The sequence below is a fragment of the Canis lupus genome, chromosome 19, assembly GCF_048164855.1.
Source record: "Canis lupus baileyi chromosome 19, mCanLup2.hap1, whole genome shotgun sequence".
Taxonomy (NCBI): domain Eukaryota; kingdom Metazoa; phylum Chordata; class Mammalia; order Carnivora; family Canidae; genus Canis; species Canis lupus.
In genome coordinates, this window is record NC_132856.1 from 1,821,271 (window position 1) to 1,965,449 (window position 144,179).

Sequence of the window (144,179 nt, forward strand, 5' to 3'; positions counted from 1 at the left end):
ATGTTCTCATGTCTTTAACGTATCTACTATTAAACCCCTGTATTTGTTTGAAATACAGTTTATAAGGACACTTCACTCCTTGGCCCCTGCTCAGCAGACCCCACAACACTGGGATTGTGGTTAGAGTACCCTGCAGAGACTTGCCACCCAATGCACCTTACACATTCCTATGGGAGAAGCAGCACTTTTGGAGGATTACTGATGGATGTGCAACCCAATCAGGCATCTAAGTATGCACTCATATAACCAGATATTCTCTGGAACATTCTTTGCTCCTATGCTTTCCTCTGCCTGTGTCTCTTTGGATACACAAACCATCTTTTCTTTGGGGTTTGCCCAAGAGAAGCAGTTCACAGGAAAGCATACGAACAATGAGGAATTGTTGAGCTTAGAGGGAGAAGGGAAAGGAGTTTCCACCATACAATCCCATATATCCCCCAAAGACCATTTGCCTCTGCCATGAAGGGGTCACCTTCCCCACCTTCCCCCTTGCAGCACCTGCCATGTCCACCTCTTCCCTTCTCCACCTCATTCTTGTACACCTTTCAAAGTCCTCTCCCTTGTATTACATAGAGAAAGCCGGGGTCATCTTCAGATCCTGAACATCCCGCAGCAGCCCCTTTTTACCTCATCAGAACATTTCTTCTGAACAAATGCAAAGCTCTGCCTGAAATGGCTTATGGTAAATTCTATCTCCTCTGGATCATCATGTTTAGATCAAGTCAGATCGACAGAGAGCTACAGCTGGGCCTCAGAGTCCATCCTCCTCCCCACTGTATTTGGAGAGTGTAGTGTTCCAACCATGCTACCAGGCTGGTCCCTCGTGCAGCCAGTGGGCCTACATGTGCTCAGCCTACCTTGGGGAAGGTCATAAGAAACAGCAGTCTACACCTTAACACCCTACTATAAAATAGGAGAAGGCAGTGGTCATCACATCATAATTTTTTCTAAGGAGGACTCACAAGATGGGTTTCTTTCTGTACTCCAGAAAAACTAGTTTGCTTCTTCTCTCATATGGACTCTGTGAATTAGGTCACAGGTCAGGTTCCCTCACACTCTTGTCAGTTAGAAAGCTCTGAGCTAAATTGTGGTCCAATTTTTTTTCAAGAATTTATTTATTTATTCATGAGAGACACACAGAGAGAGGCAGAGACACAGGCAGAGGGAGAAGCAGGCTTCCTGCAGGGAGCCTGATGTGGGACTCGATCCCAGGACCCCAGGATCATGCCCTGAGCCAAAGGCAAACGCTGAACCTCTGAGCCACCCAGGCATCCCTGTGGTCCAACTTTAAAATGGTATAAAAGTTCACACTTTTGATACCAACCACACTCCTGATTTTATCCTTCTGCTGTATTCCTCTTTGCCCCAATTCGCTCATGCATTTCAGATGCAATGAAACGCCGGGACACCTGCACCCCGATGTTTCTAGCAGCAATGTCCACAATAGCCAAACTGTGGAAGGAGCCTCGGTGTCCATCAAAAGATGAATGGATAAAGAAGATGTGGTCTATGTATACAATGGAATATTAGCCATTAGAGACGACAATTACCCACCATTTGCTTCAACGTGGATGGAACTGGAGGGTATTATGCTGAGTGAAGTAAGTCAATCGGAGAAGGACAAACATTATATGGTCTCATTTATTTGGGGGAATATAAAACATAGTGAAAGGGAATAAAGGGGAAAGGAGAAAAAATAAGTGGGAAATATCAGAAAGGGAGACAGAACATGGAAGACTCCTAACTCTGGGAAACGAACCAGGAGTGGTGGAAGGGGAGGAGGGCGGGGGGTGGGGGTGACTGGGTGACGGGCACTGAGGGGGGCACTTGACGGGATGAGCACTGGGTGTTATTCTGTATGTTGGCAAATTGAACACCAATAAAATATAAATTTATTATTAAAAAAATAAATAAATTTTATTATGTTTCTAAAATGCCTTGAACTCTTCTGTTAATGTGGAGAAAGATAAATGCATTTAAAATTATGAAAAGACACTCTTATTTGTCCCGTGTACCACTGACTGCTGGCAAGTCATCTTGGTTGATACACACCTCCATTGTGCTGGGGGTTCGCCTGCCACCGTGACACAGGCTCCCCAAACCCGTGTAAATTCCTAGGTGAGAAGAGCACTAGGAGCATCTTTATTCTATCTAGATGACTGGGTAGGCCCCTAGATGGTGGCTGTCACCAGAAAGACCAAGCCATCATTAGAAGTTTGGCATCTTCAGCCCCCCACCTCCAACCAATCTCCAGAGAGGGAACAGGGGCTAGAAATGGAGTCAATGATTGAACATGACTATGTGAGGAAAAGCCCATAAAAATCCCAGTAGTATGGGGTTTGGAGAGCTTCCAAGTTGGCAAAGACATCCACACTGTTTGTTAGAAAGATGATCCACCCCAATTTCACAAGGACGAAAAGTCCGGGGCTCAGGACTCTCCCAGATGTCACCCAATGCATCTCTTCATCTGGCTCTTCATCTGTATGCTCTTCATCTGGCTCTTTATCATACCCTTATTACACTGGCAAACATAAGTATTTCTCTGAGTTCTGTGAGCTTCTCCAGAAAATTAATGTAAGGTGGGAGTCATGGGAATCTCCAAATTAGGTAGAAGTTGTGGGGTAACCTGGAGACCTGCTCTTTGTGACTGGCATCTAAAGTGCGTGGGAACAGTTTTGTGGGACTGAGCTCTTAACCTGTGGGACCTGACACTATGTCTGGGTGGATAGCGTCACATTGATTTAAATTGTAAGACACCCAGCTAGTGTAACAGAGAATTGCTTGATGTGGGAAACACCCCTCACATTTGGTGACCAGAAGTGTCAAAAGTGAAGTGTTCCATGTAAAAGTAAAGGAGTCACCGCAGGAAAAAAAATACATAGGAGGGGAAAGCAGGTGGTTTCTCTTGTATACTTACTTTACAGTTTCAGGAGAATTCTTGAAGAGAGGGGAACCTAGAAAGGTAGGAGCCCAGCCAGCACATCTAAACAGAGGTGTCAAGTAGAACTGTAGGGGGGCCGCCTGGCTGAAACCAAGCTCTGTGTGTGTATCTGAAGAGGGAAGAAAAGGCTGTCTTGGTTCTATTTGGGTTCAGATGAGCCTGTGCTCCACCTGTTGTCTGCTCCTCTGCTGTGAAGGGCTTTTTGCAGGGAAGCCAGGGCTGACCCCTCTGGATGTGGGGCAGACTTCCAGCTGCATTAGCTGGACGCCACTGTTGGTGCCCTGGCCCTGGGGTGTTTGAGGTGAAACAAAGGGGCTTGGGAAAGGGGCAGGCATAGGACTCATCTGGTTGGATGTGTGTTAAGGCAGGTCTGCCTTTGGACAAGAAAGGTCTTCTCTCAGGGAGGTGGTTCTCCACCATCAACCATCACGATCAATTCCCAAGTAGGGAACAGAGTCCAAAAGGCTTAGGCTGAGCTGAAAAACACATTTCTTCCCTTCTGTGGGCACAAGAATTGAGATCATAGTTCCAGGGCTGGGGTGAGATGGCCCTGGGGCAGCAGGCAGGCAGGCAGGCGGAACCCGGCCTGAGCACTTCCCATGGGGCCTGGAGTGGGTCAGGGCTTCAGGACTCTGAGTCAGATTTTTTTGCTCTTCCTGACCCTCTAAGAAGGTTTTGTGAGAAGTTGCAACCTGATGGCAGTGATTCATGGGGCGTCGAGAGAAGGGATCGCTCCATGCTTGGGGCAGAGTAGACATGGAGGTACAGGTCCCCCCCAAGGCGGCAGCAGTGCCCAGTGGGGTGGCTTGCTCCCCCAGACCACCACAGCTAAGGCCTGGCCCCAGCAATGAAGGAGCTGGGGACTCAGTACCAAAGGGCCTAATAACGTTTCTGCCTCAATTTTCTTGCCTACAAATGGGAACAAAAATAGTTGGGCTAATGGAAGGATTAAATGAGGTAGATACATAGAGATGGCCTTAGAACCCCCAGACCTCCAGTTAGCGCTCAGTGAACCACTGCTTCTCACGATTACTACCACTCACAAGGGGGGTCTGGACGGGCCTTCTGTAGAAGTATATCCTGAATGGAAGAGAAGGCTTAATGGAAGGAAGCCAGGCATGGGGACCTTTGTGGGTTGGGGACGGTGTCATAGGCCCCAAGGGGCAGAGTCGGCCACAGGGGGAGGATTGCAGCTGCTCCCAGATGAGCAAAGGCTGGGCCAGGACACTCCTAGCACAGCCAGGGAGCCTGCAAGGCGAAGAGGAGAACTTCAGATGCTGCGGAGCCCAGAGGGGCAGAGCTGGGGGGCGGCAGGGGGCTGGAATGCCAAGAAGAGAGTGCCATGTGGGGTAAACTGAGGCAAGAACAGGTAAGTGGAGGTGTGATGTTTGGGACCTAGGGGGTAGGCCCAGAGTCCTGCAGGGTGAGAGAAAAAAGAGAGAACAAAGTGGAGAGACAAGAATCCACAGAGATACACAGAACACATGATAGAGTGAGCTCTGAAACCCCAGTCTGGGGCAGCACAGCCCCCCCCCCCCAGTGCCCTTGGGTCAGCTGAGGTCAGCTCCTGGGAGGCTGCAGCGCTGGCAACAGTGTGAGGCCTGCCCGAGGAGCTGCAGGGAGGACAGGGCCTTTCTGGGCCGGGAGGGCTGTCCGTCCTGCTTCCTCTGCTCTGCACTTCCCAAGAGTCGTGCCATCAGAGGCTCCCGTGCCTCCCTTCATCTCAGCACCTGCTTCCTCAGGCTGCAGTGGATGCACACCCAGTTGCCAGTGCTGCACCTCTCCCCAGGGCACCTTCCTTGAGCAATGCACTCAAGTGTCAGGACTTGCAGGGCGGCCCAGGATCCCCACAGGTGAAGCTGAGAGACACGGGGGTCCTGCAGCCACTGGTCAGAATCTTTATTCACCCTGGGGCCACTTTCCCACTCAGCCAGAGGCCACTGTGATCAGACAGCGGGTGCAGGTGGGAGGGCTTCCACATGGAGGTGCCACATGCACAGGAAGGGGTGAGAGGCCGAGACTCAGGGGGCAGCCCAGGCCTCCCCTGGGCAGGCAGGCTGGGTTGTGGGGGGCAAGAACACATCGTGGGGAAGGGGCTTTCTCTCAGGAGACCTTTCTTCAGTACTCAAAAGTAACCGTCTTGACCCGCAGGTACTCGTTCAGGGCCACCTCTCCTGAAAGACAGCAGGTGCCACGGGGAAGGTCACCCTCACAGCAGCAACTCAGGCAGGCCTCACCCTGTTGCCAGTGCTGCAGCCCTCTGACCTCACAGATCCCTGCGGCAACCATGTGGGGTCAGTGGAGGCTCAGCCCCAGTTACAGATGAGAAACCCAGACCCAGCAGGTGAGGCAGCTGTCGTGGGGTGGGGAAGCTGAGGATCCCACTGTGGGTGTTGGGATACAGACTACTCTGGGCAACTATTCCAGAAACTTCCCTGCCCTGACTGCCTCCTCGTGAGGCTCGGCAGCCCCATCAGCCCGAGGGTAGTCAAGGGGCTTTCTGGTGCCCTCCTGCTACCCAGAGGTACCAGCCCATCCCCTGCCCCCACGGCCGCCCCCTAGCTAATCGCAGGTCATACTACTATGGGGAACAAGAGTCGCAAGCACCCAGAATTTGGCTGTGTTCTGCAGCTGGTGTGCTCGGCCTCACAACCAGTGCCTGGGGCCTGCAGTGCCTGGCATCTCCCCCACTCACTAAGGTTGGCTCCAGGAGCCATACTTCACCAGCCAGGCCTGCGGAGGTCCCTGGGCCAAACCCAGTGGGTTACTGGGGATGCCTGGTTTATGTGCACAGGACACAGGACGAGGTAGCTGCAGAGAGGATAGACTGCAAGAGCTCAGGGGCAGAGCTGTAAGTGACAGAGATCAGATCCTGAGGACTCGGCACCCACAGCCTCCTGGATGACAGTGGTCCTTGTAGATTCCAGTGGAAGAACCGAGATGGGGAAGCAGGAAGGAGCGGCAGGCAGGGACGAAGGGAGCAGTACTGTCCAACATGGTGTGTGTGTGCGCGTGTGTGTGCCTGTGCGTGTGTGTGCCTGTGCGTGTGTGCGTGAACCCCACCTCTGTGGGCACAGTGTTGGGCCTTGGGGTGTTGATGGGGCTCCTTTCACAAGCATCCCTAGGGTTTTCTGCAGGGTGTAAAAGAAGGAATGGGGAGAAAGTGGAACAGCAACCTCTCCATGGTCAAGCCTCCCCTCCAACCTCCCTGAGGATCCTGAGCTGGGTTCAAGGATGGAGGCTCTAGGAGACAGCTGCTCTCCAGATGCTGTCCCCACTGCCCCGCCCCCACTCCTGGGTGTTAGAGCTGGGATCCCCAACTGGAGGTGGTCCTCAGCGGCTGGATTCCATAGTGGCAGGACTGAGAGAGCAGTGCTCATGCTAAATCACGCAAGAGCCATGGAAAGAGGAGTGTCAGACCAGAACCCCTTCCCCTGGCAGGCCAGGCGGGCCTTGTGCTTGGCTACCCACCTGGGTGACACCGTCTCTATGCTAGGGACTCACACTGCCCCACTGGCCTCCACACTCAGCTTCCACAGCTTCTCCGGTTTCTGTGAGTGAAGTTCTGACTGCGGCCCCCAGGGTTCTGCTATGTGGCCCCCTGTCTGCCTCCCCAGCTTCCTCCCTCCATCAGTCCTCCCCATCCCTGCACTCAGGCCTCTCTCTGAAGCTCCAGGACCAAAGCCGCTGTCTCCTCTGCCAGGAACACACACCCCCACGTCTTTATACAGCCTCCTCCAGCCACTCACACCTCAGGGCAGGTGCCACCCCCTTGGAGAGGCCCACCCTAGTCCCCACTAAAATTACCCTCCCAGTCCTCCTAGCTGGATCGCACAGACTTGCCCGTTGCCTAAACTCCCTAGCAGGATCTTGTTTTCTGTCTTCATTTTCACCTGCACCCCCTCCCACCCCAGTAAGAAGCGAGCCCCGGCCTCCAGGACAGGGCCTGGCATAAAGGGGCCTTAACAGATGTCCAGGATTAGGTTACCGAGGTCTTTGCCAAAGCCGGACTGCTTGAAGCCTCCGAAGGGAGCGGCCACATCCGTCTTGTTGTATGTGTTGACAAACACGGTGCCTGCCTCCAGCCTGTCGCTGACGTACAGGGCTCTGTTGAGGTCTCTGGTGAAGACGCCGGAGGCCAGGCCGAACTCTGTGGCGTTGGCCCGAGACAGCACAGTGTCCACATCGCTGCATGGAAAACCCAGCAAGAACTCCGTGAGGAGGGTCACAGGGCCCCTCTGGGCACTGCTTGCAGAAAGACCTGCACCTGCCTCCAAGGGAGGCCCGGCCTAAGGTGCCAGGCCCACAGCAAGTGTGGAAGGGTAGGGCAGCCAAGCGAAGAGCAGAGGATGACAGAGCGGAGCAGGGTCCTGTCATCATGGGCGAGCCCCTCGCTGTACAGACAGGGGGATGGGAGCCCAGGGACGGGGGCAGGCTGGGCACCACCACACACATCAGGCATTCCTCTGGGAGCTAGACCGGGGGCACCCACAGACATCAGAGACTTGAAGACTTAGCACACTGTATGCTTAGTAGATGGGAGAAAAGAATCTCATTCTAGTGCCATCAGCATGTGACGAAATTTTTGATAATTGTTTGACGGTTGGAAGTATAATGTGTCGGAGATGAGGTGCCACTCTGCAATCATCCCAAAGGTGCTACTCTGAAAGATCATGGGAAAAGAGCCCGTGGTAGAGCAATTACGGCCAGGCCGATTCCTCTCCCGTTAAGCCAGGTCTGGCCTCCATGACTTGCTGGACCAAAAGGACTGGTATAAATGAGGTTCTCAGCTCTCTGAGGCCAACTGATGGTTCTTGAGAAGACTCGCACCTTCCACCTGGCCTCTGGGGGAGCTGGGTGCCGGGCAGCAACAGCCTGACAGACCACAGAGCAGAGGTGGCCAGCTCCATGGAATCCTCACCAAATTGAAGACTCACAAGTGAAATAAGTAACTTGTTATTCCAAGTCACTGGGGCTTGGGGTGGTTATTATGCAGCAGTGGATAAGAGCAGAACCCAGCATGCTGTGAGGCACCAGAGTCCAAGAGGACACTCAGTGGGACCCAGCCCTGCTGGTCCCCTGGGGCTCTCCTAACTTCATTGGCAGGAAGCTCGGCTCCATCCAGCTACGTTCCCCTTCTGCAGCTCCCCTCCGCAAAGCTCAAGTGAAGACTGCAGTGAGGCACGGGAAAGGTCAGGTTCTCAAGAGACAGAAGCAGGACTCCCTACCCGTCAGCAAACCGAGAGATGATCATGATGGGCCCAAAGGACTCTTCCTTGGCTATGAACATGTGGTCCTCCACGTCTGTGAAAACAGTTGGCTCGAAGAAGAAACCTGAGGGGAGAGACAACGACCCGGTCTGCGGGTGGGCGGTCCTCTCCCCGGCCAGGCCCGGCCCCACCAGCTACCACACACACATCCCACCCCAGCACTGCCATTCGTGACACTGTGTGCTGGATGCTACATCCTGTGAGTGGCTTTCCTGCCCAGACATACGAGTTCACAGGATCCTCGCAGTGATCTGCGGTGGATCAATGAAATGCTGCTGATGAAAATGAGCAGCTCAGTGTTGCTCTGTGATAGAGTGGGGATTTTTTACCTAGTGCAGCCCCTCACATGACTCACCATCAGTCCCCGTGCAGTAGGTTGAGTGGGGGAAGCCTCGCACACAGACAGGTTCTGATGGACAGGACCTCCCAGGACTGCCTCCCGGCTTCCCAGCCCCTCGGTGCAGGTGCTGATGCCTTAGGTGCAGGCGCAAATGCTCTCCACCAGGATCCAGCCACCTGCTCTCCTGTCAACACATGACCACCCCCTACTCCCATCCAGACTGCTGCCCCTACAGGCCCTAGTTGTAGATGGAGCCACCTCTGACAGCAGGAATGCTTCCTCTATTTCTCCTCTAGACACAGTCTTGGGACCCTGAGACCCTACTGGACTGAGATGTAATTTAGCCTGACTGAGGGAAATTGACAGATTTGAAATTTTTTCTTTCTAGTTTTTAGAAAAACAACAACAAAAAACTAACTTTAAAAACAACTTAAAATATTCCATATTTTTCATACATTTACAAATTACATATATATTTAAAGATTTTTTAAATTCATTTATGAGATACACAGAGAGAGGCAGAGACACAGGAGGAGGGAGAAGCAGGCCCCCCGCAGGGACCCCAATGGGGGACTCGATCCCAGGACCCGGGGATCATGCCCTGAGCCGAAGGAGATGCTCAACCACTGAGCCACCCAGACGTCCCTATAAATTATATTTTAACGTTAATCACAATTTTTGAAACCTAAGTTAGGTATGAACACGAGTTGACTCATGTGTTATGGCCTGTATTCTCTCAGCCTACAGACTGCTGGCTGCCAGGCACTGGAGGCCCTGGGCTGGGCAGGAGCTGTCCCTTTCTTGTTCTTTCTGTACTCTTCTCTGCCTCTCTGGACTCTGTGAGGGGGACTGCATGCCCTGCATCCCTCATCCTCTGATTTCTAGTTGGGTTTATATCTTGCAACTCTTCTCCTCATTGGGTTCCAAGAATTCTACTCCCTCCTCTTGGCCCTCAAGCCAGTGGGTAGTAATGGCAGCTGCCTAGTATCCTGGTTTCTGCATGCTGCCCCCTCTAACTGTTCTGCAAACCATGCCTTTGCTTCACTCTCTCCCATCACACCCTGAACTCTGGTCTTATGGACCCCTACCTAGTCTACTGAGTCAGGGAAGGGGGTTAGGCAGACAGTGGTCATCAGTGGCCAGGGAGCTCTGTGACACAGGAGCACCTATGGTCTGTGCCTGGATATTATTTGAGCTGGTTGATGAATTCACCAAGTGAGGAAATGGAGAGGTGTTTCCTAATCAGAGGAGCAGCAGAAGCCCAGGGAGCAGGAAAACGTGAGGTGTATTCAGAGAGAGTAAAATGTGGCTGGAGCATAGATCATGGGCAAGCCAGTTAGCAACAGACCATGGAAGACCCTGGTGTGAAGTGAGGAGTTGGAGCTTGCTGCTGCAGGGGGACGGGTCACTGTAGAAGTTGCTTCAGTGTTGGGGGAGACATAATAAGACTCCTGGCAGCTACCATAAACAAGGGGTTAGCATGGCACAAGACATTCCTCAGGAAGCAGACGTGATGGTCCAGGTAAAACAAGCTGCAGAGGGTCAGCAGTAAGGTAGCAGGGAAGGCAAGAAAGATTTTTAATTTGAGAGAATCAGGCAATTAATTTATAATAGATGGTCAAGAAAACAGAGTCAAGAATTCATCGTTTCCTTCCCTCTTTCATTCCATCAAATTAATTCAGGTTTGGTGTGAGTGTCCGTGCTGGCATGAAGGACCTAATAGTATAGAAGACAGACACCACATCTATCCCCATATGGCAGGCAGTCTAACAGGGAAGCAGCTCAAACAGTCTGTGCCAAAGCCCTTGGCTCTAGTGACTTGACCAGATGGAAGATTCCAGAGAGGCAAGTGTATGTCTGGGTCAGGACACTCAGATAATGCGATGGAATTAGTACCCATTCAGTCTGAAGGGCCTGGGGTCCTGCAGGTGGGTGTGTCTAGGTGGTCAGGATTTCTGGATGAGGAGGAGCCTGGAGACAGATATTTGGGAGGGTGTGAACCACTGCAGGGGTGAGATCCTCCAGGGAAATGGTCTGTCACGGGAAGCTTTCCAAGCGCAGAGAAGACTTGGGGATATACTTCCATTCAAGGTACAGGTGAAGAAGGAGGTTTAGCGAAAAGTGACCACTGAAAAGTAATGCCAAAGCCAGAAAGCCACGAAAGCCAGTGCCATGGAATCCACGGGAGGAAAGAATTTCAAGGATTCGGAGATGTTTATGGAGAATCAAAGTCCACTATGATACACATTAAACCAGCACTGACTGGATTTCAGCTCTGGTGTCTTCACCTTGCTGGGACCACACCTGGTCTGGCAGGTGTGCAAACAGCCAAGGGCACCATATCTAATGTCCCGGATGAACCCAGAGGCCTGGGAGCCTAACCATGGCCTTCACATGCCTCCAGCTCTAGCTGGGCAGGAAGCCAGAGGCCATGCTGCCTGCCCTGCAGTTCACCAGCGCTCTGACTGACCTGGCCGAGGGACCTGATGCCCACCACAGACCAGGGTGGCCCCCTCCTCCACACCATGTTGGCAGTACTCCACCAGCTTCTGTAGGTGGGCTTGGTGGTTCTGTGGCCCATGGTTGGTGTCCCGGTCTAGAGGGTTGCCAATTTTCATCTTCTTCACCTCTTCTACCTGTGGAAAGTCCTTCCAGTTAGGTCCTGCTCAGCATCTGCCAATGCTCCAAACCTGATGCGCCTAACATGTCTGCATGTTAGTGACCAGCCACTGGCCGCTGAAGAAAGTCCACACGCCCTAAGGATGTTCCATATTCTGGTTCCAAGCCTGCCTTTCAGGGTGAAATCCCAAATGTACCCTATGCACAAAGCCTAGTGTCAGACAAGCTGGGAAAACAGAGGTGTCCAGGGACACAGGGGAGTGCTGGAGATGGGCCCGCAAGGAGCGTGTCACTACCGTGGTCCTGCACCCAGCTTCAAGTGCTGAGAAGCTGAGAGAATGCTTGTCTGAGCTCCAGAATGTGGATAGGAGTGGGGCAGGGCAGCTCTGGTCCTGCTGGAGCACCACGGTGACAGACTCTAAGCGGAGTGGAGGGCCAGCTTTGAGGCCACCACTCTTGCCTGCTTCCAAGGCCAGTCCTAAGACCCCTCCTCTGGGAAGCCTTCCTTGTTGCCTCAGCCAAGCTACAAGTAGGTCTAGGCTTTGCCCACTGAGACGTGGATTTGGGTCTCATACAAGATGTGCCAGGTGGCATCTGCCAGATTCTGGGGCTGGGTGCAGAGTCAGAAAAGCCTTTGAATATGGTTGCTGTGCTACAGAAGAGAACTCAGGGGGCATAACCAGTGAGAGGTAGACATCAGACCTTCCGGGCTCCAGGCTGGGGCTCGCCCCTCTCACTTTGTCACATCTCTTCAGGCTTCTTCCCTAGTTTCTTAAAACCAAACAAAGCCAATGCTGCCCTCCTCATAGCTGCGTCAAGGTCAGGCCTGACTGGCCGCCTCCTCCTCGGAGGCCAGGGTTACTTCACCCCTCCATTCAGGCTCTGCACCCCGCCCCCCAGCCAGGCCTAATTGGATGCAGAAGACACCCTCTCACCAAGGACCCCTTAGCACAGTAGGCTGTTGCGCCCCTTCCTTGCTCCCACCTGGCCACCGACGACCCCCAGCCCCATCTGTCCCTAGGATGCCAAGAGCAGTAATGCTGAGTGTTCTGGTTGTGCAGCTCACTTCCTGTATTTGGGAACTGAGACTATCCTGACAGTTCTGCTGGGATTGTGACCTTTACTATTACCCTGTGGGGGTTGATGACTCTCTTGCAGACTCCTAGAAGGGACTGGGGCTTGCTTAGCTCTGTGTTCCCCACAACTACACCCACTCGGTGAGCCGCCCCCCTAGTGGGTCCTTCATCATGACTCCCCATCTGTGCTCCAGGTTCAGCTAGTCCTGCCAGGCTGCCCAACTCCCAAACTACAGTGGGTTATGCATTATACTCATTTCCCATCGGGGTAGGCTTCGTTTCCCACCTCCTGAATCTGGGCTGGGCTGTGCCTTGCTTTGGCAGGTAGAATGTGGGAGAAACAAACTTTGGAGGTCCCAAGAGGCATTTACACTCCTATTCTCATAGGAGCCCTGCCATTGGCCTTGCATGTGTCCAAGCACATGCTGCAGGATGTCCACAGGGACAACAATGAACCATCCCAACACAGTCACCAAGTGCCCCCATGACCGCAGATGCATGAGCAAGCTCAGCTGAACCTGGGCTGGTGCCCACACAGCCAACCCGCAGGGCTGTGCCTGCATAAATATCTGTTATCCTGAGCTACTAAGTTTGGGGAGTAGCTCATTATGTGAGCACCCACCCTGCAGCAGCCATGAGAGGTGGCTGCTGATGGTCGTAGGTCCAAGGGAGACCTCCTCCAGCCCATGGACACTCGTAGCCAACAGCTGTTGACAGAGGACAAAAGCTTGGCCCATTGACCCCAGGGGTATCATTCATGCTCCAGAGCTCCTATCTGTGGGTCAGTCTAGGGCTGGATGTCACTCGAGACCGTGTCTTGTCTCTGTCCTCTCCCGGTCACTCCCACCTCCTGGGCTTCACCTGACAGCTTGCCCACAGTGAGCCACATACACCTGAATTCCTGGCTTAGGCTTCTCTGCTAGGGAGCTGACCTAGGACAGACCCTTTTTGGTTATGTCAGTTTGAGCTGCAGGGTTACTATTTCTTCCTGAAACAGTAAAAAAACAAGTGAAAAAGGATACAGCTTTGCCCAATGGTTTCCTCACTCAAGTGGACAGTTCCTGAAGCCACGTGGCCCAGCCCTGCCTCTCTGTCCCCAGCCCCCTGCAGCACACGTGGCTGCCCCAGTGAAGACTCTGCAGTAGAACTTACCACCTTCTGCACAAACTGGTCATGAATCGAGTCCTCTACAAAAAGCCGGCCTGCTGCAATGCAGTTTTCCCCTTTGTTGAAGAAGACAGAGCTCATCCCCTTTGGAGAATGGATAAGAATGCGAGCTTAGAGCCGCTCCCAGGGTGCCAGCCCCCTATATCCCACCAGCCCCAGGTACCTCCTTCTTATAGGGAAGGGGAGGAATGTGTGTGTTCCAATCTCCGATGGGATGGTGGGCCAGGCCCAGCCAGCAATGGGCACACAGGTTCTATTCATTCTTTGATCATCTTAAGAGAACAGATGAGTCCCATCCCCTGGGGGACACCTGTGTCCACACTGCAGAGAGTGGAGGACGAGAGGGAGTGGAGTGGAGTGGAGTGTGCCTGGAGACACTATATACAAGTGTGTTCCCTGGGGTGATGTAGGAGGGGTCAGAGCCCACTCTCTTGGGGCTGAGCCTGGAGAGTCTATTCGCTTGGAGTGGGCAGCAGTTGGCAGGCAAAGGCAGGCAGGCAGCCCCATGTTGTGGGAGGGACAGGGTGCCAGCCCAGGCCTGAGAGAACTCCTAGGAGTCCAGAATAAACGTTAGACCTGGTAGCCCTATGTGGGGGGCTAGGGGAGGCGGGAGAGCTTGGCTCTCCTGGCAGCTGGGATTTAACTGCCCAGTGACATGGCCTAGGCCTCTGGCCCTACAGTAGTGGCCTTGGCACTGGGACCAAGAGCCTGCACTGATGGACTTGCCTCCCTCAGTTTCCCTATCCGAGGCCCACTCCCTTTCATGTTCATGCTGGGCATCACACTGACCTCCAAGGCACAGTGAGACTTGGATGGAATGGGGCATACCTGGATGGAATGGATACCTGGTTGAAATGGCTTGCTCAGTTGTGGAGTGGGGGACAGAGGTGTGGAGAGGGGGACCAAGGCATAATAACGACAATGACAATACGAACATAAGAACCACTGACATACAGCACCTGCCACATCTTCTGTGCCCTTCAGGCTTATTAATAGCTTGTTGAACCCTGAAACAGCCATAGGAGTATTCTCCCCCCTGGTACAGGTGAAAGCACGAGGCCCAGAAACATGAAGTAGCTAGCCTGAGGCTGCCCCATGAGTCAATGGTGGGGATGGGCAAGTAGGCACAGCAGAAAGGAAAAGCTGTCTGCTGATTTCAGAACAGATGGACAGATGGAACTATGGCTTACATTTCCTCTTCCGTGAAGCTGATCTCAGTAATCCTGACCATTATGAAACTTCTCAGTATGCTTGTTCTCTGGAAGGCATATGTCATTCCTTGCCCCCTAGGCCCCTTCCTGCCAGTCTAGGCCAAATGTGTGAGTTTGTAGAGTCAGAGATGGGTGCCCCACCTCCACCCCCCAGGCAGGCAGGCCCTCACCATCTGCACAGCCTTGCTGAGGTCACAGTCAGCAAAGATGATGAGGGGCGACTTCCCTCCCAGCTCCAGGGACACCTTCTTCACGTTACTCAGGGCGCAGCTGAAAGGGACAGAGGTTGGTAAGGCTGGGTCCCTGGGATACTGAGACATGGGGGCTCCAGGTGGAGGGGCCAAGGGAAGCTCCAAAGAGGGCAAGCTTCTCCCCAGCCCCACGCGCATCAGCTCTCCCCTTTCCCTCCCCTTGCCACTCTGCTGCCTTCCTCTTCCATACCCAGGCCCACGCCCACCACAGGGCCTTTGCTCTCATAGCCCCCTCTGGCTCACTCCTCCTTCAGATATTCTTGAAGCTCATTCATCACTTCCTTCGGTCTCTGCTCCATCCCCTTGTTGGGGTGCCTGCCCCAACTGCTCCCTATAATTTGCACACCCTTGTGCTCCGTGCCTGCTGTGCTTTGCTGCACGTTGTATTTGTGTCTGACCCTGCTCATCAAAGCATAAGTCCCACTGGGCAGGCAGGCATTTGTCAGGTCATATGGCTGTGTTTGGTGGATATCCAACAAATAAACCAAACACAGAACCATTCCCCAGTTGGGACAGCTGCAATGCCATAGGGGCTTCGACACCTTGGATTTTTAGTGACAGGTGCAGAGAGGAGCTGGGGATCCTGTGCACACTGCCTCAGTGTGCACAAAGTGGACCTGTTGATACTGTCCTCAGAGGGACGCTCAAAGCACTGGGCCGGTGAAACACAGGCATGGCGCAGGGTGGGAGTGGGGGATCTCCTCACTCAGGACTGACACAGCAAGAGGGCTTCCATCTCAGGTGCCAGTCATAGGGGTCTTGGAAAGCCCCCAGAAGATGGCAGTCCCAGAGCCACAGGATGCTACCCAAACCCTCCTGCCCTGGAGTCCTCAGAGCTGACATTCACTGAGCCCTGACTCGGACCTTAGCACACATGGGCTCACACATGGCTATCACCTACACAGCACAGGGGAGACTAGCTAGCTTTTCCAGCTACCCCGCCCACTCCCTCATCCGTCCATTTGTCCTGCATCACTCCCTGCCTCCCCCTCTTCAGTGCTGAGGCTTGCCCTCCTGCACCTCAAAATGCATCAGAGCAGCTCCACCTGGTCCACTGACAGGCTATGATAACAGCCTCTACTGACCCTGAAGGCACATTCCAACAGCCACATTGGCTGTGGCTCCTGACCCAGAAGACGACGTCATGTAAAGCTGCTGTGATCCAGCATGGTATCTAACTCAAGGAAAGGAACAGGGTCGAGACTGCACCCTGGCTCACAGAGGGGGTATGTGGGGCCAAAAGGTGAGAATCTCATCTTGTGGGGCACAGAGAGCCCATGGAGAGCAGGGCCAGAGGCTGCAGAAGAGTCTAGGAAGAAAAAACACTGCTCTGCATTGAGATGAGATGTTATTTTAACACAAAAGAAGCCTTTCTCCCCGTGGAATTGTCACATCATGGCTAGACTACCTGGGAGGTCCACGCATGAGCCTTGCAACAGAGACAGAGCTGGGTGGTCACATGGCCTCAGAGAAAGGTGTCAGTATACCCAACAGAAGCCCCAGCTTCTTTCTGTTTGTACCTTTCAATCAAGTACAGTTGTCTGAAACCCACTCCCAGAGTTCAGCTTCAGTGGGGTGGGGCTCAGGCATCCTGTGGTTGCCTTGGGGCAGCCAGGGCTACAAGGTACTGTGTTGTGGTCCAGCCCTCTCCAAGCTCATCGGCTACATAGACCAGCACCATAGAGCATGCAAACTACCCTCGCTGAACTGATGGGGAAACTGAGGTCTGGAAGGGTCAGGGCTTGGCCACAGTCATATCATAAATTAATGACAGACCCAGGTATAAAACCCTAGCTGGCTGAGGCAAGTCCAAGGAATAAGAGATGAGAGGATGTTCTAGAACAGGTCAGTCCAATAGAATAGAACAAAAGCCTCAAATACCAGCCACATGCGTAATGGCAATTTTTTGGTGCCACTAAAAAAATAAATTAAATTTCTTTTAGTTTTAAAAGAAAACTAAAAAGAAACCAATGAAATTAATTCTAATATATTTTATTTAACCCAATTAATAAAAAATATTATTTCCACTTGCAATCAATAGAAGTTATTACTGCTCTGTGCAATAAGTTTTCAAAATCTGGTGGGCCTTTTACACTTGGAGCACATCTCAGTTCATAGCAGCTCTATCCCAGGCAGCCACATGTACTCATGGCCCCAAATCGCACTGAGGCTTCTGCACCCGCTGGTCTGAGTGTGCTCCACAGAGCAGCCACAGCAGCCTCACCAAGGGCTTGTCAGAACCCAGACACAAGGTCAGAACCTGCAACAGGCTCACATATGGCACTGCCCACAACCCAACACTATGACCAGAGGTACCCAACCACCTACCTCTTCATAATGTGTTTCCCCACCTCTGTAGAACCCGTAAACCCAATTTTCCGCACATCAGGATGGTCTGAAAGTCTCTGGCCAACCAGCGAGCCTGCGGATGAGAGTGGGCAAGGGGGTCAGGGCGGCCGCTGGGTGCTGAGCAGGAGATACAAGCTCCACCACCCTTCAAACTTACATCTTGAAGCCAGAGCTGTGGGATGTGCCCCCAATTGCTTAGCGCCCTCAGTGCCCAGGGCTCGATGGGTCTCATTGCCTGCCACAGGCAGAACTGTGTTCCCTCAGACTTAATTATTTTGAAATCCTTACCCCCAGCACCTCAGATCTGACTGTATTTAGAGAGAGGGTCTTTAAAGGGGTGGTTAAGACAAGACCATCTTCTTTCTTCAACACATGCTGTCTCTTCAGCTGATCTCACCTCGGCTCACCTCTTCAAATGCCACCTCCAGATACATCATCCTCTAAATCTGTCTAGGATCTGGATCCACTTGTGATTCCTCTGACTGCTCGGCACCTCCACTTGGATGTCTAACAGCCTCTCAAATTCAATATATTTGAAACTGAACTCTTAATCTTTCCCCAGAAGTGTTCCTCCTGCAGGTTCTCCATTTCAGTAAACAACCTCTCCTTGCAGCAAGTTGTTGAAGCCAAGAACCTGGGAGTCAGTCTTGACACTTCCCTTCCCCACTTCATCAACTGCCCAATCCTGGAGGAGAACTGTCCCTCCATTTCCACTGCTCCCCTGCCTCTAAGTTCATAAAACTGCATGTGCCCAGGTGCACTTGTGAAGATTCTGGTTCAATAGGTTTGGACTGCAACATTTACATTCTCTATATATAGTTAAAGCTCTATAAGTGATTTATTTTTAAGTTTTATTTATTTATTTGAGAGAGAGAGAGAGAGAGAGAAATGAGAACATGAGTAGGAAGAGGGGCAGAGGGAGAGAATCTTCAAGCAGACTTCCCACTGAGCATGGAGCACAATCCTGGGCTCAATCCCACAACACATGAAATCATGACCTGAGCCAAAACCAACAGTCAGATGCTTAATGGGCTAAGCCCCCCAGAGGCTCCAGTTCTACAAGTGACTTTGATACTAATTCCATTCCACCATCCTTGTCAAAAAGAAGATAACTGGGAAAGTAAATATTTGCAAAAGATATATCTGATAAAGGCTTGTTATCCAAAATATACAGAGTTCAATAATAAGAAAATAAACAACCCAATTTTTTAAATGGGCAAAGGATCTGTACACACACCTCATCATAAAAGATATACAGATGAAAAATGAGTGTGTGTAAAGATGCTTAACATATATCACTAGAGATTGCAAATTAAAACAATCACTACATACTTATCAAAATGTCCAAAATCCAAAATGTTGACAATACCAAATGTTGAAAAGGTTTAGAACAACAGAAATCCTCATTCATGGCTGGTAAGAATGCAAAATGGTGCAACTGATTTGGAAGACAGTTTGGCCATTTCTTACAAAAGTAAAAATAGCCATATCGTAATCAACCACACTCCTTGGTATTCACCAAATGAGTTGAAAACTTATGTCTACATGACACACTGCACATAGATATTTGTAGCGGCTTTATTCATAGCTACAAAAACGTGGAAGCAACTGAGATGCCCTTCAGTAGGTGGACAGATAAATAACCTGTGGTACATCCAGACTATGGAATAGTATTCAGCATTAAAAAGAAATGAGCTGCAGATCAGCGTCCCTGCCCCTGGAGCATCCAGGCCTCTGCAGCCTGAGAGCTCCATAGTTACTGTGGGAGCTGAATCCAGGGCTCCAGAGCTGGCCACCACCACTGTGGTTGTTCCTCCTGAGGCCTCACGGAGTAAACAACCCCCACTGAGCCTCACAGTGGCCTCACCGGATAAACAGGATAAACATTACTCACTGAGCCCTGCACCAGACAGGGGCTGAGCAGCTCCCCCAAGTGCTAACACCTGAAAATCAGCACAACAGGCCCCTCCCCCAGAAGACCAGCTAGATGGCCAAGTTCCAGGGGAAGTCAAGGGACTTAAAGTATACAGAATCAGAAGATACTCCCCGGTGTTTTTGTTTGTTTGTTTGTTTGTTTGTTTTTTATTTCTGTTTGCTTCCCCCACCCTTTTTTCCCCTTTCTTTCCTTTTCTTTCTTTTTCATTTTTTCTTCCTTTTTTCTTTTTCTCTTTTCTTTCCTTCTTTCTCTCTCTTTTTCTCCTTTTCCCAATACAACTTGTTTTTGGCCACTCTGCACTGAGCAAAATGACTAGAAGGAAAACCTCACCACAAAAGAAAGAATCAGAAACAGTCCTCTCTCCCACAGAGGTACAAAATTTGGATTACAATTCAATGTCAGAAAGCCAATTCAGAAGCACTATTATAAAGCTATTGGTGGCTCTAGATAAAAGCATAAAGGACACAAGAGACTTCATGACTGCAGAATTTAGATCTAATGAGGCAGCAATTAAAAATCAATTGAATGAGATGCAATCCAAACTAGAAGTCCTAACGACGAGGGTTAACGAGGTAGAAGAACGAGTGAATGACATAGAAGACAAGTTGATGGCAGAGAGGGAAACTGAGGAAAAAGGAGACAAACAATTAAAAGACCAGGAAGACAGATTAAGGAAAATAAACGACAGCCTGAGGAAGAAAAACCTACGTTTAATTGGTGTTCCCGAGGGTGCTGAAACGGACAGAGGGCCAGAATATGTATTTGAACAAATCATAGTTGAAAACTTTCCTAATCTGGGAAGGGAAACAGGCATTCAGATCCAGGAAATAGAGAGATCCCCTCCTAAAATCAATAAAACCCGTTCAACACCTCGACATTTAATAGTTAAGCTTGCAAATTCCAAAGATAAAGAGAAAATCCTTAAAGCAGCAAGAGACAAGAAATCCCTAACTTATTTCACTCAGCATAATACCCTCCAGTTCCATCAACATTGAAGCAAATGGTGGGTATTTCAATCAGAGAAGGACAAACATTATATGTTCTCAATCATTTGGGGAATATAAATCATATTAAAGGGAATAGAAGGGAAGGGAGAAGAAATGGGTAGGAAATATCATAAAGGGAGACAGAACAAAAAGACTCCTAACTCTGAGAAATGAACTAGGGGTGGTGGAAGGGGAGGAGGGCGGGGGTGGGGGTGAATGGGTGATGGGCACTGAGGGGGGCACTTGACGGGATGAGCACTGGGTGTTATTCTGTATGTTGGCAAATTGAACACCAATAAAAAATAAATTTATCATTTAATAAATAAGAAAGTAAATAAATAAATAAATAAATAAATAAATACCATATTTACCATGACTACATGAGAAAGCTGCCATGATATGATATATCCTACCATGATATGAGTGTTGTAGATGTTTTCTTTTTTATATTTTTCTGTATTTTTCAATTTTCTTTAAAAAAATAAGTTTAATTTAGGAAAAAAGAAATAGGATTTGAAAATTTTAGATTTCTAAAGATCTGGAGGATATAAATTAAAAAAAAAAAAAAGAAAAAGAAATCCCTGACTTTTATGGGGAGGAGTATTAGGGTAATAGCAGACCTCTCCACAGAGACCTGTCAGGCCAGAAAGGGCTGGCAAGATATATACAGGTTTCTAAATGAGAAAAACATGCAACCAAGAATACTTTATCCAGTAAGGCTCTCATTCAGAATGGAAGGAGAGCTAAAGAGCTTCCAAGACAGGCAGGAACTGAAAGAATGAATATGTGACCTCCAAACCAGCTCTGCAAGAAATTTTAAGGGGGACTCTTAAAATTCCCCTTTAAGAAGAAGTTCAGTGGAACAATCCATAAAAACAAGGACTGAATAGATATCATGATGATACTAAACTCATATCTGTCAATAGTAACTCTGAACGTGAATGGGCTTAATGACCCCATCAAAAGGCGCAGGGTGTCAGACTGGATAAAAAAGCAGGACCCATCTATTTGCTGCCTACGAGAGACTCATTTTACTTATTTATTTATTTTAAATCTTTTATTTATTTATTCATGATAGTCACACAGAGAGAGACAGAGAGGCAGAGACACAGGCAGAGGGAGAAGCAGGCTCCATGCAGGGAGCCCGATGTGGGACTCGATCCCAGGTCTCCAGGATCGCGCCCCGGGCCAAAGGCAGGCGCCAAACCGCTGCGCCACCCAGGGATCCCAAGAGACTCCTTTTAGACAGAAGGACACCTACAACCTGAAAATAAAAGGTTGGAGAACCATTTACCATTCAAATGGTCCTCAAAAGAAAGCAGGGGTAGCCATTCTTATATCAGATAAACAAAAATTTACCCCGAAGACTGTAGTGAGAGATGAAAAGGGACACTATATCATATTTAAAGGATCCATCCAACAAGAGGGCTTAACAATCCTCATTATATATGCCCTGAATGTGGGAGCTGCCAAATATTTAAACCAATTAATAACCAAAGTGAAGAAATACTTAGATAATAATACACTTATACTAGCTCTTTCTACCCATGATAGGTCTTCTAAGCACAACATCTCCAAAGAAACAAGAGCTTTAAATGATACACTGGGCCAGGTGGATTTCACAGATATCTATAGAACTTTACGTCCAAACTCAACTGAATACACATTCTTCTCAAGTGCACATGGAACTTTCTCCAGAATAGACCACATACTGGGTCACAAATCGGGTCTGAACCAATACCAAAAGATTGGGATCGTCCCCTGCATATTTGCAGACCATAATGCCTTGAAATTAGAACTAATCACAACAAGAAGTTTGGAAGGACCTCAAACACGTGGAGGTTAAGGACCATCCTGCTAAAAGATGAAAGGGTCAACCAGGAAATTAAGGAAGAATTAAAAAGATTCAAGGAAACTAATGAGAATGAAGATAACCATTCAAAATCCTTGGGATGCAGCAAAAGCAGTCCTGAGGGGTAAATACATCACAATAGAAGCCTCCATTCAAAAACTGGAAAGAACTCAAATACAAAAGCTATCCTTACACCTAAAGGAGCTAGAGAAAAAACAGCAAATAGATCCTACACCCAGCAGAAGAAGAGAGTTAATAAAGATTCGAGCAGAACTCAACGAAATCAAGACCAGAAGAACCATGGAACAGATCAACAAAACCAGGAGTTGGTTCTTTGAAAGAATTAATAAGATAGATAAACCATTAGCCAGCCTTTTTAAAAAGAAGAGAGAGAAGACTCAAATTAATAAAATCATGAATGAGAAAAGAGAGGTCACTACCAACACCAAGAAAATACAAACGATTTTAAAAACATATTATGAACAGCTATACGCCAATAAATTAGGCAATCTAGAAGAAATGGACACATTCCTGGAAAGCCACAAACTACCAAAACTGGAACGGGAAGAAATAGAAAACCTGAACAGGCCAATAACCAGGGAGGAAATTGAAGCAGTCATCCAAAACCTCCCAAGACACAAGAGTCCAGGGCCAGATGGCTTCCCAGGGGAATTCTATCAAACGTTTAAAGAAGAAACCATACCTATTATACTAAAGCTGTTTGGAAAGATAGAAAGAGATGGAGTACTTCCAACTTCGTTCTATGAGGCCAGCATCACCTTAATTCCAAAACCAGACGAAGACCCCACCAAAAAAGGAGAATTCTAGACCAATATCCCTGATGAACATGGATGCAAAAATTCTCAACAAGATACTAGCCAATAGGATCCAACAGTAACATTAAGAAAATTATTCACCATGACCAAGTAGGATTTATTCCCGGGACACAAGGCTGGTTCAACACTAGTAAAACAATCAATGTGATTCATCATATCAGCAAGAGAAAAACCAAGAACCATATGATCCTCTCATTAGATGCAGATAAAGCATTTGACAAAATTCAGCATCCATTCCTGATCAAAACTCTTCAGAGTGTAGGGATAGAGGGAACATCCCTCAACATTCTAAAAGCTATCTACAAAAAGCCCACAGCAAATATCATTCTCAATGGGGAAGCACTGGGAGCCTTTCCCCTAAGATCAGGAACAAGACAGGGATGTCCACTCTCACCACTGCTATTCAACATAGTACTGGAAGTCCTAGCCTCAGCAATCAGACAACAAAAAGAAATAAAAGGCATTCAAATTGGCAAAGAAGAAGTCAAACTCTCCCTCTTCACCGATGACATGATACTCTACATAGAAAACCCAAAAGCCTTCACCCCAAGATTGGTAGAATTCATACAGCAATTTGGCAGGGTGGCAGGATACAAAAATCATTGCCCAGAAGTCAGTGGCATTTCTATACACTAACAATGAGACTGGAGAAAGAGAAATTAAGGAGTCAATCCCATTTACAATTGCACCCAAAAGCATAAGATACCTAGGAATAAACCTAACCAAAGAGGGAAAGGGTCTACACCCTAAAAACTATAGAACACTTCTGAAAGAAATTGAGGAAGACACAAAGAGATGGAAAAATATTCCATGCTCATGGATTGGCAGAATTAATATTGTGAAAATGTCAATGTTACCCACGACAATTTACACATTTAATGCAACCCTATCAAAATACCCTGGACTTTCTTCAGAGAATAGAACAAATTATCTTAAGATTTGTGTGGAATCAGAAAAGACCCCGAATAGCCAGGGGAATTTTAAAAAAGAAAACTATAGCTGGGGGCATCACAATGCCAGATTTCAGGTGGTACTACAAAGCTGTGGTCATCAAGACAGTGTGGTACTGGCACAAAAATAGACACAGAGATCAATGGAACAGAATAGAGAACCCAGAAGTGGACCCTCAACTTTATGGTCAACTAATATTCGATAGAGGAGGAAAGACGATCCACTGGAAGAAAGACAGTCTCTTCAATAGATGGTGCTTGGAAAATGGACATCCACATGCAGAAGAATGAAACTAGACCACTCTCTTTCACCATACACAAAGATAAACTCAAAATGGATGAAAGATCTAAATGTGAGACAAGATGCCATCAAAATCCTAGAGGAGAACACAGGCAACACCCTTTTTGAATTCGGCCACAGTAACTTCTTGCAAGATACATCCACGAAGGCAAAAGAAACCAAAGCAAAAATGAACTATCGGGACTTCATCAAGATAAGAAGCTTTTGCACAGCAAAGGATACAGTCAACAAAACTCAAAGACAACCTACAGAATGGGAGAGGATATTTGCAAATGACGTATCAGATAAAGGGCTAGTTTCCAAGATCTATGAAGAACTTATTAAACTCAACAGCAAAGAAACAAACAATCCAATCATGAAATGGGCAAAAGACATGAACAGAAATCTCACAGAGGAAGACATAGACATGGCCAACAAGCACATGAGAAATGCTCTGCATCACTTGCCATCAGGGAAATACAAATCAAAACCACAATGAGATCCCAGCTCACACCAGTGAGAATGGGGAAAATTAACAAGGCAGGAAAACACAAATGTTGGAGAGGATGCGGAGAAAAGGGAACCCTCTTACACTGTTGGTGGGAATGTGAACTGGTGCAGCCACTCTGGAAAACTGTGTGGAGGTTTCTCAAAGAGTTAAAAATAAACCTGACCTACGACCCAGCAATTGCACTATTGGGGATTTACCCCAAAGATTCAGATGCAATGAAACACCGGGACACCTGCACCCCAATGTTTCTAGCAGCAATGTCCACAATAGCCAGACTGTGGAAGGATCCTCGGTGTCCATCGAAAGATGAATGGATAAAGAAGATGTGGTTTATGTATACAATGGAATATTACTCAGCCATTAGAGACAACAATTACCCACCATTTGCTTCAACATGGATGGAACTGGAGGGTATTATGCTGAGTGAAGTAAGTCAATCGGAGAAGGACAAACAGTGTATGTTCTCATTCATTTGGGGAATATAAATAGTAGTGAAAGGGAATATAAGGGAAGGGAGAAGAAGTGTGTGGGAATTATCAGAAAGGGAGACAGAACATAAAGACTCCTAACTCTGGGAAAAGGACTAGGGGTGATAGAAGGGGAGGAGGGCAGGGGGTGGGTGTGAGTGGGTGATGGGCACTGAGAGGGGCACTTGATGGGATGAGCACTGGGTGTTATTCTGTATGTTGGCAAATTGAACACCAATAAAAAATAAATTTATTATTAAATAAATAAATAAATTATTAAAAAAAAAAGAAATGAGCTATCGAGCCATGAAAAGACGTGAAGCTTAAATGTATATTACTAAATGAAAGAAACCAATCAGAAAAGAATGTATACCACTATATGACATTGTGGAAAAGGCAAAAGTATGGAGATAGTAAAAGATTCGTGGTTGCCAGGGATTGGAGGGAAAGAAGGTGGAAGGGAGGGATGAAAAGGTGGAGCTCAGAGGAGTTTTAGGGCTGTGACTATTCTGTATGATATAACAATGGTGGAGGTATGTCATTATACATTTGTCATATTATGTAGAACACCAAGAGTGAATCCTAATGAAGTCTATGAACTTTGGATGATAATGCTGTGTCATTGTAAGTTTGTCAATTGCAACAAATGTAAAACCACTCTGGTGTAGGATGTTCATAGTGAGGGAAGCTGCTGTGCACATAAGGGGATATGGAGTATATGAGAACTCTCTACACTTTCAACTCAGTTTTTCTGTGAACGTTAAAGTGCTCTGAAAAATAAAGTGTATTTAATAATAATAGTAATAATAATAATAATAATAATAAAATCACTATTTTAGGCTACTGAAGAAATACTTACAAGAAGGTGTCATATATCAGATCACAAATAAATTCTCCATTTTAAAGATTTTGTTTTTAAGTAATCTCTACACCCAGCGTAGGGCTAAAACTCACAACTCTGAGATCAAGAGTTGCATGCTCCCACTGACGGAGTTGGGCAGGTGCTCCAGAAATTCTCCATTTTAGAAAGCAGAATGTTTATAAGTTATTGTGGGTTAGATTGTGTCTTCCCCCGATTTATATGCTGCTATCCCAACCCCAGTACCTCAGAATGTGACTTTATTTGGGAATAGGTTGTTGCAGATATAATCAGTTAAAATGACATCATTAGGGTTGGCCTTAATCCAGTAATGGATTTATTAGGTCAATGGTGTCCTTATAAAGTGGAAAATTTGAATACAGACACACACAGAAGGAAAGTGCTATGTCAAGGTCAAGGCAGAGATGGGAGTGATGTCTCTAAAGCTAGGAAGAGGCAAGGAAGGATCTTCCCAAAAGCTAGAGGGACCACAGCCTTGCCAACACCTTCACCTTTATTTCTAGTCTCCTTAATCAGTAAGGTTCTGTTGCTTAAGCTATCTAGTTTGTGGTACTTTACTATGGCAGCACTAGCAAAAAAATACACAGGCCATATTCTGTGATCATGACATATTAAAACTAGAAATATAAGAACAGAATTTTAGAAAAAAACACTTGGAAAATTTTTTTAAAGTCTTTTTACTTACTGGGTCAGAGAAGATATTAAAACAGTTGCATGTTATTTAAGAATAATGAAAATATGAACACAATAAATTCAAAAGCTATGAGGTTGAAGTCACTTCAGAAGGCTAGCATGAGGAGCCCTGTTGATGATTCCCAAGGAAATATAACTGGTGAAAATTATTTTTTTATTTAAAATGTTTTATTTATTTATTTGAGAGAGAGAGAGAGAGAGAGAGAGAGAGAGCATGAACAGGGGAGCTGCAGAGGGAGAGGGAGAAGCAGATTCCCCATTGAGCAGGGAGCTTGATGCAGCACTTGATCACAGGACCCTGAGATCATGACCTGAGCCGATGGTAGATGCTCAACTGACTGAGCCACCCAGGTGCCCCTAACTGTTGAAAATTACTAAAAAAAGGAAAAATTAAGTTTCTAGAAATTTTCCTAAATTTCCATATAGCAAGTGAAGAAACATTTATGCAAGTAAATCTGCTAAATCTCAGTAAGAACAATGAGAGTCTATGTGGTTCCTGAGCCATGAACAATTCTCTCCCTCTGCATCTCCCCTCTCCCTCCGATTGATGGAAACTCCACCCCAGGTGAGTGTGGTCAGGAAGGTAGGGTTCCTCTACTCCAGTGCCCAGGCCAGGGATATGACATCTTACCAGGAGGGGCAGTCCATCACCATTTGCATCTCCTCCAATTCTGAGTTTTAGAGGCTAACTTCCTGGTTGAGTATGGCTTCCACACAGTCCCTACTCATAAAGTGAAGACTAACTGGGGTGTGGCAGGTTGATGGTGTTGGGCCCTTATCCACCTACCCCTAGCTTCCTCACAGGGCCCATCACCTGATGCAGTGGTTCAGAAATATTGGGCAGAGGGAGGAGCTTTCTATAAGAACAGAGAGCTTTCCAAAGGTATTGACTGACTTTATTTGAAGTTGTGTGGGGAAATTCAATTCTAAGGGCAATTCTCAAAAACATTAGAGATTTTGGGGGTGAGCAATTAAGAGAAGGCACAGCTCTATGACAGCAATGAGGTCAGCTGCAGGTCAATTAGTTTAGCGGAGAGAACTGGGAGAGAGCCCCCTGGGTAAGAACAAATCTCAAAGGATGGCCTCAAAAAGTACCCCTGCAAAGGGTCCCAAAGTTAATTGAATCAGATTGTCAAGGAATTTATGCCCTCCGGCATTGCTGAAAACAGGAGAGCAAGCCAACTGTAGTTAATGGAGCTGAACTGTTGAGCGTGATACCAAAGGAGGCAAGCAGCTTAACAGGGAGACCAGGGGAAGAAGAGTCAGAGAGTCCTGCTAAAACTCCTGTCATCTTGTACTCAAGGCTGTGCTCTGAGGAGTGGCAGCAGTGGCTACACACCACAGGGAAAACAGACCTAAGTCAAATAGCCTAGCCAAGCCACTAAAGACACGAACAAGCAAATAATGAAAACAAGCTTTAGAAAGGGAAGAAGAGGATCAGGATCCAGAGTTGGTACCATATATTACCTAAATTATCTAGCTTTTAACAAAGAATGCTATAATGCATGCAAAGAAATAGAAAATTGTAACCCATCAGGAGGGAAAAAAAAGGAAGAAAGAAACAGGCACCATAAGCTGAGAGGGCTCAGATATTATACTTAACAGACAAAGACTTCAAAGCAGCCATTATGAATATGTTCAAAGTACTAAAGGAAACCATGCATAAAGGAAGCTATGATGGCAATGTCTCACCAAGTGGATAATATCAATAAAAATTTTTTCTTTAAGAATTAGGTGGAAATTCTGGAACTAAAAAATATAGTAACTGAAATAAAAAATTCAGTAGAGTGGCTCAACAGTACGTTTAAACTGGCAAAGGAAAGAATTTGAGGATGGTTAAAGATTATGCAATCTAAAATATAAAGTTTTATTCATTTGGGGAATATAGAAAATAGTGAAAGGGAATAAAAGGGGAAAGGAGAAAAAATGTGTGGGAAATATCAGAAAGGGAGACAGAACATGAAAGACTCCTAACTCTGGGAAACGAACTAGGGGTGGTGGAAGGGGAGGAGGGCGGGGGGTGGGGGTGACCGGGTGACGGGCACTGAGGGGGGCACCTGATGGGATGAGCACTGGGTGTTATTCTGTATGTTGGCAAATTGAACACCAATAAAAAATAAATTTATAAAAAAAGAAAAAAATATAGTTTGATATTCTAACAATCAAAGGAGAATCAAAAAAAGGAATTAATTATAAGAAATTATTAATACAACTCTATGTCAATACATTTTAAATGTGTGCAAGAAGTTTTCCGATAAACTAGACTACTAACCACAGAAGAAACTAAAAAAGCAATTCATGTAATAATATCTCCCCAGATGCTCTAAGCCTAGAATGTTCTACAGATAAATTCTCTCAAACCTCCAAGGGCAGATAATTCCCAAGTTACATAATTTATTTTAGAGCACATATATACATACAAAAAAATGGAAAACATTCAGGGAAGCATTTGAAAGCTAGAACCCTTCCAGGTGTGGGTCTCCCCTACCATGGGAGAGGGCCATCTCCCTATCAGGCTGGCCACCCCCACTGGATCACTGTGCCCCACTTTGCTCCACCCAACGTGCATCATGCAGCAACCCTGTTCTGACCAAGTGCATCTCTGGCTGCCTAGAGCCCTGGCACCCCCAGATTCCCATGTCCACATCCCTTACCAGATCCCGGGAGGATGTTGACCACCCCCTTGGGAATGCCAGCCTTCAAGGTCAACTCTGCAAACTTCAAGGCTGTGAGTGGGGTCACCTGTGGAGGCAGGAAAAAAGACTGGGTCTGGAGGGATTGGGAAGTAGGGTTCCTGCCTTCCTCTCCCAGCAGCCAAGGTAACAAGCAGGGAGAAGCAGTCATGGCAGGAAGACCCTCCAGGGGACAGCTGGGAGAACCTCACGTACCTTCTAGCGCCTTCTCCTCGCAGGCTCCAGCCGTGTGGCCAGGCCTGGCCCCTTCCTGAATGTTCATACCTTCTTCACTCAGAGAGTGTGGAGTCCCAGGACTGCCTGGAAGCACCTCGGTGCCAGGCAGTGGTCTGTGCAAGATTCTGATTACTGCCTCACTGCCAGAGGCCGTCCCCTCTCCTTGACCTACAAGCAGCTGTTCCTATCTGGACCAGGTAATCTTCCTCATTAAGGGTGGACTGTGCCTCACCCCCCACAGGTCTCTAGCTGTACCACATCTGGGCCTGGGATGGGTGTAGGCCTGTCAGGGGCTCTTCCAGGGACAAGTGCCTGGATCTGTGCACAGCACCCCACACTAATAGTGGGGGGAGGGTCACAGACCATCTCAGAGGGTTGTTGTGATGCTCAATAAGCAAATATATGCAAATTTTAATGTAATTCGTTGTATTATTAAAATGCTTGAGGAGTGCCTGACTCAGGATGAATACTGTAAATGTCAACTATGATTATTGTTGGTTTTTATTATAATACTTCTGGAGCCAAATTGCCCCAAAGCAGCCAGGGGAGCAAGAGACCTCCTGGGCACACTGTTCAGAGCCAAGTGATGGAGCATCTTGCCTTCACATGGAGCATCTTGCCTTCAGTTCCTCACACCTCTAGGGGCCAGCAGGGGAGGGGTTGCTACTGCTGCTGTACAGAGAAAGAAGCTGAGGCTCGTGCAGAGGTGTCCTCATCCCCAGGGGACCCTGCTCAGGCCCTTCCAGCCTGCCTGAGTGAGCCCAACGTCCTACCTCTGTAGCCTTTCTAGGAGGGACTGGGCTTTAGTCTCAGAGCATAGGGCTTGAACAAAAGGGGTACCGAACAGGGTTTCTGCTCCCCCAAAACCAGAGTGCTGGCATGTGTGGAAAAATCCCCAACTGCTCACAAAGCAGCTGCAGGTCCATGGACAGCTGACTTGACTCTGCCTATAGCCCACACTGGCCCCTGATGCATGCCACCTCTGAGCAGGGCCCCAGAAGGCCAGCCTTCATCAACAGTACCCTTCCTTCCTTGAGGAGAAACCAGTCCCACATGGGCAAAGGGGCCAACAGGCCACCTGTCTCCTCCTTTACAGGGTGCTTACCAATACCCTCTGAAGCCCACAGGCCCGGCCTGGAACACACCCACACCCACCTGGGCAGGCTTGATCACCACTGTGTTCCCAGCAGCCAGGCAGGCAGCTGTCTTCCAGGAGAGCATCATCAATGGGTAGTTCCAGGGGATGACAATGCCACAGACCCTGCCATACAAAACAAGGGGGACTTAGTCTCTCTATTCAGCCTGGGTGCCAGAATGCACCTGCCAACTGTGTCCTCTCTCCCAAGTCTGACACCCACTCCACTCCACTCCACTCCACTCCACTCTGGGCTTCCTGATATGGAGCCGAAGTTCCCCCTGAGAGATAGCTCATACTTGCCTTCCCAGTCTCTGAGGGGGCAAGATGTCCATTCTGGCAGTAGCCCCTCTTTCCAGAAGGGCATAAAGGCAGGGAACCCAGTTTCCAATAGGAGCTGTGAGACGTGTCTAGGAACATGCCATGGCATGACACCAGGCAGTGAGGGAGGTGACAGCAGGCAGGGCCTGGCAGAAGGCCAAGGATCGCATGGTGGACTGAGAGGGTATGTATGAGAGAGGGTTGGGATCACAAGGGTGGGCCAGAAGGAAGTGGGTGAGGGTCTTCCTGGGCATAAGGCCAGGGGTCAGTAGCATGGAGAGAATGAAGCAGTCAGCCTGGGAGGCCTGAGAAGGCTTGTCTGCTTTGCATTAAGAGATGACACCCATTGTTAGGGTGCCCCTCAGCCCCAGGGAAAGGCTCTGCTGAACAGTGTCTCCAAAAGGAGGAGGCCCCCCACAGTCCCGGAGGGCCTAATGATGACATCTGTGGTCCTAGCAGGCATGTGGCCCTGCTTTGCCCTGATTCCTGCAAAATGCAGGGCACTATTTTTGTCAGTGTCAGACAACGAGCCCATCGACACAAGAGCTCCACAGAGGCTACGAGACCTTTTTTTTTCACCATCAATATACTCATGATCATCATCCCCATCAGAAGGTTTCCCAAAAAGATGACTTCCTAGCTAAACCCAGGCAGGGGGAAGAACGTGTATAAAGGCTGAAGGCAGGACAGACTGGGGACTGGCATACCATCCTGGGAGTAATGGGGTACATTCCACTCCCCCACCCCAGTACACCCAGCTGACCCAGCAGACCCAAGGGGATGAGACAGCAGTTGGAGCACACTGAGTGTTCCCAGGGAAGGGGGTGAGGTCATCAGGGTAGTGGGGGCTCCAAGCAAAAAAAGATGTCAGGGAATTCCCACTGCCAGGGCTGAACCATACTTCCCAAAGTCCATAGATCCCAATCCTAACTCCAGAACCTCCTGGTTTAGAATTAGGGCTACTCCAGGTGGAATTAGTGAAGATGAGGTCTTATTGGAATAGGATGGGTGCCTAACCCAACACAACTGATGTGTTTATAAAAACGGGGCCATGTGCACAGACAGCCATGCAGGAGGAAGACACCACATGAACGTGAGGACAGTGACCAGGAATCACCAATGACTGCCTAAATCAGCAGAAGCTAAGGGAGAGGCCTGGAGCAGATTCTCGCTCACACCCTCAGGAGAAACCAACCATCTGACATCTAAACTGGAACTTCCAGCTCCAGAATGCTGAGACACCAAATGTGTACTGTTTGAGCCTCTTGGTTTCGGGCACTTGTTATGATGGCCCTGGCCAACTAATATACCTGCTGGTGTAGGGAAAACCTCCCTGCTCCCCCAGCTCACTGGGAGGCTCAGCATCAGCGTTCTCCTCAATCTGACGGGACAGACTCTCTGAGAGGCATCTGGAAGGTCAGTGACCTTTATAGACTCATGTGACTGGCAGCCAGGTGGGCTCGGTCCCCCTGCCCAGCCACTCTCATGGCCTGTGCCCGAGGAAGGGGCCCCAAGCACTCGGGCCCTGCAGGGCTCTCGCTCCACACTCTGACACCTTGGCCGGGTAGTTGCCTGTGGTGGGGGCTGTCCTGGAGCACTGCGTCCATATCGCATCCTCTGTGGGACAGGCTGGGTGGGAACCCCTGCCCTGGAGCCAGTGCCATCTCCCCGCAGCCTCACCCTTCTCCGTGGGCTGCAGGAGAGGCTTTGCCTGTGTCCACAGCCCACACTCCCGACGGGAGCCTCCCTCAGCAGCAGGCCTGTGCTCCAGGACCTGGTGTGTCCCACTGTACTCGTTGCTGTTGATCCACATTTGAACACATCCTGCTTCTGCAATGCTCCCAGTTCTCGAGGCAGCTGAGTGCCTTTGACCACCATCCATGGGAACGTGAGGTCGCTGTGGGTGGGTCACGGTGTCCCCACATGTAAGGGGCACAGAGCAGGTGGGAATGCCTGCTGGGTGCCCACCACACTGGGCCTCGGATGCACGTTAGATGATTTTAGAGGGCCTTCCTCAGCGTGTTTGCCTCACGCGAGTTTCTCTTGGAGCTGCTCTGTGCGGTCCGCGTAGCTCTGCTCCACATTTTCACACAGCTGCACATCACACCCTGGTGAGGACGTGCAGAGTTCAGCATGGGCCGTGCTCGGTTTTGCTGTTAGGGCCCAGGTTGGCTGCTGTGAGTGCTCTGGGGTTTGTCTCCCAGTGGGTCTGTGTCAGTTGTGCCTTGTACAGGGGTGCATCTGGGAGCACATCCCTGCCGGTCTGCCTTTCACAATGGTAGACCCCATCCACCACCCCAGGCAGTGCAAGGGGGCTTCTTTCTCCCTCCTGGTGGGCCCTCTGATGGTGAGGGGAGGCCCCTTACTGCTGGGTGTGAACCACTTCCCCAATCCTTAGTCTGTTCTGTGTTGACTGGACATCTGTCTTTCTCCTGTTGAGCACCTGCTCCTATCCTTTGCGTATTGCTCTTATTTTTTCCCTGTTCCTTGGTGCTGTGTAGTTCTTTGTTTTTATGCACATTCATCATTCCAGTCTTTTCAGATAAAATTTTTCAGGTGCACCCTCTGTTTCCCATTACAAGCCTGACTGCTACGGGGTTATTGAGGGAATTAAGCAAAATTATACTTTACAAAGTCATTAAAACAGTGCCTGGCACAGAGCAGATATTTTGGAAGTGAAAGCTATTTTATTTGCTAGAAGGTAAGCCCCCTGAAGACAGGCCTTCTCATCAGCTCTGATCCTTGTTGTATCTCTAGCACCTGAAATGTCTGGCATGTAGTAATTGGTGAATACATAGATGTTCAATAAGTATGTTAAAGGGGATGAGCGCCCATGGACATACCACATGAAAAGCACCCAGTGTGTGGCAAATCTTCGCCCTGTGCCGTGACTCACCCAATAGGCTCCTTCTTGGTCAAGGTCAGGTTGCGGTTTGGTCTGGCGTGGTTGATGGGGATGGTGGAGCCCTGGAAGAAGCACAGCAGTGAGTGGTCACTGGGAGGAGGCTCCTTGTTTCCTCACCCCTCCCCCTGGGCAGCCAGACTGTGCCTGGAGCTCAGAAAGGAACGGGGTCTTGTCTGTGTCCTGAAGTCCCCAGGAACCAGATGGGTGAGAGACACAAACTTTCCAGATTATGTATGACACGGGCTCTGAGGATTCCAGACACAGGTTGAGCGGGGAGCCAACAGGGGCAAGGTGCCTGCTGCACCAAGTGGGGCAGAGTCCTGGGGTGGGAAGCTGGTCCTAGGAGCGGTAAGACCTCCGGCTTTGCCCTGGGCCAGGAAGGGAAGGGGTCAGGGGCCGAGTTGCCTCTAGAGGCCATGCTGGCCCAGGAGACCCCGGGTGAGGGCCAGCTGCAGCCAGCAGTAACGCAGCAGCAGGAGGAGCAGATGAGCCTTCCATCACACCTGCACCCCCGTCCGTGGAGAGGACAGAAGGTGTGGAGCCCAGATATGGCGGATACCCCAGGAGCCCCTGGGTGGCGGCTGTCCCATCACTGCCTCTCGTGGGCAAACCTCTGAAAATGGCTCCCAAGGTCACATTCTTATCCCTGGGACCTGAGAGATGGTGAACTCCCCTTTCTGCAAAGATGGGCATTGGCACGGTTGACCTGAGGAAGGGGGAAGAGGCAGGTGGCCCCAGCAGAACCTCAGGAGCCTCGTAAAGGCAAAGTTGTCTCCAGTTCATGGCTGAAGAGAGTCAGAGAGATGCCAAGGCTGAGAAGGGCCAGGGGATGGCGGGCTGGGGCAAGGGCCAGAGCAAGGCCTGCAGTAGCTGAGAGCAGCCCTGGCCAGCAGCCGGCAAGGACCCGGGCCTCAGTTCCGGCAACAACAGGAACTGAAGTCTGTCAGCAGTTGAACCAGCCCACTGCACGGTCTCTCCAGAGCCTCCAGATAAAGCCCAGCCTGGTCACACCTTGACACTGACCTTGTGTCAAGGTCTGAGGGCTCTGACAAGGGCTTGTGAGTCCTTGGCATGGAACCCAGCCCAGCCTGCCTGGACTTCCCACCTGCAGAAATGTGAGCTGATACCTGGGGTTTAAGCCATAAGCTGTGGCCGTTTGTTAAGCAGCACACAGGCTAATGCACTGCCCCCGGCACTCAGCCTGACCATGTGGGCTCTCACTTGGTTTGCAGGAGCCCTGATCCTACCTGAATTTTGTCGCACCAGCCAGCAAAGTAGCGGAAGGTCTGGATGGACATGCCCACATGGGTCTTCAGGGCCAGGGTGTAGACAGCGCCTGCATCTAGAGCTTCGATGGTGGCCAGCTCCTCCTGATGCTGTTCCATGAGGTCCGCCAACCTGCCAGGGGTGGGGGAGGGGCAAGGAGGGAGATGGGCTTGGGCCTGGAGCAGCCTTGCGTGTCTTCCGAGGCCCTTCCTCAAGGAGTCAGGGTCTCCCCTGCACTCCCAGCTCTGCCACACTCAGATGTGCTGACCTCGGCCTCCCCGTCTGCGGGATGGCACAGCAAGGTTTCTTCTCTGGATAGATGTGAGGATGCTGCCTTTCTGTACCTCTTTCCTCTCCTCTCTTTTCCTTTCTTTCTTCCTAAAATACTGATGGATTAACTACTTTGTAATAATGCTCGTGAATGATCCTGCAAAGCAGCCCTCTGCCTCCTGTAGCAATGAGGTCACCATTCCCCATTCAGCCACCCTCTCAGTATGCAGACTGCCTTGCCCAGGGGAAGGCCTGTCTGGCTTCAAGCACCAGCCAACCCAGTGGAATGCGCCCCCAGGGATGGCATCTGTGGGGTGGGGAGCAATGGGAGAGATTGAAGGGAAGGAGCATCTACACAGTCCTACTTAAGTGTGAGCACTCTGACATCCAGTTGCCTCTCATGAGCTGGTGGGTGTGCTGCTGTGGGCAGCCTGGGAGTTAGCTCCCTTCCCTGATGGGAGAGCTCAGGGAGCAGGATGCCCAAGGGGCTGGGAGGACGAGAAAAGCTGGAGACCAGAGGCCTAGAGCAGCTCTCAACCTCGTATGGGGGGAGCTCTGGCAGAGACGAGTCCGGGACCAAAGCCTGCTGAGCATAAGCCCCTCTGTACACAGCCGTGGCAGGTCTTAAACTCCCAAGCACACACTCACACTCTCTGGGAAGCCAACCCTAATTCCTGCCCACTCCACATCAGTCACATCTCCCTGCAGCGTCCTGACAGCACCCTCCACCTTTCTTCACACTTTGCCTATTATAGACATCCACTTGGACGAGTATTCCAGAACTGTCTGCCCTCCCTGAGGGCTGGGATAGTCTTGGTCTCCTGCTCCCTACTGGACTTCCTACACCCACTGGGCACACAGCATGCAGCAGAAGGCTGGTGACTGAAACTGGACCCAACAGACATAAGCAACCTAGTGCCAGAGCCAACTGTTACCTCAGAGACACTGACATACCCACGTAATTCTCTAGTGGAGAATAGCAAGGGTGTAAATCACTTTTTGAGAACTATTCTAGACCAAATAATGAAAACACCATCTTGGGGCACTTCGACGGCTAGGGTTTCATCGACTAGAAAAACAGATGTGCCAAAGTACAAATCTCTGTTATAAACAAGCCAGAGATGGCCTCTATGTATCCCCCTTGCCGTTCGTGTCCTCACTGCAGGGGAGACCTGTCAGCTCAGAAGCTCACTAGATACACACTTACGTATCCAATTGTTTTAAAAATTGTCCAAACAAGCAGACTTTTAGCCTTTTAGAGCCTTGTTGCTTTGCATCCTCCAGGAAGCTCAGTTGTAACACTGCCCTTCCCGGCCCTCTGACCCAGACGCCTGTCTACTATGGAGCAGGGCTGCCGGGACAGAAGACCCTCTCTCTGACCCCTGAGCCCCCAGGAGTTCCCTTGCACCCCTCCTGTTGAGTAGGGACTCCCCACCACAATCTGTGGACGGCCCCTCATGGGAGCACCATGCCACGAAGCCGGTTACACGTTACCACTTCTCATGGTCATATCTTCTCCCTTGATTGGCCAACTCACTCCAATTCCACCACGGTGTTACATGCATGTCGTGTGGCCACGTCATAAATCCCAAAAATAACTATCACCTGAGCACATCATTTGGGAGGCTTTTCAAGAGAGCCGAGTGGGATTGTCAACTTTGTTAAGCTGCAGCTCTGCAGCCCAGAGTCCCGTCTGTGGAGGAAGTGGCAGTGGGGAAGACCATGGAGGCAACCACCATCAATCGCAGTGGTATGGGGCAAGCGTGGGGTCCTGGGCAGGCTCAGCCTTGCTTCCCCTGGCTTCCCAACAGCAGCCAGGGCCACCACCACATTCTTGGCTGTGGACCTAAGGAAATGTCTGAACGCAGGGACGGCTTCCCCACAGACCCGCCACCGGGTCTTGGTGTCCTGCTCCAGCAGTTGGTGACCAGGTTCCTAAGAGGCTCTATCTTGTCCCTTCGGGGTCCTTGGGGGCTGTCTAGTGCTTTCTCTAACTCTCCTTTCCAGATCGTTCTTCCCAGTTTATCTCTACAATGCATTCTGTATTCCAGAATACCTATCCATGGTGTTCCTACTTTCCGCATTGAATGAAGGGCTGCTCCCTCCTAGGCCAGCACTGGGCACACCTCCACCACGGGGACTGGGACACTGCACGAGGTCGGGGCCAGGTTACAGGAGCTCTCAGGCCTGGCCCAAGCAGTGCAGGTCTCTAATACCTCAGCTGTGCAGGACCAACCCCCCGACGGTGGCCTTGCTGGTGCTGTCATTGTGACACATGGCAGTAGATGGCAGCAGAGCACCTCTAGGGAAAGGCCCTCTTCTGGGCCAGTGTACACGTCCCCGGGAGTCTCTGCTTCAGGGCTAGAGGTTTCTGCACCCAAGCCTGGGTCTGCATGGTTCAGTTTTGCCTAATCTGGGGGCTCTAGGTCACTAGCCAATGGCTTCCTAAAATTGATGGCTCTTCAAGGGGTCTTGGAAGTAACTTGAATTATGGCAGGCTGGGTGTACCCTTGCCTGCCCCAGACCCCACCCTCTATTCCATTTTGAAACCATACATGCTCCCGTCTGGTTCCCTGTGCTGGGGCTGTCCTGATATGTCTGGCCTCTGGAACACACACACACACACACACACACACACACACACACACACAAAAGGCATTCTGACTGCAAGGCCAAGATGGGGCCTCTCTCCCACCAGATGACAGGTACATCTGGACCACATCATGACTGACTGGGCTCTATGCCTGACAGCTTTCCCAGGACCCAGGGCATAAAAGCCAGGTTCCTGAAAGCAGCTTGTTCACCAGTCTTTTCAACACTGCTTAGTTCGTCTGCCCAGTACCCTCCGTTTTGGAAACATCACCCCACTCCATTGGGGCTCGCTGCTTCTCCCCCATTAGGACCACCTAGTTCTAGGGGAGCAGTATCTCTCCTGCAGGCCTCAGTCCCACCCTGTTGTTACAAGCTGGAGCAACCCCAAGTCCTTTCTCTAAGATTTCTCATGGAGGGCAGCCCCGGTGGTGCAGCGGTTTAGCGCCACCTGCAGCCCAGGGCGTGATCCTGGAGACCCGGGATCGAGTCCCATGTCGGGCTCCCTGCACGGAGCTTGCTTCTCCCTCTGCCTGTGTCTTTGCCTCTCTCTCTCTCTGTGTCTCTAAGAATAAATAAATAAATAAATAAATAAATAAATAAATAAATAAGTAAATCTTTAAAAAAAAAAAGATTTCTCATGGAACTAAGGGGAGAGAGTCCCTCTGCCCTGGTTTCAAAAAAGTGTGAGAGGCCAGCAGTCAGGGCCAAGCTGAGCAAGGACCAGCAGACACAACAGGCCCCAGACTTCCGTTGCTGGCTTTTGCATAAAGTAACCCCAATCCCACTCACTCCAGGTAAATGCTGTACCTGTCTGAGTCTGCCCAGGACATCTGTTGGCTTTGCCAGTTGGCTGCTCCAATCTGGCTAGCACCTTTGCTTTTGTACCTCTTTGTCTCCTATCACACCGTCTCCTCCACCCAGGACATCTTTCCCTTCAAGGCTAGCTGTGTCTGGTGAAATTCCTCCTGCCTCTCAAGTCACTTCCTCTGAGTGGCATTTCCTGAGCCTCAGGCCTTGGTCACACAAACATGTTTGGGACCTCACCTCCTCCTGGCAGGACCTAAGAGTGCAGCCCCAACCCAAGCCGAAGGTGGGGTGTCTGATGGGTGGTCCCAGGGCTCTCACCTGTACAGGAGCCGGCCCCGGTCCCGTGCACTGATCTTCCCCCACAATCCGTTCTCAAAGGCATCCTTAGCTGCAGCCACTGCCTTGTCAACATCGCTGACCTGGGCCAAGGACACCTGGCAGATGACCTGTGGTGGAGCAGAGCCATGAGGCCCTCCCTGGACTCCACATACACAGAAGCTCCATACCACCCACTCCCCTAGCCACCTGGAGGGCTCAGAGGTGATGGTCGGCCAACAGGAGGGCCCTGGAAGGGTGTGCACAATGAGGACAGGCAAGGCCTTCAGAGGGACCTATTTGTGTTTCTACACACCAGGATCCTTCCACTTGCCCACAGAGCCCCAACACAGCAAAAGATTCAGGCTGCAGTTACAAGGCTGAGGATCAGCTTACTGTTTTCAAGCCAAGAGCAGCAGCCCATTAATTTAGTGAGTCCCGGGTGGGAGGTTTATTTCTTAAGGGAAATAGTCTAGACATTGATGGCAGAACCATTCCATCGCCCATCCTTGCTCTGTGTCCTCACAGTGCCCACGTGCGCTAGAGGGCAGGCTCCCACATACCTGCCACCTGGGCTTGGCTGGAGCCAAACCCAGGAGGAGACAGAAGTGGGGGCGGGGCCAGCACTTGGTCACCGCAGGCCCAGTGCACCTCCCTGTCCAAGGACCCAGCATCCAGCAAGCCCAGTCCACACAGCCTGCCTTCTGGGATCCTCAGAAGAAGCCTCAGAGTTGTAAAGTTCCCAATTTCTGCCTGAGGGCGCTGTACCTCCTTGTGTAAGTCCTCACACCCTGTCCACACCTTCATCAACCACTTTCTTTAAACTCTTCAAATGACTAATTTTGAGTGTGCTGTTTTCTGCAGGCCCTGAGGGATGCTACAGGGTGGAGCAGAATGGAAAACTATCAGTATGCACCTGTGCAGTAAGTGTCCTTTCAGGTAGGTGTGCACATAAGAGAACATAACATGCATGTACTGGGTCATGACATAAGAGGGTTGCAGTGAAGACCACCTGACAAACACAGGATCTAAGGAAGAATTTTCCAACAGTGGGGTGTACACATATTCAAGAAAGTAGAGGCCATGCTAGGGTTATCGTTGAAGTGTGGAGGAGGGGGAAATGGCTTCATTTCCTTTTTGGTGGGGTGTGGGGAGGGTTTAACTCTTCCCATTCTCTGAAGCAAGCTCCAGACTTTTTGAGTCCTCCTGACTCCCTGCCATTCATCCCCTCTGGGCCATTCCTGTAGGGAGGACTGGAAACTGACTGCAAACCTTTTGCATCCAAGCAGAGGCCCCTTGGGCCAGGACCCCCAGATGCCAGGTAGGGGAGTAGGTGGGTAAAGAGGCCACAGGGGGAGCAGGGAAGATGGGGTGCTAAGCCTGCACTCACATTTCCATCTGTTGGGTTGATGGTCTCATAGGTCTTGGCACCCTCGGCGTCCACAAACATGCCCCCGATGAAGAGCTGGTGGGGCATTTGGAGGGTCAGTTTGTTCACTGCCTTTTCCACCTGGGAAGGGAGTTTTTGCAGGTGTCAGTTGCAGTGTTGATTCTTTACATGGTGCATCAGTGATGGATACAAACCCACAGAGAGACATAGGAAATACAAACAGATAGATAACCACTTGTGCATGCACGCACACGCTCCAAGGGCGCCAGGGCTCAAGGTCCTTCAGCCTTCTCAGGTCTCTTTTGCCCAATCTGGTCTTCCTGCCTTGGCCCATGGAGCTATTACGTGCACAGTGGTGTGAGCTTTGTGATAAGAAGAGATGAACAACACAGAATCTGAGGCCAGGCTACTTAGGCGGCAACCCCAGTCCTGCCATTTACCTGCTGTGTGGCCTTGGGTGGTTGCCTGACCTCCACACGTAGGAAGTGCCAGCTGGTAGAGAGACACTTGTGAGTCACCAGACATGAGGCCAACCCCGTCGCTCACTTCCCTAGAGACCTGAATTTTCACACTTCAGACCTGAAATTTCCTCTGGGGTGCCATTCCTCTCCTGAAATCTATTTGTCAGTCATCTGTCCACAATCCCAAGGCCAACCTGGTGTCCATCTGGCCATCTGTACTTTCTTCATCTTTTGTTCCAAACAAACTATCCCAATGCTAATTCCTACGGGAACTGGTAGTCTACCATCTCAGGATGGCAAGACATCTCAGGATGATTTTTCAAGAGTTTGTTTTAAAAATAAATTTGTAATTACATCATCACACTTCCATATATACAAGCTGAACATATGGAATCATTTGTTTTCCTTATTGGGAAAATATTCCCAATTCCCCATCCTCTCTCTTTCTCCCCTCTACTTTCCTCTCCCTCTCTCTTTCTCTCCCTGTTTGGCATCAACAAAAGGAATTTGATGCACAGGTGATGAAAGAGCTGAGAGGCCATGAGTCAAACCAGAGACTGACAACAGCAGGAAGCCCCTGCCACAACTAGACTAGAAGGACAAGTGGAGGAAGTGGTGGTACCAGAACTAGGGCCTAGGGTCCCCCAGAGGAACTAGAGTCCTGGCAGGGTGATCTGGCAGGGGCTGGCACCACAGCAGAGATGAGGTCACTACTGGGGAAAACCACCAAATGAGAAGGAGAGTGAGAAATACGCTGTAAAAGTCTCTTAATACCCTAGTATCAGGGCCTCTGAGTGGCTCATTTGGTTAAGTGTCCGACTCTTGATTTTGGCTCAGGTCATGATCTCAGGGTCATGAGACCAAACCCCACACTGGGTTCTATGCTGAGTTTGGAGCCTGCTTGAGTCTTTTTCTCTCTCTCTCTCTGTCATTCTCTCTCTCAAAAGAAAATTAAAATTAAAAAAAAAATCCTAGTCTCATGTCTTGGGACCAGAATTTGTCCCATAGATAACAATTACTTCTGTTGCATTTGCCTAACTGTGCTGACATCCTCAGGGTATGCAGGGTTACCAGAGAGAGCTTGGGAGACTGAAGGTGGGCTCTTGGGTGCACTGGTTTCCTGGTGTCCAAGTTTCCCCCATGTGTCACTGTGGATCCACAGATGTGGGTGTCTGAGGGATCTATCTGCAGGGCCAAGCCCACATGGAAGACTTAGGACTCACATAGTCAATGATGCACTCGCTGGCTTCGTCGCCCCCTCGTAGCTTTCTCACTAGTAGTTGGATGAAGTCTCCAAAGGTGGTTGCCATGTAAACATCTTCATTTTCTAATTCCAGTCCATCACACAGCTCTTTTACTTCCTCAACCAGTCTGGAGGAAAGAAAGTGGAAAAGTGAGAGCATGGGAAGAGGCTTGGTAGGACTGCATCATTGTAGTGGCAGAGATCATGGTGCCGAACCCATTTTCCCAGAAGGAACCTTCATCTTAACACCTAAAGTATGAGTGTCAATTTAGAACTGGGGTTCAGAACCCAGTCCATGGATTCAGAAGCCCCCAGTTTCAAGTTCTGGCTTCACTACTTATTAATTTGTGACCTTGGGCAAGTGAAAAGCTCCTCTGTGCCTTAGTTTCTTTGCTTGCAAAACTGGAATAGTAATAGCTCCTTCACTAGTTTCTGATAAGTGACACAACCTATATGTTGATAATAATAATCAAAATGAGATTAATAACCATCTTTGAAAGACATTGTTAAGAGAATGAAAAAACAAACCACAGTTTGGGAGAAATAATTCCAAACAACATATCTGATAAAGGACTTGTATTCAGAATATATAAAGAAATCTCAAATTTCAATACTAGGAAAAAACAATCCAAGTAAAAATTAGGCAAAAGAGTGAACAAATGCTTCACCAAAGAAAAAATACAGATGCCAAAAAACATATGAAAATATGTTCAACATCACTAGTCATTAGGGAAATGAAGATTAAAACAACAATGAGATATGCCTACACACGTACCAGAATATCTAATATTAAAGTCTGACCTCAGGGGGAGCAGTTAAGGTGGCAGAGAAGTAGGAGACCCTAAGCTTACCTTGTCCCTTCAATACAGCTAGATAGTTATCAGTTCATTCTGAACACCTGTGAAAGCGATTGGCGATCTGAGAAAAGAAATGTTGCAACTCTACAAGTAGAAAAGTGACCACTTTTTGGAGGGTAAAAGGTGTGGAGACCTGAATCTGGATGACATATCTGAGGACACAGTAGAAGGGACAGAGCCTGTTTAAGGAGGCTACTGCAAAGTACAAGCAATGGAGAGCAAAATCAGAACTGGAAGTCTGCTACAATGGGATATGTCCCTGACTTAAACGCGCTCAGGTGGGACAGCATGGTCTCAGGATTCCCAGAGTCACAAGAACGTGGGTGCCTGAGCACAGCAGAGTTCCCAAGCACAAGAGTGGGGAAGCTGACTGAAAACAGTGAGTCTAGGTGTCAGCTTTCTGCTCTGTGTTGCCATAAACTGTGAACTACTTACTGCACAGTTGTGTGACCACTTTTCTGGCAGGGGTCCAGCAGAAGGCAGAAGCATGGCCTCCACCCTCACCCCTCAGGAGGAACAGTGTGGGTTGGCACTGCAGGAATCCATAAAATTCAGAGTTTTGAAATTCAGTTGCATGCCTGAGATGAAAAGTCATGGACCTGGTGAATGCAGAGTTTGGATTGAAACCAGGGAGAAAAGACTGATGGACTGCTCTTCTGTGAGGGCTCACTGAAGACTTGGGGACGTGAACTTTCAGCTCCAGGGCTAGCAAGAAGAATGCGGTAATATTCATCCATTCATGGTGCTGAAAGCCTTAGGGGGTGCAAAAGAGCACCACATAGTGGAATCCAGAGCCACTTACACTGAGCCTTGCCTCTGCACAACTGGGACACATCTGCAGTAGAGCAAGGGCACCTGAGAATTAGCACAATAGGCTCCACCCCAGAAGACCAGCATAAACAAATGGCTCACACCAATGTTGACTGGTTAAAGAGGGCTACAAAGCTTCAGCTCTCGGGGAAAGCAGTGTACAACATTCTTTGTTTTCATTATTTAGTCTTTCAGTGGTTTTTTTCAGTACTTTTCTTATTTTTTCAATTCTTTTTTTTTCTTGCCTTAATTTTTTATTTGTTTATTTTTAATAATAAATTTATTTTTTATTGGTGTTCAATTTGCCAACATACAGAATAACACCCAGTGCTCATCCCGTCAAGTGCCCCCCTCAGTGCCCGCCACCCAGTCACCCCCACCCCCACCCTCCTACCCTTCCACCACCCCTAGTTCGTTTCCCAGAGTTAGGAGTCTTCCATGTTCTGTCTCCCTTTCTGATATTTCCTACCCATTTCTTCTCCCTTCCCCTCTATTTCCTTTCACTATTATTTATATTCCCCAAATGAGTGAGACCATATAATGCTTGTCCTTCTCCAATTGACTTATTTCACTCAGCATAATACCCTCCAGTTCCATCTACGTCGAAGCAAATGGTGGCTATTTGTCATTTCTAATGGCTGAGTAATATTTCAATACTTTAAAAAAAATTTTTAAAGATTTTATTTATTCATGACAGACACAGAGAGAGAAAGGCAGAGACATAGGCAGAGGAAGAAGCAGGCTTCATACAGGGAGCCTGATGTAGGACTCGATCCTGAGACCAAGGATCACACCCTGAGCCAGGGGCAGGTGCTCAACCGCTGAGCCATCCAGGTGTCCTTTTTTAATTTAGTTTATATATGTTCTATATATTTATTTTTTGTTTCCTTTCATTGTAATACACACACACACACACACACACACACACGCACACACATATGTGTCTGTGTGTGTTTCTTTCTTTTCTATTTTGGAATCTAGTTTCTTTTAATAAGCACATCAAAACATACCCCAGGAACTAGTTTTTTGTTTTGTTTCTTGTTCTTTTTGTTTTTTTCTTTTGTCATTGTTGTTGTTGATTCTTTTTCTCTTTTCTAGACAAAAGTGATGAGCAGAGTTATTCACCCCAAAAGTTCCAAACAACATATCTGATAAAGGACTTGTATTCAGAATATGTAAAGAAATCTCAAATTTCAATACTTTGAAAAGAACAGGAGTTAGTACTTAATCAATATGAATATAAGTAAGATGTCTGAACTAGAATTTAAAATGACGATTATAAAGTTATTAGCTGGGCTTGAAAAAAGTAGTGAAGACACTAGAGAATCCCTTACTGTTGAGATAAAAGAATTAAAACCTAGTCAGGGCAAAATTAAAAATGCTATCGAGACTCAGTCCCAATGGAAGCAAAAAAAATGAGGACGAACAAAGCAGAAAAGAGGATCAGTGATATAGAAGATAAAATAATGGAAAATGTGGAAAATGAAAAGAAGAGAGAAAGAAAACTATTATATCATGAAGGGAGACTGAGAGAACATGAAGCAAAATAATATCTGAATAATAAGGGTCCCAGAAGATGAGGAGTAGGAGAAAGGGGCTGAAGGTCTATTTGAACAAATTATAGCTGAGAATTTCCTTAATCTAGGGAAGGAAACAGGTACCTGAGTCCAGGAGGCACAGAGAACCCCCTAAAAAAATCAATAAAAATAGGTCAAAACATCAACATTTAATACTGAAGCTTACAAATTTCAGGGATAAAGAGAAAATCCTGAAAGCAGCTCAGGGCAATGAGTCCTTAACCCACAAGAGTAGAAATATAAGGCAGACAGCAGAACTGTCAACAGAGACCTAGCAGGCCAGAAAGGACAGACATGACATATCCAAGATGCTGAATGGGAAAAATATGCAGCCAAGAATACTTTATCCAGCAAGGCTGTCATTCAGAATAGGAGAGATAAAAGTTTCCAGGGCCAACAGAAAGTAAGGAATTTGTGAATACTAAACCAAGAATATCCCCTTTAATATTAATATCCCCCTTAATATTAATATTATCCCCTTAATATTAAGAAATATTAAAGGGGATCCTTTGAACAAGGAGTGATCCCAAAAGTAATGAAGACCAGAAAGGAAAAGAGACAATCTACAGTAATAGACTTTACAGGTAATAAAATGGCACTATATTCATATCTTTCAATAAATACTATGTATGTAAATGGACTCATGCTCAAATGAAAAAACATGGGATATCAGAATGGATAAAAAAAAAAAACCCTAGACACATTGACATGCTGTCTATAAGAGACTAATTTTAGATCCAAAGACACCACCAGATTGAAAGTGAGGAGGTGGAGAACCATTTAGCATGTTAATGGACATCAAAAGAAAGCTGGAGTAGCAATAGTTCTTTCAGAAAAACTAGATTTTAAATCAAAGACTAATAAGAGATGAAGGACAGTACATCATAATAAGAGTGTCTATCCAACAAGATCTAACAATTTTAAATATTTATGCTCCTAACTTGGGAGCAGCCAAATATATAAACCAATTAATAACAAAATTAAAGGAGTGCTTGGGTAGTTCAATTAAGCATCTGCCTTCGGCTCAGGTCATGATCCCAGGGTCCTTGGATTGAGCCCTGCATTGGGCTCCTTGCTCAGCAGAGAGCCTACTTCCCCCACTCCCTCTGCTGCTCCCCCTGCTTGTATACCCTCTCTCTCTCTCTCTGTCAACTAAAATCATTTAAAAATAACAAAATTAAGGGAAGTCGTTGATAATAGTACAACAATAGGGGACTTTAACACCCCACTCACAGCAATGGACAGATCATCTAAGCAGAAGATCAACAAAGAAACAGGGCTTTGAATGACAAACTGGATCAGATGGACTCCACAAATATATTCAGAGCATTTCACCTTAAAGCAGCAAAATACACATTCTTCTTAAGTGCACACGGAACATTCTCCAGAAGAGATCACATATTGGGTCACAAATCAGGTCTCAACCCATACCAAAGGATTGAAATGAAACTATGCATATTTTCAGAGTACAATTCTATAAAACATGGAGTCAACCACAAGAAAAAATTTGGAAGGCCCACAAATTCACAGAAGTTAAAGAACATCCTACTGAAAAATGAATGGGTTGACCAGGAAATCAAAGAGTAATTGTTAAAAATACATGGAAGCAAATGCAAATGAAAACAAAGAACCTTTGAGATGTAGCAAAGGCAATCCTAAGAGGGAAATATATGGCAATACAACCCTTTCTCAAATAGCAAGAAAAGTCTCAAAGATACAACATAACCTTACACCTAAAGGAGCTGGAAAAAGAACAGCAAATAAAACCTAAATCCAGCAGGAGAGGAGAAATAATAAAGATTAGAGAATAAATCAATGACAAAGAAGTCAAAGAATGATAGAACAGAACAACAAAATTAGGAGCTAGTTCATTGAAAGAATTAAGAAGATTGATAAACCCATAGCCAGACTTATCAAAAAGAATAAAGAAGGCACCCAAATAAATGAAATCATGAATGAAAGAGGAGAGTTCACAACCAATATCAAAGAAATACAAACAATTATAAGAGAATATCATGAGCAATTATATGCAAACAAATTAGGCAATCTGGAAGAAATGGATGCATTCCTAGAAACATATAAACTACTAAAACTGAAACAGGAAGAAATAGAAAACCTGAACAAACCCATAACCAGCATAGAATTTGAATCAGTAATCAAAAATCTCCCCAAAAACAAGAGTCCTGGGCCTGGTGGCTTCCCAGGGAAATTCTATTGAATATTTAAAGCATTAATATTTATTCTTCTTAAGCTGTTTCAAAAACTAGAAATGGAAGGAAAGATTCCAAACTCATTCTGTGAGGCCAATATTACCTTGATCTCCAAACCAAAGACCTCATCAAAAAAGAGAATTACAGACCAATATCCCTGATGAATATGGATGCAAAAATTCTAAACAAGATACTAGCTAATAGGATCCAAAAATACCATAAAAGGATTATTCACCATGACCAACTGAGGCTTACTCCTGGGATGCAGGTGTGGTTAAACATCCACAAATCAGTCATTGTGATACATCACATTAATAAAAGAAAAGAGAAGAACCATATGATCCTCTCAACAGACGCAAAACAGCATTTGATAAAATACAGGATCCTTTCTTGATTAAAATGCTCTGCCATGTAGGGATAGAGGGAACATACCTCAATATCATAAAAGCCATGTGAAGGACTCACAGTGAATATTATTCTCAATGGGGAAAAACTGAGAACTTTTACCCTAAGGTCAGGAACACAACAGAGATGTCCACTCTCACCACTGTTGCTCAACATAGTACTAGAAGTCCTAGCCTCAGCAATCAGACACCAAAAAGAAATAAAAGGTATTCAAATTGGCAAAGAAGAAGTCAAACTCTCCCTCTTTGCAGATGACATGATATTGTACATAGAAAACCCAAAAAGACTCCACCCCAAGATTGCTAGAACTGATACAGGAATTCAGCAAAGTGGCAGGATATAAAAATCAATGCACAGAAATCAGTTAAATGTCTATACACTAACAATGAGACTGAAGAAGGAGAAATCAAGGAATCTATCTCATTTATAATTGCACTAAAAACCGTAAGATACCTAGGAATAAACCTAACCAAAGAGGTAAAGGATCTGTACTGTGAAAACTATAGAACAGTTATGAAAGAAATTAAGACACAAAGAAACGGAAAAACACGCCATGCTCATGGATTGGAAGAATATTGTGAAAATGTCTCTGCTACCCAGAGCAATCTATACACTCAATGCAATCTCTATCAAAATACCATCAACATTTTTCACAGAGCTGGAACAGACAACGGTAAAATTTGTATGGAACCAGAAAAGACCCCAATTAACCAAAGTAATGTTGAAAAAGAAAACCAAAGCTGAAGGCATCACAATTCCATACTTCAAGCTGTATTACAAATCTCTAATCATCAAGAAAGCATAGCACTGGCACAAAAACTGACACATAGATCAATTGAACAGAATAGAGAACCCAGAAATGGATCCTCAACTCAATGATCTACTCATCTTTGACAAAGCAGGAAAGAATATCCAATGCAAAGATGTCTCTTCAACAGAAGATGTTGGGAAAATTGGACAGCCACATGCAGAAGAATGAAACAAAAATAACTCAAAATGGATGAAAGACTAGATGTGAGACAGGGATCCAGAAAAATCCTGGAGGAAAACACAGGCAGCAACTTCTCTGACCTCAGCTGTAGCAGCTTCTGCCAGACCTGTCTCCAAAGGCAAGGGAAACAAAAGCAAAAATGAACTATTGGGACTTCATCAGGATAAAAAGCTTATGTACAGCAAAGGAAACAGTCAATAAAACTAAAATGCAACCTACAGAACGGGAGAATATATATGCAAATGACATATCAGATAAAGGGTTAGTATCCAAGATATATAAAGAACTTATCAAACTCAACACCCCGCAAAACCCAAACAATCCAGACAAGAAATGGGCAGAAGATACAAACATTTTCCAAAGAAGACATACAAATGGCCAATAGACACATGAAAAAATGCTCCACATCACTTGTCATCAGGAAAATACAATCCAAAACCACAATGAAATACCACCTCACACTGGTTAGAATGGCTAAAATTAACAACTCAGGAAACAACAGATGTTGAGGAAGATGCAAAGAAAGGGAAATGCAAACTGTTGGTGGGAATGCAATATGGATGTTTCTCAAAAAGTTAAAAATAGAACTATTCTACAACCCAGAAATTGCACTACTAGGTGTTTATCCAATGGATACAAACATAGTGATTTGAAGCAGCACAGGTACCCCAATGTTTTATAGCAGCAATGTCCAAAATAGCCAAAATGTGGAACAAGTCCAGATCTCCATAGACAGATGAATGGATTAATAAGATGTGGTGTGTGTGTGTGTGTAATGGAATATTATTCAGCCATAAGAAAGAATGAAATCTTGCCATATGCAGTGATGTGGATGGAAATATAGAGTATTATGTAAGCGAAATAAGTTAGTCAGAGAAACACAAATACCATATGATTTCACTCGAATGTGGAATTTAAGAAACAAAACAGATGAACACAGGAGAAGATAAGAAAAAATAAAGTAGAATAAAAGCAGAGAGGGAGGCAAACCATAAGAGACTCTTAACTGTAGGAAACAAGTTGACAGTTGCTGGAGAGAAGGTGGGCAGGAGGGTGGGCTAATTGGTGTAGGCTTTAGGGAGGGCACTTGATGGAATGAGCACTGGGTGTTCTATGCAACTGATGATAACTAAATTCTATTCCTGAAACTAATAATAGTATATGTTAACTAAAATGGATTTAAATACAAAATTCAAATTAAATTAAAATCTGACAATATCAATTATTGGTAAAGATGTAGAGCGACTGCATTTGTAAACCAGGAGTGATAGGTTAGCTTGCAACATATACACAATAATTTATATTTATTCCCACCATATTTTGGAAAGTGAGCACATATATTTTCTTCCTGCCTGGGATATGTAGACAAGGCTGAAGGTGGGGCAGTTATCTTGCCCTAATGAAGGAAAATGATAGGAGGATCTTGGGTCTAATAGCATCATGGAATGTCATGCCAGCTTGGGACTGCCCATCTGTGAAAGTTTTACCAAGTATATAAAACTCCAAATTTAAGCCACAGTTTCTCAGGTTTCTGATACTCACCACTGAATGTAAGCACTTTCTGATACAGTGGTATTATGTGTGATTTTATTTGTTCATTATGCTTTACATTTTTCCAAATTTATAAAGAATCCCTGTGTGAAAAGCCCATAACTTGTTTCCACCCCTCAATTTGTATTACCAATTCATAATACTACAAGACCTTGCCTACGGGTTTCTAAAAGTAATTTTTTCTTTGTAAAGTCATAGACAATGGCAATTTTTAATGATATTAAAGAAAATATGTTTCATGAAAAAAAAAGATGTAGAGCGACTGAAGTCTCCTACATTGCTGGTGGGATTGTTTAAAATGGTACTTTGGAAACTGTTTTGGGTAGTGGTTGGCAGTTTCTTAAAAATCAAACATATACTTCCCATTTCACTCTTAGGTATTTACTCAAGAAAAACGAAACCTTACATATAAGACAGAAAATGGTGAAACTGAAGTTCCAAAGATCCATCCTTCCACATAAACAACCATTGAACTTGCAGAATCATCTGATTCCAATGTTCTGAACTCTAGAGGAGTCAGACACGTGCAGCATCCAGGAAAGGACATGATGAGGAGACTGTAAACATCAGTAAATTTCAGCCTTTCATGACATATTACTCCCCATCCCTGTGGTAGGAGGCAGTGAGGGCAGCTGGCCTCATTCCCGATGCAGCTTTCTGGAGCCAGGGTGGGCAATAAGGATCTTGTCTCCTGCATATCCAGACTGTGTGCTCTGAGTGCTGATGTTGCTTTTGGTCACCGAGGGGCCAGTGCAAAGGTGGCACCTACATTCTAACCCCAAAGGCTGAGGCAGCCTGCAGGACAGCGAAAGACGCAGTACTCATTCCCCTCTTTTGGGAGTCAGATATTTAAGAAAATCCTTGTTAGGCTACTGGCTGACCACAGAGACAACAGAACAGAAACTTTAATTTCTACATACAACAAAGAATATAAACTTAGCAAAAAAAGGGGGAAACAGTTTGGGAAAGTCACAAATGGATGGCTCTAACCCTCCACAAGCTAGATTTAGCAATCACTGAAGAATGAGACCATCACATTCTCTGAACTACCACAACTTAACCCTCCAGTTTTAAACAAAAATATGTAAAACATACAAGGAGATAGGCAAATATCGCTAATGGACAGGAAAAATAAAAGACTTTGGAAGAAATCACTCTCTAGGAAGATCAGATATTAGAATTATTAGTCAAAGATGTTAGTTAAGTCAACTGTCTTTAAATATATACAATGATTTAAAGAAAACCATGAACAAAGAACTAAAGGAAATATGGAAAATGATTTATGAGAAAATGAGAATGTCAATAAAGATAGAAATTTTAATAAAAAACCAAAAATTCTGAAGCTGACAAGTACAATAACTAAAATAAAAGACTCACTAGAGAGGTTCAACATTAGCTTTGAAGAAGCAGAAGAAAACATTGGTGAACTTGAAATTATCCAGTATGAAGAAGAGAGGGGAAAAAAGAATGAATAACAATGAACGGAGTCTGAAGGACATCATCAAACTTACCAACATTCTTATTTTAGGAGTTCCAAAGAGGAAGAGAGATAGAAAAGGACAGAAAAAATATTTGAAGAAATAATATCCCCAAAGTTCTCAAATCTGAGGAAACATGAATGAGCACATCTGAGAAGCTAAATGAATTTCAAGGAGGATAAACTCAAAGAGATTTATACCAAGACATGTTACAGTCAACTTGTTGAAACCCAAAGACAAGAAGGAATTTGGAAAGCAGGAAGAACTAACTCCTCATATACAAAGGATCCTCCATAAAATTAAAAGCTTATTTCCTTTCAAAAACCAAGAAGGCCAGAAAGCAGTGAGATGGCAGATTTAAAGTCTTGAAAGAATGTCTCTTAAGAATGAAGGTGAAATTAAAACATTCAGGATACAGAAAAGCTGAGGGAATTCGTTCCGGGTAGACTTCCCATACAAGAAACACAAAAGAGAAATTTTCAGGTTGAAATGAAAGAACACTAAAGAGTAACTCAAAGCCATAAGAAAAAAATAAATAAAAAGAAGAACACTGGTAAAGGTAACTACACGGGTAAATATGCAAGCCAGGGTTACTATACTCTCACTATGGTTGTAATTTCTCTCTTTTCCCTACATAATAGCCTAATGAGGAAAACAATAATTTTAAACCAATATTAACGGCTATACAATGTATAAAGATGCAGTCTGTAACAATAGTTGGGGGAGGAACAGCAATGTATGGGATCACAGTATATACTATTGAAACTAAGTTAGTATTATTCAAACTACATTGTTACAAGTTAAATATGTTAACTGTAGTCTCTAAGTTAATTAAAAATAACTAAAATGGGCAGAGGAAACAATGGTACACTACCTCCTACACACAAAGGGGCAATAATAGAGAAACTGAGGAACAAAAAGCATAAACAAAATACTGAAAACAAATAGATAAAATAGCAGAAGTAAGTCCTTTTCTTTATCAATAATCCGGTTAAATGGTAATGGTTAGAGATTAAACTCCTATTAAAAACAGATTGGAAGATTGGATAAAAAAAACATCATCCATCCACATGCTACAAGAGATTCACTTTAGATGTGGTAAGTGCACACACAGAAAAAATTGAAAGCAAAAGTAAATGAGAAGGTATCCCACACAGAGGGTAACCAAAACAGAGCTGGATTGCTATACTGTCAGAAAAAAATAAACTCTAAATCAAACAAGCTTATGAAAACAAAGACTATTAATAAAAGGTTCAACATGGCAAGAAGCTGTAACAATTATAAACATACAGGTACCAATAACACAGCATCCCAAAAATACAGAGCAAAAACTCTATAATAATAGTTCGAGACCAAAATGTCCAACTTTCAATAATGGATAGAACAACCAGAGAGAAGATAAAGAAACAGAGTAATTAAGCAACATAATAAAACAACTGTAAATACAGAACAGACATATACAGAACAACCAAGAATAGCAGGATTCACATTCTTCTCAACTGAACGTGGAATATTCTCCAGGATAAACCATTTGTTAGGCTACACAACAAGTCTTAATAGATTTTAAAAGATTGAAATCTTATAAAACATCTTTTTCTTTTTCTGATCACAATGGAATGAAACTAGAAATCAATAGTGGAAGAAAAACTGGAAAATTCACAAAAATGTTGAAATTAAACACTCTTAAGCAACTAAAGGGTGAAAAAAGAAATCACAAGGGAAATCAAAATACCTTTAGTCAAAGAAAAAACAAAAATACAACATACCCGAACTTACAGATTGCAACAAAAGTAGTGCTGAGAAGGAAATTTAAAAGTGTAAATGTGTACATTAAAAAAGATCTCAAGTCAATACCCTCATTGTACACCTTAAGGAATTTTTAAAAAGAGTAGCCTAAACCCAAAGCTAGCAGAAGGTAGGAAATAATTAGAGCAGAAATAGAGAATAAAAGAGCAAATGGGAAAATCAATGAAACCAAATTTGGTTCCTTGAAATGAATCAACAAAATTAACAAACCTCACTGACCAAGAAAAAGAAAAACCAAAAACTCAGAATCAGAAATGAAAGTAATTATACCAATTTTAAATAAATAAAAAGATCATAAGAAAATATGTAATAATTTATACATCAGCAAATCTGACTACCTAAATGAAATGAACAAATTGCCAGAAATTATGCAATCGACAAACTAACTTTGAGTAGTTTAGTTTTCTATTCCTGAAGAAATAGGAAATATGAATAGACTCATAACTAATAAAGAAATTGAATCAATAATCATAAAACCTTCTAACAAAGAAAAGCTCAAGGCTGAATGGCTTCACTGGTGAATTCTACCAAACATTAAGAATTCACACCAACCCTCAAAATCATACCCCCCCCCCAAAAAAAAAGTGAAGAAGAAGGAATACAGGGGCACAGGAGGTGCCCAGGGTGGCTCAGGAGTTGAACGTCTGCCTCCGGCTCAGGTCGTGAGCCTGGGGTCCTGGGATCAAGTCTCACATTGGCCTCCCTGCAGGGAGCCAGCTTCTCCCTCTGCCTATGTCTCTGCCTTTGCCTGTGCCTCTCATGAATAAATAAATAAAATCTTTTTTAAAAAAAGAAGAAAGAACACAATTACGTCTATGAGGCCAAAAATACCCTGATACCAAAGCCAGAAAAAGATACTACAAGAAAACTTTAAGCCAATATTCCTAATGAATATAAATGAAAAATCTGCACAAGAATAATAGTAAGTGGAATTCACTGTGACCAAGTGGAATTCTCAATTGCAAGGGTGATTAACCTTATGGTCAAGGGGATAAATTTCAGTTATATAGGATGAATAGGTTCTTGAGACCTAATGTACATCAAGTTGACTATAGTTAATATTACTGCATTGTATAGTGGAAATTTACTAAAAGAGTAGGTCTCTCAGATGCTCTCACTGCCAAAAAAGAAAATTAACTATGTGAGATGAGTATGTCCATTAGCTTGATTATAATAATCATTTCACTATCTATATCAGAACATACTATCACATATCTTGAATATTTACATTTTTAGGGGATCCCTGGGTGGTGCAGCGGTTTAGCACCTGCCTTTGGCCCAAGGCTCGATCCTGGAGACCCAGTATCGAATCCCACGTCGGGCTCACGGTGCATGGAGCCTGCTTCTCCCTCTGCCTATGTCTCTGCCTCTCTCTCTCTCTCTCTGTGTGACTATCATAAATTAAAAAAATATTTTAAAAATATTTACATTTTTATTAAAGGAAAAATAATAAAATTGCCTTTAAGCTATAAATCAAGAAAAGGAGTGAAGAAGGAAGAAAGGACTTATTTGCTCATGTAAGAAGCACAGCTGGGTCATATGCTGAGTGCCTCCTTGCATGGTAACAGCAAATTATCCCCAGGCTTTTGGTTTAAGACAGAGATCAGTAAGACAGCCTATTTTTGTAAATAAAGTTGTATTGGAACACACACACACACACACAAAGATTTTAAACCAAAACTTCTGAAAGAAATTGAGGAAGACACAAAGAGATGGGAAAATATTCCATGCTCATGGATTGGAAGAATTAATTTGTGAAAATGTCGATGTTACCCAGGGCAATTTACACGTTTAATGCAATCCCTATCAAAAGATCATGGACTTTCTTCAGAGAGTTAGAACAAATTATCTTAAGATTTGTGTGGAATCAGAAAAGACCCCGAATAGCCAGGGGAATTTTAAAAAAGAAAACCATAGCTGGGGGCATCACAATGCCAGATTTCAGGTTGTACTACAAAGCTGTGGTCATCAAGACAGTGTGGTACTGGCACAAAAACAGACACTGGATCTGTGTCTGAGATCAATGGAACAGAATAGAGAACCCAGAAGTGGACCCTGAACTTTATGGTCAACTAATATTCAATAAAGGAGGAAAGACTATCCACTGGAAGAAAGACAGTCTCTTCAATAAATGGTGCTGGGAAAATGGACATCCACAAGCAGAAGAATGAAACTAGACCACTCTCTTGCACCAGACACAAAGATAAACTCAAAATGGATGAAAGATCTAAATGTGAGACAAGATTCCATCAAAATCCTAGAGGAGAACACAGGCAACACCCTTTTTGAACTCGGCCACAGTAACTTCTTGCAAGATTCATCCATGAAGGCAAAAGAAACCAAAGCAAAAATGAACTATTGGGACTTCATCAAGATAAGAAGCTTTTGCACAGCAAAGGATACAGTCAACAAAACTCAAAGACAACCTACAGAATGGGAGAAGATATTTGCAAATGACCTATCAGATAAAGGGCTAGTTTCCAAGATCTATAAAGAACTTATTAAACTCAACACCAAAGAAACAAACAATCCAATCATGAAATGGGCAAAAGACATGAACAGAAATCTCACAGAGGAAGACATAGACATGGCCAACATGCACATGAGAAAATGCTCTGCATCACTTGCCATCAGGGAAATACAAATCAAAACCACAATGAGAACCACCTCACACCAGTGAGAATGGGGAAAAGTAACAAGGCAGGAAACCACAAATGTTGGAGAGGATGCGGAGAAAAGGGAACCCTCTTGCTCTGTTGGTGGGAATGTGAACTGGTGCAGCCACTCTGGAAAACTGTGTGGAGGTTCCTCAAAGAATTAAAAATAGACCTGCCCAAAAAAAAAAAAAAAAATAGACCTGCCCTACGACCCAGCAATTGCACTGTTGGGGATTTACCCCAAAGATACAGATGCAGTGAAACGCCGGGACACCTGCACCCCAATGTTTCTAGCAGGAATGTCCACAATAGCCAAAATGTGGAAGGAAGCTTGGAGTCCTTTGAAAGATGAATGGATAAGGAACATGTGGTCTATGTATACAATGGAATATTCCTCAGCCATTAGAAACGACAAATACCCACCATTTGCTTCAACGTGGATGGAACTGGAGGGTATTATGCTGAGTGAAGTAAGTCAATCGGAGAAGGACAAACAGTGTATGTTCTCTTTCATTTGGGGAATATAAATAATAGTGAAAGGGAATATAAGGGAAGGGAGAAGAAATGTGTGGGAAATATCAGAAAGGGAGACAGAACATGGAAGACTCCTAACTCTGGGAAACGAACTAGGGGTGGTGGAAGGGGAGGAGGGCGGGTGGTGGGGGTGACTGGGTGGCGGGCACTGAGGGCGGCACTTGACGGATGAGCACTGGGTGTTATTCTGTATGTTGGTAAATTGAACACCAATAAAAAATAAACTTATTAAAAAAAAGAAATAGAAGAAATATTTGAAGTAATAATACTGTGAATTTTCTAAAGACACTAACCCATAGAAACAGAGGCTCAAAGAACACTAAGTAGTATTTTTTAAAAACCCACATATCTACACAAGCATGTCATATTCAAACTGCAGAAAATAAAAGATAAAGAGAAAATCTTGTAAGAAATCAGAGGGAAAAATTCTTTACTCATATAAAAACAAGTATGATAATTACATTGGACTTTTCTTCAGAAACCATGCAAGTAAGAGGTGGAGTCAACTATTTAGAGTATCAAAAGAAGAAGTTAACATAAAATTCTGTATCCAGCAAAATTATTCTTCAAAAGTGAAAGAAAAATAGTTTCTCAGAAAAACAAAAAAATTGAGGAAATTTGTTGACATTTGCTTTGCCTTGGAGACCCCTGACACCTTCATCCTTATAGACACAGATATATATATATATAAATATCTCTGTATTCCTCAAGAATATATATATATAAATATCTCTGTATTCCTCAAGAATATATATATATATTCTTCTTTATATAGATATACAGATGGGTATATAGATATACAGAGAGACAGCTATAGATATATTTTCTGCTCTGTCAGCTGGGAGGGCCAAGAAGCAATGACACACAAGTAGAAATAAGCACACCTAGCACCCACATCTTCCAATAAAAGCAAGCAAGGATCCTCGGAGAAATGCCTGATTCTAGGGCTATGGCAGGGAAGGTACAAGAACATCCTGTAGTGCCACAAAGTAAGGAAGAGCTTATAAAAGGAACATGGAATGTTAAAGGTGTACAAGATCCAACTGAAAGCTTTCAATAGACAAAGCTTAAAAAAATCTGAGCAACAAAACCAATAAATTACATTGGATTTAACACAATGTATAAGATAAATATCCATGACTCCATACTGATTAAATAAATAAACGGGAGAAAAAAGATAAGTCTCCATGCAGAAGAGTTTCAAATCATTTAGGTAGATACTTTATTCTCAAGAGGTGGAGCATAACTCACGATGCACAAGATGACTTCTTTCCAAAGAATACGTATGGAAATGGAGGGGAAAGAGACACTTCACAGTGGAGAAACCTGACAAACATGACCTCAGCCAGGTGATCAAGGTCAACTTCAACAGTGATATGTCATATTGATACCATGCTCCCTTGATATGCTGATGAGAATGCCACTTTATCTCTGTACTTCCTCAAGACCATAACCCCATTCTAACTATGAGGGAAACATCAGATAAATCCCAACTGAGAGAACAGACTACAAAATACCTGACCAGTACTCCTTAAAAAATGTTAATATCAAAATCAAAGCAAGCTGAGAAACTATCACAATGTAGAGGAGACCTAATGACTAAGTGTAATGTGGTATCCCAAATGGAGTACTGGGACAGAAAAGGGACTTTACAAAGAAAAATGAGCAAATCTGAATAAAGTCTATCAATTTTAATTAATAGTAATGTCGCAATATTGGATCACTGACTGTGACAAATGTATCACACTAATGTAGGATGTTAATAATGAAGTGACTGGATGTGGAGTATATGGGAATGCTCTGTACTATCTTCACAAGGTTTTTGGAAATCTAAAACTATTATACAATAAAAAGTTCATTAATAACAATAGTCTTCTGCTACTTTGTAGTGAGTAAATTAGACAATTCATATAATAATAATGTGATTTATTTTTAATTAATTAATTTTTAAAAAGATTTTATTTATTTATTCATGAGAAATACAGAGAGAGAGGCAGAGACACAGACAGAGGGAGAAGCAGGCTCCATGCAGGGAGCCCGATGTGTGGGATTCAATCTCCGGACTCCAGGATCATGCCCTGGGCCAAAGGCAGGTGCTAAATTGCTGAACCTCCCAAGGATCCTACTTATTTATTTATTTAATTTATTTATTGGCTGCTTGAAGTTTATTTTCTACTTGGTACAAGGGTTATGGGTATCAGGAAGGCTTGCATATGGCTTGAATAGTAAAGAGTGGAGTTCTCTTAACTTGCTTTTTGGTGTTTTGTTGTTTTGATATAAAAGAACCCAACTGCTTCTTCTTGCTGTAGCCTGCCTAATCTATGAGGAGGGAAGGGAGGGAGCTCTGATGAGTTTAGCACCTCCTGAAGCCTGGTGGCTGGTGGTGGCCACCTCGGTTTGGGGCCTGGTGATGGCTTTGCCAGGCTGGGCATCAGCCTGCATCTTCACAGCTTCCAGATCCATGGCATAGGTGACCATGCAGGTGGAAGCTTGGGAAGAGTCCAAGCATTCTGGGGATTCCAACACTTTAGCCATGAATGGGACAGTGGACTTCCCCAAAAAAGAAGCTTGTCCACCAGGGACCTGGGTCAGCCTTGGGAAGACCAGGATGGTGATGGATGGCTTTCCCAAGATACTAGCACTTCTGTAGAACTATTACCAGAAGTGGAATCCAGGCAGTGCATACTATCCTGAATGCACCTGATCTCATCCAATCTTGAAAGCTATACTTAGCTTAACCAGGTTTGATCCTGGTTAGTACTTGGATGGGAGAGAAGTGTAATTTTGTCTATTTACTTTGTCTTCCCCCAAAGCACATACAGTCTAGGAATTATATCTATTGTCCCACTATAATCCTAACCCAGGCACAGTGCCTTACTAGTAGTAGGTGCTCAACAAATATTCAGAGATGACACAAGTGATTGCATGACGTCACATTGTGCCCCTAATTCACACAAATTCAGAGCCACATCCTACATCCTCCACTTGTAGCAGGGATTTGGTTTTTCTGAGCTCCAAAGAGAATCATACATTGGGTTTTTTTTTAATTTTTATTTATTTATGATAGTCACAGAGAGAGAGAGAGAGAGGTAGAGACACAGGCAGAGGGAGAAGCAGGCTCCATGCACCGGGAGCCCGATGTGGGATTCGATCCCGGGTCTCCAGGATCGCGCCCTGGGCCAAAGGCAGGTGCCAAACCGTTGCGCCACCCAGGGATCCCCCATACATTGGGTTTTGATACATTTCATCTGGTTTAAAGGGGCCACATTTCCAGCTGCACAGAGAGCCTTTACACCCTGACTTTCCCATGCAGTGTGCTCCCATCCCTCTCAGCTTTACTGCATTCCCAAAGTGATTAGTTGGCTATATAGCACTCATATGTAGCAATGTTGAACAGCCAAGTGTCAAGGACAGAGCCAAGAGGACACAAGCAAGCCTTGCACAGAGGGGGGCATCTATTCATTCCTCCACATGCCTTTGGTAGTATTACTCAACCAGTGGTGGATCTTTAATTCTTAATTCTCCATCCTGGGTACAAGACAGCCAAGGTATATTTTTTTCATAGGCTCTCCAGTTCTCTCATGAGATGTGTGTTTTCTCTTTATCTCTCCGTAGTCCCTTTCTCATTCTCCTCTATCTTGTATCCTGGGAGGCTGGATTTTGTGGGCTATATTAAAGTTGCATATACTATAAAGTCACTAGTCTTTGGACTTCTGGCTTTATTTGGCCAATAGGAGATAATGGTAGGAAACTGGAGGATAAGAGAAAAGAGGTTGGGGTATTTATCCTCTTGTTCCCTCACTGCTGATCCATAGGTTGGAAAGGTTGTGTTTCCATTCCAATGGTCACAGCTCCTATCCTCTCTAACAGCTCCAAGCCCCCAGGGTTCCGGTTCCTTCTTCTTGCCTCTTCACAGCCAGGCTACCAGCTCTTGTGAGCCCCAAGGTACCTTGACATTCTTTATTGGTCTTCCCTGCCCCTCTTTTCATGTATAGACCCCTAATTAAACTCTCTTCAGTTGTCCAGCTAGAGTGTGCCATCTATTCTGTGGGGACCCTGGCTAACACAATGGGTCTCTGACATCCCCTAAGCTGCCTGACTAGAGACTGCTCAAAGAAGAAACAAGGTATCTTAACTTTGTTGCTTATGTTCTTTTTTTTTAACTTTATTTATTTATTTACGATAGTCACACACAGAGAGAGAGAGAGAGAGAGAGAGAGAGAGAGGCAGAGACACAGGCAGAGGGAGAAGCAGGCTCCATGCACCGGGAGCCCGACGTGGGACTCGATCCCAGGTCTCCAGGATCGCGCCCCGAGCCAAAGGAAGACGCCAAGCCCCTGCGCCACCCAGGGATCCCTGTTGCTCATGTTCTTAACAAAGTATTTAGGAAGCATGCCAAAGGGCTCCACAAGCTCCTTGGTCTACAAACTGAATGATCTACATTAATTTCTCCTTCTCATTCTTTTTCTTTTCCTCCTTATCTTCTTTATCCTACTCTCTCTCCTCCTGTTTCTTCTCATTATTTTTGAATTGAGATATCTGCCAGTATTCCAGCCCCAAATCACAGGCCAAACTTGCTAGTTCAGGAGAATGAGCTTCTGGCTCATAATCTGGGTCTCTGTCCCCATCAACTGGATGCTTATGTGGTGGAAAAGATGGAGGCAGAATAGAAGGTGGAGAAATCAGTTTTCTTAATGCTCTTAGAGTAACATCAATAAGATGGCAAGACAATGCCTCAGACCCTCTTCTTCCCAAAGAAACACCAACTCAATCATACATGGACCAATTCCCTTTATGAGAAATCCAGAAACCAACTAAAAGACTCTTGCACCTCTGACAAGTGTAAAACCAGCTGCTTTGAAGCCAGTAGGAAAATCTGTGGCACCTTCTTGCCATGGTCTCTGCTCCCTGGCACAGCACTACATGATTGGGAGGAAATTCCAAGTTCTTAGCTTGGAAATTAGAGATTCAGTTACCTTGTAGAGAGCTCATTTGAAACGATCAAGTCTGTGAAGCAAAAAGGAAAATTACTAAAAAGAAAGAAGAAAGACTAAGGGATTTATGGGAGATCATCAATGGACCAATATATACATTATTGGGAGTTTCAGAAAAAGGAGAGAAAGGAGCAGAAAGCTTATTTAAAGAAATAATGGCCAATATAGGGCACATGGTGTGATGAGCACTGGGTGTGTTATCAACTGACAAATTATTGAACACTGCATCTGAAACTAATGATGTACTTACTATATGTTGGCTAATTGAATTTAAATAAAAAATTAAGGGAGAGAGGTAAAATGGCAGAAGAGTAGGGGTTCTCATTTCATCTGGTCCCCTAAATTTAACCAGAAAACTATCAAACCAACCTTAACACCTATGAATTCAACCTGAGATGTACAGAAAGAATGGCTGGAACTGTACAAATAGAAAAGTAACCACTTTTTGCAAGGTAGGAGTGTGGAAAAGGGAAATGGAGGGAATATGTTAGAAGATAAATGACTGAGGGAGGAAACCTTTGTAAGCTGGCTGCAGAAAATTGATACAGTCCTGGAGCTTGAGATCAGGACCTATAGAAATCTGCTCCTGTGAGAGACAACCCTGCCTGAAAGGTACTCAAGGTGAAGTAGGGGAAGGATCACAGGGGTCATAGGAGTCTCAATATGTCAGAGGCACAGAAAGAACAGGGGTGCCTGAGCCAGTAGAGCCAAGTCTTGGAGTGGGGAGACAGGCTTAGGTCAATAAGCCTGGGAAAAGGCTCAGATTCTTTTGCCATTAACAAGGAACCATGGCCAGATCAGGGACCTCTCTCTGTGTTGACCCCTCTCTGTGTTGGGTCCCTTCCTCTAGACTGACTCTACCAGGTGAATGCTCTCCATGCCAGGGCCCAGCAAAGGACAGAAACAGGATGACTCTCCGCTTTTTCTGGGAGGGGTAGAGCAGGTACATACACAAGCAGGCAAAAGCTCTCCCTGTCAGAATTCTACAAATTGCACAAATCAGTGTCCCCCACATGCCTCCAGGGAGGACTTGAGTGGGCAGGCAACTGGCGGTCTACAGAGTTTCGTACATATCACTCAGCTCCAGGGCTGGAGATTGGGGTACAGTCATTTTTTTTTCTTTCACCCTCAAAAGAGGTGCAGGATGCCTTCGTTAAAAAATATCTCACACAGCAAACACACTGAGCCCAGCCCCCTGGCAAGGGGCAGTGCAAATCCATCCAGGCAGAACCTGAAAATCAGCACAGCAGTCCCCTCTGTTAGAAGGCTAGCTGGAAGAACAGATGAACAGCAAGTTTACTGACCAGACAGGACTGGAAAGCTCTAGAACTGGGGCAAAATAGTGTATAGAACTCAAGGTTTTTCTCCTATGATTTGTTTATCTTTCAGGTTAAAATCTTCCAATACTTTTCCTTTTTTTTCCATCTCAAATAGTTTCTTATTTTATCAACTCTTCCTTTTTAACTATTTTTTTAACTTTCATATTTTACAACTACATGTTGTAGATATTTTCTTCATTTAGGGCTTCTTTCTATTGTACTCAATTATATATATATATATTTATATATATGTATATGTTTTGCATTTTTTATAAATTTGGAATTTACTATTTTCTAACCAAAATACCCTTAGAACCAAGTGGATAACCCTGTTTTATTCACTCTAGGATTATATTCTCTCTCCTCACCCTTTTCCTCCCTCTTTTTTTGTTTCTCTTTTTTATTATTTTTCTTTTTCTTTATCTTTTTTCTTCTATTTTCTAGTTCCTGACCTCTTCGTAATTGTCTAGTGTGTATTTTGCTTGGGTCATGGTTGATATTTTTGGCTTAGCTTACTCAGACAGCCATTCTGCATTAGACAAAATGAATAGAAGGATGAATTCACCACAAAAGAACCAGAGATAATACCTTCTGCCACAGATCTAATCGATATGGATTTATGTAAGATGTTGGGGATGGAGTTCAGGATTACAATTATAAGGTTACCAGTAGGTTTTGAAAAAAGCATAAAAGACTCTAGAGAATCTCTTAGTGCAGAAATGAGATTAGGAAAAACTAAAAATACTCTAAGATGCAGTCTAAATTGGATGCTCTAACAGCTAGGGTAAAAGAGGCAGAAGAGAGAATAAGTGACATAGATGACAAGTTGATGGAAAGGAAGGAAACTGAGGAAAATAAAGGAAAACAACTAATAGCCCATGAGGAGAGACTTCAAAAAATTAAGTGATACTTTGAAAAAAATAACATCCATATTATTGGAATTCCTGAGGACACAGATAGAGAGACAGAGAGAGGACCAGAAGGTATATTTGAGCAAGTCATAGCTGAGAACATCCTTAATCTGGAGAAGGAAACAGGCATTCATATCCAAGGGTTAGAGAGGACCTCTCTCCAAATCAACAAAAGCAGATCAACACCCTCACATATAATACTGAAGCTTGCAAATCTCAGAGATAAAGAGAAAATCCTGAAAGCAACTCGAGACAACAGATTCCTAACACACAGTGGGAGAAAGATTAATAGCAGACCACTCCACAGAGACCTGGCAGGCCAGAAAGGGCTGGCATGATCTATTCAGGGTACTAAATGAGAGAAACATACAGCCAAGAATATGTTATCCTGCAAGGCTCTCATTCAGAATAGAAGGAGAGATTAAGAGCTACCAGGATAGACAGAAACTGAAAAAAATATGTGACCACCAAGGCAGCCCTGCAAGAAAGATTAAGGAGGACCCTGTAAAGCAAAGAGGGGCCCCAAAGAAACAGACAATCTGCAGAAACAGGGACTGTACAGGAAATACAATGACACCAAATTCATATCTTGCAATAATCACTCTGAATGTGAGTAGGTTAATGTCCCAGTAAAGATACAGGGATCAGACTGGATAAAAAAGCAAGACTCATCCAAATGCTATCTACAAGGGATTCATTTTAGACTTAAAGACACCTTCAGACTGAAAATGAGGGGATGGAGAACAATTTACCATGCAAATGGACCTCAAAAGAAAGCTTGGGTAGCAATTCTCATATCAGATAAATTAGATTTTAAACCAAAGACTGTAGTAAGAGATGAAGGGGAACACTATATCATACTTAAAGGATCTATCCAACAAGAAGACCTAACAATTATAAATATTTGTGTCTCTAATGTAGGAGCAGCCAACTATATTAACCAATTAATATCCAAAGTAAAGAAACACACAGATAATCATACACTCCACTCTCAGCAAAGGACAGATCATCCAAGCAGAACAAGGAAACAAGAGCTTTGAATGACATACTGGACTTCACAGATATATACAGAACATTACATCCTTTTTTTTTTTTTAATTTTTATTTATTTATGATAGTCACAGAGAGAGAGAGAGAGAGGCGCAGAGACACAGGCAGAGGGAGAAGCAGGCTCCATGCACCGGGAGCCCGACGTGGGATTCGATCCCGGGTCTCCAGGATCGCGCCCTGGGCCAAAGGCAGGCGCCAAACCGCTGCACCACCCAGGGATCCCAGAACATTACATCCTAACGCAACTGAATACACATTCTCTCAAGTACACGTGGAACTTTCTCCAGAACAGACCACGTACTGGATCACAAATCAGGTCTCAACCAATACCAAAATTCTGAGATTATTCCCTGCATATTCTCAGACCACAATGCTTTGAAACTAGAACTCAAGCACAAGAAGAAATTTGGAAGAAACTCAAACAATGCTTAAAGAGCAGCCTATGAATGGGTCATAGAATGAATGAATGGGTCAACCAAGAAATTAGAGAAGAATTAAAGACTCATGCAAACTAACAAAAATGAAAACACAGCTGTTCAAAACCTTTGGGTTACAGCAGAGGCAGTACTAAGAGGAAAGTACATTTCAATACAAGCCTCTCTGAAAAAAAATTGGAAAAAACCTCAAATACACAAGCTAAACTAACACCAAAAGGAACTGGAGAAAGCACAGCAAATGAAGCCTAAACCAAACAGGAGAAGAGAAATAATAAAGATTAGAGCATAACTCAATGATATAGAAACCAGAAGAACAGGAGAACAGATCAACAAAACCAGGAGCTGGTTCTTTGAAAGAATTAATAAGATAGGTAAACCCCCAGCCAGACTTATTAAAAAGAAAAAAAGGCTCAAATTACTAAAATCATGAATGAAAGAGGAGAAATCATGACCAACACCAAGGAAATACAAATGATTTTTAGAAATTTATTAAGAGCAACTGCATGATAACAAATTAGGCAATCAGGAAGAAATGGATGCATTCCTGGAAAGTTATAAAGTTCCAAAACTGAAACAGGAAGAAACACAAGACATGAACAGATCAATAACCAGCAAGGAGATTGAAGCAGTCATCAAAAACCTCCCAAGACACAAGAGTCCAGGACCAGATGGCTTCCCAAGGGAATTCTATCAAACGTTTAAAGAAGAAATCATACCTATTCTACTGAAGCTGTTTCAAAAGATAGGAGTGGAAGGAAAACTTACAAACTCATTCAATGAGGCCAGAATTACTTTGGTTTCTAAACCTAAGACCAAAAAGGAGAATTACAGACTGATATCCCTAATGAACTTGGATGTCAAAATACCCACCAAGATACTAGCCAATAGGATCAAACAGTACATTAAAAGGATTATTCACCACAACCAAATGGGATTTATTCCTGGGATGCAAGGATGGTTCAACACTTGCAAATCAATCAATGTGATAAATCACACTAATAAAAGAAAAGACAAAAACCGTATGATCCTCTTGATAGATGCAGAAAACGCATTTGAGAAAATAAAGCATACTATCTTGACTAAAACTCTCTACCCTGGGATGCCTGGGTGCTTCAGCAGTTGAGTATCTGCCTTTGGCTCAGGAGGGGATCCTGGGATCCTAGGATCGAGTCCCACATTGGGCTTCCTGCATGGAGTCTGCTTCTCCCTCTGCCTGTTTCTGCCTCTCTGTGTGTGTCTCTCTCTAATGAATAAACAAATAAATAAAATCTTTTTAAAAAACTCTCTACCATGTAGAGATAGAGGGAATATACCTCAATATTATAAAAACCATATATGAAAAGCCCACAGCAAATATCATTCTCAATGGGGAAATACTGGGAGCCTTTCCCCTAAGATCAGGAACAAGACAGGGATGTCCACTCTCACCACTGCTATTCAACATAGCACTAGATGTCCTAGCCTCAGCAATCAGGCAAAAAAAGAAATAAAAGGCATTCAAATTGGCAAAGAACTCAAACTCTTACTCTTCACAGATGACATGACACTATATATGGAGAATCCAAAAGACTTTACTCCAAAATTGCTAGAACTGATACAGGAATTCAGCAAAGTGGCAGGATATAAAAATCAATGCACAGAACTCAGTTGCATGTCAATACACTAACAATGAGACTGAAGAAAGAGAAATCAAGGAATTGATCCCATTTACAATTGCACCCAAAAGCATGAGATACCTAGGAATAAACCTAACCAAAGAGGTAAAAGATCTGTGCTGTGAAAACTACAGAACACTTCTGAAAGAAATTGAGGAAGACACAAAGAGATGGAAAAACGTGCCATGCTCATGGATTGGAAGAATTAATATTGTGAAAAATGTCTATGCTACCCAGAGCAATTTACACACTCAATGCAATCCCTATCAAAATACCATGGACTTTTTTTCACAGAGTTGGAACAAATAATCCTAAGATTTTTAGGGAACTATAAAAGACCCCAGAAAACCCAGAGGAATGTTGAAAAAGAAGCTGGGGGGTATCACAATACCTGACTTCAAGCTATATTACAAAGCTGTAACCATCAAGACAGTATGGTACTGGCACAAACTTTCAACCAAGCAGGAAAGAATATCCAATGGAAAAGGACAGTCTCTTCAATAAATGGTGCTGGGAAAATTGGACAGCCACATGCAGAAGAATGAAACTGGACCATTTTCTTATACCGTATCCAAAGATAAACTCAAAATGGATGAAAAATCTGTATGTCAGACAAGAATTCATCAAAATCCTAGAGGACAGGATGCCTGGGTGGCTCAGCATTTGAGCATCTGCCTTCAGCTCAGGACATGATCCCAGGGTCCGAGATCAAGTCCCTCATTAGGTTCCCTAAGGGGAGCCTGCTTCTCCCTCTGCATGTATCTCTCTCCACATCATTCATGAATAAATAAGTAAAATCTTTTTTAAAAAATCCTAGAGGAGAACACAGGCAGCAACCTTTTTGACCCTGGCCGCAGCAACTTCTTGTAAGACACATCTCTAAAAGCAAGGGAAACAAAAGCAAAAATGAACTATTGGGACTTCATGAAAATAAAAGCTTCTGCACAGCAAAGGAAACAGTCAACAAAACCAAAAGGCACCTATCAAATGAGAGAAGATATTTGCAAATGGCATATCAGATAAAGGGCTAGTATCCAAGATCTATATAAAAACCTATCAAACTCAACACCCAAAAAACAATCTAGTCAAGAAATGGATAGAAGACATGAACAGATATTTCTCCAAAGAAGACATGCACGTGGCCAACAAACACATGAGAAAATGCTCCGCATCACTGGCCATCAGGGAAATGCAAATTAAAACCACAATGAAAAAAAATAAAAATAAAATAAAATAAATAAATAAAACCACAATGAGATACCACCTCACACCAGTGAGAATGGGGAAAATTAACAAGGCAGGAAACCACAAATGTTGGAGAGGACGTGGAGAAAGGGGAACCCTCTTGCACTGCTGGTGGGAACGTGAACTGGTGCAGCCACTCTGGAAAACTGTGTGGAGGTTCCTCAAAGTGTTAAAAGAGATCTGCCATATGACCCAGCAATTGTACTGCTGGGGATTTACCCCAAAGATGCAGATGCAGTGAAACACCGGGACACCTGCACCCCGATGTTTCTAGCAGCAATGTCCACAACAGCCAAACTGTGTAAGGAGCCTCGGTGTCCATCGAAAGATGAATGGATAAAGAAGATGTGGTCTATGTATACAATGGAATATTAATCAGCCATTAGAAATGACAAATACCCACCATTTGCTTCAACGTGGATGGAAGTGGAGGGTATTATGCTGAGTGAAATAAGTCAATCAGAGAAGGACAAACAGTGTTTGTTCTCATTCATTTGGGGAATATAAATAATAGTGAAAGGGAATATAAGGGGAAAGGAGAAAAAGTAAGTGGGAGATATCAGAGAGGGAGACAGAACATAGACTCCTAACTCTGGGAAACGAACTAGGGGTGGTGGAAGGGGAGGAGGGCGGGTGGTGGGGGTGAATGGGTGACGGGCACTGAGGGGGGCACTTGATGGGATGAGCACTGGGTGTTATTCTATATGTTTTTGCAAAAAACACCAATAAAAAATAAATTTATAAAAAAGAATTGTGAATCAGTAACTTTGAAATCAGGATCAAGGAGATAGCTGCACTCCCATATCATTATTCACAAGAGTGAAAAGGTAGAAACAATCTAAATGTTCACCAACGGATGAGTAGATACAATGTGGTGTGTACATACACTGGAATATTATTCAGCCTTAAAAGAGAAGGAAGTCCTGCCACATACTACAACATGGCTAAATCTGATTATCCAATGAAATAAGCCAGTCAAAGAAGGACAAATACTAAATGATTCCACTCATATAATGTATCTCAAGTAGTCAAACTCATTGAAGCAGAAAGTAGAGCGGTGGTTGCCAGGGACTGGGTGGGAGGGAGAAATAGGGAGTTGCTATTGAATGGGTATAAAATTTTAGTCATGGATATCTGGATATCTGTTGTACACCATTGTGTTTGTAGTTAACAATACTGGAACGTGCACTTAAAAATTTGTTAAGAAGGTAGATCTCCTATATTTTTTACCATAATAGAAACAAAAAGATACATGCTCTTAAGTATTCAAAAAACAAAAAACAAAAGGAATCAGTTTTATCTGCATCCTCCATCAACCTCAGCTCAGAAGCTGTAGGCAGCTCTGGCTCATCCTCAGGACACCATTTTCTCAAGTGTCCAAAATTCTTCTGGGCATTATTTAAAAAAAAAAAAAAAAAAAAAAATCCTTAATTTTATACTTCAACCTGACCATACACATAAGTCAGACTGAGATATAAGAGATCTGTAGTGTCCAAGGTTTCCAAGCACATAAGCCCAATTCAGTCCTCCTTTTATAAGTGCGGTAGGCTGCAAAACCGGCCACAGTGCTCCACCTTTTCTGTAGTCCCAGCCTGTAGAGCACCTGCCATCAGGAAGTGGTGTCCATTTCCTTATTCATTCTGAAGCTGGGCCAACACCATGACTCGCTTTGGCCAATAAATTCAGCAGATATGATGTGCTCCCTTGGACCCCCTGGCTCCTAGGACCCACTCACCAGCATATGAACAAGCCTGCACTGGCTCTCTGAAGGGGTCATCCTAGACCAACAAGCCCCCAGCTGACCTGATAGCTGACTGCAAACACTTAAGTGAGTCCAGCTGACATCAATCTGGCCCAGATCACTGAGTCCAGCCCAAACTGTTGACCCACAGAACCATGAGCTTTAAAAATGGTGGTTTTTTTAAGCCACTATGTCTGGGGTGTTTTGTTACACAGCAAAAACTAACTGATGGTTACATATCCCCAATTCTCATGATCATAATTGTTCCTCTGAATCAACCCCTTTTAAGATCCTCCCCAGAACCTCCTCCAGGTGCACAGCGTGGAACTCCTCCTCAAACTACTATTTATAGGAAGCTTCTTATTGTAATATCATTAAATTCAAGGAGAGAGACCTGTCATCAGGATGACTTGGTTTACTCAAGTCATTGAGTGTTCACTCAATTCAGACTCAGATGGATTTTTGATTTGGTCAGGTAGCAGCTGCATTCTTGGCTCACCCCAGAATACAAATGTTAGGCTCATCCTTGTTTTTTCCCCCAAAGATCTTGGACATATGTGAGTCTCTCCTTTCAATCACGGGGGACTAAATTTCACACACCCTAGCTCACCCTGGATCCCTTTCCCTCATCAGTGCCTCTGATTGGCACTGCCCATTCTACAGCTCTGCTGAAGGAACCCAAATGCAGAGCCTAGCTAGGTGTTTCTCACTCTTCTATACACTGTATTGATAATACACTTCCTTAATTTCACACATGAATTTTTCTCTATGTAAGTGAGCTCCACAGAGTTTCCTTTGCATCTTCCTGAAGTACAGGAAACCTCTTCCCACATGTGGTACACATCTTTGCTTCTGCCTTTACAACACCTGCCTCATCTGCTTCTGGGAACAGCATTGACACTTTTTGAGGGAACAATTTTCTCCCTCTCTTTCCAGAGATGTGGGTTGAATGCAGTCCTCTCAATCCTTGGCTCCAGAGGTGGGCACATGACCCAGTGTTGACCAGTCAGAGCATGCCTCCACCTGGTCAGCAACGGATTCTTACTGGGGCACATGACTCCACCAGAAGCAGTCAGATTCAAGTCTAGGACTTATATGAAGACTACCAGAGACCTTTCCACTGGAAATGCTGGTAACATAAGAAATTAGAACAAAACTACTGCGCAGCCACCTCATCACTATGAAGAGAAATCCTGCCCCAAAATGGATAGACAGTGATTATGTTAATGACATAATTTGAGTCTTTGAAGTAATTAGCCTGAAGAAGGCTATCATGATCCTTTTGACTTTTTTGTTCTTTTTTGTTTAAACCAGAATGAACTAAGTTACGGTTGTTTGCAACCAAAGATGTTCTACTATATCCCACTTCCTTCCCTTTATTCAAATTAGAACTTACCACAGTTAAATGGAAAGCAGGGCGATTCATATGAAGTAGAAGAAGAGGTAACCTAGTCTATGGTGATCCCTACCTGCCCATTCCCTTTCCCCACACAGCTTGGGTTTCCCTGGGGATGTCAGGGCTGGTGGCAGTTTTAAAACAGCTGCACATGGTTTGATCCTGCTCCCATTTGAGGCCTGGCTCTCAGTGACCCAGCCCTTGCCCTTGAATCTGGGCAGGCTTGTGACCACTGAGAACAATCAGGTCAATGGCCTTCCAGCTGGGTCTGCATCTGCCTTCTTTGCTGGTACCAGCATGCTCAGAGCCATTAGCCACCACCTACAATGCCACCAGATCCCAGAGCAGCCACTCTGGGGCTGCAGCACATAAGTGCCTGGTTGGCAGTGCCACCTCAGCAGATGCCAGCCCTCCAGGCTCAACGGCCAGGCACAGCAGTGAGATGCCACCTTAGAGGAGGATACCCCTGCCTGGCTCTTCTAGGTCCTGCCGGTCTACAGACCCACCACCATCCAAGGTGATCCCCCAAGGGCCACACATGAGTCCTTTCTGATCTGATCTGAATGATCCACAAACATAACAAATGGTGGTTGTTTCCTGCCACAAGGTGTTGGTGTGGTTTGTGACGCAGCTACAGACAGCTGGGACCAGACCCCATGCACTCCTGGCCCTTACCTCACAACATCCACTGATGCAGCCCCTGACTTGAAGAAATCAGTGGACTCCTCCACCTCCAGGACACTAGGAAGAATCCGTTTCCAGGCACTCTAAAAAACAGGTGTAATGAGAACAGGGCTTCCTGGGGGCCAGGAGCAGCCACTTTCTGGGCAACTTCCCTGGCCAGAGCAGCCCCTGATGTGCACTGGGACCACCCACTACCAGGCTGCGCTCTCTGTCCAAGGTGCTGCTGCTCCCAAGAGCCTGATGCTCCCAGCACGACTGCCTCCTTGGGGAAGTAGGAGCCCAAGGAGCTCAGCTACTGTCCTCCTGCCTGCCTCACCCTGACCCAACTTCTTTGGGATCCCCAAGCCAGTGCAGAAGCAGCAGGAAGACGACATGCAGAGCTCAAGGTGTGGCTGGGGACCAGCTGCTCCCAAGCCCACTTCACGCCCAGCCTCACATGGGTGCTCCCATCCGAGCCTCACGTGGGTGCTCCCATCCGAGTGAGGTCCCAAGAGTGACACTGGAGTTTGAGTAGGTTGCAGCATGGAAGGGAAAGCAAAGTGCGGGGTGGTTCTGAAGGTAAAAATGAAGCATTCTGATGGGGCTCAGGAGGCCTGGGTCTTGTCCTCACGGACAGGCTAGCTGGTTCTGTGCCCCTCCGTTCAGGGCCTGCAGAGGGCAGCAGTGTCCACCAGCCCGCCCCAAGGATGAGCATGGATGGTCCAGTGTGAGGCACAGCGCCATCCAGAATTCTAAGTAGGCTATCCAGAGGGATGGCTGTTCTCTGGGTCGGCTTTCACTTGGGCTGCTCAGGACAGGAGTCCCAAGATGCCTCACGTCTGTCTGGGCCTCAGGCCACAGCTGGTCACTGCCACAGATGGAGGGGGATAGGCTCAACTAGGACCAGCTCCCCAGCACCCTTAACCCAACCTCTTCCTGGCTCCCTCTATCATTCTTGGAAAGGTGCTGTGGATTTGCCCTTTCCATCCTCAACGTGACCATCAGCAGCTATGGCAAGCCATTCCCTATACCCACTTGACTATAGCCTATCCTCAGGTCTCTGCTCGGACCTTTGCCCACCGATGATGCTCTTCTCTGAATGCCAGCTCATGTTTAAATGAGCATCCTCCTGGGCATCCTCCAGGGCCAACTGCTATGTTACTTCTTCCCTGAAGTCTTCACCGACTGCTCTGCTGGCCAGGGCAGACTGTCTTCAGACTCAAGTGGCTTGGGGCCAAGGGTCACCTGCTGGGTATGGGCATACCACCACATGGTGCCTAAGAGATGCACCAGCCCTTATCAGATGTGTGTGGAACCTCTGAGAGGCAGTGTACTGCAAAGCCACACTGCCTCATTCAGACCCCAGCTTGGCTCCTGACAAGCCATGGGGATGCAGACAGCCCCTCAACGCCTGTGTCCTCATCTGTGCAAGAGGCTGAACATAGCTGTTCCTCACGTGAGGCAGGCAGAGCACTGGGTGTTTTGTATAGAAAGGAGCTCAGAAAATGTGGCATAGCCTTGGCTCAGGAGGGTGTGAGACTAGGCTTGTTGCCCATGGCCTCCCCAGTCCACAGTGTGCACTTGGTGAGTTCTGCTGAGCGGAGAACATGACTGACTCCTGTTCTGGCCACCCATATGGGCTCTCTCCACCAACAATGCCCCCCACTGGCCTCTCCTGCCCGGCTGCCTCCCCTCCACTCCAGTCGCCTCCAGACGAGGCATTCTGAAAGGGCCAGCCCGGCTGTGACCAACGGGTGTCATGATAACAGTGCAAAGGATGAGAGGCCATTCAACGGAGCCTCACAGCGGTGGAGGCCAGGGCTCCAGCTCCACCAGCAGGGCTCTGAGTCCAGGCCTGTGCTCATCTGCTGTGACCCCACCTCAGGCTTCGGGCTCTTTGGCTGGAAAATGAAGGTAATAATAGCATCTACTTCTTGGAGTTGTTAGAGTATTTAACCACACCACTATTCCTGAAGTGTTTAGAACACTGCACAGATACCCACTCTGCAAGTATGTGCTTCTTTTGATGACCGTTTGGCTCCCTGCCAGCATTTACTGAGATGCTCATAGGTGCTGCTGAACTGACCCTCTCCATCTGTGATCTCTCCTCTACCACTCACAGCACCCACAGGCTTCGGGTTTACTCTTCCCAGTGCACAGATGAAGGACACAGCTGTAGCAGCTGTTGACTCAGGCTTAGCTCCACAAACATACAACCTTAGCCTGCCCCCAGTGCTACTCAGCTGGAAGCTCCAGAAGACCAGTTTGTCCAATTGGCCCTGTTAACCCCAGCAGGCACAGGGCTGAGGCCAGAGCTAGGGCTCCAAGAATATTTTTAAATGAATAGGCTTTTTTTTCCCTCTCCTTTTTTACAGACATTCAAAATGTTCAGCTTTCTACTAAGGAAGAGTTCTGAGCCCTCTGGAGCAGCGCCAGCTCCTCATGTCCTTCCCTTGCTGAATCCTGTCCCCTGCCCTTGTCATCAACACCCACAAACACCACTGTGACTGCCAACTGGCCCACCTTCACTCACCACAGCCCTCCTTATCCCAGAACTCTCTCCACTCAGCTCTCAGGGCAAACCTCCCGTCCTGCCCAGGGTAGCCTGCGCTGATTATTCCTTCTAAAGTTGTCTAGCCTCCTTGTTCCCATCACCCTGTTATATCACTCATGGCACTTCTCTTTGCCTGAAATTCTCTTATTCATGTTGGGCTGTTCATTGATTCTCTTCCCCCGGAAAGGGACACTTCATGACAGCAGGGAACATTGCTTATTGTCACATTCCAGTGTCTGGCTTAGCACCTGGCATTTAATAGGAGCTCATATGTCCTTCTTAAATAACTCACTAAGTACATGATTGGATGAGTGAATGGGTGGAAATTCATCCAATGCCTTCCATTCAATAATGCTGTCATCAATGCCATGCCTCCAAAGGAGAGGGAGCTGAGTGGGAGGAGCAGGAAGGACCAGGAACAACTCCAGGAGGTGACCACTGATTGGACTGGTGGTGGAAGGAACTGACCCTCAGAGAGGGGAGTGCTCTCCGGCATCATGCCGGGCAGCTGGACTGGAGTCCAGGTCTGCCTGACTGCGATGCCCATGCTGGCCGCAGTGCAATACTCCCTCTCAGGGTGTTTTTCTGGAAGGTTACAGTGCACACATTCTCCTCAAAGGGCCGTGGACTTGGCATCTGCCTTTGCCGTATATTCCAGGGGCTTCTGCTTCATGTGTCCACTATTCACAGTGAGTCCTTAGGAAAGTCAGACCTAGCCAGCCAAACTCCAGTGCCCCAGTGATGGAGGGAGAGAGCAAGGGGGCAACAGAAAAGATAGACCAACACTATGGTATAGTAGTTAGGACAGGAAGACAGGACAGAACCTATGCCTGGGGTCAGTAACCACATCCACAGAGGGTGTGCACACCCAGCTCCAGGGAGTCTGAGCCATAAGACACATGTGCAGTACACAACCTGCACAAGTGGCCAGAATCCTTGAAAGGGTCTCTTACCCTCACAGCCTCTGCCATGACCAGTTCTTCCTCTGACAGCTCAAGGGCACTGCTCTCTGCTCCCGTGAAGAAGTGGGAGGCTGGGATCATCTTGCCATCCTCCAGCTGGATGTTCTTCACCAGCAGCTGCAAGAAGAGGGCTTCACAGCACCTGAGGTTGTCCTCATGGCAGGGAGAGCAGCTCCACACGGAGCACCATGCTGGGCACCCCACACGCTCCATCCTCACCACGAAAAGGGCACAGGATTAATGAGGAGGAAACACGAGCAGAGCCGGGTGCCAGCTCCTTCAGGGACAAGGAGGAGATGGCAGAGCAGTCCCCCATCAGACGCACCCCACCATGCTCTCGCTTCTTTTTAAGTGTAAGGATTTTATTGTCTCTATAAAAATGCCTACATGTTAGACAAAAAAATGATTCAAGCATGACTTTGAAAATCAATCAAGAAAACAACTGATTGCCCAGCTGCCAGGAACCCCATGGAAACATCTGGTGAAGGTCATCAGATGCCCCGTGGGGCCTAGAGGTGGGAAGAGGAGCAGACAAAGACATCTGGGTTTGATGAGAGCGGTTGATAAGAATGGCACACTCTACAGACACCCTGTCACACCTGGAGCCAGGTCCCCTGCCTGACCTCCACCCTTTTGCCTTTTGGAGATATGCTGGAGCTTTCTGTGAGCTAATGCCTAGCTCAACCCAGCCAGAAGCTCCTGAAAGATGCTGTAACCAAGGGTCTCTGCTGAAGCTGCTTCCTTCACTCTATGGACATCACGAAGGGCGCAGTGGCTGCAGTCCCCATCCTCCGGCTGCTGCATGGGTCCTTAGCAGCTTACATCTGCACCTTCCCCTCCACGGCCGTCGCTGTACAAGTGCAGCCATGCACAGAGCCCAGGGGCTATGCCTCATTGCCAATCCCCTTCCTCATGGGCAGCAGAAACCAAGGGCTTAGTGATGGGAGCGTGCAGGGACATAATCAGCAGATGCAATTCACACTGCAGAGCCTGGGATCAGATAAAGGCTGGAAAGCTCCAGAAGGCCTAGCCTTGTCCTGTGCCCCAGCCCAGCCCTGTGTTGTGTGGGATTCTCTAAGAGCACTACCTCGATAAATCACATGCACAAGGACTCTTGACTCAGATACTGCTTCCAGGGAACTTGACAAAGAGAAGTATCATCTTTCAACTGCACGTATCAATCACGAATACCTAAAACACGCAAGCACTGTAAGTAGCAGACACTAAGGCCAGCCTCGGACCTGCCAGTGGCAGGGCACAGCAGGATGGGCACCCAGAGTGAGCTCACACCAATCCCCATAAAAGCTGCTCCACACTCCACCTGGCATATACACACCGATGCAGCCAATGATTCAACATCCACGGGGTTTGATGAAACCCCCAAAGTGCTTGGAGATCCCTCCCTGTACTCCTTCTCTGCCCTCAGTATCTTAAGTCCCCAGTCTCCCAACCACTGCATGGAGTGAGTACTGATGGCCAAGAGGTGGACCTTGGAGCCAGAATCCCAGCTCTGCCACAAACTAACTCAGTGATGTTGGGAGGGTTACTTAAACCTCTTTGTTTCAGTCTTCTCTTCTATAAAATGGGTATAATATTAATATGTATCTCTTACAGTTGTTCGGAAAATCAAACTTAATAGATATAAACTGTTTTAAAATAGTGGTCATGCACACAGCAGGCACTCCATAAATATTAGCTGTTACTCAGAGTTGCAGAGTCTGCTAACATGAGTCAGGGTGTGTTGGGTGTCCAGCATGGCTCCAGGGACTCTTCACTGTGATGTCGCTATTCAGAAAGAAGGAAACTGAGGCACAGAGATTCAGTGAACACACCCAGTGGCACCTGGATACTCTGCTGGAGTAGAATGAGGCTCCCAGTTCAGGCCTCCTGGGACAGAGCCCCTCCCCGATTCCAGTACCCTCACAGGGCACCCAGCTCTGGCTGAGAAGCCTGGTCATGAAAAGCAAGGAGTCAGCCTTCCCAGAACAGGGAATTACAAGCATAAGGTTTTCCAGACTTTTGCAGTCTCATTTTCCCCCATTTTCTCCAGAGCAGCACGGGGTCTAAATGCCAGGCCTGAGCGCCTGGATGTGTGTGTGCCCACAACGACAGCAGCACCATTACCATTCTGTCATCATTCCCGAAAAGGATGAGTCCCACTTTGGTGACGACACCCGGCCGATGGGCTCCTGGGATGGGCAAATCTTCTCCCTCAGGCAGCAAGCCTGCAGTGTTTAGCGTTGAGTTGAAGAAAGTCAGCTTCTGTTGAGGACAGGAAAACCAGAAGATGGTGGATGAAAGAGGCCTCTACTGCTGGCAGCCCAGGCAGGACTGAGTAGGGCAAAGGGGGTGAAGAGGGGCTGGGCAGGGCCAGGGAAAGGAAGGAGGGGGCCAGGGCAGCTGCAGCCCAAGAACTCTGCCTCCCTGAAGAGCCTGGGAGGCCTCACGGTACCCTCAAGCCCTGCACACCCTTAGACCCTATATATGGGCCCTGGGCCTCAGACCTCAGGGGGACAGACACTGGGAGATAACCTCCGCAAGGCATCACAGACTGCCCTAGGGATGCCACCAAATACTGTTCACTTTGCAAAGGATCTTATGGTGATAAGGGTAGGAGAGAGACTCCTGGACAGAGTCTGGGCAGCTGGACAGCAGTCAGGTGTTTGGACAGTCTGAGGCTTGGTGGGACAGGACTGCCCCCTGTGGGGAGCAGATGAAGGTCCCCACTCCCAGCCCTGCCAACTCCCAGTGCCTCTGGAGAGCCTGTGAGCCAAGGACTCACCATCTTCAGCATGTGAAGAATGCCCACTGCCCAATCCCTGTCCCCACTCAGATCAAGTCAACGTTGGAGCTGGACTCGGGATGTCTGTGAGCCCAGAGAGGGGAGTCAAAATACTTTACAAGCAATACAGCTTTGAACCCACAGTTGCTGCAGGGGCCTGGAAGCCTTGAGCTGTGCTGGACCTTTATACTTCAGCCACCAGATGGTGGACAGGTCTCATGGTCGTGGAGGAGGAGCCAAGGGGGGCACTTGGGTGGGGTTGGGTTAGGAGTCAGGGCAATGGCTATTTGCTAGCCAAAAATATCAAACATATTTTGATAGTTGGGCAGCCAGCAGGGCACACCAGTGCTTCTAGCCCAATCTCAGCCATGCACGAACACACCTGCCCACAGGCCTCTGTCCAGGCACCCGGCACCTTGTCGTTCCCTCGGATCCAGTTATGAATGGCCTCTGCTGACTGATCCCAGTTGATCTGTGGGGCAACATGTGTATACTCAGTCTCTTCCCTACTCTTTGGATATCCTCTGCCCTCCCCCGCCTCCCCTAACCCCCAACAACCAATTACCCCCCCATACCACCTGTGCCCTGATGACCCCTGACTGGGTGGAGGAGGGAGCTGGGGAACTCTGGCTTCCTATTGGACACTGGTCTGAGTCCCTGAGCTGGGATAGTGCTCTCCCCGGGACCCTGATTCTGGATGCTCTCTGACCCCAGTCTTTCACTGGTTGTGTAAACTTCAGGATGATTGGAGAAGAGAACACTCTGTTAAGACAGCCAAAGCTTCACACAGCCTCCCCAGCAGAGTGCAGGGCCATTCAGCTTCTCTTCATCTGCAGGGCTCATACAGATCCCTATGTACCCCATAAGCCTTAAGCAGAGGCACAGCCCATATAGCCCCCTACCCCCACTCCGCAAGGCTGTGATAACTCCAAGAAACTGAATTACCTCTCACACCCCATCTTAGAGATTTCCAGCTTATGGCTGGTTTCTCACACACTGCTCCACCCCAGCTCTTCTCCATGGGGACCCTGCCTGTCCACTCTTCCCTAAGAAGAACAGAGAACCCAGAACACACTCTTGCTCGCTGCCTGTCCAGGTGCCACAGGAGCTTTGCTCATGCTTCTCCTGCTTGGGCTGCTCTCTCTTCAGGCCTTAAATAATTACAACATGGCCATCCAGCCTGAATCCCAGCTTCCCTGGGATACCCTCTGCACCACAGCCTATGCACAGGCAGGCTTTGGGTAGGCAGGGCCCTGCACTGACCTTGGCTGTTTCTTTCTTCTGAATGCCCTCGTACGTGGCTCCTTCCTCAGGCTGAGGGAGTCTGGGGGCTTTGCCCTCAGCGATCAGTCTCACGGCCTGCACCTAAGGAGACCAGGTCAGTTGGTGTCCCCAGCATTACAACCCTCCCTTTCCTCCCAGGCCCTGGGTTCACCATGAGCCTGGGGCCAGCCCCATGCTGACCAGACTTGCCTGGCCCCACACCTTGTACACAATGGGCTCCCAAGGAATATCCATTAGAGGAATGGGTGCAGTTGGCCTGAATCTAATTCCGATCTAAACAATGAGTACAAAACCCCAGCCCCTCTGTCACAACACAGCTTTAGATGATTATATAGAAGATCTTGTAAATATTAAGGGGGACCCTGTAAAAGAAAGAGGAAGTGCAAAGAAACAATCCACAAAAACAGGGACTGAATAAGTAATAGGATGACACTAAATTCATATATTTTAATAGTTACTCTATGAATGTGAATGGGTTAAATGATCCCATCAAAAGACACAGGGTATTGGACTGGATAAAAAAGCAAGACGCATCTATTTGCTGTCTACAAAAAACTCGTTTGAGATTTAAGGACACCTCCAGCCTGAAAATGAAAGGGTGGAGAACAATTTATCACTCAAATGATCCTCAAAAGAAAGCTGGGATAGCAAAACTCATATCAGATAAATTAGAGTTTATCCCAAAGACTGCAGTAAGAGATGAAGAGGGATACTATATTATACATAAAGGATCTATCCAACAAGAAGACCTAACAATCATGAATATTTATACCCCTAATGTGAGAGCTGCCAAGTATATCAATCAATTAATAACCAAAGCAAAGAGATACTTAGATAATAACACACTAATAGTAGGAGACTTCAACACAGCACTTTTTGCAAATGACAGATTTTCTAAGCAGAACATCAGCAAAGAAACAAGAGCTTTAAATGATACAGTGGACCAGATGGATTTCACAGATACATACAGAACTTTGTATCCGAACACAACTGAATACACATTCTTCTCAAAGGCACATGGAACTTTCTCCAGAATAGACCACATACTGGGTCACAAATCAGGTCTCAACCAATACCAAAAGATTAGGATTGTCCCCTGCATATTTTCAGACCACAATGCTTTGAAACTAGAACTCAATCACCGAGGAAATTTGGAAGAAACTCAAACACTTGGAAGTTAAAGAGCATCCTACTAAAAGATGAAAGGGTCGGGGGATCCCTGGGTGGCTCAGCAGTTTAGCACCTGCCTTTGGCTCAGGGAGTGATACTGGAGTCTCCAGATCCAGTCCCACGTCAGGCACCCTGCATGGAGCCTGCTTCTCCCTCTGCCTGTGTCTCTGCCTCTCGCTTTCTCTCTGTGTCTCTCATGAATAAATAAATAAAATCTTTAAAAAAATAATAAATAAATAAATAAATAAATAAATAAATAAATAAATAAAAGATGAAAGGTCAACCAGGAAATTAGAGAACAATTAAAAAGATTCCTGGAAACTAATGAAAATGAAGATACAATTGTTGAAAATCTTTGGGATACAGCAAAAGCAGTCCTAAGAGGGAAATACATCCCAATACAAGCACCCCTCAAAAAATTGGAAAAAACTCAAATGCACAAGCTAAGCTTGCACCTAAAGGAACTGGAGAAAGAAGGGCAAATAAAACCTACACCAAGCAGAAGAAGGGAGATAATAAAGATTTGAGCAGAACTCAGTGAAATAGAGGCCAGAAGAACTGTAGAACATGTCAACAAAACCAGGAGTTGTTTCTTTGAAAGAATTAGTAAGATAGATAAACACCTAGCAAGCCTTATTTAAAAAAAAAGAAAGAAAAAAGACTCAAATTAATAAAATCATGAATGAAAAAGGAGAGATCACAACCAATAGCAAGGAAATATAAACGATTTTAAAAACATATTATGAACAACTATACGCCAATGAATTAGGCAGCTAGAAGAAATGGATGCATTTCTGGAAAACCACAAACTACCAAAACTGGAACTAGAAGAAATAAAAACCTGAGCAGGCCAATAACCAGAGAGGAAATTGAAGGAGTCATCAAAAACCTCCCAAGACACAAAAGTCCAGGGCCAGATGCCTTCCCAGGGGAATTCTATCAAACGTTTAAAGAAGAAACAATATCTATTCTACTAAAGCTGTTCCAACAGATAGAAAGGGATAGAATACTTCCAAACTCGTTCTATGAGGCCAGAATCACCCTAATTCCAAAACCAGACAAAGACCCCACCAAAAAGGAGAATTACAGACCAATATCCTTGATGAACATGGATGCAAAAATTCTCAACAAGATACTAGCCAATAGATCCAACAGTACATTAAGAAGATTATTCACCATGACCAAGTGGGATTTATCCCTGGGATGCAAGGCTGGTTCAACACTCGTAAAGGAATCAATGTGATCGATCATATCAACAAGAGAAAAAACAAGAACCATATGATCCTCTCAAATAGATGCAGAGAAAGCATTTGACAAAATACAGCATCCATTCCTGATCAAAACACTTCAGAGTGTAGGGATAGAGGGGACATCCTCAGCATCTTAAAAGCCATCTACGAAAAGCTCATGGCAAATATCATTCTCAATGGGGAAGCACTGGGAGCCTTTCCCCTAAGATCAGGAACAAGACAGGGATGTTCACTCTCACCACTGCTATTCGACATAGTCCTAACCTCAGCAATAAGGCAACAAAAAGACAGAAAAGGCATTAAAATTGGCAAAGAAGTCAAACTCTTCCTCTTTGCAGATGACATGATACTGTACCTAGAAAGCCCAAAAGACTCCACCCCAAGATTGCTAGAACTCATACAGCAATTTGGCAGTGTGGCAGGATACAAAACCAATGCCCAGAAATCAGTGACATTTCTATACACTAACAATGAAACTGAAGAAAGAGAAATTAAGGAGTCAATCCCATTTACAATTGCACCCAAAAGCTTAAGATACCTAGGAATAAACCTAACCACAGAGGTAAAGGATCTATACCCTAAAAACTATAGAACACTTCTGAAAGAAATTGAGGAAGACACAAAGAGATGGAAAAATATTCCATGCTCATGGATTGGCAGAATTAATATTGTGAAAATGTCAATGTTACCCAGGGCAATGTACACGTTTAATGCAATCCCTATCAAAATACCATGGACTTTCTTCAGAGAGTTAGAACAAATTATCTTAAGATTTGTGTGGAATCAGAAAAGACCCCGAATAGCCAGGGGAATTTTAAAAAAGAAAACCATAGCTGGGGGCATCACAATGCCAGATTTCAGGTTGTACTACGAAGCTGTGGTCATCAAGACAGTGTGGTACTGGCACAAAAACAGACACAGAGATCAATGGAACAGAATAGAGAACCCAGAAGTGGACCCTGAACTTTATGGTCAACTAATATTCAATAAAGGAGGAAAGATGATCCACTGGAAGACAGTCTCTTCAATAAATGGTGCTGGGAAAATTGGACATCCACATGCAGAAGAATGAAACTAGACCACTCTCTTTCACCATACACAAAGATAAACTCAAAATGGACGAAAGATCTAAATGTGAGACAAGATTCCATCAAAATCCTAGAGGAGAACACAGGCAACACCCTTTTTGAACTCGGCCACAGTAACTTCTTACAAGATACATCCATGAAGGCAAAAGAAACAAAAGCAAAAATGAACTATTGGGACTTCATCAAGATAAGAAGCTTTTGCACAGCAAAGGATACAGTCAACAAAACTCAAAGACAACCTACAGAATGGGAGAAGATATTTGCAAATGACGTATCAGATAAAGGGCTAGTTTCCAAGATCTATAAAGAACTTATTAAACTCAACAGCAAAGAAACAAACAATCCAATCATGAAATGGGCAAAAGACATGAACAGAAATCTCACAGAGGAAGACATAGACATGGCCAACACGCACACGAGAAAATGCTCTGCATCACTTGCCATCAGGGAAATACAAATCAAAACCACAATGAGATCCCACCTCACACCAGTGAGAATGGGGAACATTAACAAGGCAGGAACCACAAATGTTGGAGAGGATGCGGAGAAAAGGGAACCCTCTTACACTGTTGGTGGGAATGTGAACTGGTGCAGCCACTCTGGAAACTGTGTGGAGGTTCCTCAAAGAGTTAAAAATAGACCTGCCCTATGACCCAGCAATTGCACTGTTGGGGATTTACCCCAAAGATTCAGATGCAGTGAAACGCCGGGACACCTGCACCCCGATGTTTCTAGCAGCAATGTCCACAATAGCCAAACTGGAAGGAACCTCAGTGTCCATCGAAAGATGAATAGATAAAGAAGATGTGGTTTATGTATACAATGGAATATTAATCAGCCATTAGAAATGACAAATACTCACCATTTGCTTCAACATGGATGGAACTGGAGGGTATTATGCTGAGTGAAGTAAGTCAATTCGAGAAGGACAATCATCATATGGTTTCACTCATACAGGGAATATAAGCAATAGTGAAAGGGATTTTAAGGGAAAGGAGGGGAATGAGTGGGAAAAATTAGAAAGGGTGACAAACCATGAGAGCCTCTTAACTCTGGGAAATGAACAAAGGGTACAGAAGGGGAGGTGGCCAGGGGGGATGGGTGACTGGGTGTCGGGCCCTGAGGGGGGCACTTTATGGGATGAACACTGGGGGGTTATATTACATGTTGGCATATTGAACCTCAATAAAAACACATGAGAAAAAAAAAACTTGTACCTTCTGAGATCTTAGAAGATTATATAAACTACAAAGCCCTGTATAGATGTAACAAACACAGATTCCCATGGTTTCATCTAAACCTTCCTTCTCTTGAGGACAATGCCTCCTGAGCCCCATGATGTCTTTGGAGGTCTGAGATTAAGCAGGAAGCAGTTTCTGTTAAGGAAAAGGGGAAGGTTGTGGTAGAAGGAATCAAGAACGTGGGGAGGAGAGCCCAGGAGCCTGGGCCCATCCTGAAGGGGTCCTGCAGGAGAGCCCCAAGCCTCCTAAACCAAGAAGTGATGAGTGTCAGAAAATCTAAAACAGAATTGGCCAGCAGAATGTTCTGTGGTGATGGCCATGTTCTATCATCAGAAAGTCCAATACGATGGTCATCGGCCATGTGTAGTTCCAGTCCAAGGGACTTGAAAGGTAGCTAATGGGACTGAAGAACTCCATTTTTAATTAAAATTCAATGTAATTAATGTAATAGCTGCATGTGACTAACGGCTGCCATACTGGACAGCCAGCCCTAAAAGGATGTTTTTAGTGGAATGTGCCAGATAATCCCTTTCTCTGTCTCATATCACATCTCCAACAAGCCTACTCTGTTCGGGGCTCTTATGATAAGGGGGACTCCATAGGAGAGCATATAAGAGGCGTCTTGTTTGACACAATGTGAAGGATAAAAGGTGGCTGGCAAGAAGCAGGAGAGGAGGGAAGGGGATGGCTGACGTCACGGCAGCAGTGAACACTCCTGTCACTGCTGTGCTCGTTGCTTCATCCAAACAGGGAACACTCTCCTCTTCCTTCTGTCTGACTGCTGCTGCTGGAATCCATGTCTGCACGGATGGAACGGAAGTCCACATGTCTGGAACATGTGTCTGCTTCTGGCCAACGCTGGCTGGCCTCCTCCTCGGGGGGTCATGCCCTCAGAGCCCGCCTGCTGTGCCAAGCACAGTGGTGTCTGACCTCACTCCCTCCTGTCGGGCCTGTTCAGATAACAGAACACTCTCCTGCAGACAACTTAGTGTGCATGAGACCACAGGTGGGCTTCTCTAATTTCTCGTTCATGAATTCTGTGAGAAGAGTTTTTCTTCCCTTATAATCCAGAGCTACAAGTCTCGAGCCACCAGGGACTGCCTTTCCTCCCATTTAAGGGCAGCCCACCTGAAGATAAAGCTAATCAAACAGATGAGTAGAACCAGTAGGACAACAGGGGGACAGAGTCCTATAATAGAGCTTATGCCTCTAGATGCAGCCATGCTTGCTACCACCCTGGCCTTTTATCTCCTCTGAGCCAAAAATGTCCCCTTTTGGAATTAAGCTTTTTGAATTGGGGTTCTGTCCGTTGTAAACATGAGTCTTGCCTAACACAATACCTTGCATGTCCTAGTCCTCCCTCTCTGGAACTCTGAAATTAGAGCTCTCTCTCCCTGCAGAACCCAGGACCTGGGGGAAACAGTTAGGCCTAGAGAGGGTACCAGGACGAGGAGGCCCACATGGGCATGGCCGGCTCCCAGCCCTTACCATCCCTTTGATGCCTTCAGGGAAGAGGAAGCGGTTGTACAGGGTGCTCACAGTGTCGTCCGGGAGGATCTCACACTCCTTCTGGAGCAGGAGGTCTCCCGTGTCCAGACCATCATCTGCCCAGAAGATGGTAAAGCCCCCTTTCTTGTCTCCGTGAATGAGGGTCCTGGGAAGCACATGTGGGAAAGCCTGAGTCCAGGAGGAAGGACCAGGGACAAGGGCAAACTGAGGGCAGCTCCTGTGCCCCCAGTCAGCCTCTGACAACCCCCTTCATGCCCCACCCTGCTCTGGGGAGACCTGGAAGGGGAAGGTATTTACTGACACCAACCACGTGCTAGATGTCATGGTAGATGTGATGTGATGTGACACCCAATAGGTGTCCCTTTACAGATGAGGAAATGGAGACCCAGAGAAGGGATGAGGTGTACCCAGAAGTCAGAGCCTGAACCCCACTCTGCCCAGCTCAGATGTTTCTCCTTGCTACCACCCAACCAAACTGCACCACGCATCCGTCATAGCTTCCTTTTCGTCTGAGCACTTATCATGTCAAACCATCTCATTCAGGTAACCCTTTACTTCATCTCTCTCCTTTCTGAGTGGGATGCCACTGTGTCCTGGCAGTGGGTGTGGCCTCTGGCCATCCTGCTTGGCTTCGTACCCTGGGGTGAGCATCTTAGCCCTCTGTGTCCCAGTGAGACTGCTGCCCACTTCACAGTTTACGGTGGGAAGGCAGAGTGCTTGCCAAGGCCTGTCCCCAGTCCTCTCTGGCACACTTGACTACGATCACGCTTCACCAGTCTGCTGTGTGGATGCCAGCTGGTAGCCCCGGACAGACCCTTGCCTGACGCCTACTCTGCGCCCCAGGGGCAAGCTCTGGGCTAGGGCAAGATGACTTCCTGGTAGACGGGGTGTCTCTCCCTGTCTCACCAGTTGATGGCCGAGGCCCCTCGGTGCCGGGGGAGCAGACTTGGGTGGTAGATGATGGAGCCGTGGCTGGGGGCTCTGATGACCTCCATGGGGATGAACTGGCTGCAGAAGGGCAGGACGTTGAGCTCTGCACCCAAAGCCTGGTATTTCGCCACCACCTCAGGCAGAGCCTGTCCTTTCACCCGCCAGCGGGGGAACTTGAACACCGGCACTCCATCCTTCTCGGCTTCCAGGCCTGTGGGACAGCAGGTGAGAAACGGGCCTTCCCTGCAGGCACTCACCCACAGCCACCGCGGCCTTCCCAGGAAAGTGGCTCCAGCATCATCCCCACAGCCTGTCCCTCCCGGCCCGCCCCAAGCACAGCGGGACTCTCCCAGGTGGCACAGAGCAGACGGCACGCAGGGGACAGCACCCAGGGGACGGTACACTGGGGAGAGGACCCAGGGGAGAGCACCCAGGGGATGGCAGGCAGGGGACGGCACCCAGGGACAACACCCAGGGGACCACTCTGTGTGCACTGGCTACAGCTGACCACCAAGACGTCCGAGCTCACCCCTCACCCAGACTTTGCTCCTCACCCACCCCCTTCCGCAGCCTCGTGGTGCTGTCCCCAGGTTACTGTCAAGGGCTGCTGGTAAGGGCTGCCTGAGGAGACCGACAGACTGAGTGTAAGGGGAAAGCGGAGATGCGCTCCTTTCTGTAGGGTTCCTGGCCTGAGCCACTGAAACCACCCCCTCACCCCTCCCACCCCCAGTTTCCTCCCCCTAGTGGCAGCAGAGTCTTCCCTCTTCCCAGAGTAGCGTTTTCCCAGTATCTGCAGAAGGAGACCCAGGGTTCACCTTCCCCCTGCCAGGTCTGCCCTCCAGGATTGGGGCCCTGGCTTGCAGGCACCCCTACTCCGCCCAGTTCCAGCCCCGATGAGCAGCATGCTCAGTCCCCACAGGTCTGGATCACAGCCCCAAGCTTCCACATGTTGGGAGTCACAGCTGCTTCTGTTTCCCCAGCCACCACCCGCAGCCACTACCCCGTGGTTGGGAGTTCCTTCTGCCTGCCATCTTTAGCACCTAACAAGTACATGCCTGTATGGGATTCTGGTAGCACAGCCAGCATGATGGCTGGCCCCTGAGTGGCCCCGACCCGCTCTCTCTCACCCCCTCTGCCTCTGCCCTGAGTTTGGGGGTGTTGAGGGAGATGGGATCAAACTGAGCAGATTGCACTGTGCCTGCAAATGCTGTCCACACTGTGATCAAAGGATTATGTCTTTGCAACACATCCAAGGTCAGGGTCAAGGCCCAGCAGCTCCATCTGGGGTCTAGTCCCAGAGATTAGCATCAGTGGTCACTCAGTGGCTGAGGGCAGGGCTCAGGCTGTGGAAAGGTCAGGCTGTGTCATGGGTCACACCTGGACCAAGTCTAGACTGAGGCCTGGTTAGCATCTCAGCAGTGCTGAAACTGGATCCAGGGGTCAGCTGTACTTCCCAGTCTAGAGAGATCGTTACTCCTGTGACCTATGCCCGGCACCTGGCTAGCCCCACAAGGCTCCTTTCTCACTCTGGCCTTCCATTTCTAAGCCCTGCTCTATTTTCTGCCTCCATCTGGCCTGAGGAGGACCTGCATGTCCCTGGAGGGTCTGTTCACTTGAGCAGAGGGTCCCTGCCCAGGGGCTAGTGATTCTTAAACTCCTAGAGCCTAGAGGAGCTAGTGCTCCTCCTAGAGCCAGAGGTATCAGCATCACCTGGGAGCTCATCAGAAATGCAAACTCTCAGACTCCACCCCATCTCTTCATTCTTTTTTCATCTTATTTAAATTCAATTAACATATATCATTAGTGTAGAGTTCAGTTATCCATAGTTGCTTATAACATCAAGCACTCATCACGTCACATGCCCTCCTTAATGCCCATCACCCCTTTACCCCATCTCCCCCCCACCTCCCCTCCAGCAACACTCAGCTGGTTTCCCAGAGCTAAGAGTCTCTTATAGTTTGTCTCCCTCTCTGATTCCATCTGATTTTATTTTTCCCTCCCTTCCTCTATGGAACTCTGTTTTGTTTCTTAAATTCCACATATGAATGGACCTGGAGGGTATTATGCTAAGTGACATAGGTCAAGCACCCCATCGCTTTTAACACAAACTCCCAAGGCAGGGCTCAACACCTAGTGCTACAGGCACTCCCACTGATGGGGATAGCTTGCATGTTCCACATCTGAGAACACTGACCTGTGGTGTCCCCCACCTGGCAGCCCTTTCAGAGCCTGATGCTGGGGTCAGTGAAGCCTGAAGTGGTCACATAGCAGGGCCCTGGGGGCAGGCTGCATTTCTCCAGGACACAACCCCACCTCATGATCACGTGGGCAAGGGGTCTCTATTTTGCTCCTGGCATCTGGTTGGCACCTGAGGATTCAAGGTGCCAGGGATGCCCGTGACCAGCCCCTGCCCGCTGCTACCTGCCTGCCTGGGCCCCTTTCCTGTTCCGGGGCACCCACTCACCCAGGGGATCTGCCTTTCCATCCTTGTCTGGAACAGTGAACACACCCACGACCTCATGGCCCTCTTTCCTCAGGTGGCAGTAAACTTCCTGGCCGAACAGGCTCTGCCCAATCACTGCAATCTTCATGGCAGAAGGGATGGGTCAGAAGGATCTGGGGATGGAATAAGACCATAGCGTTAGGCAGGGCTCACCGGCCCCCAGCTGCATAGCACCTTGCCTATCCTGCCCCCTCAACCACTTGCGTTCACCCCTGGGGTTCCCTGAGCATCACACCTCTGCCCAGAGCCACTAACATGAACGGGCTAGAGAAGGTTCTGCAAGAGAGGATTTTAGATGACACAGTGGGTGATTCATATGGAGATTATGGAATTAGGGATTCCTCCTTGAAACCCTCCAGATTGGCACAGAACAATGAGAGCCAAGTCCTCTGAGATATATCTGAGCATATTTCTGTAACTAACCAGTTCTGTTACCTCAGTCAACCCACATCAAGCCTCAGTTTCCTCAGATGCTATGTTCCTCAAACAGCTTTCAGCCTGCGCGTCAGGCTTATTTCCCTGAGCCAGGAAGCAGCAAGGGTGTCTGGACCTGAGGGCCTGCTTATCTCAGCCCCACAGAAAAAAATGCCTGGGTATACAGGCCCTGAGGACTGAAGGCGGGACCCAGGCGGAATGAAATGGTGCCACTGGGCTGGCCTAGTAGAGGGAAGATATGTGAAATAATGAGTAGTTACACCATGCAAATGTCTACAAAGTTTGGTTATTGATTCACCATGCTCACATCTCTAACATATATTGTTCACTTGATTTATTTCTTTAAATTATCGATTTATAAAAATATATATGTCTTTTGGAAAACTTTATTGAAGTATTAACATGCTTCATACCTATGGATAAGTGCAAAATTATAGGTATGTAGTTCTGTGAATTCCACAAACTGAGCACATCCCTGTAAACAGGACTCAGAGAAAGAAATATTCCAGCAGCCCCCGTATATGTATGTTCGTATTCATACAAATAGAATCATATGGCATAAGGTTCTGTGGACTTTTTCTACCAACATTATCCACGTTGTCGCGTGTAGTTGTACTATGCTCATTCTCATTGCTGCATGGTATTTCACTTCATGAATATAAATAAATACATTTATTCATCCATTCTACTGTCGATGGGCATTTGGGTAGTTTCCAGTTTTGTGATAGGGATGCTATCAAGATTTGAGCACACGGTTCTTACTGCATATAGGTACACATTTTTGTTGGGCATGTATCTAGGAGTGGAATTTTAGGGTCAGAGGCATGAAAACATTCGGCTTTACCAGATTGTCAGTTTTCCAACGTGGGTGTACCAATTTCCACTCCCATGAACTCAGCACGAGGCCTTGTGACTTTTTCCTTTCAGCTATTTTGCTAACATGAAATGTTAGCCATGTCACTGGGGTTTAACTTGCAATTCCTTGATGACTATTGAAATTGAGAAACTTTTCCTATGTTTCTTGGCCACTTGACCATCTGTTTGTGGGAACTGCCTCTTTAAGCCTTTTGTCTATTTTTTTCATTGGGCGGTCTTTTCCTTACTGATTTGCAGGAGTTCGTTTGTTTTGGTTTATTTTGTTTTGTTTTTTAACGATCTAGACTATGAATCATTTGTCACACATGCTTATGAAACTCCATGGCTTGACTTTTTCACTATCTTATGGTGTTTTTTTTAATAAACGCAAGTTCTTAAACTTAACATAGTATACTTATCAAAATTTGCCTTTATGGTTAGTGGTTTTCATAAACTATTTAAGAAATTGCTAACTATGCCAATTCATGAAGATGCCCTTGTCTTCTAAAATCTTTATTGTTTGACAGAGGAACAAAGACAATGGAGCAAAGACAGGTTTTTAACAAATGGTCCTGAGACAACTAAACATCCACATGCAAAAATGTGAATCTAGTCACAGACTTTATACCCGTTACAAAAGTTTACTCAGAATACTTTACAGATTTAAATGTAAAATGCAAAATTATAACTCCTAGAAGATAACACAGGAGAAAATTTAATGACTGTGGGTATGCAGTGACCTTTTGATACAACATCAAAGTACAATTCATGAAAGAAAAAAATTGATAATCTGGACTTCATTAAGATTTAAAACTTCCATTCAGCAAAAGACATTGTCAAGAGAATGAGGAGACAAACTGCAGATTGGGAGAAAACATTTGCATCTGATAAAGGACTATTATCCAAAACATGCAAAGAAGTCTGCAGACTCAACAATTAGAAAACAAAGAACCTGAATAAAAAGGAGGCTGAATTTCTGAATGGACAACTCAGCAAATAAGATATGCAGATGATAAATAAGCATATGAAAAGATGCTCCACATCATGGTAACTAAGTAATTCAACTTAAAACAACAGGGGAATATCACTACTACACACCTATTAGAATGACTAAAGTCCAGAGCACTGACAATGTCAAGTGCTGTTAAGAATGTGGAGCAATGCGAACTCTCAAACATTGCTGATAGGAATGCAAAATGACAGTCACTTTGGAAGACATTTTGGCAGCTTCTTACAAAACTAAACATATTGTTACCATATGATCTAACAATCATACTCCTTGGTATTTGCTCAAAGGGGTTGAAAACTTACATGCACACAAAAATTTGCACATGGCTGTTTATAGCACCTTTATTCATAATTACCAAAACTTGGAAGCAACTAAGGCATCTTCCAGTAGGTGAATGGATTGTTAAACTGTGGTACATTCAGAGACTAGCCCTAAAAAGAAATGAGCTATCAAGCCATTAAAATGGCTTATGCTTAAATGCATATTAAGTGAAAGAAGCCAATCTTGAAAGGCTATATGAGTATAATTCTAACTATATGATGTTCTGGAAAAGGCAAAACTATGGAGACAGTAAAAAGATCAGTGGCCACAAGTGTTGGAGAAGAGAAATAGACGGATAGATGGAACACAGGATTTTTAGGCAATGACAACACTCTGTGATACCAGAATGATGGATACATATTATGCTTTGTCCAAACCCATATAAGGTACAACACCAAGAGTAAACCCTAATGTAAACTATAGACTCTGAGTGATACATTCACCAAAGTATTGGCGCACATTCATCAGTCGTAACAAATATATCACTGTGGTGGGGGTAGTTGGTAACAAGGGATGTTGTGTGTGGCAGGAGGCACTGGGTATGTAAGAAATCTCTGTACCTGCCCCTTAATTTTACTATGCACTTAAAACTGCTCTAAAAAATAAAGTCTTAATTTTAAAAAGAGAGATATTAGAAAAAACTTTATTGTTTTGCTTTTTATATTTCATTGCATCTTTCTGGAATCGACACTTGTCTATGACATAGAAGTCCAGAAATATTTTTTCCAGTACCATATATGGGTAAATCTGTCTCTGGACCTGTGTTCTGTTTCACTGTTAGTTTGTCTTTGTGTTTATTATAGTTTTAAAAAATTGTTATAATGGTAAAAGATATGTAATATAGAACTTGCCATTTTAATCATTTCTAAGTGTGCAGTTCAAAAACATTTTTTTACATTCACAGTATTGTGTAAGCATCTCAACTATTTCATCACCCCAAACTCTATGTTCATTAAGCAATAACTTCCCATTCCCAACCACTACAAGTAGCCAAGTAGCCCCTGTTAACTTCTAATCTATTTTCTGTCTCTATAAATTTGCCTATTCTTGGTATCACATATAAGTGGAATCATACAATATTTGTCCTTTTGTGGAACTGGAGGGTATTATGCTGAGTGAAATAAGTCAATCGGAGAAGGACAAACATTATATGGTCTCATTCATTCAGGGAATGTAAAAAATAGTGAAAGGAAATAAAGGGGAAAAGAGAAAAAATGAGTGGGAAATATCAGAAAGGGAGACAGAACATGAGAGACTCCTAACTCCGGGAAACGAACAAGGGGTGGTGGAAAGGGTGGTGGAAAGGGAGGTGGGCGGGGGGTGGGGGTGACTGGGTGATGGGCACTGAGGGGGGCACTTGATGGGATAAGCACTGGGTGTTATTCTATATGTTGGCAAATTGAACACCAATAAAAAATAAAAAATATTTGTCCTTTTGTATCTGGCTTATTCCACTCAGTGCAATGTCCTCAAGGTTGCATGTTGGATACATGTTGTAGCATGTATCCAAACTTTACTCTTTTTTATGAAGGAATTTTATCTGTGTGTGTGTGTCTGTATATATCCATTCATCTGTTGATGCACACTGGGCTGTTTCTACCTTTTGGCTATTGTGAATAATGCTGGAATCAACACTGGTATACAAATCCCTGTTTGAACTCAGGAACAACAGGTGTTGGCAAGGATGTAGAGAAAGGGGAACCCTCTTACACTGTTGGTAGGAATGCAAACTGGGGCAGCCTCTCTGGAAAACAGTACAGACGTTCCTCAAAAAGTTCCTCAAAAAAATAGAACTACTCTACAGCCCAGCAATTGCACTTCTGGGTATTTATCTGAAAGATGCAAACATAGTGATCCAAAAGGGTACATGCACTCCAGTGTTTATAGCAGCAATGTCCACAATTGCCAAAATATGGAGAGTCTGGATGTCCATCAACAGATGAATGGATAAAGAAGACATGGGATCTATATATATATAGTGGAATATTACTCAGCCATCAAAAACAATGAAATCTTGCCATCTGCAAGGATGTGGACAGAACTAGAGGGTATTGTGCTAAGTGAAATAGGTTAGTCAAAGAAAGACAAATACCATTGATTTCACTCATATGTGGAATTTAAGAAACAAAACAGATGAACATAGGGAAAATGAAGGAAAAATAAGATGAAAACAGAAGGAGGCAAACCATAAGACTCTTAACTATAGGGAACAAACTGAGGGTTGCTGAAGGGGAGGTGGGTGAAGGGATAGGGTAAATGGGTGATGGGCATTAAGGAGGGCACTTGAAGTAATGAGCACTGGGTGTTGTGAGCAACTGATGAAACAATGAATTCGACCTCTGAATCTAATACTACAGTATATATTACTTAAATTGAATTTAAATAAAAATTTAATAATAATAAAAAAATTTTTAAAAGGGGATCCCTGGGTGGCTCAGCAGTTTAGCACCTGCCTTCAGCCCAGGGTGTGATCCTGGAGTCCCACATCGGGCTCCCTGCATGGAGCCTGCTTCTCCCTCTGCCTGTGTCTCTGCCTCTCTCTCTGTGACTCTCATGAATAGATAAATAAAATCCTTACAAAAAACAAAAAACAAAACTATAATGAAATATCCCTTCAGGGACGCCTGGCTCAGTGGTTGAGCGTCTGCCTTTGGCTCAGGCCATGATCTTGGGGTCCTGAGATTGAGTCCCACATCAGGCTCCCACAGGGAGCCTGCTTCTCCCTCTGCCTGTGTCTCTGCCTCTCTCTCTGTGTCTCTCATGAATGAATAAATTAAAAATCTTTAAAAAAGAAAAAAATAACACTTCACACCTACTATTGGTGTGAATAATATCATCTACAATGTTTTAATAAAGGAAAACAACTGATAGCAAAGATATGGAATATAGAACTATTATATTACTGGTAAGAATGTAAAATGGTGCAGTCTTTGTGGAAAACAGTTTGGAGGTCTTCAAAAATCTAAACATAAAATTACCATATTCCTCAGCAATTCCACTCCTAGGTACATTATATAATTGGGTTGTCTTTTTGTCATTGAGTTGTAGGAATTATATCCCTTTATAAATTTTGAATATTAATACCTTATCACATACATAATTTGCAAATATTTTCTCCCATTCTGAAAGTGGTCTTTTCATTTTCTGGATAATGTCCTTTGCTGCACAAAAGTTTTTAATTTTGGTGAAGTCAAATTTACCTATTTCTCTTTTGTCACTTTTGGTATATATCTAGAATTCCAATGTCAAATACAACATCATGAAAATTTACCCCTATCCTTTCTTCTAGGGGTTTTGTGATTTTAGCTCTTATATTTAAGTGACTGACCAACTTTAAAGTTACTTTTTCTACATGCTGTGTTCTAGGGGTCCCACTTCGTTCTTTTACATGTGGAAATACAATTACCTTAGCAACATTTATTGAAGACACTAATCTTTCCCCATTTAGTGACTTTGTTAAGAATCAATTGGCCAGATAAGTATGGATTTATTTCTGGACTCCCAATTCTACCCATTGATCAGGATCATGTCCTTTTGATTACCATAGCTTCGTAATAAGTTTTGAAATTAGAAAGTGAGTTCTCCAAATGTATTCTTTTTCAAGATTGTTTTGACTAGTTAGGGCCTCTTGCAATTACATAGGAGTTTTAGGATTGGCTTTCCTATTTCTGCATAAAAGGCTCTTGAAATTTTGATAAGGATTGTGTTGTATCAGTAGATCACTTTGAGTAGTATTGTCAATGTATCAAAGCTTCCTACCCATGAACAGAGCATGTCTTTATTCATTTAAGTCTTGTCTCTCTAATTCCTAGATATTTCCTACAATTTTATAAGTTTTTATTTAAATCCTAGTTAGTTAGCATACAGTGTAATATTACTTTCAGGTGTAGAATTTAGTGATTCATTGCTTATATATATACTACACCCAGTACTCATTACAACAAATGCTTTCCTTAATCCCCATCACCTTTTTAACCCATCCCCTCCACCAACCTCCTCTCCAGCAATCCTCACTATGTTGTCTATAGTTAAGACTCTGTTTCATGGTTTTCCTCTCCTTCCCTCTGCCACGGTCATTTGTTTTATTTCTTAAATTCCACATATGAGTGAAATTATATGGTATTTGTCTTTCTCTGAATGACTTATTTTGCTTAGGATAACACTCTCTAGCTCCATCCACACCATTGCAAATGGCAAGATTTCATTCTCTTTTATGGCTGAATAATATTCCATTGTATATACATGCCACATCTTCTTTATCCATTCATCAATCAATGGATACTTGGGCTGCTTCCATAATTTTGGCTACTGTAGATAAATGCTACTATAAACACCAGGATGTATGTATCCCTTTAAATTAATGAAAGAAAGAAAAAGAACCATATAATCATTTCAATAAAGGCAGAAAAAGCATGTGACAAAGTTCAACATCCATTCTTGATAAAAACTCTGAACAATCAGGAATAGAGGGAATATACCTCAACATCATCAAGGCCACATAGGAAAGGCCCATAGCTAGTATCATCCCCAACAGGGAATAACTGAGAGCTTTTCCTCTATAGTCAGGAACAAGACAAGGATACCCACTCTAATCACTAATGCCCATGGGTGGGCATTTAACATTGTACTGGAAGTTCTAGCCTCAGGAATCAAACAATAAAAAGAGACAAAAGGCTCCAAATTGGCAAGGAAGAAGTCAAACTTTCACTACTTACAGACAACATGATATTCTATGTAGAAAACCCAAAAGACTCCACCAAAAAATTGCTAGAACTAATACACTAATTCAATAAAGTCGCAGGATGTAAAATCAATGTACAGGAATCTGTTGCATTTCTTACACCAATAATGAAGCAGCAAAAAGAGAAATTCAGGAATCCCATTGACAACTGCACCAAAAATAACAAGATACTTAGGAATAACTCTAACCAAATGAGTAAAATATTTGTACTCCAAAAACTACAGAATACTTATGAAAGAATTTGAAGATGACACAAAGAAATGGAAAAATAGTCCATGCTCATGGATTGGAAGAAAAAGTATTATTAAAATATCCATGCTACCCGAAGCAATCTATCCTATCAAAATATCACCATTTTTCACAGAGCTGGAACAAACAATCTTAAAATTTGTATGGACCACAAAAGACCCTGAATAGCCAAAGCAGCCTTGAAGAAGAGAGGAAACCTGGAGGCATCACACTTCTGAGCTTTGACTTATATTACAAAGCTGTAGTGATCAAGACAGTATGGTAGAGACACAAAACTAGACACCTAAATCCATGGAACAGATTAGGAAACGCAGAAATGATCCCATAACTATATGATCAATTAGTCTTCAACAAAGGAGGAGAGAATATCCAATGGGAAAAGAATGCCTCTTCAACACTCAAAAAGTCCTCTTTGTTATTTTTTGTAGGGCTGGTTTAGTGGTCATGAACTCCTTTAGTTTTTATTTGTCTAGGAAACTCTTTGTCCTTCTTTCTGAATGATAGCCTTGCTGGTTAGACTATCCTTGGCTGCAGATTTTTCCCAATCAGCACATTGACTACTTCTTTTTGTCTTACTGCTGTTATTTTTTTCGGTATCACTGTACTTTGCAAATTTAATTACAATATGTTTTGGTGTTGGCCTGCTTTTGTTAATTTTGATGGGGGTTCTCTGTGCCTTCTGGATCTGGATGTCTGTTTCCTTCCCCAGATTAGGTAAGTTTTCAGCTATAATTTTCTCAAGTAAATTTGTTCCCTTTTCTCTATCTTCTTCTGGAGCTCCTATAGTACAAATGTTATTACATTTCATGGAGTCACTGACTTCCCCAAATCTGTTCTCAGATCAATTTCTGGGGCATTTAGGATGATTTGATAGTTACCTAGTTGTGTTAGTGGAATGAAACAAGCCTAGGGTCCTTCTACTCCCCTGCCATTTTCAGTAGATTGATATTTCTACTTTTAGATACTACTGGAAAAAGAACTGCTTTCTAAATTTCCCCTTTGGAGTGTTCATTGCTGATATATAGAAATACAACTGATTTTTTTTCATGTTGATCTCATACCCAGGAACTTTGATGATTCACTTATTAGCTCCAGTAAAATTTTTAGTGGATTATTTGGGTTTATCTATATATAGGGTCATGTCATCTATGAATAGAAATAGTTTTACATGGCCTTTCCAATTTAGATGCCATTTATTTCTTTTCCTGGGTCTGGCTAGGACTTCCAGTACAATGTTGAATAGCATTAATAAAAGTGGACATCATTGTCTTATTCCTGATCTTAGAAGGAACGTTCAGCCTCTCAACATTGAGTATGGGGTTAGCTATGTTCTTCATAAATTTTCATAAAATTTCATAAATTTTCTTTATTGTATTGAAAAAGTTCTTACATTTTTCTTAGTTTTTTTTCTTAGAGTTTTCACATTTTTTAAAAATCAAGGATGGGTACTGGATTTTGTCACATGCTTTTCTGCATCAATTGAGTTATTCATGTGGGTTTTTTCCTTTATTCTATTAATGCAATATGTTACACTGATTGATTTTTTTTTATGTTGAACCACTCTTGAATTTCTGAGAAAAATCTCACTCAGTTATAGTGTTATGTTATGTTATTAGATTCAGTATGCTAGCAGTTTGTTGAGAACTTTTACAACTATACTCATAGGGGATATTTTTGTCTATAACTTTTTTCTCATGATGTCTTTATCTGTCTTTGGTATCAGATAAATGACAGAATCATAGAATGACTTCCCTCCATTTCTATTTTTTTGAAGTTTGAAGATAATTGTTAATTTTTAAAATATTTGGTAGAATTCAACAGTGAAGCCATCTGGTCCAGAACCTCTCTTGGGAGATTTTTGATTACTGATTCAATCTCTTTACTTGTTATAGTTATGTTTGGATTTTCTACATCTTGAGTCAGTTTATGTAATTTATATGCTCGTAGGAATCTGTTCATTTAATCTAGGATACAATTTTTTATAGTATACTCTTATAATCCTTATTTCTAGAAGACTGGTACTAATATCCCCATTTTAATTTCTCATTTTAGTGATTTGCATCTTCTATTTTTCTTTGCCAGTCTAGCTAAAGGTTTGTCAATATCGTTGATGTTTTCAGAGAACCAATATGTTGTTTCATTTTCTCTACTGCTTTTCTATTCTTTATTTTATGTACACCCACTCCAATATTTATTATTTTCTTACTTTTGATAGTTTTTAGCTCAGTTTGCTCTTTTTTGTCTAGTTCCTCAGGGTGCAAATTTAGTTTATTGATTTGTGGAAATTCTATTTTTAATGTAGGTAGTTATGGCTATAAATTTCCCTCTAAGCACTACCTTTGCTGCATCCCATGAATTTTGGTATGTTGTCTTTTCATTTTCATTCATCTCTAAGTTGCCAATTTCCCTCGTAATTCCATCTTTGAGTCATTGTTTAAGATGTGTTGTTTAATTTCCACATATTTGTGAATTTTCCAGTTTTCCTCTATTATTGATTTCTAGTTAGATTCCACTGTGGTCAGAAAAATTATGCGGTATGATTTCAGTTTTTAAAGATCTATTAAAACTAGGTCCTGAAGCCTACTTACCATTGGTCTGTCCTGGAGAATGTCCCATGAGCACTTGAGAAGGTATATTCTGCTATCGTTTGATAGAATGGTCAATGTTTGTTATGCCTAGCGGAGAGTGAGGAATTGAGGAGCACATGCAAAGCTCACAGTCTGGGGGATATAAGATTATTAAAAGACTGAGACCTAACCATAGTACTTTAGTAGACTTTCTTTCCCCATATACCTTAGCACCACATCAATGGGACTCCTTTATAACAATAGAGGATTACATAAAAGAACTACAAGGAGTTAGATTATTTATGTAGTCTATTATGTAAACTATTTATGACTATTTATGTGGTCTCTGGGAAAACCCTAAGACAACAGAAGAATGAAAACTGGGAATCCAAGTGAACTCTGACTCCTTTATCCTAACCCCTCGTCATATGAATATAAAACTACACACTAAAAACATACCTACCTCAGTTTCTTTTACCTAGCACATCATGTCTAACTTTCAACAAAAATAATACAAGCCATACTCAAAGGCAAAAAACACAGTTTGAAGAGACAAATTAAGTATCCCAACCAAACCCAGATATGGCAAAAACATTGGAAATATCAGACAAGGAATTTAAAACAGTTGTGATCAAATTGCTAAGGGCTAATGGAAACAGTGGACAACATACAAAAACAAATGGATTATGTAAACGGAGAGATGGAAACGCTAAGAAAAAAATCAAAAGGAAATTCTAGAAACAAAAAACTCTGTAACAAATATGAACAATACCTTCAATAGGTTCAATAGACTAGACATGGCTGATCAATCAATGAGCTGGAAGATAGATCAACAGAAATTTTCCAAACAAAAATCCAAAGAGAAAAAAAAATGAAAAAGAACAGAATATGAAAGAACTGTAGGACTATTACAACAACTTAACAAACTTGTATTGGAAATACTAGAAGGAGAAGAAAGAGAGAAATGAATAGAACAAATATATTAAGTAATGATAACTGAAAATTCCTTAAAATTAAAGACAAATATCAAAACACACATCTGGGAAACAAAGAGAAAACCAAGCAGGATAAATAATAACCCTGCAAAAAGTCTACACTTAGCATATCAATTTCAAGCTGCAGAAAATAAAAGAGAAAAATCTTGAAAGAAGTCAGAGGGAATAGAAACCTTACCTATAGAAAGACAAGGATAAGAATTACAACAAACTTCTGCTTAGAAACCATGCAAGCAAAATGAGTGAAATGAAATATTTATTAAAAGAAAAATCCCATCAACCTAAAACTAAAGTAAGAACAAATATATAAAAGTATAAATCTTGTACAGGTGAATATACAGTAAAGGTAGTGGATTAATCACTTCTAAAGACAGCATAAAGGTTAAAAGACAAAATCAGTAAAAATAACTATAACTACATAGTTAGTTAAAGGATACATGACAAAAAAATGGAAAATGTGAAGACTGCCTTGATGGCTCAGTTGGTTGAGCATCTGAATCTTGATTTCAGCTCAGGCCATGATCTCAGGGTTATAAGATAGAGCTTGGTGTCAGGCTCCATGTTCTGCATGGAGTCGGCTTAGGATCTCTCTATCCCTCTCCCTCTACTCCTCCCTGTCTTGTGCTCATTCTTTCTCTCTTTCTCAATCTCTCTCTCTCTAAAAAACAATGTAAAATGTGATATCAAAAACATAAAATGAGGGATCCCTGGGTGGCGCAGCGGTTTGGCGCCTGCCTTTGGCCCAGGGCGCGATCCTGGAGACCCGGGATCGAATCCCACGTCGGGCTCCCGGTGCATGGAGCCTGCTTCTCCCTCTGCCTGTGTCTCTGCCTCTCTCTCTCTCTCTGTGACTATCATAAATAAATAAAAAAAAAATTTAAAAAAAAACATAAAATGAGTTGGAGGAGTAAAAATGTAGAGCATTAATATGTATTCAAACCTAAGTTATCAACTTTTTTTAAAAGATTTTATTTATTTATTCATGACAGACACACAGAGAGAGGCAGAGACACAGGCAGAGGGAGAAGCAGGCTCCATGCAGGGAGCCGGAAGTGGAACTTGATCTTGGGTCTCCAGGATCACACTCCGGGCTGAAGGCGGCACTAAACTGCTGGGCCACCGGGGCTGCCCCTAAGTTATCAACTTTTTAAAAGATTGTTATGAATATAAACTGTTATATGTAAATCTTATGATAATCACAAAGCAAAAACCTATAATAGATATACAAAAGATAAAGAGAAAGGAATCTAAGTATACCACTAGAGAGAGTCATCAAACCACAAAGAAAAAGAACAAAAAAGGAAGAAAGAAACAGAGATGAATTATAAAACAACCAGAAAATAATCAACAAAATGGCAATGAGTACATTCTTATCAATAATTATTTGTAGTTATTGGTAACTGTAAATGAACTGAATTCTTTAATCAAAAGACATACAGTAAGGCAAAAAAAAAAAAAAAAGACATACAGTGGCTGAACAAAAAAAATTTTTTTAAAGACCCAAGTTGGGATGCCTGGGTGGCTTAGCTGTTAACCATCTGTCTTAGGCTCAGGGCATGATCCTGCTGTCCCAGGATTCAGTCCCACATTGGGGTCCCTGCATGGAGCCTACTTTTCCCTCTGTCTATGTCTCTCTCTCTCTCTCTCTCTCTTTCTCTGTCTTTCATGAATAAATAAAATCTTTTTAAAATATATATAAATAATATATAATAATAATATATATAAATAAATAAGAATAAAAATAAAAAAGGTATATGATGCCTACAAAAGACTCACTTCAGGTCTAAGGACACATACAGTAAGTAAAGGGATAGAAAATATGTTTAATGCAAATGGAAACCAAAAGAAAACTGAGGAGCTATACTTATATCAGACCAAATAGATTTTAAAACAAAGACTGTAGCAAGAGACAAAGAAGAGCATTACATAACAATAAAGGGGTCAATCCAACAAGAAAATATAATATTTGGAAATATTTATGCCCTCAACATAGGAGTACCTAAAATATATAGAGCAAATATTAACATACTAAAAGGGAGAAATAGAGAGTAAAAAGATAATAGTAGAGGACTTTAATACCCCATTTTCATCAATGGACAGATCATCCAGACAGAAAATCAATAAGTTAACATTAGTATTAAACAACGCACTAGACCAGGTAGACTTAACAGACGTATACAGAACATTCCATCCAAGGAACAGAATACACATTCTTCTCAAGTGCACATAGAACATTCTCCAGGGTAGGTCACATGTTAGGCCACAAAACAAGTCTTAATAATGGTAAGGCTGAAATCATATTCATTATTTCTGGCCACAATGGTACAAAACCAGAAGTCAATTGCAAAAAGAAAACTGGAAAATTCACAAATATGTGGAAATTGAACCACATACTACTGAATAACCAATGACTCAAAGAAGGAATCAAAACAGAAATGTTAAAAACCCTTGAGATAAATTAAAATGGAAACAAAACATACAACAAATGTATGGGATACAGCAAAAGCAATTCTAAAAAGGAAATTCGGTGATAAAGACCTACATGGAAAAAAAAGAAGAAGAAATCTGAAATAAACGTTGTAACACTCAGCCATTAGAAATGACAAATACCCACCATTTGCTTCAATGTGGATGGAACTGGAGGGTATTATGCTGAGTGAAATAAGTCAGAGGGAGAAGGACAAACATTATATGGTCTCATTCATTTGGGGAATATAAATAATAGTGAAAGGGAATAGAAGGGAAGGGAGAAGAAATGGGTAGGAAATATCAGAAAGGGAGACAGAACATGAAGACTCCTAATTCTGGGAAATGAACTAGGGGTGGTGGAAGGGGAGGAGGGTGGGGGGTGGGGGTGAATGGGTGACGGGCACGGAGGGGGGCACTTGACAGGATGAGCACTGGGTGTTATTCTGTATGTTGGCAAATTGAACACCAATAAAAAATAAATTTATTATTAAAAAAATAAATAAATAAACATTGTAACATTACACCTCAAGGAACTAGAAAAAATAGCAAACAACTAGAAAAAGAGCAAACCAAAATTAGTAGAAAGAAGGAAAGGAAATAACAAATCAGAGCAGAAGTAAATTAAATAGAAATTTAAAAGACAATAGAAAAGATCAGTGAACTTAAGAATTGGTTCTTTGAAAAAAAGATAAATAAAAATTGACAAACCTTTAGCTAGGCTCACCAAGAAAACAGGAAAGAAGGCTCAAGTAGACAAAATCAGAAATGAAAGGAGACATTACAACTGATACTACAAAATTACAAAATATTATAAAAGACTACTGTGAACAATTATACACCAATGAATTTGACAACCTAGAAGAAATGGTAAATTCCTAGGATCATACAACCTACCAATACTGGATCATGAAGAAATAGAATATCTGAACACACCAATTACTAGTAAGAAGACTAAATCAGTAATAAAAGCCTCCCAACAACTAAAGTCCAGAAACAGATGACTTCACTGGTGAGTTCTACCCAACATTCAAAGAAAAATTAAGACCAATCTGTCTCAAAATCTTCCAAAAATAGAAGAGGTGAGAATAGTCCCAAATGCATTTTGCAAGCTAACATTACCCTGGTACCAAATCAGACAAGAACAATACAAGAAAATAAAACAATAAGCAAATAACCTGGATGAACATAGATGCAGAAATCCTCAACAAAATATTAGCAAACTGAATTCTACAATATATTAAAAGGGTCATATACCATGATCAAGTGGGATTTATTCCAGGGATATAAAAATGGTTCAAAATCTTCAAGTCAATCAACATGATACACTATGTTAACAAAATGAAGGATAAGTATACGATCATCTCAACAGATACAGAAAAACAATTTGAAAAAAATCAACATCCATTTATGATAAAAAACCCTCAATAAAATGGGTAAAGGGAGCATACTTCAACATAATGAAGGTCATATATGACAAGCCCAAGCTAACACCATACTCAATAATGAAAAACTGAAAAGATTTTCCTCTAAAATCAGGAGCAAGACAGGATGTCCACTTTTGTGACTTTTATTCAACATAGTATTGGAAGTCCTAGCCATAGCAGTTAGGCAAGAAAAAGAAATAAAGGCCATCCAGATTGAAAAGAAAGGAGTAAAACTGTCATTATTTGCAGATGACATATTATATATATATATATATATATATATATATATATATATGTATAATATATGTATGGATATGTAATATATATATATAATATGAAGACTTCACCAAAAGCAAAAATTAGAACTAATAAATTCAGTAAAGCTCCAGGGTACAAAATTAATTTAAAAATCTGTTGTGTTTCTGGATCCCTGGGTGGCGCAGCGGTTTGGCACCTGCCTTTGGCCCAGGGCGCGATCCTGGAGACCCGGGATCGAATCCCACATCGGGCTCCCGGTGCATGGAGCCTGCTTCTCCCTCTGCCTGTGTCTCTGCCTCTCTCTCTCTCTCTCTCTCTCCTTGTGTGTGACTATCATAAATAAATTTTAAAAAAAAATTAAAAAAAAAAATCTGTTGTGTTTCTAATAATAACCTTCCAGAACAAGAAGCTAAGAAAATAATCCTATTTATGATTATGTCAAAAAGAATAAAGTATATAGGAATAAATTTAACCACAGAGGTGAAAGACCTGTATACTAAAAACTGTAAGATATTAATAAAAGAAATTGAGGAAGACACAAATAAATGGAAGGCTATTCCATGCTCATGAATTGGAAGAATTAATATTGTTAAGATGTTCGTACTATCCCCAAAATTTATCAGATTCAATGAAATCCCTAGCAAAATTCCAACAGCACTTTTTCACAGAAATAAAACAAACAATCCTATAATTTATATGGAACCATAAGAAACCACAAAGAGTTAAAACAATCTTGAAAAAGAAGAATAAAGCTAGAGGCATCACATTCCCTGATACGAAACTATATTACACGGCTATCATAGTCAAAGCAGTTTGGTATTGGCACAAAGTAGACACTTAGCTCAAAAGAACAGGACAGCTCAGAAATAAACCCACGTATATAAGATCAATTAATTTACAACAAAAGAGCCAAGAACATACAGTGGGAAAAGGACAGTTTCTTCAATAAACAATGTCAGTAAAATTGGACAGCCACAGGCAAAAGAATGAAGCTAGGCCATTGTCTGACACCATACTCAAAAATAAACTAAAAATGGATTAAAGATTTGAATGTAAAACCTGAAGCCATAAGACTTCCAGAAGAACATATAGGTCGTAAGTTCCTTGACATAGGCCTTGGTGATGATATTTCAGATCTGACACCAAAAGAAAAGGCAACAAAGGCAAAAATAAACAAATGGAACTACATTAAACTAAAAAGCTTCTCCAAGCAAAGGAAAACATCAACAAAATGAAAAGGAAACCTACTCAATGGAAGAAAATATTTGCAAATCATATACCTATTAAAAAGTTAGTATCAAATATATATAAAGAATCTATACAACTCAGTCACAAACAACCTGATCTAAAAATGGGCAGATCTCAATAGAGAGAAGGTGTACTGATGGTCAACAGGTGTACGAAAAAATGCTCAACATCACTAATCATCCAGAAAATATAAATCAAAACCACAATGAGATATCACCTCACATCTATTATCAAAAAAAAACAAGAAATAGTAAGTGTTGGCAAGGATGTAGAAATAAAGAGAATTATTTTGTGCTGTTGGTAGGAATGAAAATTGGTGCAGCCACTATAGAAAACAGTGGTGCCTCAAAAAATTAAAAATAGAATAAGCATATCATCCAACAATTCCACTTTGGGGTATTTATCTGAAGAAAACCAAAACACCAACTCAAAAAGATATATGCCACCCCCATGTTTATATATATATATATATATATCAGCAATGTATTCAGCAATTATAACCTGTGGATAAGTGAAATGAATGACAGCAGTGATAATAATAAGGTATGGGAGAGAGGAATCAAGAATACTTTGTTATAAGGTACTTGCACCACCCATAAAACAGTATATTTATAGTTGTAAACGTATACTGCAAACTCCAGAGCAACCACTAAAAACAAGCCCCCCAAAAAGCTACAGTTAATATGCTAAGAGAGAAGAGAAAATGGAGTCCTATAAAAAAGCTCAAACAAGTCAGAATAGTGGAAGACTATAAAGCAAAAGTAAAGAAACAAAGGAAAACATATTAATAATCACTTTAAACATCCATGTTCTAAATACACCAATTAAGACACAGAGACTCTCAGAGTGGATAAAAAGTCATGACCCAATTACAATGTCTAATACAAACCCACTTTAAATATAAAAACACAGGGAAATCAAAAGTAAAGGGATAGAGAAAGATATAACCTCCTAACACTAATCAAAATAAATATGAAGTAGTTCTGTTAACTTGGGACAAAGCAGACTTCAGAGAAAGGAAATTATTAGGAATAAAAAGGGGGAAAATAAATTTATTTTAAAAAAGGGGGGCACAACATAATGACAGAGGGCTCAATTCCCCAAGAATATATAACAATTCTCAAGATGTATGTACCTAATAACAGAGCATCAAAACATGCAAAGTAAAAACTGATAGAATTGCAAGTAGAAATAGATAAATCTACTAGTTTACTTGGAAACTTTGACACTCCTTTATCAATTCCTAATGACCAAGAGATCCAACAGGCAAGGAATCACTAAGGTCATGAGTTAACTGAACAGCAGCACCATCAATTAGCTGGAACTAATTGGCAGTCATAAATTACTTCATCTAACAACAACAAAATATACATTCACCTCAAGCTCACATGGAATATTTACCAAGATAGACCATAATAAACTTGAAAGAATACATATCATACACAATATGCTCTCAGACCACCATAGAATTACTAGAAATCAAAAATGGAAAGATGTCTGGAAAATCCAACAGCAAGATGTGTGGAGATGAAACAATATACTTTGTGAGGAGTACTGGGTGTTATATGCAACTGATAAATTATTGAACACTACATGTGAAACTAAGTATGTACTGCATGTTGGCTAATTGAATTTAAATTAAAAATTTTTTAATTTAAATTGAATTGAATAACACATAGCCAAAAAAAAAAAAAAACCTCTCATGAGAAATTTTAAAATATTTTGAACTGAATGAAAATTAAAATACAACTTATTAAAATTAGTGAGATTCAACTAAAGCAGTGCACAGAGGGAAATTTATAGCATTAACTACATAAATTATTAAGGAAAAATATCTAACATCAATAAAATAAGATTCCTTCATAGGAAACTAGAAAAAGAAGAGCAAGTTAAATAAAAAATAAGCAAAATAAAAGACATAGTAAAAATTAGAGCTGAGATCAATAAAATTGAAAATAGGAAATCAAGAGTAAATAGTAAAATCAAAAGTTCCTTCTAAAAGATTAATAAAATTTATAAGCCTCTAGTTAGATTAATTAAGAAAAAACAAATTACTAATTTAAAAAATGATAGAAGGGTTGGGACACCTGAGTGGCTCAGTCAGTTAAGCATCTGACTTCAGCTCAGGTTATGATCTCAAGGTCTCGAGATCGAGCCCAGCAGGGAGTCGGTTTGTCCCTTTCTTTCTCCCTTTCCCCCCAGTGGGGCACGCTCGCTCTCTCTCTCTCTCACACACAACACACACACACACACACACACACACAAAGTTTAATGAAAGAAGAGACATCACTACTAATCCCATAGTCATTAAAATAATAATAAAGGAACATTATAAATAACTCTATATCCTCAAATTTGATAACCTAGGTGAAATGGAATATTTCTTGAAAGATAAAATTTACCAAAACTTATACAAGAAACAATTTAAATAGGCCTATATTTATTAAAGGCATTGACTCAATAATTAATACCCTTCCAAAACCGAAAGCACCCAGGTTCACTGGTGAATTCCACCAAACTTTTTTTTTAATTAATTAATTAATTAGTTTACTTATGATAGACATAGAGAGAGAGAGAGAGAGAGAGAGAGAGGCAGAGACACAGGAGGAGGGAGAAGCAGGCTCCATGCCAGGAGCCTGACGTGGGACTCGATCCCAGGACTCCAGGATCGCGCCCTGGGCCAAAGGCAGGCACTAAACCGCTGAGCCACCCAGGGATCCCTCCACCAAACTTTTAAGAGTGAAATTATATCAATTCTCTACAATCTCTTTCAGAAAACAAAAACGAGGGAATGTTTCCTAACTCATTCTGTCAGGCCAGTGTTACCCTATGGCAAAAAACAAAGGCATTACAAGAAAAGGAAACCATAGGTCAATATCCTTTCATGAATATAGATATTAAAATCTTAACAATGTATAAAAAGTATTATACACCACAGTCAAGTAGGATTTATACTAGTGCTTTCCAGATTCAACATTCAAAAATCAATTAATGTAATAGATGACACCAATAGGACAAAGAAGGAAAATCATATAAACATATAAATAGATGCAAAAAAAGTATTTGACAAAATCCAACACCCATTCATAATAAAAATTCTCAGCAAACTAGGAATGGAGAGTAAGTTAACCTGATAAAGAATATCTACAAGTAAACAAATCCTATAACTAATATCACACTTAATGGTAAGAAACTAAAAACTTTCTTTCCAGCTAAGATCAGGAACAAATCAAGGGTGTTCCCTTTCATTACTTCTATTCAACAGCCTATTGGAAATTCTAGCAAGGCAGTAAGACAAGAAAAGGAAAGAAAAGGCACACAGATTAGAAAGGAAGAAATAAAACCATCTTGTGTTCATAGATAACATGATTGTCCATGTAGAAAGTCTCAATCAGCAAAAAACTCCGGGAACTAATAAGTAATTATAGGAAGGTTATAGGAGAGAAGGTTAATATGCAAAAATAAATTGCTTCTAATATGCCAGTAATAAACAATTGGAATTTGAAATTAAAAACACAGTACCACTTACATTATCACCCCAAAATGAAATTATTTATGTGTACATATAACAAAATATGTAAAAGACCTAGGTGAGGAAAACCCCAAGACTAATGAAGAAAATCAAATAAAACTTCAATAAGTAGAGATATCCCATATACATGGTTAGGAAAACTCAATATTTTTTTTTAAGATTTTATTATTCATTCATGAAAGACACAGGGAGAGAGGCAGAGACACAGGCAGAGGCAGAAGCAGGCTTCCTGCAGGGAGCCCAATGTGGGACTCAATCCCAGGACCCCAGGATCACACCCTGAGCCAAAGGCAGATGCTCAACCACTGAGCCACCCAGGTGTCCCAGAAAAACTCAATATTGTCAAGATATCAGTTCTTTCCAATTTGACCTTTGGATTCAACATAACCCCAATGAAAATCCCAGCAAGTTATTTTGTGGATATCAACAAACCGATTCTAAAGTTTATACTAAAGGCAAAAGACTTGAAACATCCAACACAATTTTGAAGGAGAGGACCAAAGTCCAAATACTGATATTACCCAACTTCAGGACGTACTATGACACTACAGTATTCAAGACAGCATGATGTTGGCAAAAGAGCAGACAAATAGAAGACAGACTCACACAAAAACAGTCACCTGATCTTTGACAAAGTAGTAAAGGCAATGCAATAAAGACAGACTTTTCAACAAATGATTCTTGAATAATTGGATATCCACACTGAAAACAAAACAAAAAACTTCAAAAAATCAATCACAGACCTATGTAAAATCTACATTTAGATAAAACTATAAAACTCCTAGAACACAGGAGAAAATCCAGATAACCTTGGGTCTCACTTTTTATATACAACAACAAAACCATGGAAGAAAAAAAAGTGATAAACTTAATTTTATTAGAATTAAAAACTTCTGCTCTGCAAAAGACAAGTCACAGACAGGGGGGAAATCTGCAAAACACACATCCAAAATAAAGGACCAATATCCAAACATACAAAGGATTCTTACAACTCAACAGTAAGAAAACAACTCAACTTAAAAATGGGGGAAAGACTTGAACAGACACCTTAGCAAAGAAGATATACCAATGGGAAATGAATATATGAAAAGATGCTCAACATCTCAAGTCACTAGGGATTGCAGATTAAAACAACAGTGAGATACCACTGCAAATCTATTAGAATGACTAAAGTCCAAAACACTAACAACACAAAATGCTGGTGAAGAGGTGAAGCAATCAGGACTCTCATTCATTGCTGGTGGGAATGCAAAATGGTACAGTCACTTTGGAAAACAGGTTAGTAGTTTCTTATAAAACTAACCACACTCTTACCATACGATTCAGTAATCACACTCCATGGTATTTACCTAAGTGAGCTGACAGTTTGGGTCCACACAAAAACCTGCACACAGAAGTTTATAGCAGCTTTATTCATAATGACCTAAACTTGGAAGCCCCCAAGATATCTTTCAGTAGGTGACTAGGTAAATAAACGGTCAATCTGGACAACAGGATTTTATTCCATGCTAAGAAGAAATGAGCTATCGAGCCATGAAAAGATACAGAGGAATTTTAATGCATATTGCTAAGCTATAGTATTTTATTCTAACTATAATGACAATCTCAAAACTAGAAAGACAGAGAACAAAATCAGTATTTGAGAGGGGCTTGGAGAAGGAAAGAGGGACAAATAGGTGTAACAGATTTGTTTTCAGTTATCCACTGTAACGGCAGATGCGGGTCACTTGTCAAAACCCACTGAATATGTAACACAAACAGTAACCTAAAGTATGGACTTTAATTAAGAATATTGTATCAATATCCACTCATCAGGAGTAACAAATGTGCCACACTAGTGCTAATGCAAGGAGTTACTAATACATTCAGGACAGTAGAGGGGAGTGGAGGCTGAGGGAGTAAATGGGAACTCTTGGTATTCTGCTCAATTGTTCTGTAAACTCAAGTTCTAAAAACTAAGTTAAACAAACAACAAATAAATCCACGTCTATTCACATCTTACTTCAAAATGCAGTTCAATTGTATTAAAATAAATACTTAAAAAATCAAATATAGGAAGAAAACATCAAAATATGAGAAAAAAACAGTAAGTATTGGGCTTTAGAAATTTAACACTAAAGGAGATATGTAAAAGAAAGCATATGATAAATTTTCATGCAGGAAGATTTTATAGGTATCTGAAGCAAGTTGCCAAAAGAATAAAAGCTTACTGCCAATAGAGGAATAAAAACATGTTCATATTACAATTAATTGAATAAATGCCTACTAAAACAAGAGACTATTTTTCTCCTATAAAATTGTAAGGCACTTAAGATGATCTGATAATATCACACTTAATGTCTAGGTCATGGAAAAATGGACACTCTCCTGTGGCACTAAAGGATAACGCTGGTGCAAATTCTCTGGAGGAAAATTTGGCAATAAAGATCAAAATCCTAGAAATGCTTCTTTTCTTCTGACTCAGCATTTTCTCTTCTAAATTATGTTTGGGTGAGCAAATAAAAGCATGAGTACTGTAAAATTATGATTCCCACTGTGTAAACCATGCAGCCAGTCAGAAATGGCTACAGAGTTGGTCTCACCACCTGGAATATGTAGGCCAGAACCCCCCCAACAGACAATAAATCACTCTAATTTTTAAAACTGCTGTGTGTGGATGTTTGTGTACTTGCAGCATAAAAACTTGGGAGGATTCAGAGACGTTAAGTCACTGGGTAGAGTGTTTTGGGTGTGGGGGATTTTTGATGACAGCAATTATCTTTTCTTTGCCAGAATGTTCCGGCTTTTTCTATACTAAGCATATATTACTTGTGGAAAAGTAAAGCAGCACAAAACAAGATCCTTCTGGAAGCAGGGAAGCAGAGTCAGCATAACCACCTGTACGTCTGTGGTCACAGTTCAGGGAAACTGAGTGTGGCAGGGACAGGTGCACTGGGAGGGGCCTCAGCCAATCTTGACCTTTGGCTTAAGAAAAGATCAGGAGCTGCAAGGGGGCGGAGCCAGGGAAGGGAGGAGAGCCAGAGTGTGTGCAGCTGGGCGCGCTGCCTGGGCAGCCAGCAAGCCTCTACCTCCTTTCTGAATCGGCTCCGAGTCCTTGCCCCCAGCAGTGCATAAGTCCACTCTAGGGCTGCCCTGGCAGCAGCAGGACTGTCTGGGCTTCCCAGGCCTCCTACCCCAAGCACCCAGCTCAGACCTGGCTCCCTAGTGACGTGAAACGAAGGCAAAATAAAAATGATAAAATCTCCTTACTACTTGTAGCCCATTGACAGGTCCTTGAGACAGGCAGAGTGACCTTCCCCTAGGGACTTAACTGCCTGGATGCTGACACTTTGCTGAGGGCAAAAGGCAATCTTAGCCTGCCCCCCAGGATGCTGTAAAGTCTACTTTAACATATAAAAATTCCTTTGGAAACTTCCTTTATCTCTACCACCCCCCACCAAGATACATGTTGACAATCATCCCCCAAGTATACCCAGCAATATACATCTGAAGGATCTCATTGAATAGGGCCCAGGCGGGGCTAGGTAGGGAGAGATAGGTAGGGGGCTGCAGCATTAGCTCAGAGAAATCCCCAAAATGAGGAGAATTACCAGTCTCTAAGAAGAATTACCGGTCTCTAAGGAGGCAGTAAGCCACTAAAGGTGCTATCACTAGTCCTTACTCAGTAGTGCTATCAGTAGACATGTTAAAAGGATTCAAGTTCCCTGGTTAGCCTTCAATAAAAAAACCCAACCCTAAAAGCCTTCAGCGGCAACCCTGTGGGAGCCCCTCCAACTCCGAGAGCTCTCCATGTACCCCTGCTTAATAAAACGCTCTTGCTTTACTCACTCTCCTTTGTCTGCCAGACTCCTTGGTCGGCTCTGAGACAAGAACCCCACACTCCCGCGTCACCAGGACTCAGTTTTCCGACCCCGCCCACGCTGGGGGCGACAATGTGCAGGAGCAGCAGCTCTGGACCGTCCGTTCTCAAGCTGAGGTCTTGGGACCCCCGGAAGAATGCAGCCCTGGGGGGGCGGCGGGGCACAGCCACGAGCCTTCCCGTGCTGCCCGGCCCGGCCCGAGGGGGCGGGAAGCAGAGCGGACTCGTCTCCTGCCAGCGCTCTGCTCCGTCCGGCCCCCGGCAGGGAGGATACCGCGCCCCTCCCACCGCCGGGTCCCTGGGGGGTCATGTGTCACCCGCTGTCACTGTGCTGCGCGGGCGCAGGACATGGGCAGGCCCCCTAGACCACCTGGCCCCGTAGGCCCGTCTTCAACCTGGGTAAATCGCTCTCATTTCTAAGGCTCAGTTCGCTGGTCTCCAAGAGACAGGTCGCAGGGTTTGTTCCCAACATTGTCCTGAAGGTTAACAGTCGTAGGAGGGACAGCAGCCAACATTCAGAGTCAAAGTTTGAGAGACTTGCTCAAGGTCACTGAGAGGCGTGGGAGGAGGGAGAAAAGCGCCACCTGAAGCCAACGCCCACCACCGCTAACCCCGCGTCGGGGAATGCTCGCTCGTTAAAATGCTGTCTCCATCTGCACCTAGGGGAGGTGCCTCCCTGCCTCTGTTAGGGAGGCGACAAATGAGGGGCCTGCACAGGTGCAGGGAGGGGAGGGGACACTGGGTTCTAGGTAGCGCGACCCCAAGAACCACGCGTCGGGGTCCGCGGGGGCCCCGGGGTGCGCGCGCCCGTGCACAGCCGTCCAACCACAAGAGGCGCCCGCGCCTGCCCCCAGAGGTGGCCAATCCCGGGGAACCTCGTCCACTCCCTGAAATGGGGTGAGGGGCTTAGTGCGGGGGCGCGGGGGGCGCGGGGGCGCCGCGGAGGACCGCGGTGTCACCTTCGCTTTGTCCCAGTCTCTCCGCGCCTGGCTTTTCTCTTCTGCAAGCGGGGCTGATAACGCCCGGCTGCCGGGCTGCGAAGGCTCCGCAAGGCGCCCTGCCGGTCCGGCTGGATCCCCGGGGAGCCTGAGGACCCCCCGCTAGGCTGGAGGGCCGGCCGCCCACGGAGGACCCCGCCCCGGAGGATCCCCGCCCCGGACCCGAGGCCCGGCGTCCCCGCGGGGAGACTCGCGCGTCCACCAGGAGCCCCGTCGGGGGGCCCGAGCCCAGAACCCGGGACCCTGGAGGCGAGAGCTGGGACAGCCTCCCTGCGTCGAGGGTCGGGGCCCGCGGCACTCACCACGCGCGGGAGGAGGCGAGGAGTCGCGGGCCAGGCGAGGCGCCGGAGCCTGGGGCGGGGCAGCCTGTTTGCGGCCGGAGCCGCGGAGGGGAGGGGCGCCAGCCGAGGGGGGGCGGGGGGGCGGGGAGTGCCGGGGGGCGGGGCGCCCTGCGGCTGTGCGGGCGGGCCCCGCGCGCCACTCCCCCTCTCCGGCTGGCCTGCAGCTGACGGCGGGAAGACGTGCTACGGACCCTTCGGAATTCACAGGGCTTTGCAAAGGCGCGAGTGTTGGGTGATTGGGGTGCCTTGGGGTGCAAGGCTGCGGGTGGGAGGAGACTCATCCCTGGTAACTTCACCCATTCCCTCCCTCCCTCCCTCATTCAAGAAAAATGTGCCAAGTTCCTACCCTATATCATGGACCGGGCACAGCCAAACAAGACCTGCCCCCTGTAAACTTGCAGTCACCTGGCAGAGACAGTACCTGGGTGTACGCGTGAATATCGGGGTTTCCGCCTGCCCAGTGCCCTTCCCACCTTGCACAGCCGCAGGCTTCCCTCCAGACAAGTCCTCTTCTCCCTGCTTCTTTCCGCTCAGTCCGGGTGCCACGGATGCCTCCTCTGTCTCAGGCCGGGGTATCTGTCCCACTCTGGGACAACGTCCAGAAAAGAGAATACAGAGGAAAACAAATCTGCACATTGTGTCCCGACTGTGAGCCTGTGTCCGGCGGCTTCTGGACAAGCCACCCCAAATGCCCGCCTGCCACTCCTGCTGCTGGACTCCCTTCCTCTGAGGTTCTCTCTCCCTGCGCGCCAGCCACCGGACCTCTACCCAGTGCCTGAACACCCCAAGTGTGCCGGGCCTCGGGAACTCTACACTGGCCTCTGCCAGAACATTCCTCTCTCAAATACTAGCAGGCATGCCCCTCTCTTGCCTTCACATGGTACTTGATATACCCATTATTATTAGAGAAGCTCTTCCCAGTCGCATAATCTAAAGAAGCCTCTCAGCGAGTCCCATCACTTCACTGTTTTATTTCCCTCACAGCTCTTACTGCATATCTGATATTTTTTAGTTCATTATTTGGTTATTAATCTGTTATTAATCCTGCTACTCCAACTCTCTGAGGGCAGGAAACTTCTATGATGTATTCACTGTTGTCAGAGGCCTGGGATGGGAAACTAGCACGAGTGGAACTTTGAGGCTAGAATAGAGAATGCAGAAGGATAGGTGACAGGAACTCCTGGAAAAAAAAAAATGGCTTGGAGATGGGACACCCCCAAGAGTGTGAGTAAGTCAGAGAAGAACCCATAGCATTAGCAGTGTATGGAGCTGGAGAGGAGGGAAGTTTACACACAAATTTTACACAGTCACATGGAAAATAGAAAATGTACCAGATGAACTGGATGGTCTGGCTAGGATTTCCAGGCAGAATGTTGAAGGTGCTTCCTGGCTTTTTATCGCTGCTCATATTAAAATGTGAGAGAAGAGAAATAAGCCAAAAGATAGAATATTAAATAAAAAGGAACCGGGGTACCCAGGCGGCTCAGGGGTGGAGCATCTCCCTTTGGCTCAGGGCGTGACCCCAGGGTCCCTGGATCCAGGGTCCTGGGATCGAGTCCTTCCCCTCATGGAACCTGCTTCTCCCTCTGCCTGTGTCTCTGCCTCTCTGTGTGTCTCTCATGAATAAATAAATAAAATGTTTTTTTAAAAAAGGAACCAGAACTTGCTGATTTTGAAAATTCTCTATCTCTTCAGGTGTCAAATGATGTTAAAATTAACAAATAGTTTCCAGGCAAAGATGTGATGCAGGGCCATGCCAGAAAAAGATAAGGCAAGGCAGGGGCTATAAAATCCTTTGCTAAGTCCTTAAAAAGATCAAAAGTGGTACTTCAGAGTATTTGGTGAAGCAGTAGGACTTCCAAGAAATTTGAAGTTGCCATTCAGCAGAAGCCCAAGGTAGAGCAGGGTTTATCTCAAAGACATGTGTGGGTCTGCCAGTCGACGAAAGTAATAAACCTCGACAAGATTCACAGAGGACACAAAGTTTTCAAAAGAATCACATTGATAAAACAGTGCCAGCTCGGACTAAAAGGATCAGAGATAGTACTACATGAAAAGAAACTTCTAGATCCCCCTCCTCTCAAATTCTACTGGCAAGAAGAAAGCACTCAGATGCAAACACAGGATATATTTCATGGAAACAAAAGGAAACTCGGAGAGAAGAATGAAGAGTCCACAGGGTAGAAGCAAGAGCACAGAGAATCACATCCAGGACAAATCAGCTTGAGTGCTAATCAAGGAGCTTCCAGCATCTGCCCAGCAGGGGTTCAGAACTGTGTGCCTCCTGTCCCCATCCCCTTTGAACAAGGATGTCCATGGTGATCACGCTGTGTCTGTCCCACCATCATATGTTGGGTGTGGGCAGGGGGGAAAGGGTGCAGACAGCTTGTGCTTTGATTGTACTGTACTCAAGGAGCTCCTTGGAAGGAAATACACCCAAGGAGCCTCTTCCACATCAGGATCTGATTTAGATCAGAGTCTGGGCTCTGAGCTGATTCTGTAGTAGGATGGGACTTTTGGTGGGGGATGTTTCGAAGGGCGCATATGTTTTGCATGTGGGAGGTCTGTAAATAATCTGTGGCCACTGATAGTTTAAAAGCTCTTTGACACTCCCTGCATTCAACAGGACTGCAATTCCTTGAACCCTGGAATGTGGGCTGGACTCAATGACTTGCTTCTAACAAGCAAAATGCACAGTGGAAGTGATAGCATGTGACTTGTAAATCTATCCTTTCCCAGAGAGTGAAGTGAGGCCTGAGTTCAGAGTGGCAGAGCCAGATCTTCTATGTCCTAGAATGATGGTATTCTCTGAAGGAGTCATACTGAACCCACCACTGCCAGTTCTGTTTACTGTGCCAGGAATGCCCCTTCACTTCATCTCTCTTAGCCGGTGGGGATTGGTCTGTGCATTATCTCTTTTGGGAAGGCTTCACCAACCCTCTTCCCTTTGGGAATTCCCACATTCGTAGCCCAGGTCACACTCTAATATAATTTTCCTTATGTTTGTCTGTCTGTTTCTGTCTCTGTCTCTCAACCGTAAGACCTCTGAGAGCAGGGGCAGGGTCTACTTCATCTGTGTACCCCAGAGCCTTGCACAGGACCTCACTCAGAAAAGGCACCAGTGTGTGAGTGTGGATGGAGGGTGTCCCAACAGAGACACCCTCTCCCTGAGTTTTCTGTTGTTCCCTCAGGGACAGGGAACACAGAAGATGTTTGCACGCCTTACACTGAGGGTAAAGGGATGGGAGCTACTGCTCTAATCCAGGGGCAATTTAGAGGATAAGTCTGGGCCACATGGACAGGTGACCAGATGGATAATGAGATGGATTCTCTTTCTGTTGTGTAAGGATGATTCAGCTTATCCTCTGGGAACTCAGTAACTCAGTGCTGTGTGTACACTGCAAAGGAAACATTAACTTGCCAAGGTCTGCAGCCTTTTGGAAATTGAAGCTGACAGGGTTCATGGCCTGAACTGTCTTTTCAAATCTGGGGCTAGTGCTCCCCTTTGCTGAACTCCTGAGGTATACTGTTCAGATGCAAACTGAGACCATCCCACACTTCTACTCCATCTTATGAATAGCTCATGGTGTCACGTTGTATCCTGTCTCTTAGAATCTCTCCCCAGTGGGAACTGAGAATTTAAGAGGATTTTCCTCGATATTCCCCCTTAAAATGGCCAACCTGTGATTTTACAGATTGTCTTAGTCTGTTTCAGCTGCTATAACACAATGCCAAACCAGATGGCTTATAAACAACAAAAAATATATTTCTCACAGTTCTGGAGGCTGGAAGTCCGAGATCATGACAGCATGATCAGGTGAGGGCCTTCCTCTGAGGGACTTCTCACTGTGTCCTCACATAGTGGAAGGGGCCAGAGAGTTCTGTGGAATCTCTTTCATTAAGGCACTAATCCCCTTGGTGAGCTCTCCACCTTCATTACCTAATGGCCCCCAAAGCCCTACCTTCTAATCCTATCATCTTTGGGTGTTTAATTTCAACATATGAATCTGCAGGAGGGACACAAACCATAGACTATATAGAGGCAAAAATATGAGTTAGCTTTACTACATTTCTAAGCCTTTAATAAAGACCAAACTAAGAACCCGGAATTACAAACAAAAATGTTTCTGAAGAGCTAAGCTGATGGTCAGGAGGTCCATAGCTATCTCCTATGAGGACCTTGCCAGCCTCCAGCAAAGCCTATGGGTCCCTGTGTTAAATCAAACCTTGGGGTTGGTTTGTGGTTGTGTCCCAGTGCCCAGGACAGTCCCTACCCTGAAGATAGCCCCAGGAGCTCATGGCACAATGAGAATGGAGGACAGGCATGTAGCCTAGTGAGAGACATGAATGTGCAGACACAGCAGAAATCAAAGGTGAGGAAATGATGTGATGATATGGACTGGCAGACTAGGATGAATTTAATTAGGAAAAAATGAGAAAGATTCCAGCTAGAGAGAAGAGTAAGAGTGAATGCAGGGATCGTGGAAGTGGAAGTTTGAGTGTAAGTAGTTTCTAAGAAACAATGAGAAAGCATTACTCACCATGCAGCTGGTTAAGCCAGACCCAAAAGGACAAATACTGTGTGATTCCACTTATCTGAAGTCCCTAGAGTCAACAGATTCCTAGATAAAGAAAATAGGGTAGTAATTGCAGGGGCTGGGGGAGGGGAGCAGGGAATTAGTGTTTAACGGGGATAGTATTTCAGTTTGGGAAAATGAAGAGTTCCGGAGATGGATGGTGGGGATAGTTGCACAACAACATTAATGTACTTAATGCCAGAGCCTTTAAGTGTACAATATGACACTTAAAAATGCTTGAAATGGTAAACTTTTAATTTTTTAAAAGTCAATTTCCATGGGCCTTCATCTTAATTTCATTAAAAAGCCCACTCAGGATCAAAAAGCTTAAAGGAATAATGGGCCTTGTTGGAAACTGCCCAGCTCATGCTGGTCCTGGGCCTGGCATTTGGGAAGCAGCCTCTGACTATAGGAACAGCAGTGTCCATGTTCAAGAAACATGAGAAAGAGAGACTAGAAGGTAGGATATCAATGAGAATAACATGACTCTGGTCCCAGGGAACATGGGTGGTGCCCAGGGCCAGTGACAGCAGAGGTGTTACTATCTCTAGGCCCTAAAGTGTTAAGAGAGAGGGCCAGGGAGCATTTGCTGTATCCAGAGGAGGGTGCTGTGGAGAGAGGACTGTTTGAGAGCAGTGACCTTGGGCAAGGACACAGCCAACCACCAACAGAGCCCAGGGAATAAGCACCTGTTTCAATCTCTTCCCTCTCTTCTCCATCTCTTTCCAGGACCCTCTAATGGTTAAATCCAATTTTAGTCAAAGACAAAGAACCCAGTGGATGCATTCCACTGGGCAGCAAACAGTCAGGAAGGGCAGAGAGTAGACCTAGAAAGAGCTGGTACCATCCAGCTAGGAGACAGCCTACTCAAGTTCAATGGCAGGAACTTAATATATGGTTACCAAAAGCATTGGAAGAGCTGAGAGTGCCAACAAGAAATAGTGAGGCAATCCAGAGACTAGCAGCAGATAAGAAGCTGACACCACCCCAAAGCCAGATGGACCCACAGAGGGCAGATGTGGCCACCAATGCCTTTTATGTTGACAAACCTAATGCACACACTTTGTCCCCATCTTGACCTCTTCACTATAGTCAACAGTGCTGGCCCATGTCAGTCCTGGCCTCGGTCACTCAAATCCTTGTCCTGTTCTGCTCTGTATGGTAGACTTCTGAGGTTGGAGTCACTCAGCAGAAGAAAAAAACATAAAAGAGGACCACTCAGAAACTGGTACTGGTAGGGTTGCCCTAGGGGAGTGGGATCGAGGAGGAGACACAACTACTCCTGGAGATGCTGCCTGAAGCAGAGAGAAGGGGGGAAATACCTTGGCTTCAGCTCATTCTCTTCCTATCTCACACTAGAGCTTCTCAGTGTCTGAATGACCTGGAAGCCTCTCACTTGGTAAGGGCCTGAGAAATGTGTTTTTGTGGGGGCTGGGTACTTGCACTGTGGAGCAGGGAGGAAGAGAAAAGCAGCAGACCTGAGAGCAACCAGGCACATGCTGACACATGGGGGGCAAGGATATTGACTGCTATGGAGAGGTCAGAGTGGGGAAGAAAGCATGTGCATAAAGTTTGACAGCATAAAAGTCATTGGTGACCTTAGTGAGCATTGCGTAGAGTGCAGGACAGAGCCAGCATGGAGGGAACAAGAAGTTAGAGTGCAGTGAAGACATAGACACACGCACTTTTTAAGTGTTTGACTATAAAGGGAAAGATAATGAGAGAGCGCATGATTGACAAAGACCTGAAGTCAAGGGAAAGGTATTTAATGAGAGGGACTTAAGATTGGAAAAGGCCAGGGAAGGATTCAGATAAGAAGGAAAAATTGAGTAAAAAGAAAGAGAGAGGCACCTGGGTGGCTCGGTAGGTTAAGCATCTGTCTTCAGCTCAGGTAATGCCCTGGGTCCTGGGATAGAGCCCCATGTGGGGCTCCTTGCTCAGTGGGGAGCCTGCTTCTACCTCTCTCTCTGCCACCTGGGAGAGGAGACATGTATCTCTCACTCTTTCTATCTCTCTCTGTCTCAAATAAATAAAAAGAAAGAAAGAAAGAAAGAAAGAAAGAAAGAAAGAAAGAAAGAAAAGAATTATTATTGTCTGAATTTCCTGAAAAGGTGGGAAGGAAAGGCATCCAAAAACAGATTTGGAGGTGGCCTTCAATGATGCTGTAACCAGAGGGAAACAAGGCGGGTAGACAGGATGGATTGGATGGATGGATGGTAGACAAATGGATGGAGTGAGAGGGGAAGGACAGATATGTAGCTGGATAGATGATGGATGGGTGGGTAAGTAGATGGATGGTGGATTTGACTGTTTCATGTTGGTATAAGATGGTAGATCTCACCTCATGGCTTTCTTTCTTTCTCTAAAGAACAAGATGAAACTATCTGTTGAGGTGGGTTAGAGGAAAGGGGGTGGGTCTGGGCAAATGTAAGTAGCCCAGGCAGTACCGAAGGCTCATTTGATATTAGTGGTCATGAGTAGGAACCAATCAGTACTATTTGAGACACTCTGCCAGCAGCACCAGGCTACTTAAAGAGCAAGCACTAAAGAAAAGAAAACAGGTCCTTAGGGCCATCTGTCTGGGCTGGAAATTTGCCCAGATGGTTTCAGTGAAAAGCAAAGGGCAGTAGTGAACTTCAGAGTCTACGCTGAACAAAGAAAATGCTGGTGGGTGCAGGAAATTAAAGAGGTCAGAGAACAGGAGATCCCATTAAAGTCAATGAATGGTTGTCCTGGAGCAGGTAAACAAGAAACTGAGTGAGAGAACATGTGGACAGAGAATGGGAAGAGAGGGAGGCCTGAAGTGGAGAGGTCCCAGGGCACCATAGTTCTACGAAGTGTCATGAACAGGTTATGGCAGTGAAGGCCCATTTGAAGCTGGCAATTGAAAGAGCACCATTTTTGTATTCCCTGTAATTGATGTTTGCCTATTCCTGGGTCAACAGCCAAGCTTTCTAAATGCCTTCATTTTCTAGCTTTATTATTCAAATTATTTTATTAAAAATTAATCACAAACCAACCCTGTGGCCCAGCCATTTCACCCCTAGGTATTTTGCCCAAGAGAAGGAACACATACATCCACACAGACTCAAAGGTTCACAGCTACCTGATTCCTGATAGCTAAGAACAGGACACAACTCAAATGCCCACCTACAGGAGGAAGAGTAAGTGATATATTGGTGCAGTAGTACATGGCTGATCAATGAAAGGGAAGAAATATGTGAAGCAATTTTATATTAAGTGGAAAAAGTCAGAGTCACAGAAGTACATGCTGGATGTCTGAGATGTACACAGCCACTGTCTGGTGGTACATGTTCAACAGAGGATGACTGGGTTGGGGGAGGGGAGTTGACTAGAAAGGGGCACCAGGAAACTCTCTGGGATATAGTAAATGGCAGCTGCACAAGTCATGCAGTTACCAAAACTTATTAAACTGACCACATGAGATCTGTGCATAGGAAATTCTTAAAAGGCTAAAAACACAAAATTAATGTGGGCTCAGTTTCAAATGCAAAACGACTCAAAGATGGTTAAATGATAATACACACACACACACATATGCACACATCTATCCTCTTTGGAGTTTTCTGGTGTAGCCAATATTACTATCATTGATTTTACAAAATCACAGTCCCATAACTATATGTGTTACTCTGCAATGCCTTGTCTCATTTAAAAATGTTTTACAGATGCCCCTAGAAAGCAGATAGGGAATCTAACTGATTTTTATCCCATAGAACAATTTTATAAAAACTATGTGAGTGTCTTTATTATCATTACAACACCATTCTCAAATCCTTAACACATTTTTTCCAGAGCTCATTATCTTTAAATCAAAGGGAAATACCGCAGGCTTAAAATCTGTGATGTCACTAGAAAATTTATCCTAAGCCACAAGAATCCATTGCATCACGTTGATGGTTTTTTTTTTTTTTCACGTTGATGGGTTTTTAAAAAATCCTTCTGCAAGTGTATTTTCATAAGTTGTAGGAAAATATTGTAGAATGCTACTGCTTATTGTATTGCTTTTTCAAGTGCCCTTTAATAGTCTTACTTTTGAGGGGATTCAATAGTTAAAAAAATATTGGTCTCAGCAATATTTACTAAATGTGTATTACATGTATTTGCCTCCTTTTGGTTAAATTTTTTAATGGAATATTTTAAATATATACAAAATTAGAGAAAATAGTATAATAAAATATCATGTTCCTATTGTCCCACTTCAAAATAATCAGTTCATGGCCAGTCTTGTGTATTTGTACCCATTTTATCTTCCCCAACATTAGCTTATTTCAAAGCAAAACCCAAATATTATGTCGTCCCATTTGTCATATTCAACATGCATCTCTGAAAGATAAAATTATTTTGAAGAAACAGCCACATCATATTATATCTAAAATTTAATAATTTTTTTCAATATCATCAAACATTTAATATGTGAAAAAATCCCCCCACTTATCAAATACAGTACATTTAGTAGGTCTGGGTCAGGTCCACACACACTGTCATTTGTATGTTTCTTAAGTCCCTTTCAACTCTCCCTTCCTGTTCCCCTTCCCCTCCTCCTTCTTCTTTTTTTTTTTAATAATAAATTTTTTACTGGTGTTCAATTTGCCAACACACAGAACAACACCTGGTGCTCATCCCGTCAAGTGCCCCCTCCTTCCTCTTTTCCTTTCCTCTTCCCCTCTCTTCCCTTCCCCTCTCCCTCTTTCTCCCTCTTCTCTCTGTTTCTCCCCCAACCCCATCCTGTCAATTCTTTGCAATTTAATTGTTGAAAAAACAGAGTGGATTGTCCTGTAGGGTTTTTTACTGGATCTTGAAGTTGCATCCTTTTGCTGTATATCTGCAGCTGGAGGTAAAGGCATTGTCAAACTCAGGTTTGATTTGTTTCTGTGTTTGTTGGTGAGAACACTTCTTAAGTAGTATTGTTACTTTCATCAAGAGGCATGTGATAGCTAATTGTGTCTCTTTTTTTATGTTAGTTGTCATCAGTGTTGATAGCCAGGATCCACTATTTCATTTTATGAGGTTCAGTAGTATCTCTAATGATGACTAACAATTTTTCTTAGGCACTATTACAGCTTCATGGAATTTGGTATATTTCCTGTACTCCTATTCTTGCAATTACTTTTCATTATTTCCTATTGTTCAAATGTCCTATCTTCAGCCAGTGGAACCAATTCAGAGAGGCTCCTGAGTACTGTTGCCATGCCTCCCGTGGTGTTTGAAAGTTCCTTGCTTTCTGATCTGAGAGGATGTGGCAGGTTCATTTTGTGCATTTCCTACCGCAGGCCAAGAATTAGTTATTTCTCAAAGACTTGCACCCTGAAATTACAAAATTAGTATGTACTCTGTGCAGTCATAGGAAATACTTTCAATAAGATAAAATTTATCAAAAGTTCATACTGAAACTTTCCATTCAAATTTAGGCTTGCAGCATTTTATTTAGCCCTTTTGATCTCATATCTGTATCACTTTCCTCCTGTGCTGAAAATCCCTGATCCCGAGGATACCAATCATCATAACCACTTTCTTTATCCCACAACACCATAAAACACTGTACAAATAACTGCACTGACTCAATATCTGATGATCTGATGACTGAAAATCTTTAAAATGCTTTCTTTTACTATTCTGTGTATCTGCATAGACTCCACTGAGCATGTGCACCATCACTTACATACAAGTTCACAGCTGAGAGACCTGAGCTCATTTGGCAAGGAATGCATATGGGCATGCAATGATGTAGTCAGCCAATGTAATGTACATCACCCTGGTGCAGTATTCCACCCTCTTAACAACCAATAACATTGCAGTAAATATCCTGATATGCTAAAAATGTTTCTGCAGGATAGTTTTCCAAAAGTTGAATTACTGAGTTAAAAGATATGGATAGTTTTGATCTTCATAGATATTAACAAATTAGCTTTTTAAAAAGATAACATTTGGGCACCTGGGTGGTTCAGTCAGTTAAGCATCTGCCTTCTGCTCAGGTCATGATCTCAGGGTCCTGGGATAGAACCCTGCGTTGGGGAGTCTGCTTGAAATTCTGTCTCTCCTTTTCCTTCTGCCTCTCCTCACACTCTCTTTCTCTCTCTCTCAAATAAATAAATAAATACTTTTTAAAAAAGTTGAACCTTATGCTTGCTTTGTGTCTTTTACTTTTTTAAGATTTTATTTATTTATTCATGAGAGACACAGAGAGAGGCAGAGAGAGAAGCAAACCCCATGCAGGGAGCCTGATGTGGGACTTGATCCCAGGGCCTCCAGGATCATGCCCTGGGCCAAAAGCAGGCTCTTAACCGCTGAGCCACCCAGGCATCCCTGCTTTGTGTCTTTTACTTGGAGACAGGTGAATGCACGCACACACACCTCAAGGAAGTTAGAGACATTGTAGAGGACAAAAAAGTTCCAATTCATAAATTAATACCAGCCAAGAAATAAGAAAGGCTTTTATGTTCTGAAACAAGATTCCTATGAAAAATAACTTGAAACCATCTCAGATAACTGTGTGCCTTCTTAACCATGACCCCTCCTCTTGCCCTCAGAAGTTAAGTTCAGCCTGCTTTCATGTAGGAATGGAAAGACGATGACATCCAGATGGAAAGCACATGTCCATGCAGCCTCGGAGCACAGGAAAAAGAGGAGATACTAAAAACCAAGTCCAAACAGGTCAGATACAAAGAAATGGGGGTGCAAATAGAGTAATCTTCCCCCAAACAAGAATAACGTGCTCAAAATTAGGAGGCGAAATTTATTTCAATCACATATTTTATTCCTAAATCAAGTGAAGTACACAGAGAGTGAAAGGAGCACTTTGAACACAAACAAGCAGTAAATTTACACACAAACATACCACATTCTTTCCTAGAAGTCATTGATGTACATAAGCCAGGAAAACAAACAAAGTAAAGCAAGAAACAGTAAGATTTGGATCACAGAAACAGAGGCCCGGTACACCCTTAACCTTAAAGGTGGTCTCAGAAGGCAGACCAACCTGGACAACATGGAGTCCACCTGGAGTGGGAGCTAGGGACGCCAGGATAGGAACTGACTGGCTCTCCAAGGGGATGACGCACCTTAGAAAGAACGTCTGTATGCACATGACAGGTCCAATGAGGCATTTTTTAAAAGCCAAAAAATAAGGTATAGAATACTCCCCTCTAGGGCGAGATATGTTCCAAGTATCCCAGTGGATGCCTGAAACCGCAGACACTACCGGACCCTATAGGACCCTATATATACTTTGTTTTTCCGATACATGCATACCTCTGATAAACCTTAACAGACTGACAACAGTAACTAATAATAAAATAGAACAAATATAACAATGTACCATCATAAAAGTTAAGTGAGTATGTTTTCTCTCTCAAAATATACTATACTCGGGCAGCCCCAGTGGGGCAGCGGTTTAGCGCCGTCTGCAGCCCGGGGTGTGATCCTGGAGACCCGGGATCGAGTCCCACATCGGGCTCCCGGTGCATGGAGCCTGCTTCTCCCTCTGCCTGTGTCTCTACCTCTCTCTCGCTCTCTCTGAATGAATAAATAAATAAATCTTTAAAAACAATATATATATATATATATATATATATATATATATATATATATATGTGATGATGTGAGATGATAAAATATCCATGTGATAAGATGAGGTGAAGGGAATGCATTGTGATGGAACACTAGGTTACTGGGACTTCCTGGACCACCATTGACCATGGGTGACTGAAATCCTGGTAAGCAACATCGAAGATAGGCGGGGACTACCATACACGGAAAATTAGGGAAATTTTTAAACCAACTCTAAGATGAACAAAAGTTGGACCAGGAAAACATCATAGTATACTGCCATTGCCTCTGCAGTGCACCGCATTACATAACCGTAGTGGGTTATGAATTTTATAACACACTATTTGCTTTACTCACATTTTTCTATACCCATAAGGGGAGATAGGGGAGGTTGTTGAGGGAGAGGAAACATTACAGAGAAAGGGGGTCACTGATGAGGATTAAATCCTTATCTGTCATAACAGACTCTTGATAGCTCATGTCAAAAATGGCTCCTTGAACAATAACAGTATAAGCATATTATTTAGAAATATTGATCAACTTGGTATTCAGCTCATAGTTGTGAAATGCCTACCATGTGGCAGGCACTGTTCTAGGCAATGGGGACATGCAGATGAGCAAAGCTGGCACCTGAAGAAGTAGATGTGATTGCCTATGGACCACAGTGTCAGCAAGTGGACAGGTGCGGTGTGAGGAGCTGGTCTTTTTTGTCTTATGCTTTTAGTGCTATTTGAATGTTTAATTCTGTGCATGTACTGTTTTTGTAAAAGCAAACATTAATAATTGTGGCAGAAACTCTAAGCGGCTCACCTAACATTCAATCTTACTTCTTTCTTCCTTTTCTCTTCTACAGGGACCAAAGTAAAATACAGGATTTCCCATCTATCTTGCCATGCAGGTGGCCCATTCAGGTGGGGTGTGACAGATGTCCTTGGAGAGGGCTGTTCCTCTACATTCTGCCCCAGACCCTGGCTTACACCTGCAGATACCATTGCTGTCTGTCCACCAGGAAGGACAGAGCACCTGCTTGGGGTGCCAGAGCAGGATTCCTGACCATGATGGTGAGCTCTGGGCTGTCTGGCCGGCCTTGTCCTGACTGGGGTAGAGAAATCCCTTAGTTTAGCAGCAGTTGCAATGTTTTCAAGTTATCTGCAGCCTCATGCAGGTGAAGATGCAAGGAAGGCTAGGACAGGGTCCAGGCAGGAGCTGAAATGAGGCCACCAGCTAGATGTGACCTGGTGTACAGCAGAAGCGGGGTGTTCGGTCACCTGTTTTGGGCAGCAAAGCAAACCCATGCTGACTCTTGAAGATTCTGTTTCTGGCCAATCTCTGTTGCTACAGCAACCAAGGGCATTATTCATAGCCTTGCCAGTTGCCAGTTCCTCAGCAGGAATGCTGAGAGAGGCAGGCGGGACAGTTCTGAATCTGCTCTTTACTGAGGACCTGGAAAATCTCCAAAAGCAGATTTGAGCTATTTTTGGTGTTTCCTTACCCCCCACACAGGGGTGGAAGCTCTTGTAGAAGTAGCCCTTTGAGCAGAAGGTATCCCCAAGACACTCTCCTTCCCTACCCTAAGGTCTCCAGTTTTGCCCCAAACACTATATATGACGTGCATCATTCCCTACACTAAATTTCCTTTGTAGTAAAACACACTCGTGAAGAGGAGTTTTTGTATTTGCAGAACAGAGTGGACACATGTTGGGAAAAGATGGTGTTTTCTGGTCACAGGAGACCCTACCTGGGCTAGTGGGAGCAAGCTTCCGTCACACCCTGTGAACCCCACATCACCCACTGGAGCACTGCAGGTGCCATGAGGGTGGGCTGGGATCCTGGCAGATTTATTCAATCCCATGCAGAGCAATGGGGGAGACCGGGGTGGCAAGAACATTCCAATTCAATGTGTAATCAAGGAGGATTCTGAAACTATTGGAGAATTAAGGTATTGTTCAGTAATTAAAGTTGGATAAAGAGAAAGAGATTAAAAATAATTAATGCGTCAGAATAAATTTACATAACTGACAAATGTAAACAGCCAAATTATGCCCAAATAGTAACAGTAACAGAGAATGCTTTAACCAGATGGGTGCCTGGCACAGAACACTGTGTCCAGAACAGTGAAAGAGGGTCTCAAGTAAGGATGGAGGATTGGAAGGATGTCTTTCAACCAAAGTATTCTGCAACTTCTTTTGAAAGTTAAAATAAAGGAAAACAAAAATAAAGGTCCACACAGAAATGGCCCAGCTCCACGCAGATCACCTCCACACTTCTCCCAGGAGCTCCCTGTCCCTGTGGAAGCCAAAGCTAGCCCAGCAAGTGCCTCAGATCTTGCACTCAAACCTGGCCCTCCAGGTTATTCTGGAAATATATTTGTCAGGGTAGGAAATAGAAAATGCTTTGTTTAGCTAGTGTTGAAATATTTGCCTGTGTGAACTTGGCCTCCACTTGTCTCTGTGGGTGCTGGCAGGGTTACAGCCAGGGAAGGCTGTCAACACCTCCTGCCTCCTTCTTGGGGGCTCCCAGACACCTGGCTTAGGGTTGGTGGGCAGTCCAAAAGTGAAAGATCTCCATGCCCCATGAGACAACTCTTGACTTCCCCTCCTCTGAAAGACAGATCTGAGATGCATTGTCAAACGTTCCCTGGGATCAAGCAGCCAGTTCTGCGGGGCAGGCTCTGATGCTTTCTCTCCTTCCTGTTACCTCCTTGTTTTTCAGTCCCACTCCAAGGGGCACATTCCTAAGTCAAGGACTCATGCATGAGTCTGTGTCCAGGGTGTGGCAACAATGCACTTGCTCTGGTTGAATGGTCAACCTCAATTTATATTCCTCTTGGTCCCTTGAATGTCACTCACAAACTTTGAGTGTACTCTCCCACCACCTCGCCCACTTTTTCTGTTAAACTCCTACTCATCCTTCAGGTTACAGCGGCCCTCTTTGAACTCTCCCTCTCACAGCACCATGTCCCCTACCTTTGCAGAGCTGGGCTCAATGCACCCAATTCCCACTCAGCAACTGTTTGCCACCACTGTCTGCTCCAGGCAGAGTAACTCACCTCAGGTTGGTTCAGCACAGACTCACCTTACTCAGGTGCTGAGCGCTCCCTACCACCCGCCAACACTTCCATCCATGGAGTCTTGGGAGGCTGAAAGGAACTGGCCAGTTGTATGGGGTCAGGTGGGGGGCCTGATCCCACACAAAGAAGTTACTTGGCTAGGAGATCTATGGACAGCATGCTGGCCATGCCAGGGGATGGCTCCTGGACAGCGCAGAAGCTAACAACAGTCTCTCTGCTTGGGCTCTTCCTCAGAGGCACCCTGGGGCTGATGATTCAGGTGCTGTTTGGGGGCAGCTTATTGTCACCTTTGAGAACTTCTCTAGTCGGTGTAATTCTACCCATCTTCCTCACCCACCCTCATGCTATGGAATATTTATTTTGTAGGAGGAAGTGGCTGCTGAGACATGCGCTACTCTCCAAATATCCATGTGTGCCCCCCCACCCCATTTGCAATTCCCACCTCCCATATATGCCCCACTCTTCTGGCCAATGACTGTGAACAGAAACATCACTTGGAGACTGAAGAATTTATTCTTAAATACACAACTCTGTAGCTCCTTGTCCCCCAGGAGAGCAATGATGGAGTCACAGGTCATAGCAATAGGGTCCCTGAGCTATTGCTTGCAAGAGGGCTGTCCTGAGAGCCATAGGCTATTGGCATGTTTAGAATAAGAGGAAATAAACCTTTGCTGCACTAAGTCACTGAAATTTGAGGGTTAATATGTCAGTGTTGCATAATCTAGCCCTTCCCAACTGACAAAATCTGAAATAAGGGTTTTGAATTAAAAAACCAAGAAACCAACAGCTTTGCTGAGTTCTACTCTTCTTGAGGGCATCGGAGGACCATGGAAGATCAGAAGGAACTAGAAGGGAGATGCAGGCAGTAGCAGGAACCCACTTGCACAATAGCATGCACTTGCAGGCATATTGGTTAACAAGTCTCCCTCCCCAATGTGAGGTCTAGAAATGGATGTCGGCTGGCTCACTGTTGTATCTCTAGCACCTAACACATGCCTGCAGTAGGAAGTACTCAAATAAGTTCTAGAGTAAACTAATTAATAGACCCTGAGTTATCCCTCTGGGACCCTAGGTGCACAGGAATCTGTACACTCAGATCCTACCCCCCGGTGGTTTGGCTGCAGTCTTCATCTGCACCCAGGCTGGACCACCCTGCCAGGCCCTGAAGACAGCCATGCACACCAGAAGGTGAATGGGGCATTCAGACCACAGAAAGGCCAGGTCAGGCAGGGCCAAGCCAGCCACTCTTAGAAGGCGCTACTAGCTCAGGTATCAGGGACATGGGCTCAGGAAGGGAAGGAAGGAGACCCAGGGAATGCAGGCTCTGGTTTCAATCCCAGGTGGGGGCCCCAGTGACCTTTGGGAAGCAACTACTATTGCACATACAAAGTCCCACTGCAAATAAGCACTTGGGTACTGTTTCCCTGGTCTCCCAAGTCCTCTGGGAAGCTGCCTTGTCAGGCCAGATCCAGTTAAGCTCACAGACAGCCATCACTACTTTTCTAGGGTTACTGGTGAGTTAGATTAAAGCAGTTAGTTCCTTGCTGCTGGAGTTTGGACAAGGAAGGGCTGATCCTGATTTTCTGTATTCTTAGGTTCCCCATGGTAGTGACATTGTGTGCTTACGAAATTTCTTTGGTGATTAGACTGAGTAAGCCCCAGTGAGGTCACCTTCTAATGAAATGCTTACTCGTGGGCCATAAGGCTTCACAATCAGCACAAGAAGCTTTCCTATAAGAGTTTTTCTGAAGTTTCATGAAATTATTGGTGTCTCCACACTGTGGCAGATAAGTAAGTGAGTAAAATTATGTTAATAGGGATCCCTGGGTGGCGCAGCGGTTTGGCGCCTGCCTTCGGCCTAGGGCGCGATCCTGGAGACCCGGGATCGAGTCCCACGTCGGGCTCCCGGTGCATGGAGCCTGCTTCTCCCTCTGCCTGTGTCTCTGCCTCTCTCTCTCTCTCTCTCTCTGTGACTATCATAAATAAATAAAAAAAAAATTAAAAAAAAATTATGTTAATAAACAGTACAATTTCAGGCACTGCTCAGGGCTGGAAGGAACTGTTTCAGGAATGGGAAAGAAGATGACCGGAAAGCATTTCCAATCAGTACTTGGATGAAGGAGTTGCTGAGGATAAGGCCACTGACTTCAACCAATATTTAAACAAGTGTTCACTGCGTGTTGGCCCTGATTTATTTTTTATTATTTTAAAAATATTTTATTTATTTATTCATGAGAGATATAGAGAGAGGCAGAGGCACAGGCAGAGGGAGGAGAAGCAGGCTCAAGGCAGGGAGCCTGATGCGGGAATCTATCCCGGGACTCCAGGATCACGCCCTGGGCCAAGGGCAGGCGCTAAAAGGCTGAGCCATCCAGGGATCCCTGTTGGCCCGGATTTAAAAGAAAGGAAAAAAAAAAAAAGGTAAGTTCCCTTCACTACTGGAATTCAAAATCAGGGAAGGGAGATGGATATGTTAAAATCCATTCTTTTTCTTGATAAGTATACTCTGAACACCATTTATGCATCAGACAGACTGGGGATACAGCAAAGAACGGTTCTTAAAAATACACCAGACATCATGGTGCTTAGATCTGGTGATTGGGAATGGACAACAAACAAAATAAACATGGGAATTGTAGGGTATGTGAGTTGGAGAAAAATTAAGTAAAGGAAGAAGAGAGTTGGAGAGGTTGCCTTTTAAGCAGGGTCAGGGTTGAGGGGAGCTTCATGATAGAGTGATGACTGAGCAGAGGCCCAAAGTCCATGAGGGAGCCATGGGCAGTTCTGCGCACACCCTTCGCACCCCCCCTCCCTACCACCCCAGGGGAAAGACACACCTCGTGGAAGAGTATACCAATGGGAAGGGCACAACTGAACATAGGCTCTGGGGAGGATTTGCATCTGTCTAGCTTCTGAGTGAGCAAGGGGGCACATGGGGTAAATGAGAATCATGGTGCCCCCAGGGCCCAGATCATGGAGGGCCACGGAGCGAACACTATCCTTTTTCATTCATTTATTCACTAATGTCCAGCCATAGGCAGGCACAGAACTCCTGTCTCTGGATACCTGAAGCACAACCCCTTGCAGGGCCTTTGTACTCACTGCCCCCTCCCCCATGTGGTGCTCTTATCCTCAGCAACTCCTTCATCCAAGTACTGATTGGAAATGCTTTCCGGTCATCTTCTTTCCCATTCCTGAAACAGTTCCTTCCAGCCCTGAGCAGTGCCTGAAATTGTACTGTTTATTAACATAATTTTACTCACTTATTTGTCCCATTCAAGCTCTATGAGATCAAGGACTATATCCTGGAATAGTACTTGGCTCACAGTAAATGTTCAGTAAATACATGTGGAAGGAATGATGTCTTATACTCTGACACTCCTTCCTAAGAACCTATGTGTGTAAGGGTTAGTGTAGACAAAAGATTGACTGTGGCTAGACCAAGGAAGCCCTGATTCTCTCCCTCCTTCTCTCCTTTTGTTCTGGAGGAGAGGTGTCCTTCACCTCTCAGGGGCTCCCCAGTTCCCAGGGCTCTGGATCCCATTCTCTTGGAAGCCTCAGGGGCCTCCTTCCTTCATTATTTACCCTTTTTCCACTTCACCGTCCTCCAGTGATTATTGTCCAACACCATGTAGGTGTTTAGATTTCCTCTATGCCAAAAATTCCTCTTTTACCTTTGTCTTACTACCTATCACTTTCTTCCCTTTATCACACAAACTACTAGAGTACAAGCTCTTCTCATCTTGAGGCTGTGGGGTAAGATTCATATAGGCAGCAACCATTAGAGTACTATGCAGGATTTTATGTGTACTGTGCACAGTGGGATTTTCTTCTAGAGAGAGCATCTGAAGTTTTAGTTACAGTCTCACCCTGAAAGGTTAAGAATCTTGGGGTGTTTACTCCATGTTACTTATGTATGCAATGGTCTATCAAAGAATATCTAAGAATATCTAAGTTTGTTAAACAATATCCCTTTCTAGAGGAAGGGGTGGTCAGAAGCACTTGCCAAATCTTATGTCAGGAACTCTGCCCTGAGGGCTGCCTGCAACTTCCTGGAGGGTTATCTACCCAGATCTCAACTGGGCACCCAGAGAGGGAGAGGGCTCATTCAGCCAGGTCAACTGTGCTCATGGGAGCTGATATGCAGGCCTAATGAGTCCCACACTTGCAGCTGACATCATACTTTTCTATGTTGGCTCATACTTGAAAGAATTTCTCAATTATAGTCCAATCAGACCAGCTATCCTACTTTACCATTTTATCCCAACCTCAGCACATACACAGTAAAATTTTAACAGTTCAGAAGAACATTTTTAGTCATTTGGCAGAGGCATTATGCCTATTTGCACATTCTCTGGAAATTTTCCAATATGCAATCTCTGCTAATGAGCTCATTACAAAACCTCTCACAGTGTTCCTGGGGATTTATACCAGAAACCAGATGTATCCAAGGCATTATTGTTGTTTCTATATATTTTGTTTTTGTTACTGTGGCTATGAATGGGGCCCTTGCTTACACTGTAAAGGGTTATTTGCTAGTATATACAAATGCAACCTATAATTGTGTTTATCTTATATCCAGCCACTTTCCTTTGTTTTTTTACTATTGCTCCTGAATACTTGCTACCCTTTGTGAGGAAGGACTATACTTCTATACCCTGTGAACATCAGTTCTTGGTCAATGAATTGGTTCATTGCTGGATACTGAGAGGGAAGCAGTGTGTGCTCTATTTCATCAGGGTGTGCCCTGTTCATTGCCTGGGTTCAGCAGTTCTTTCTTGGTGTTTCTTATGTGGCCAAGGTCAGCTGTTGTCTGGGATCATGTGGGCAGGACACCTGAGATGGCAGTTAATGCTGTCACCTGGAACCCCAGCTAGGGCTCTTGACTGGACATTCGCATATGGCATCTCCATGAGGCCCGGGCTTCTCACAGAATGACAGTGCAGGGCACTGTCACTAGATCACCAGGTCTCCAGGCCACCCAGAGAAGTTCAATTCCACAAAGGACCATTCCAAGGATGCATATTCCAAGAGTGAGTGCATTAAGAGATCCAGGTGAAGCTGCTAAACCAATGATAGGCCTAGCCTCAGAAGTCCTCTGAAGGTTACTTCTACCACAATCTATTGGTCAAGCCATTCACTAAGGCTAGTCCAGATTCCAGGAATAAGGTAATAATCCACTCATGGTGTAAGAAGCATTGGATGCATGCAGGGGGGAAGGATTTGATGGTGACCATTTGTACTTCAAACTTTAAGGATCATCATGTGGTTCCACTATGCTCTCTCCCTTCTCTCATGAGGCCAGCATGTCCCAGATAAAAGTTACTAGAACTCCTTCAACTGATTCACTAGATATGAATTTTAAGCCAATAAATATTCATGGAATCCACACTATGTATGTGAGCATGGCCTCACAACCCAAGGCACTCTTCAGCTACACCCAAATCTAAGGCATGATGTGGAAAGGGAGATATTGCCTATACATGTGAGGCAGATGGAGACAGAATTTGTAGTGATCTTATTAAAGAGTAATGATAGTTACTTTATAATACTTATGTAGCACTTACTACATGCCAAACACTATTTTAAGCACTTTACATGTCAACCAACATCATGCTTAATGGAGATAAACAGCATGTTCATTAAGTTTAGGAAAAAAATAGGAGTATCAGTTGTTATTTTTATTGTAAAATTTGGCATAGTGTAAAGAAATAACAAAATAGAGTATGTATGTATTAGAAGAGAGAAATTATTACTATTTTCAGATATAGTGATTTTGATCCACAGAACAACCAAGAGAATAAACAGAAAAACTATTATTAAGTGACATAAGCTTTATGACCTAGGAAGAGCCACTCTCACTTCTCCCTTCTGAATCTCTGCAGAGCCTTCTGAAAATGGGGGATCCCCTGCTTTGTCAAAAATGTGCTGTGAAAAAAAAAAAATGTGCTGTGAACATCCAGGGAGAGAGAGGATATGGGGAATGTCAAGGTGGGGAGTTAATGTGCCTTTGACACTGTGAACACTATCAAGTAGGTGCCTTATCATTAACAGACCTTAAAGAATGCCTGGGATGGAAAGACACAGGATGGAGAGAGGGATTCAGTCAGAAGAGAAGATGGGGCTGAGAGGTATGACACTCAGTGGAAGGAACTTATGGTTGTGTCCCTTCCCCATTCCACACCTTTTCTCCTGCATTCTTGATACCCTGTCTCACTTCCATAGCATTTATTGATTTTGCTTTGGGTAAACACAAGTCCATATTGCATGCCATATGGTGAGAAATCAACCAAGACATTTCCTGGCCAAAGATCTATAGCACAAGTGAACAAGACTCTGAGTCACCTGGGAATCTGAATCTTGAGCGGAGTAATGCAAAGATGGAAAACTACTGACCCACAGTGTCACTGTTGCTGCTCCCTGAGATAAGTATTCTTAAGTTCTTCTGTGGGAACAACCCTTACTCTGGTCCTGAATAATTGATTTTTCACATTTTCTTTGATTTTGTGAGTTACCCAAATCCCTATTTAACTCTTATTCTGGTCAACCAAACACTGTTTTGGTTGCTTGCAAAAAACTGTCAATGTTAGCAGAGAGGTAAGGGTCCTGGAAAGATGGGGAACAACATATGCCAGGCCTGTGGCCCATAGACTAGATATATCCCACTGTCTTTACACAACAACTCTATGAAGCAGGGATTGTTGCCTGTATTTTGCAGATGAGAAAACTGAGTCTCAGAGAAGAAACTGCTTAATTGATGTCACAGCAAGTGACAGAAAGTTGTAATCTAGGTCTGAGTCAAGGTTCTCTAGATCCTGCCGCATGTGCTCATGAACCACCAAATCACCAGGTCTCCAGGCCACCAGAAGAAGGCAGATGCTTGTTCACCAACTGGACTTTCTCTGCTGGTTCAGGCTTTCTCCATCCTCTGCCAAGCCCCACCCTGCCCCCACACTGGTGCAAGGTCTGTGTTGTAGAGAGCTTGGAAGGCCTTTGGGCATCTGGTTTTCATAAAATCTTGGCCAGGTCTTATTCTTGAAATAATTTTATCATTCAGCATTTTGACAAAAAACAATTTGGCCATGGTTTCATTTTCATACATCTCTCCTTTCTGATTGTTATCTTTCCTAAGCAGATTCCCGTGGCATGGTTTCCTACTTGGAAGTCTGACTTTTAAGCCACTACTCCCACCCCCGCCCTCCCAACTAGAGGACTCAAACACAGCTCTTTGCTGATAATTAAAGTCAGGTAGGCGAGAGACATTTCCAAGGGAGGCCAAAGAGCTTGTTGGCTGTGTTGGAAAATGAGCTGCTAGAGGACTCTAAGGGCTATCCTGCCCAGGAGGAGGGCACAGGCCTAGAGGATGTCCCCCTCAGCAGATGTGGGGCTGACAGAGACATGAGGGTTGAGCAGTACCAGCCACTGGGGGGAGCCCTGGGATCTGGGCCCTCTGTCCCTCCCTTCCTGGCCTCCTCAGAGGGGCGGCCCATCATGCCAGAGTTTGCGTGAGACCCAGCTGCACCACTACCTAGCTGAGAGATCCGCTGAGTTACTTCACTTTGCTGACCTCCCTCTCTCATCTGTCACGTGTTCCTCTAACCCAGACTTACTCGGTGTTTGTGGCATATTTGTATACTATATGTGTACAATGATTAAAAGTTTTCTTTGAATGAAATTATATCTTTGTTTAAATCTGTTTTCAAAAAATATATGTATGCCGTCACTGAAAATGGAAAACCAGCATTAGATGCTATAAATAGAACATACCTGAAAAAAAAAACCGTACCTATAAAATAACAAATATAATACAATATATAATGTAATCTTCTCGAACACCAGCTTGTGTAGCACCAGTGATATGCAGGCCTGCGTTTGGAAACACTGCTCTAAGGTATGTGAGATATGGCCTTAAATGTCTCCAGTGTGGATGTGCCCAAGTCTTCTAATTGTTTTTTTTTTATTTATTTTTTATTGGTGTTCAATTTACCAACATACAGAATAACACCCAGTGCTCATCCCGTCAGTGCCTGTCACCCATTCACCCCCACCGCCCCCTCCTCCCCTTCCACTACCCCTAGTTCGTTTCCCAGAGTTAGGAGTCTTTATGTTCTGTCTCCCTGTCTGATATTTCCCACACATTTCTTCTCCCTTCCCTTATATTCCCTTTCACTATTATCTATATTCCCCAAATGAATGAGAACATACAATGTTTGTCCTTCTCCGATTGAAGTCTTCTAATTATTAAGGGTCTCTCTTTTGTTAATTGAAAGAGAGAGAGAGAGAAAATCCAGCCTGAATCCCCATTCCATGCATTAAGGCAAGACTCCTCCTGTGCTCTCACCATTACCCTACCAATACTTTAATTGCTCTCCAAAATGCTTCAATTTCCCAAGCCTGTGTGACTACCTGCTTTCTTGACAGCGCTTGGCTCCTAACTGGCAATCTAGGTTCAAATGAGGCCCAAATCTACATCCCAAACTTTTTTTCTGAGGTGCAGATTCCTACATCCAGCTACATGCTTGGTAATTACACTTGGATATCTTATAGATATTCAATTTATACTGAAAACGGAACTTTTTTTTTTTGAAAACAGAACTCTTGATCTCTGCCATAAACCTGCTTTTCCCCAACCTTGGCTGTCAGGGCAGAGTTATCCTCAGACTCTCATGTTTCCAAGGTCCTGTTCATAGCTGTACCCCCCAAAACACACAATGCATGGCCTGGCACAAGTAGACACTTGTATTGGTCAGCTGAAGCTGTCATGCTATATACAGTAACAAATGACTCCAAATCCTAGTGACTTGGGACAACAAAGGTTTATTTCTCATGCATATTTATGTCTTTCTCAGCCTAGCTGGGACTCTATGTAACCTTCATTCCAACATCAAGTTTGCAGCAGCAGCCCCTACCAGGCCGTATCAATCTGATAGCAGAGGAGAAAGCAATAATGAAACTACATGATGGCATTAAAGCTTCTGCTAGGGATCCCTGGGTGGCGCAGCAGTTTAGCGCCTGCCTTTGGCCCAGGGCGCGATCCTGGAGATCCAGGATCGAATCCCACGTCGGGCTCCCAGTGCATGGAGCCTGCTTCTCCCTCTGCCGTGTCTCTGCCTCTCTCTCTCTCTCACTGTGTGACTATCATAAATAAATAAATAAATAAAAAATAAAGCTTCTGCTATTGCTCACAACACATTGGTTAAGACTAGTCAACAGAGCTGGGAAGCATAATCCTTAAGAATAATAGCCCAGTCTACCACAGGACTTGATAAATATTTATTGAATGTGGACATAATGAATCTAGGACCTGGATTTCACATGCAACTAAGAAAACGGACTTCACACGGGTTGCAGGTACATATTTGAGGCATAGAGCTTACCTACTGGCTTAGGATATTAACTTCTCACATAGGCCTGGGGTCCTGGCCTCGACATGAGCCTGAGACAAAATTCTCAGTCTCAGCTTTAAGGCAAAGCACAGTGTAGGAAGTGGTCATCCTCTCTTCCATGGTCATCATTAACTTAAAATCATGAGTCCTCCTGGCACCTGTTACAGCCTTCTTGTTGGCTCAGTCCCCCTAGCCTCATCACTTGTCCCATGACAAAGACCCCTGAGTAAGCTCTTGGCTTCTCTGCTGTTCTTCCTTGAGCCATAGACCTTCCAGAAGCCAGTGGGAAAGGCCAAGCACCCATCCTGACTGCCCCTGGGAGTCCGCTCTGGGGTCTACCCAGAAAGCCCACCTCCTTTCTCAGATCTGGCCTGGCAGCCAGAAGTCACTTTGTTTCCCCTCCATGTCCTTGCCCAAGCTCTCTGGTACCCTGCCTCACTCCTCCTCTGTGTCCAAAAAGTCTGAAGGCCTGTGGTGCTGTGGGCAGGTCCACCTTCTGAGCCCCTTTTGCCCCCCTCTCTCCATTCTGGCCTGGGCCTCTAGATCATAGCTAAGCTCCCACATCAGAGCCCAGGCTGTGGGGCCTCAGGGGCAATGCACCAGGCCAAGGGGCTTATCACATCATTGTGCTCACTGCCAAGGCTTTCAGAAAGCTCTCACAGTGCCTGGGCATCAATAAGACTGGAGCAGTTGCTCTAAGCCTCCTCTGGCTTGGTCCTTGGGAACCAGGGGTTCACGTTGGGTCCCAAGCAAGGGAATGTCCATAGAGGTGGATCAGGCCATGTCAAATCTTCCCTCGACTGGAGTCTTATAAAGGTAGAGGCAAAGACAATAGAGGAGCTTAGGAATCAAGATCAGATGACTCACAGTCTTGGGTACCTGGGACTGGTACACAACCACATGAGCCTCAGGGGTCAGTAGGGTCTTAGGTCTGGACGGCAGAAACCAGAAAGATTCCTATAGACATGCCTGCATGGATGGAAAATGGCACACATGCACACCAATTTCCTATCAACTGAGTTCTTGTTAAAAAGACAATAGAGCACAGCACAGTTCTCAAAAAGAAAAAAGAAGCTCTCTATGCATGCATAGAGAGAGAGCTCTAGTACATGCGTTATTATTATTATTATTTTTAAATATTTTATTTATTCATGAGAGAGAGGCAGAGACACAGGCTGAGGGAGAAGCAGGCTCCCTGCCAGAAGCCTGATGTGGGACTTGAATCTGGATCCTGGGATCATGCCTGGGGCTAAAGGCAGACGCTCAACCGCTGAGCCACCCAGGTGTCCTATTATTATTACTTTTAAGAACAATGGGAAAGGTGTGGAATAGACTATATGTTCTATTTTCTTGCATTTCACATACCCATGAACTGTACTAGATACACAGAGACTCATCAAATGCCTGCAGGGGGCACAGAAAAGCAGGGTAGACCGGGATGGAAGAGCAAGCTTTTAGAAGCAAGCTTTTTCTCATTTTGATTTTTGAACCATATAAACGTATTACCTGATTTTAAAAAATGAATTAACTAGAAAAAATGAGAGTGTACAGAGCCATGCGCCAGCACAGACCAGGAATCTTTGAGACCACGGACACCTGCCATCACCCGACCCCAGCTTTCCTCCCACACCTCTGGCACTTCACAGAGCACTCTGCTTTTCCTGGCTGGAATCACACTTGGGGTGGAGGTCGTGAAGACTTAGAGCAGCACTTGGCCATGCTGCCTCATCTAATTTGTATGGTAAGAGCATCCTGCTTTCCTGGCAGAAGGCCTAGCCATGGCCACCCTCCCAGAAAAGGAGAGGACAACAAGCTTTGTCCTGCTGCAAATGGGGACACAGAAGCCCGGAAACCTGGAGTTGGCTCCAGGGAGGGGCTCGGCCAGTGCCCCCAGCTGCCACCCTGGCCTGCCTGCCAGAGCCCAGATTGTTATGGAGGGCCAAAGTAGGCCCCCACTCTCCTGTCCGTCGAGGGTGGCCTGAGGGACCAGAGTGCTGCTCCCTGCTTCTGACCACAGCTCTGTCCCCCACACAGCCCTGTCTTGTTTGCCCACATCATCCTCACCATGAGTTTTGCTCTCTCCTCTCTCTCCTGTCTGCCTGTGGACAATGCAGCCCATGATTCCAGAGAGGCCTCTAGAAGTGCAGCCAAAAGCATTTTGTCCAGAACTCAAAAGAGCTGTCTCTCAGGATGTGGTCCTTCCTGCCCGGGAGCCCCAGAGTCTAAAGACAACAGTGGGGGAAAAATGCCTTTGTGGTTCTTGGGAAGATTCCATCCACTCTGCCCACCCCCCCCCCCCACCAGTGCTTGCATAATTAGAGGGCATGAAGGAAGCCAGGAGGCTTATCTTTGGAAGGTACCATCTCCCACCCTGATGGCCTTCCCCAGGCCCAGATCTTTTTTCTTTTTTTCACTTCTTGGTATGCAATATGCATACAGAAAACAAGCATCCCTTAAGTATATGGCTGGATGGTTCTTACATGAATGTTCCCATGTAACCATCACCCAGGTCAACAAATCAAACTTTACAAGCCCCCAGAGCCCTCCTAGTCCTCCTCCTACCACCACCAAGGGAAAACTCTTTCCTGATTTCTCACATCATAGGTTCATTTTGCCTGCTTTGGGGCCTTATGTCCATGGAATCACCTGGTAGATATTCCTGGTGTCTGACTTCCATCCATGCACCTCACCACGGTACAGTATTCCACTGCATAAATAAACCACAGTTTATTTACCCATTAAACCACCGAGGAGCATCTGTCTGCGGCTATCAAGGATAACCCTGCTATGAGCATTCCGGTACCTGCATTTTTGGTGAACAGTCCCTCTGTAGGACCCCCCACAGCAGCAATCCCAATGAAATCCCATGATCAAGGTGGTCAAGACAGCTGATCCTTGTGTGGAGAGTTACCTGCACCTGCAGTGGACTCTGGATGGGGAAGAACACCGCCTTATTGTGTTAAACCAATGTTGCTTCGAAGTTGTTTGTTACCACAGCCTAACCTAGCCTATCCTAACTAATATAAGGATGTTAAGGGGCTTGACGGAAGAACAATAGTCTTTCAGGTCTGCTGAGTTTGTTCTTCATCTTGGTCAGGTAACACATCCAGCATTAGATCACTGAAAGCCCCATGTCTAGATTTGACAGGACACGTTGTGGTGGTCCCTGGAGTGGTGTTACAGCAGAGGTGAAACATGGTCTCCAACACACTTGGAGCAAGGCTTTTTGGCATGCTGTTCCCTCTCAAGCCTCCCTGAGATACCAACATTTGTACAGATGTTTGTCCACTGCCCAAGTCTGACAACCTCCATTGGTCATGGTCAGGACTACTAAGCTCTTTTTCTGGGCTGCTTGCTTTACTACATTGAACTCTTGTTTCTCAGGAGCAGAATCTAGCCAGCATTTTAAAAAATATTTTATTTAAATTCAATTTGCCAACATATAGTATATATACTACCTAGTGCTCATCCCATCAGGTGCCATCTTTAGTGCCTGTCACTCAGTTACCCCATCCACCCACCCTCCTCCCCTCTGCAACCCTTGGTTTGTTTCCCAGAGTTAAGAGTCTCTCATGATTTCTCTCCCTCTCTAATTTTTCCCACTCAGGTCCCCTCCTTTCACTATTGCTTATATTCCATGTACGAGTGAAAGCATAGGATGATTGTCCTTCTCCGACTGACTTATTTCACTCGGCATAATTCACTCCAGTTCCATCTACGTCAAAATACATGGTATGTATTCATCCTTTCTGATGGCTGAGTTATATTCCACTGTATACATAGATCACATCTTCTCTATCCACTCATGTGTTGAAGGACATCATGGCTCCTTTCAGTTTGGCCATTGTGGACACTGCTGCTATGAACATTGGGGTACAGGTGTCCTGTCATTTCACTGCATCTGTATCTTTGGGGTAAATACTCAGTCTTCCCAGCATTTTAGGTTTACCAGAACACAGGAAGTAGAAAAATGGTCCAAAAGTTTTGATTGAGTCCTATGTTGAAGTGTACAACCAGACACAGTGTGGTGGAGAGGTGAAGAGGTTAAGAGTAGACTGCCTGAGCTCAAAGCCCAGTGCCTTTGTTGGCTAATGATAAAACATTGCCAAGTTATTCAGCCTCTCAGGACTTCAGCTTCCTCATTCGTAGGGTTTGGCATGGCAAGCGTACTAAATCATATATATGAAGTGCAGTACATTTTTTAAAAATAAGCTATAGATAGACCTGAAAATCTGTTCCCAGTTCTGAAAAATGGTCTTTAAGTTTCAAAATGGGATAGATAATTTCTTCTTATTTTCCAGAAAAGTAAACATGGCGGCAGATCCCCAGGACCTACATCCCTGTAAAACAGATCCACCTCCGGGCACCTGGGTGGCTCAGTGGTTGAGCATATGTCTGCCTTGCCTCAAGTCGTGATCCCAGGGTCCTGGGATCAAATCCTGCATTGACCTCCCCACAGGGAGTCTGCTTCTCCCTCTGCCTCTGTC

At 44.5% G+C, this 144,179-nt stretch overlaps 1 protein-coding gene across 8 annotated transcripts; it reads right to left on the reverse strand.

The window, feature by feature from the left end:
* Positions 1 to 4,825: 4,825 nt before the first annotated feature.
* ALDH1L1 (aldehyde dehydrogenase 1 family member L1) lies at positions 4,826 to 115,659 on the reverse strand. Of its 8 annotated transcripts, none has more exons than XM_072784839.1 (23): positions 115,564 to 115,659; positions 89,751 to 89,902; positions 87,263 to 87,497; positions 86,336 to 86,501; positions 80,078 to 80,179; positions 79,197 to 79,286; positions 78,157 to 78,294; positions 76,024 to 76,149; positions 72,529 to 72,620; positions 42,210 to 42,357; positions 40,526 to 40,645; positions 39,139 to 39,266; positions 35,133 to 35,283; positions 33,877 to 33,947; positions 30,680 to 30,785; positions 29,270 to 29,357; positions 17,204 to 17,297; positions 14,795 to 14,894; positions 13,399 to 13,497; positions 11,022 to 11,187; positions 8,170 to 8,275; positions 6,930 to 7,129; positions 4,826 to 5,115 (listed from the first exon to the last, which is right to left on the reverse strand). In XM_072784839.1, exons 2-23 carry the CDS (start codon positions 89,875 to 89,877, stop codon positions 5,060 to 5,062), a joined length of 2,709 nt encoding a protein of 902 aa, XP_072640940.1. In that variant the 5' UTR covers positions 89,878 to 89,902; positions 115,564 to 115,659; the 3' UTR covers positions 4,826 to 5,059. The 8 variants fall into 8 exon arrangements, with proteins under 8 accessions (XP_072640940.1, XP_072640939.1, XP_072640936.1 ...); XM_072784838.1 differs by having other exon boundaries at positions 115,512 to 115,624; XM_072784835.1 differs by lacking the exon at positions 115,564 to 115,659 and adding an exon at positions 115,052 to 115,166.
* Between the last annotated feature and the right edge of the window lie 28,520 nt (positions 115,660 to 144,179).

Bases quoted from the DNA above. Each gene is read 5' to 3' on its own strand.
- ALDH1L1 (XM_072784839.1), bottom strand. From the start codon at position 89,877: ATGAAGATTGCAGTGATTGGGCAGAGCCTGTTCGGCCAGGAAGTTTAC. The intron at 39,267-40,525 runs GTGAGTGCAGGC...GCTCCACCACAG, and splicing joins TCAACCCAACAGATGGAAAT to GTCATCTGCCAGGTGTCCTT. The intron at 7,130-8,169 runs GTAGGGAGTCCT...TTTTCCATGCAG, and splicing joins ATCTCTCGGTTTGCTGACGG to CGATGTGGACACTGTGCTGT.